Consider the following 144,179-nt stretch of genomic DNA (forward strand, 5'->3'; position numbering starts at 1 on the left):
AGATAAATATCAAGGAAAAGAGAGGATAAATTTTAGTTTGTATCTTGTTCCTCCCCTTAAGCTCTGATAAGGATCATTTCTCTTTTCTTATAAGAAGAATTATTCTATTTTCTGCAGAGAGATTGTAAAATAAACGAACAAACAAAAAAACACATTTTTATGTATGAAAATGTTCTGAATTATCGAGTTGATGGCAATGTTGATCTAAATCTATAACACAGTAACAGTTTTGAAGAACTGATCACAACATGAGGTGTGCACTCCACACAAGATTTCTTGTTAGTGTACATCTTTAGAAGTGCACATGTGTATCTGGACCATGATATTTATTAATTATCACTTCCAGTTTCCTATGTTCACAATCATGACAAGTTACTCTCAATTATTTCCTCTTTTCAGTTGTTTTACTGGAGGTAATATTGCTGTAGCCACACGTTCTGGGGAACAAACCCACTCAGAAGGACAATGCAGATAGTGGGGTGCAGTTTATCACACAAGCGGGCCCAGGGCAGAGTCTCCTCTTAACCAAGGACCTCAACCAGTTTGAAAACCTTATATACCCTAGGCATACATGCCCAAATCCACCTCCCCCAAATTTCCTGAACTAGTCTGAACAAAGGAAAAAGAAAGATACAATCAAAGGCAATCGTGATTCATATGCCTTAAACCTAGGTAGTTAACAGCGGACAATTATCAATAGGCTTGTGGTCACTCCCCAATAAGCATAATGGAATGTATGATTCTATTCGGTCACACAAATAATTAGGGTATTCTTTTAGGCAATGGAGAGCCCTGAGGCTCTTCCTTCTGGGGGCCTGGTTTTCCAGGTTGTAAGTTGTTTCCATAGATACTGGGCATATAGCTCAAAGTGCACAGTCTGGCCCAAGATGGAGTCCTGCTTTCAAGGCTCTATTTCCTCCTTCAACATATTTCCTGCTTTTGCAGTATGGGGACTGTAAAGACTGAAAACAGGAAGAATTTTTGTTAACATGACCAAAAGCTGGACAGTGAAAAATAATGTGCCATAGATTAGAAAAGGTTTGTATAAATTTAAAAAGAAATCCTCAGAGAGCTGATATTTTTCTACTTGTATCTTTCATGTTAGTTGGAAGATTGACATACTGTACTTTTGATTATTAGAGGAATAGAGAAAAGGATATGGGTTTTGAAACCAACATATGCCAGGTAATAATTTGGCATATTTTTATGGCTAGATAAAAGTATTTTATTCAAACACTATGTGAATCAAAATGGAAAAGTTGAACACAATATAGGAAGGAACTTCAGGAAATTACACAGATGAATCTAAATGTTTTATCAAATTTATAGATTTCATTAAATAAAACATTTGAGTAACACTTTATTAATGAAGTTGTAACATTCAAATAATGTCAAACTTAGCATTTACTTCATTCCTTTTTTTAAGCAAATTTTTGAAAATATGACCATAAATTTAAAATGCTCATTTATTTTGGTATAAGCAAAAATAATGTATGTCTTAATTCCCTAATTGTTGTTGTTGTTTATCATCATATTTCTTGGGTTTTAATTTTTGATTCTGTATTGCTGATCCTGTTCACAGCGTCAATTGTCTTGCTCTATCACATTGTTCATACTGTTTGCTGAACCCATGGTAAGCAAAGCACGAGTTAAGAAGCTGGAAGAAAATGCAAGAGGCTGTAGGAACTGCAGACACATTTATTCTCTCCTGGGGGCCCAGCAGTCATAGCAGCAGACATAACATAACACAAAATAACCACACACAGCCCTTCAGGGCTTTTCCAGGTGAAACTTATATGTACTTCCATAACAAAAGCAGCCCATGGTCAAGAGACTATTTCCTGATGCACATGTACAGTGCCATAAGCAATCTCAGCTGTTACACAAAAGTGAAAAGTCATTGTTTACAGAATATGGGGCAAGATGGCATGAGAGCGTGGTAAAAGAGCCTGACTGGCACCCTCTTAATTTCACCACAGGTGCTTTCACACAGTGTTTACTGTATTCTTTCATATTTCTAGATTTTCATTTAATGTTCTATTTATATCTTTTTCAAAATGCATTGGAAGGAAAAGCTTTAACAAATAAAGTACAAACTTGCAGAAGTGCTTGACAACCATAATGAGCCAAAGGAAATATCTATGCTGAAATGAATATCTTCCATTTTTGTATCTAAAGTTAATAGTGGATGAGAAAAAATTATGACCCAAATAGAATAAAATTAATTACATCATGTATATTTTCAAGTAAATGTAAACATGAGATTACTAAAAATTTTATCATGATTTTCTGAGTATTTAAATTAAATTTTACAATGACTGCATATTGGTTTAGTTATTAGCAAAATGATATGAAATCATTTCATCAGATTTGTGTTGTTCTCATGAACTAATTGACTAATATTCTTAACAAGTATTCTATTATATCTGACAGATATAGTTGCTATAAGTCACTATGTAGGACAGCTGTCAATCTTCTATTGGGGGATATCATTTAATAAGCCATTTAAAAAAAACACAAAATGTTTAAGAATAAAAATATTTAATGGTTTTTTTTTATTCAAACAATAACTAAAACTGGAGAGAAGTCTGTAGCTATGTTTGAAAAAGAAAACACATTTTATGGCTCTTTGTTTCAAGCATTTACACTTTTCCTCATTTTACCTTTAAGCCAAAATTTCTCAATCTTACACTCAGTTTCAAGGTACAATATTTGGAAAGGTTAGTAAAATTCCATTAAGTCATTTTGAGTTATTTAAGGGTGAACTTTAAGAAATTGTTCAGACAGCTTTAAAACACTGGAAGCTGAAAGGTAGTTTTGTTTTTAAAGTTCACACTTGGCACATATTTAGTGTGAAGAATTGTTGCCAGAATTTCTCAGGGCAAGTGGAGACACTTTAAGAGAAAGATTGAAAATTTCTGTACTTTTTGTCTAGATCCAAAGTTAAAGGAGACTGACTGTAACCCATGTGGAACTGAGAGCAAAGTATGTTTTACTTCTGGCCAGTAATGTCTTTACACCTTTCTATCTCTTTTCATATATTTACTCTTATATTCATTGAATCTCCCTGGATCGTTCTGCTGACAGTCTGAAATTTGATAATGGAAGCAAAAATTATCAAATGAAAGGAAGCTATTTTTTAAAGACAAACTTATTTTTCTCTTGATATGCTTTAAATTCCCAGGGTTTCATTTATTTTTACTTCTTATTTACTCATAATATAATCTACGCATGCAGGAAAACTTGTCGAATACAATTTGAGTGAAAGGATTGACTTAAATAAGAAGACAAGTGACTGGACTTCCCTGTTGGTCCAGTGGTTAAGATACCTCTGTGGGGGGGCAAAAATATCTCTTGGAAAGTGACAAGTCATTGATTAAAGTCACAGTATATAGGATCAACAAAATAGCAATGAAAATTATATATACTAAGAAAAAACACATCAAAACTAAAATCAAAACCATTATCTACAGTTTCTCCAAATAAAATGAAATATTTTAGTATAATTTTATCAAAATATGTACAGGATCTGTATCCTGAAAATTATAAAATGCTATGAAAAAGACCTAATAAAGACCTAAATCAAGTAATATTATTTTCATGGATTGAAAAATATGCTAAAGATTTTAATTTTCCCAAATGGACCTACATATTTAATGCAATACTTATAAAAATCCTATCTTCTTCTTCTTTTTGTTTTTTTTTTTTTGGTATAATTAGATAAGCTCATTTGAAAATGTATACTGAAAAGCAAAAAACTAAAATAGTTAAGACTACCCAGGTTGGGTGGGGGGGTGTGTGGAGGGAGAGATAAAAGTGAAATGAATTGTTCTACTCAATATTAAGGCTTAAAATTAAGCAGTGTGGTAATGAGGGAAGGATAGGTACTTAGACCTGTTGAAAAGAATAAAAGAAACAGATATAGACCAGCAAAAATATACCCAAATGTCTTTTTACTAAAGTGCAAAATCTATTAAATGGAGAAATGATAGGATTTTCAATGACTGAAGCTGGAGGAATTGAATATAGGTAAAAAACTGAACTTCAGTTTAAATCCCTCAACTCTTAACAAGTATTGATTAAAAATGAATCAGTTGTAAATATCAAAGGCAAAGCAATATTTCCTTTAGAAAAACACATGGGATAAAATATTCAGGGTCTGAGGCTAGGCAAAGTATCTTTAAATTTGACAACAAAAGCACAATCAGTAAAACAAACTGATAAATTAGACCTCATCAAAATTAAAATTATGCTCTGTGATAAGCCCTGATATAATGATGAAAAGATAAGCTGAAGACTGAGAGAAAATGCTTGCAAACCACACAACTGAAAAATAATTAGTATCTATATGAAGCGCTCTCAAAAAGTAAACAGTTCAATTATAAAATTGGCAAAAATCATAAATAGATATTTCATGGAAGAGGCTGTACAAAATGATCAATAAGCACATGAAAAGAAGTTCAACATCATTAACCATGGAAATGAAATAAAAAACCACAATATGGTACCAGTGCGCATCTGTAAAAATGGATACAAACTTTTAAAATACAGAAAACTAAATAAAAAGATGCAGAGAAATTTCATCATTCACCTATTGTTCAAGAGAGGGTAAAATGGTGCAGCCACTCCAAAGTGAAATTTGATGACGATAACAGTATAAGACATCAATAAGACAATAAGATCTTGAAGAATTAAATGCACCTCTATCATCATTAATGTATTACTCAGAATATAAAAGTAACACCTAATCACCCATCAATAGATGAATGGGAAGGAAGATGTATGTATATGTATGCATATATACTCACACAATAGAATAATATTCAACCCTAAGAAGGAGAGAAATCTTGTCAGTTAATGCAACATGGATGAACCTGAGGGAAATTTGCTAAGTGAAATAGAGAAAGATACTACATGGTATCCCTTAAATGTAGAATCTTAAAAAGTTAAATTTGTGGAGACAGGGATGAAGACGATAATTATCTCGAGTTAGGTGTGGGAGGATATTGGGGAGATGTGGGTCTAAGAATACAAACTTCTGCCTAAAAGATGAATAAATTCCAGGAATCTAATGTACTGTATGGTGACTGTACTGAATAAAACTGCACTATGTACTTGAAAGTTGATAGTATATTAAATTTTAAATGTTCTCACCAAAATAAAAGGTAATTATTTGAGGTAATAGAGCTTTTTACTTAACCCACTGATATAGTCACTTTGCAATATATGTGTATTAAGTCATCACATTGTAACCTTAACAAATACTATGTTAATTATATCTTAATATATCTGGAAAAATAAAGTAGTAAAGTGTTTGGTAGTTTCTTGTATTAACAAACACATCATTACTACACTATGGAGCAATTACACTTAGTCATTTATGCCAGAGGAATGAAAATTGTCCACTCAAAATTTTGCACATGATATTCATAAGAGTAAAAAATCAGAAACAGCCCAGATGTCCTTCGGTGTGTAAATGGTTGAGTAAACTGGGTTATTTTCATACCATACAATACCACTCAACAGTAGCAAGGGATGAACCATGATACAAGCAGCAACTTGGATAAAACATAAAGAAATAATATTGTGTGAAGAAATATCTATCTCTAAATATTCCATGCTGTGTGTTTTCACTTATACAACATTCCAGAATTGATAAAATTATACAGATGGAGAAGAGATTAGTGGTAGCCAAAACTGTATTGAGATGGGCCGACAGAGGTGGGAGGGGGTGGGTGTGGTTATTAAAGGTAAATAGGAAGACTTCTTGTGGTGAGGGAACCGTTCTGTATGCTGACCGTGGTAGTAATTAAATGGACTTACACAATGATAAGACTAACACTCATAAACACACACAAATTAGTATATATAAAATTGATGAAATCTGAATATACTGAAGATTTATGCTAATGTTTGTGCTAATCATCTATAGTTTTGTCAGACATTAACATCCTTGATAGCTCAGTTGGTGAAGAATCCAACTGCATTGCAAGAAACCCCAGATTAATTTCAGGGTCAGGAAGATCCCCTGGAGAAGGGATAGGCTACCCACTCCAGTATTCTTGGCCTTACCTTGTGGCTCAGCTGGTAAAGAATCTGCCTGCAATGGGGGAGACCTGGGTTTGATCTCTGGGTTGGGGATGTTACCTGGAGAAAGAAAAGGCTACCCACTCTAATATCCTGGGGTGGAGAATTCCATGGAATCCATGGGGTCACAAAGAGTCGGGCAGGACTGAGTGACTTTCACTTCATAACATTAGATAAAATAGAGTGAAACTGTACATGGAATCCCTACATATGATGTTTTACTGAAAAATGTAAGCTTAAAATGCTGTCAAGTTAAAATTTAAAATGAAAAATAGGGTGTAGTACCTACTATCTATGTTTAAACACTATTAGACTTTGTCCTGCTTTATTTTTTATTCCAAGAAGAAACCTGCCTGTTACTCTAGGTATCTCTTGACTTCTGAAATTTTCATTCCAGTCCCCTATGATGAAAAGGACATCTTTTTTTCTTTTCTTTTTCTTTTTTTTTTTGGTGTTAGTTCAGAAGGTCTTGTAGGTCATCATAAAACCATTCAGCATCAGCTTCTTAAACATTATTGATTGGGGCGTAGATTTGGATTACTGTGGCACTGAATGGTTGCCTTGGAAAGGAACAGAGATCATTCTGTCATTTTTGACATTGCATCCAAGTACTGCACTTTGGACCCTTTTTTTGACTAGGAGGGCTACTTCATTTCTTCTCAGGGATTCTTGCCCTCAGTAGTAGATATAACGGTCATATGAATTAAATTCACCCATTCCAGTCCATTATAATTCACTGATTCCTAAAATGTCAATGTTCACATTTGCCATCTCCTGTTTGACCACTTCCAATTTACTTTAATTCATAGACCCAACATTCCAGGTTCCTATGCACTATTTTTCTTTACAGCATCAGACTTTACTTCCATCACCAGTCACAGCCACACCTGGGTGTTGTTTTGCTTTGGCTCTATCACGTCATTCTTTCTGGAGTTATTTCTCCAGTGATCTCCACTAGTATATTGGGCACCTACTGACCTGGGGAGTTCATCTTTCAGTGTCATTTCTTTTTAACTTTTCATACTATTCATATGTTTTTCAAAGCAAGAACACCAAAGTGGTTTTTCATTACTTTCTCCACCAGTTTGGCTAGTTTTCTGTGATTGTGGTTTTCATTCTGTCTGCTCTCTGATAAATATTGATAAGAAACTTATGGAAGATCCCTGATGGGAGAGACTGACTGTGGGGAATCTGGGTCTTGTTTTGATAGGCAAGGCCATGCTCAGTAAACCTTTAATCCAATTTTCTGTTGATGGGTGGGGCTGTGTTCCCTTCCTGTTATTTGGCCAAACTGTCAACCCACTGGAGACTCCTGAACACTCACAGGTAAATCTGGTTCAGTCTCTCATTGTCCTTCAAATTCAAATAACTTGAGGGTTCTCAGTCCCATTATGGGATCATCAGGTTGGGGAATCTGTTGTGCATCCTAGAGATTTCTTAACAGTGCAAGAATTTCTTTGGTATACTTGTCCTCCTGTTTGTGGCCATCTGCTCGGTGCTTTATAGTGGGGTTAATGGCAACTTCCTCAAAGAGGGTTTACGTCACATGTTGCAAGACTCAGGTCTGTTGCAAAGAGAGCCCCTGTCCCCATGGCAGGCCACTGCTGACCTGTGCCTCTGTAGGCAACAGTCAAACCCTCAAAGGTAGGTCTTACTCACACTCTGTGGGGTCTCTGGGCCTTGATGCACACAAGGTTTTGTTTGAGCCCTCCAAGCATCTCTGGCGAGCATGGGGTTGGCCCCTGCTACCGACTTGTTGGGGCTTCTCCTTTGCCCTTGAAGGTGGGGTATTCTTTTTGGTGGGATCCAACATTCTCCTGTCAATGTTTGTTCAGCAGCACGTTGCACTTTTGGAGTTCTTACAGCAGAAGATGAGTGCACATCCCTATACTCCACCATCTTGCTTACAGATTGGTTATATTCTTTTCAGCTGAAGATTTAGAAGCTCTATACAGTCAGCAAAAACAAGGTTGGGTGCTGCCTGTGGCTCAGATCATGAAGGACTTATTGCAAAATTCAGACTTAAATTGGAGAAAGTAGGGAAAACCATTAGACTATTCAGGAATGACCTAAATCAAATCCCTTACAATTATACAATGGAAGTGATGAATAGATTCAAGGCATTAGATCTGATAGAGCGCCATAAAAAACTATAGAAAGAGGTTCATGACATTGTACATGAAGCAGTGATCAAGACCATCTGAAAGCAAAAGAAAAGCAGAAAAAGAAAAATTGTTCTCAGAGGAGACCTTACAAATAGCTGAGAAAAGAAGAGATGATAAAGGCAAAGGAAAAAGGAAAGATATACACACTTGAATGAAGAGTTTCTAAGAATAGTAAAGAGAGATAAAAAAGCCCTCTTCAATGATCAATGCAAAGAACTAGAGGAAAACAATAGAATGTGAAAGACTAGAGATCTCTTCAAGAAAATTAGAGATACCAATGGAACAGTTCATGCAAAGACGAGCACAATAAAGGACAGAAACAGAATGGACCTAAAAGAATTGGAAGATATTAAGAACAGGTGACTAGAATACACAGAAGAACTATACAACAAAGATCTGTATGACCCAGATAGCCATGATGGTGTGGTCACTCACCTAGAACCTAACATCCTGGAATGTGAAGTCAAGTGGGCCTTAGGAAACATCACTACAAACAAAGCTAGCGAGAGTGATATAATTCCAGCTGAGCTATTTCAAATCCTAAAAGATGATGTTAATACAGTGCCACACTCAATATGGCAGCAAATTTGAAAACCTCAGCCGTGGCCACAGGACTGGAAAAGTTCAGTTTTCATTCCAATCCCAAACAAAGACAATAACAAAGAATATTCAAACTACTGCATAGTTGAACGTATCTTACATGCTAGCAAAATAATTCCCAAGCCATGTTCCAACAGTACATAAACCAAGAACTTCCAGATGTTCCAGCTGGACTTAGAAAAGCCAGAGGAACTAGAGATCAAATCGCTAACTTCTCCTGACTCATAGAAAAAACAAATGAGCTCCAAAAATGCATCTTCTTTTGCTTTATTCACTATGTCAAAACCTTTGTCTGCGTGAATCACAAAAAGCTGTCTAAAATTCTTCAAGAGATGGGAATACCTGCCTCCTGAGAAATCTTTATTCTGTTCAAGAGGCAACAGTTAGAATTGGACATGCAACAATAAACTGGTTCCAAATTAGGAAAGAAGTAGGTGTAGGCTGTATATTGTCACCTTGCTCATTTAAATTGTATGCAGAGTAAAGCATGCAAAATGATGGGCTGGATGAAGTACAAGCTGGAATCAAGATTGCCAAGAGAAATATCAGTAACCTCAGATATGCAGATGACACCACCCTTATGGCTGGAAGTAAAGAGTAACTAAAAGCCTCTTGATCAAGGTGAACGAGGAGAGTGAAAAAGCTGGTTTAAAGCTCAACTTTAATTGTCAATTCATGGCAAATAGATGGGGAAACAATTGTAACAGGGACATACTTTATTTTCTTCATCTCCAAAATCACTGAAGACTGTGACTGCAGCCATGAAATTTAAAGATGCTTGCTCTTTGGAAGAAAAAGTTATGAAAAATCTAGACAACATATTAAAAAAAAGAAATATTACTTTGCTGATAAAGGTCCATCTAGTCAAAGTTATTGTAAAGCAAAGACATTGCCAACAAAAGTTCATATAGTCAGACCTATGGTTTCTCCATTAGTTGTGTATGGATGTGAGAGTTGGATCATAAAGAAAGCTGAGCACTGAAGAATTGACGTGTTTGAACTGTGGTGTTGGAGAAGACTTTTGAGAGTACTTTGGATTGCAAGGAGATCAAAGCAGTCAATCCTAAAGGAAATCAGTTTGAAATATTCACTGGAAGGACTGATGCTGAAGCTGAAACTCCAATACTTTGGCCACCTGATGGAAAGAACTGACTCTTTAGAAAAGACCCTGATTCTGGGGAAGATTGAAGGCAGGAGGAGAAGGGGATGACAGATGATGAGATGGTTGGATGGCATCACTGACTGGATGGACATTAGTTTGAGTAAGCCCCAGGTGTTGGTGATGGACAGAGAAGCCTGATGTGCTGCAGTCCATGGAGTTGCAAAGAGTTGGATACAACTAAGAGAGTGAACTGAACTGAACTGAGCTATCTATGTTTAACAGTGTATGAAATGTGAATTCTCTTTGGTTTCAGTGTTTAGAAATATACAAGTACAAAAAAAAAAAAAAAGGATTAGTGACTAGTCTAAGAGAAAAATATTTCCATTGTCTTATTTCCAGTGGTCTTAAGATATGAATATATCTGCATAGTAGAAAGAGCAAATATGCACAGATATCACATTGATATTTATAAAATAAATATCTAGATTGTTGAAGACAAAACTTCCGTTACTGGGTGCTTCACAGTATAACCTACATTTGTATTAAATACCTGGAATGCATTCTGTATACCTCTTATTGTGCGTATCATAGAAGGCTGGCATCATATGACAGAGGAGAGAAAGCTAGGGTTTGTATTTCAGTTGTTAAAGATTGGAATTTTCAAAATGCTCATACTGGAAGTAAATATTTAAACAAGTTAAATTAAAGGATCCAGAGATGAGGTCAAATGGAATCATGTGAAATTTTGGTATAGATGCAAAATATTCTAGTATAAGCCTGAATTCTACATCCTAGCATGTTATTTACCTGCTTTGTCCAAAATACATGATTTCAAACTTCCAGTACAGTATTGTTCTCTACTTTTAGAAGAATGTACTAGATTCATGTCATGAAAAAACTATGGTAAGTTTTTACTGAAAATCTTCTTCGATTTATGTGAATCTAGGTCCACACTTCAGTTTAAGAATGAATTTGGCAATAGGGTGTTCATGATCTGAGCCACAGTCAGCTCCCATTCTTGTTTTTTCTGACTGTATAGAGCTTCTCCATCTTTGGCTGCAAAGAATATAATCAATCTGATTACGGTGTTGACCATCCAGTGATGTCCATGTGTAGAGTCTTCTCTTGTGTTGTTGGAAGAGGGTGTTTCCTATGACCAGTGCATTCTCTTGGCAAAACTCTTTTAACATTTGCCATGCTTCATTCCGTAATCCAAGGCCAAATTTGCCTGTAACTCCAGGTGTTTCTTGACTTCCTACTTTTGCATTCCAGTCCCCTATAATGAAAAGGACATCTGTTTTTGTTGTTAGTTCTAGAAGGTCTTGTAGATCTTCATAGAACCATTCAACTTCAGCTTCTTCAGCATTACTGGTTGGTGCACAGGCTTGGATTACCATGATATTGAATGGTTTGCCTTGAAAATGAACAGAGACCATTCTGTCATTTTTGAGATTGCATCCAAGTACTGCATTTCTGATTCTTTTGTTGACCATGATGCCTACTCCATTTCTTCTAAGAGATTCCAGCCCACAGTAGTAGATATAATGGTTATCTGAGTTAAATTCACCCATTCCAGTCCATATTAGTTCGCTGATTCCCAGCATGTTGACATTCACTCTTGCCATCTCCTGTTTGACCACTTCCAATTTGCCTTTATTCATGGACCTAACATTCCAGGTTCCTATGCAATATTGCTCTTTACAACATCGGACCTTGCTTCTATCACCAGCCCCATCTACAACTGGGTATTGTTTTTGCTTTGACTCCATCCCTTCATTCTTTCTGGAGTTATTTATCCACTGATCTCATTAGCATATTGGGCACCTCCTGACCTGGGGAGTTCCTCTTTCAGTATACTATCATTTTACCTTCTCATACTGTTCATGGGGTTCTCAAGGCAAGAATTCTGAAGTGGTTTGCCATTCCCTTCTCCAGTGGACCACATTCTGTCAGACCTCTCCATCATGACCTGACCGTCTTGGGTGGCCCGACACAGCATGGCTTAGTTTCATCGAGTTAGACATGACTGTGGTCCTGTGATCAGATTGGCTAGTTTTCTGTGATTATGGTTTTAGTGTGTCTGCCCTCTGATGCCCTCTCGCAACACCTACCATCTTACTTGGATTTCTCTTACTTTGGAAGTGTGATATCTCTTCATGGCTGCTCCAGTAAAGAACAGCTGCTGACCCTTACCTTGCGCGAATATTCAGACTTAAACTAAAGAAAGTAGGGATAACCACTAGACTATTCAGGCATGACCTAAATCAAATCCCTTATGACTATACAGTGGAAGTGATAAATAGATTGAAGGGACTAGATCTGATAAACAGAGAGCCTGATGAACTATGGACGGAGGTTCATGACATTGTACAAGAGACAAGGATCAAGACTATCCCCATGGAAAATAAATGCAAAAAGGCAAAATGCTTGTCTGAGGAGGCCTTACAAATAGCTGTGAAATGAAAAGAAGCGAAAAACAAAGGAGAAAAGGAAAGATATTCCCATTTGAATGCAGAGTTCCAAAGAATAGCCAGGAGAGATAAGAAAGACTTCCTCATTGATCAATGCAAAGAAATAGAGAAAAAGAACAGAACTGGAAAGACTAGAGATCTCTTCAAGAAAATTAGAGATACCAAAGGAACATTTCATGCAAAAATGGGCTCAATAAAGGACAGAAATTTTATGGACCTAACAGAAGCAGAATATATTAAGAAGAGGTAGCAAGGATATACAGAAGAACTTACAAAAAAAATTCTCCACGACCCATTTAATCACAATGGTGTGATTAGTGACCTAGAGCCAGACATCCTGGAATGTGAAGTCAAATGGGCCTTAGAAAGCATCACTACGAACAAAGCTAGTGGATGTGATGGAGTTCCAGTTAAGCTATTTCAATCCTGAAAGATGATGCTGTGAAAGTGCTGCAATCAAAATGCCAGCAAATTTGGAAACTGCAGCAATGGCCACAGGACTGGAAAAGTTCAGTTTTCATCCCAATCGCTAAGAAAGGCAATCCCAAATAATGCTCAAACTACTGCACAATTGCACTCATCTCACACGCTAGTAAAGTAATGCTTAAAATTCTGGAAGCCAGGTTTCAGTAATACGTGAACTGAGAACTTCCAGATGTTCAAGCTGTGTTTAGAAAAGGCAGAGGAACCAAAGATCAAGATGCCAATATCTGCTGGATCATCGAAAAAGCAAGAGAGTTCCAGAAAAAATATATATATATATATTTCTGCTTTATTGACTACGCCAAAGCCTTTGACTGTGTGGATCACAATAAACTGTGGAAAATTCTGAAAGAGATGGGAATATCAGACCACCTGACCTCCCTCTTGAGAAACCTGTATTCAGGTCAGGAAGCAACAGTTAGAACTAGACAAGGAACAATAAACTGGTTCCAAATAGGAAAAGGAGTATGTCAAGGCTGTATATTGTCACTCTGCTTATTTAAGTTATATGCAGAGTACGTAATGAGAAACGCTGGGCTGGAAGAAGCAGAAGCTGGAATCAAGATTGCTGGGAGAAATATCAGTAACCTCAGATATGCAGATGACACCACCCTTATGGTAGAAAGTGAAGAGGAACTAAAAAGCCTCTTGATAAAACTGAAAGAGAAGAGTGAAAAATTTGTCTTAAAGCTTAGCATTCAGAAAACTAAGATCATGGCATCTTGTCCCATCACCTCATGGGAAATAGATGGAGAGACAGCAGAAACAGTGTCAGACTTTATTTTTGGGGGGAGGCTCCAAAATCACTGCAGATGGTGACTGCAGCCATGAAATTAAATGATGCTTACTCCCTAGGAAAGTTATGACCAGCTTAGATAGCATATTAAAAAGCAGAGACATTACTTTGCCAACAAAGGTCCATCTGGTCAAGGCTATGGTTTTTCCAGTGGTCATGTATGGATGTGAGAGTTGGACTGTGAAGAAAGGTGAGCGCTGAAACATTGATGCTTTTGAACTATGATGCTGGAGAAGACTCTTGAGAATCCCTTGGACTTCAAGGAGATCCACCCAGTCCATCCTAAAGGAGATCAGTCCTGGGTGTTCATTGGAAGGACTGATGCTGAAGCTGAAACTCCAATACTTTTGCCACCTCATGCGAAGAGTTGACTCCTTGGAAAAGACCCTGATGCTGGGAGGGACTGGGGACAGGAAGAGAAAGGGACGATAGAGGATGAGATGGCTGGATGGCATCACCATCTCGATGGAAATGAGTTTGAGTAAACTCCGGGAGTTTGTGATGGACAGGGAGGCCTGGCCTTCTGCCATTCATAGGGTCGCAAAGAGTCGGACAAGACTGAGCGAATGAACTGAATTGAGGTTCACACTTAGTGACCTTTCATAGAAGAAAGATTCTAGAAGATAGCCATCATCAAAAACTGGAAATATACCTTCTTTCTTTTTTCATTTATAATCTGAAGTATATATACTCCAGTGTTTATCATCAAATAAATCAGTCTGATGAGATATATTAATTTCATTATACTATTTTACAAGTGCAAACAGAAAAAAAATAAAAATATTGTTTAGTTACATGGTAATTTCTGTATGTAAATTTGAAGATTACAGTAAACACTGGTTTACTTTCAATCAAACTCTTTCAGTCACAATACTTACTTATGAACAAATATAGATTGAGTTCATTTTACGTTAACCTCAGGAAAGGTCTTATATTCTTTCATAGTTTTTGACAGATAGAAATTGCAGTTTCTTCTTGTACAAACTAATAAAATGTGCCAGGAACTCTGCTAAGTAATGGGGATGCTCAGCCAGAAAAGCATAACTTCCTGAAACTCATAATTTAGAGGTGCAATAAAAACATAAATCAATCTCAGTGGCTACTGAAAACTGCTCTATTACTCTGAGAAGAGGGAAAACCAAAGAATGCTTGGAGATAATGAAATTTTCACTCAAATGCCAGATTTCAAAATCCACTTTCCCCAAATTTCTTTTCCATATTCTTTTACAGAGAAACATGCCAATTAATGCTCCATCCTTCAGGACCAGGTTGTATTGCTTTTGGGGTAGTTAAAAAAGATGTTTCTCTCATTGATATTTGCCATCTCATAAATGGAACGATCTTCCTTCTGCATTGCTTATGGCTATACATGGACTCATTCTTAGTCTTTTTTTGCCAGACCCCAAATCATTCAACCCTGTCAAATCTACCATCAAAACATTCTGGATACAATATCTCATTCAATCCATTAGCACAAAAGGCAACAAAACTTTTTTTACCCCCCATTTATTTGTATTAGTTGGAGGCTAATTACTTTACATTATTGTAGTGGTTTTTGCCATACGTTGGCATGAATCAGCCATGGATTTACATGTGTTCCCCGTCCCGATCCTCCCTCCCACCTCCCTCCCCATCCCATCTCTCTGGGTCTTCCCAGTGCACCAGCACTGAGCACTTGTCTCATGCATCCAACCTGGGCTGGCAACAAAACTTTTTATTGGATTATTTCAATACCTTCCTAATTCATCCCTGTGTCCCCACTTTTGCAATTCTGCAATCTAGTCTTCATATAATAGCCAGTGATGATACTACATAGCAGGGTAATGATACCACTTCCTTGGTCCTCAATAATCTAGTAGTTTCTTCTAAAACATAGAACAAATGCTCAAGAGTTACTAGACTTTACTTAATGCCACCCTCCCTCTCTTTTCCTGCATTTACTTGTTGGCTTCCTTGTTTCTTCTCAAATACAGCAGTGACTGTCCTTTTCAAGGAATGTACACATGCTAACAAAGAAATGCTCAAAATTCTCCAAATGAGGCTTCAACAGTATGTGAATCAAGAATTTCCAGATGTACAATCTGCATTTAGAAAAGGCAGAGGAACCAGATATCAAATTGCCAACCTCTGTTGGATCATAGTAAAAGCAAGAGAATTTCAGAAAAAAAAAAAAAAAAAGCTATTTCTGCTTCATTTACTATGCTAAAATCTTTGTGTGGATCACAACAAACTGTGGAAAATTCTTAAAGGATGGGAATACCAGACTGCTTTACCTGCCTCCTGAGAAATCTGTATGAAGTTCAAGAAGAAAGAGTCAGAACCAGATATGGAACAACAGGCTGGTTCCAAATTGGGAAAGGAATACATCAAGGCTGTATTTTCGCCACCCTGTTTATTTAACTTTTATATAGAGTACATCATGCAAAAATCCAGGCTGGATGAAGCACAAGCAGGAATCAAGATTGCTGGGAGAAATATTAATAATCTCAGATATGCATATAAGACCACCTTTATGGCAAGAGTCTCTCTCCTTTTTTTTTTTAATTGAAGGATAATTGTTTTACAGAATTTTGTTGTTTTCTGTCAAACATAAACAAGATTCATCCATAGGTACATCCATGTCCCCTCCCTCGCAAACCTCCCTCCCATCTGCCTCCCCATCCCACCCTTCTAGATTGTCACAGAGCCCCTGTTTGAGTTGCCTGAGTCATATAGCAAATTCCCATTGGCTATCTATTTTCCATGTTACTTTCCATACATCTCACCCTCTCGCTCCTGCCCTCCCTCTATGTCCATAGATCTGTTCTCTATGTCTGTTCCTCTATTGCTGCCCTGAAAATAAATTAATCAATACCATCTTCCATATACATACACCAGTATAAAATATTCATATTTCTCTTCCTGACTTCCTTCACTCTGTAAAATGGACTCTAGTTTCATCCATCTCATTAGAACTGACTCAAATGTGTTCCTTTTTATGGCTAAGTAGTATTCCTTGTACATACATACCAAAGCTTCTTTATCCATTCAATTGTTGATGGACATCTAGGTTGCTTCCATGGTCTAGCTATTATAAACAGTGCTGCAATGAATATTGGAGTATATGTGTCTTTTTTCAATTTTGGTTTCCTCAGTGTATATGCCTAGTAGTGGGATTGCTGGGTCATATGGACATTTTATTCTTAGTTTCTTTAAGGAATCTCCATACCGTCATATGTAGTGCTATATCATTTTACATTCCCACAAGCAATGCAAGAAGGTTTCCTTTTCTCCACACCCTCTTCAGCATTTATTATTTCTATACTTTTTGATGATGGCCATTCTCACTGGTGTGAGGTGATATCTCATTGTAGTTTTGATTTGTGTTTCTCTAATAATGAGCAAGGTTGAATATCTTTTCATGTGCTTGTTAGCTAACTGTATGTCTTCTTTGGAGAAATGTCTGTTTAGGATTTTTTCCCAGTTTTTGATTGGGCTGTTTGTTTTTCTGGTATTGAGTTGTATGAGTTGCTTGTAGGTAGATAGATAGGTAAGCTTAGTCACTCAGTTATGTCTAACTCTTTGTGAACACATGGACTGTAGCCCACCATGCTCCTCTGTCCTTGGGATTTCCCAGGCAAGAATACCAGAATGGGTTGCCGTTTCCTTCTCCAGAGGATCTTCCCAATCCAGGGATTCAACCTGGTTCTCCTGCAGATTGAATTGTATGTGTTGCTTGTATATTTTGAAAATTAATCCTTTATCAGTTGCCTTTCTTGTAGTTTCTTTTGATGTGCAAAAGCTTTAAAGCTTAATTAGCCCACACTTGTTAATTTTTATTTCCATTACTGTAGGAGGTGGGTCATAGAAGATTTTGCTTTGATTTATATCATAAAGTGTTCTGTCTATGAATTCCTCAAGAGTTTTACAGTTTCTTGTCTTACATTTAGGTCTTTAATCCATTTGAAGTTTATCTTTGCCTATAGGGTTAAGACGTGTTCTAATTTCATTCTTTTTTCATGTGGCTGTTCAAGTTTTCCAGCACCACTTATTGAAACAGTTATGTTTTCCCATTGTATATTAAAGAGCCTCTTGATGAACATGAAAGAGGAGAGTGAAAAAACCAACTTAAAACTCAACATTCAATAAACGAGGATCATGGCATCCGGTCCCATCACTTTATGATATATGGATGAGAAAACATTGTAAACAGTGACAGACTATTTTCTTGGGCTCAAAAATCACTGCAAATGGTGACTGAAGCCATGAAATTAAAAGATGTTTGTTCCTTGGAAGAAAGGCTATGAGCAACCTAGACAGCATATTAAAAAGCAGAGATATTACTTTGCCAGCAGGTCCATCTAGTCAAAGGTATGGTTTTTCCAGTAGTCATGTATGGATGTAAGTGTTTGACAATAAAGAAAGTTGAGCATAAAATAAATAAATAAATAAATAAATAAATAAAATAAATTTAAAAAAAATTGATTCTTTTGAACAGTGGTGTTGGAGAAGACTCTTGAGAGTCCCTTGGACTGCAAGGAGATCAAACCAGTTAATCCTAAAGAAGTCAATCCAGAATATACATTGGAAGGACTGATGCTGAAGCTTAAGTGTTGATAACTTGGTCATCTGATGTGAAGAGCTGACTCATTAGAAAAGACCCTGATGCTGGGAAAGACTGAAGGCAGAAGGAGAGGGGACGACAGAGGATGTGATGGTTGGATGGCATCACCAATTCAATGGACATGAGTTTGAGGAAGTTCTGGGAGATGTTGAAGGACAGGGAGGCCTGTAGTGCTGCAGTCCATTAGGTCACAAAGGGTAGGACACGACTGAGCAACTGAAAAACAACAACATATATTTTTCCTTCCACTTGAGTTATTCTTCTAGAAATATTTGCATATAGTCCCTCACTTCATTTAAGAAGTCCCTCACTTCATTTTTGTTCAGATGATACATCTCCTCAAAGAGTCTTCTGAGATCCTTCCTAAATAGAAATTTCTGGTCCTATGACTGCATTAGGACTGGCAGATAAAAGAAGATGCCTAGTTTAATTTGAAATGCAATAAATAATGCATTTTCTGAAAGTATGCTTAGATTTTTTTTTAATGGATTTGTATGGCATGGGTTCTGTTAATAGTAAAAAAAAAAAAAAAAAAAATCATGGTTTCTTCTGAAATTCAAATTTAACTGAGTGTCCTGTATCATTATTGACTAAATCTATCATTTATATCAAACTGTTTTTCCTCATAAAATTTCACTATACAGGACATTGTGTTATACACTTGTTTGTTTGCTTCATATCTGCTTATGTCACTAGACTGTAAGAGCCATGAGAGGAGGCAAGGAGTTTTCTGTGTTCAAAACTAAATGATTAGAGCCTAGAGCAGGAGCTTTGCATAGGAGATGCTCAGTGAATATTTGTTTGTTAATAGAGAAACAATTATGTTCTATTTGTTTAAATCTTATATGAGGAGGGCATGACTACCCACTTGGGTATTCTTGCCTGGAGACTCCCCATGAGCAGAGAAGCCTGATGGGCTACAGTCCATGGGTTCCCAAAGAGTCAGATGCAAATGAGTAGCTAAGAACGGCACAGGGCAGCACATGCATATATAGAACTAAATACATGTTAATGTTCCATATTCTCAATAAAAGAACATCTAGAAGATCAAAACAGAAAGTACAGACTGTGGGTGCTCAGTCATATCCAACTCTTTGTGACCCCTTGAACTGTAGCCCAAGAGGCTCCTCTGTCCATGGAATTTTTAAAGTAAGAATATGGGAGCAGTTCGTCATTTCTTACTCCAGGTGATCTTCCCAAACCAGGGATTGAAATAGAACCCAAGTCTCTTGTGACTCCTACGTTGGCAGGTGGATTACTTACCACTGCACCACCTGGGGAGGAAGTTTCACAAGTAATTTACAGAGCCTCTGGTAATTGAAAAATGGGAATATTTAATTATAAAACATATTAAAAATCAAGCCAGTTAGGGCAAGTTAGAAAACACTTTTAAGTTTTATTCTACACAAAATGATCTGCTCTAGCAAATGAATATATTGAAGCAGTGTCAGCCATGACTGAAGATGATTAAGAAAGCTAATGCTAACAAATCTGGCTTCATTAAGAAGCAACACTTTCATAGCAATACAAGCTTATCTCAAGAAACAAGAGGAAAAATTAAATAAACAACCTAACTTTATACCTAAAGCAACTAGAAAAAGAAATGAAGAACCTCAGGAGTAGTAGAGGGAAAGAAATCATGAAGAAGAAACAAAGGAGACTATAGCAAAAATGAACAAAACTAAAAGCTGGTTCCTTGAGAAGATAAATAAAATAGACAAACCATTAGCCAGACTCATCAAGAAAAAAAGGGAGAAGAATCAAATCAACAAAATTAGAAATGAAAATGGAGAAATCAAAACAGACAACACAGAAATACAAATAATCATAAGAGGCTACTATCACAACTATATGCCAATAAAATGAACAACTTGGAAGAAATGGATGAATTCTTAGAAAACTATAACCTTCAAAAACTAAACCAGGAAGAAATATAAAATCTTAACTGACCCATCACAAGCATGGAAATGGAAACTGTAATAAAAAATCTTCCAAGAAACAAAAGCCTAGGACCAGATGGCTTCACAGCCAAATTCTACCAAAAATTTAGAGAAGAGCTACCAACTATCCTACTCAATCTCTTCCAGAAAACTGCAGAGGAAGGTAAACTGCCAAACTCATTCTATAAGGCCACCATCATCCTTATACCAAAACCAGATAAAGATGCAACCAAAAAAAAAAAAAAAAAAAAAGAAAGAAAGAAAAGAAAACTACAGGTCAATATCACTGATGTACATAGATACAAAAATCTTAAAACAAAATCCTAGCAAACAGAATCTAACAACATGGTAAAAAGATCATACATCATGACCAAGTGGACTTTATCCCAGGGATAGAAGGATTCTTCAATACAATTCTTCAATACCAATCAATGTTATACACTACATTAACAAATTGAAAGATAAAAACCATATTATTATCTCAACAGATGCAGAGAAAACCTTTGACAAAATTTAACATGCATTTATGATAAAAACACTCCAGAAAGCAGGCATAGAATGAACATAACTCAACATAATAAAAGTCATGTATGATAAAACCATAGCAAACATTATCCTCAATGGTAAAAAATTGGAAGCATTTCCCCTAAAGTCAGGAACAAGATAAGTGTGCCCACTCTTACCACTACTATTGAACATAGTTTTGGAAGTTTTAGCCACAGCAATCAGAGACAAAAAAGAAATCAAAGGAATCCAGATTGGAAAAGAAGAAGTAAAACTCTCACTGTTTGCAAATGACATGATCCTCTACATAGAAAACTCTAAAGACTCTACCAGAAAATTATGAAAGCTAATCAATGAAGAGAGTGAAGGTGCAGGATATAAAATTAACACACAGAAATCCCTTGCATTCCCATACACTAACAATGAGAAAACATAAGTATAAATTAAGGAAGCAATTCCTTTCACCTTTGCAATGAAAAGAATAAAATATTCAGGAATGAATCTACTTAAAGAAATAAAAGAACTATATATAGAAAACTATAAAACACTTATGAAAAAAATCAAAGATGACACAAATAGATGGAGAAATATACCATGTCCATGGATCCAAAGAATCAATATAGTAGAAAGTAAGTATACTACCCAAAGCAATCTATAGATTCAATGCAATACCTATCAAGCTAACAAAGTTATTTTTCAGAGAATTAGAGCAAATACTTTCACAATTTGTATGGAAATTAAAAAACAAAACAAAACAAACAAACAAAGAAACCTCGAATAGCCAAAGCAATCTTGAGAAAGAAGAATGGAACTGGAGAAATCAACCTACCTGACTTCAGACTATACTACAAGTCTACAGTCATTAAGACAGTATGGTACTGGCACAAAAACAGAAATATAGATCAATGGATCAAAATAGAAAGCCCAGAGATAAATCCATTCACCTATGGACACCTTATCTTTGACAAAGGAGGCAAAAATATATAATGGAGAAAAGATAATCTCTTTAACAAGTGGTACTGGGAAAACTGGTCAACCACTTGAAAAAGAATGAAACTAGAACACTTTCTAACACCATACACAAAAATAAACTCAAGATGGATTAAAGATATAAGTGTAAGACCAGAAACTCTAAAACTCCTAGAGGAAACATAGGCAAAACACTCTCTGACATAAATCACAGCAGGATCCTCTATGACCCACCTCCCATAGTAAAGGAAATAAAAGCAAAAATAAACAAATGGGACCTAATTAAATCTAAAAGCTTTTGCACAACGAAGGAAATTATAAGGAAAGTGAAAATACAGCCTTCAGAATGGGAGAAAATAATAGCAAATGAAGCAACTGAGAAAGAATTAATCTCAAAAATATACAAGCAGTTTATGCAGCTCAATTCCAGAAAAATAAATAAATTAATTAATTAAATAAAATAAAGGACCCACTCAAAAAATGGGCCAAAGTACTAAACAGACATTTCTCCAAAGAAGACATACAGATGGCTAACAAACACATGAAAAGATGCTCACCATCACTCATTATCAGAGAAATGCAAATTAATGCAAATTAAAACCACAATGAGGTACCATCTAACATTGGTCAGAATGGCTGCTATTAAAAAAAGTCTACAGACAATAAATGCTGGAGAGGATATGGAGAAAAGGGAACCCTCTTACACTGTTGGTGGGAATGCAAATTAGTACAGCCACTATGGAGAACAGTGTGGAGATTCCTTAAAAACCTGGAAATAGAACTGCCATATGACCCAGCAATCACACTCCTGGGCATACACGCCAAGGAAACCAGAATTGAAAGAGACATGTGTACCCTAAAGTTCATTGCAGCACTATTTACAATAGCCAGGATGTGGAAGCAACCAAGATGTCTATCAGCAGCTGAACGGTAAGAAAGCTGTGGTACTTATACACAATGGAATATTACTTGCCTATTAGAAAGAGTGCATTTGAATCAGTTCTAATGAGGTGGGTGAAACTGGAGTCTATTATACAGAGTAATGTAAGTCAGAAAGAAAAATATCAATACATTAACACCAATATATTAACACATATATATGGAGTTTAGAAAGATGGTAACAATGACCCTATGTGGGAGACATCAAAAGAGACACAGATGTAAAGAACAGACTTCTGTACTCTGTGGGAGGAGGCGAGGGTGGGATTATTTGAGAGAATAGCATTGAAACATGTATATTACCATATGTGAAATAGATTGCCAGTCCAGGCTGGATGCATGAGACAGGGCACTCAGGGCTGGTGCACTGGGATGACCCTGAAGGATGGGATGCAGAGGGAGGTGGAAAGGGGGGTTCAGGATGGTGGACGCAAGTACACCCATGGCTGATTCATGTGCATACATGGCAAAAACCACTACAATATTATAAAGTAATTAGTCTCCAATTAAAGTAAATAAATTAATTTTTTAAAATTTATTTATTTATTTATTTTAAAATAATACTTTCTACAATTTTGCAAAGCATTTACCATTTTGATTGTTTTTCCCAAAGTTCCCTCCATGTTTCTATGAGGACATAATCTCAACAGTCTAGTTCTTGTAATCATTATATTTTCAAAGGACAAGCACTTGCTTGGGTAACTCTCTTGGTAGATAATTTGCATATGGGGCTAATGCAAGCTGTGCTTCCAGGTGGCACTAATGGTGAAGAACCTGCCTGCCAGGGCAGGAAAGGTAAGAGATGCAGGTTTGATCACTGGGTCAGGAAGATCCCCTGGAGGAGAGCTTGGTAACCCACTCGAGTATTCTTGTCTGGAGAATCCTATGGGCAGAGGAGCCTAGAGGGTTACAGTCCATTGGGTTGCGAAGAGTTGAACACAACTGCACACATGCTAATACAGACTAATTCAGGGCCTCACATGTGTTGGCCACATTCAAGTAAAGTGACCAGTGGAAATGAGCTAGTGCTGGGACCTGAAGGATGGGAGAAGGTAGAAAACACAAGAAGCACTTTGAGTTGAATCTATAACTATTTTAATAATTGAAACTACAAACCTAAAGTATAACTTTACACCAATGCCATTAGTAAACCAGGTGCAAAGAGTTCTCCAAGAGTTGGTTTACAATCCCTTAGGTTTTCATAACATTCTACTACAAAAATAAAGGTCTAAGGAATTAATTTTGAAACGGACTTCAAATAATATTTTAATTTCAAGGTGATTTAAAAACAATCCTCACAATGATAATAATATTGTATGATTTTTCCCCCTCTTTCTTTCATTAACATGCCTGATATAACTTCATGTACAGATATTCTAACATGCTTTGTGGGGAAGGAGTTTTGCAAGTATAACTTTACAGACATTGAAAATAAATAAGTTAGGGAACAAGGACAAAGCTTTAAAGGGCATCCTCAGTCAATGTCATTTTCTTTTAAAGAGGGTTCCAAATTGTGACAACAGACATTTGAACATATTTTTTTCTTAAAGGTTTGTGGCTTCTAAGACATTTGTCTGAAGACTCAAAGCTATGAGTAATTGCTAATTATAAAATAAAAACATTAGCACTACACTACACTTAATAATGGTAAGTGTAAGTTACCATTGTAACTTGGTAAGTGTACTTACCAAATGGTAAGTCTACTAATGGTAGACTTACTAAATGGTAGACTGTTTGGATTTATTCTCTTAGAATATTTAATATTTAATTTATAAATTTATAAATTTATAAATTAAAATTTATAAATTCAACTTTGTAAAAGTTGAATTAAACAAATACGTTGAAGTGCTTACTTGTTCTTCGAGTCATGGTATTGAATAGGTTATTGTGCTTTTCTCATTTGCTTCCTGATGTTTCAGTAAATAAAGAATTCAAATCATTGATTTCCTTTCTAATTCCTGGCATTTTTGCAGGCACTATTTACAAGTTATTTGATGATACAGTAAATTCTTTTAAACATATTTTTGTTATATTCATCAAAGTAATTTTTTCAATGAACAAAGCTTGATTTTCACAAGTTAAATGGAAAAAAAAAAAAAATGAACTCAGAGATTAAAATTGAAAATACATTAGAGAAATGATATAAAGTATAAGTAGTACAGGAAACATAGGGATGATTGATACAAAGGAAAAAACAGATAAAATAGATACTTAAATTATTCACATAAATTTTATTATCATAAAACATGGTTTTGTAAATCTTTCATTAGAAAACATAGTGAAATTCAGTTTAAACCAACAACAAGTTATACGAAGTTTAATTACTTGAAATATTATTATTATTATTATAACTGTGTACATAAATGAACACTTGGTTACTAAAACACTAACCTTATAAATCTAGGACAGTGGAATACTTTTAACATTGATGATTGGCAAATTCTATATTCAGCTTACATTGTGAATTGATATTGCAGTTTTCATCATTAGCTTTCAGTGTTAGCAGAATAGTGTAAAAAACAGACTACAAAATATTGTATTTCCTCATTAAGTATATTGGAAGTATAAAATATTATCTGTGTTTTGCTACCAGTTTTTTAAGAAAGTTTTTTTTTTATTTGACCCCATTGCCTGTTGACTTACAATTAACACAGCAATAGAAAAACATATTTAAATGATTTGTATATTAGTCAATCTACAGTAGTTTTATTCATAAAATCATTTACAGAAGCAGAAGTCACTAACAATGTTATAAAGCTTCATAACAGACATTATTTCATGTATATTATTATCCAATACCATATCTTAAAGATTAATAGTCCACTTTATTCTACAGTATTTAAATATATTTAGATGCTATTTCAGTAGCCATGAAATTTAGGAGCTATGTACTTAGGATGTACTTGGATGTACTTAGGAGCTATGTACTTAGGCCAAGCACTATTGTTGCTGGATGCAGATGGCTACAGACCAGTATTTGATGCTGATTTCATTAAAACACTAAATGACCAGAGATGTATGAGTTTTATCTGAATTTTCCTTTTCTTTAATACTAGTCTATCTATTCATAAACTAAGAGTTTAATTTATTGAGACTTTATACTCATTTTAAATATCAGATACAGCTTATGGTTACACTCAGTTCTCATTACTAAGAATTTTTTTTTTTTTTTGCCTGTTTTTCATATGAACATGAGAGTATCTGTTTAGAAAAGATATTTCAACATTTTGCTTGGAATATACTATATTTGTAAATTAACTCAGGGAAAAGTAACATTGTTAAGCTATTGACTGTCTGATAGAAGAATGGATTGGATTTTCATTTGTGTGCTCTATTTCTGTGTCCTTTAGGAAACTTCTAGTTGGTGTCAGTTGGTAATTTTTCCATTTTTTCCATTTATCTTTCACAATATCTGTTTCTAGTGTAGACTTTTTTATACCTATATATTTCAGAGACTCTAATAGTCTATTTTATTATCTAAACCTTACAGTATATTTAACCTTCAAATCTTACTCATATAAATAATTCCTATTATATCTTTAATGTTAAGCTGAATCTGATTTACAAGTGTGTTATTCCTGAAAATCCTATATAATTTTGTTTGAGTGCTTTTTCCTCTATGGTGAGTTTTCTTTCTTTTCTACATAGAATTATCACTTCTATAAGGATAATTTTAAATTATAGTTTCTATGTCATGGGAGTATGGTAAATCTATATGTGTTATTTCTTTACTTACAAATTATCAGATGATTTGTTTTTTCATTCAGATCTCAGGGAGAGATATAAAAATTTCCTTCTCTTCTACTATATGTATGAGAATAATTGTTTCTCTGACCTTAACTAAGGTTTCAACATTTCAAGGCATCTAGTTATTGCAAAGGTCAAATTTTCAATGCTAAACTGCTATATAAATTCTTGTCCCTGTTTGTATAACAAAACATAGAATATTTGACATTAATTAGTAAAGCCAGTGGATAATAGATATTACACAATTATATATGTAATGATATAACAATTTATATAATTAATTCAATTACTTCATTAATTAGAAGTAATTCACATAGATACACCATTAGCAGCCTCTCATCGGCTCATATATTCACAGTTACAGCTACAACTTTCATACTTTTTTTAAAAATCTATTATCCTTGGGAAAACTCTAAGTCTTAGAATTATTTTCAGGAGTCCATAGATGTTTCTACACAAGGAAGTATTCTCAACTACCATATGCTTTCTTTCCTTCCAATTTTGCTCTCATTACTTTAGTGTACATCTGCCTTCAGTACCTTTTCCAGCCAATGAAGGCACAGGAGACACTTGCCACAACAAGTCATTACAACAAGCCCATACCTGGTGACGGGTGAACATGACTGGCAACCCCAGGCCTGGCCTCTTACTGGCACCAGCAGAATGGAGCCACTATTGTTGCTGGATGCAGATGGCTACGGACCATTTAAGGCAAAACTTCATCATGTTGCCCTTGTGTATGTGTGTGCACATATATGTGACTCTTCTTTGTGCAAAATAAATATTCATTTGTACCTGTCTTCCACAATGAGGTTGAAAATTCAAACATCCCAGTGCTACACAATTATTCTAGTCTCACAGACATGTTTAGTGTTATACTGTAGCTCCCCTACTGCCATTAAACTTGGGTTTAGAAGAGTCCATACAAGGGCTATGCTCCTCTCCAGTTATCAGATTTTACCTGTAGTTTTTCATCTCTATAACAATTTAGACATTATTATACTAAATTGGACATTTTCTGTATAGTGGAAAGTGTCTCTTTACTCTGGGTGTGTTGGTTTGGGCAGTTCACTGGACCATACCTGACTCTCAGAACTGAGCCTCTCTTAAGCTAGATCTGGTATACACACTGTTTCAGAGTACATGCATTCATTTTATAGTATAGTGTTAGTCTAGATATTTACATTTTTCATTTAAATTAAAATATATTTATTTTTTCTGCTGGTTATGCTTTATCATAAATTGGAATTTAGTTATTTAGTGGAAGAAAAGTATATTATATAAAAAAAAATGATTTCAATAGAAGTTAATTCTCAGGATACGCAGAAAGAATTTTTGTTTTTCCTATTCATGTCGCATTATAAAAATGGAATATCTTTGAATTATATATTTCCTCAAATTCATTTGGCATAAATTTAATAAAAAATGATAAAAAATGCCTATATGATACATTCAGTTTCCTATTGTATTAGCATCAATCAACTGTCAAATCTCTAGATTCATATTACATAACATAAATCAATTGTTAAATTTCTTTTAATCTGTTTAAACACATAGTATAAAAAGAACATTTTAATGATTTGCATGTTATATTTATAAAAGCCAACATATAGACACAGCCTAAATGTCCATTGATAGATGAATGGATAAAGAAAATGTAGTACATATATACAATGGAATATCTTTCAGTCACAAAAAAAGAGTGAGATAGTGATATTTACAGGAACATAGATTGACCTAGAGATTATCATACAAAGTGAAGCAAGTCAGAAAGAGAAAGACAAATGCTATATGATACATACTCAGTTCAGTTCAGTTGCTCAGTCATTTCTGACTATTTGCAGCCCCATGAACCACAGCACGCCAGGCCTCACTGTCCATCACCAACTCCCAGAGTCCACCCAACCCATTTCCATTGAGTCTGTGATACCATCCAACCATCTCATCCTCTGTCATCCCCTTCTCCTGCCCTCAATCTTTCCCAGCATCAGCGTCTTTTCCAATGAGTCAGCTCTTTGCATCAGGTGGCCAAAGTATTGGAGTTTCAGCTTCATAATCAGTCCTACCAAGGAACACCCAGTACTGATCTCCTTTAGGTTGGACTGGTTGGATCTCCTTTCAGTCCAAGGGACTCTCAAGAGGCTTCTCCAACACCACAGTTCAAAGGCATCAATTCTTTGGCACTCAGCTTTCTTTATAGTCCAACTCTCACATCTATACATGACTACTGGAAAAACCATAGCCTTGACTAGAGGGACTTTTGTTGACAAAGTAATATCTCTGCTTTTTAATATGCTGTCTAGGTTGGTCATAACTTTCCTTCCAAAGAGGAAGCATCTTTTAATTTCATGCCGCAATCAGCATCTGCAGTGATTTTCGAGCCCAGAAAAAAATAAAGTCAGCCGCTGTTTCCACTGTTTCCCCATCTATCTGCCATGAAGTGATGGGGCTGGATGCCATGATCTTAGTTTTCTGAATGTTGAGTTTTAAGCCAACTTTTTCAGTCTCCTCTTTCACTTTCATCAAGAGGCTTTTTTGTTCCTCTTCACTTTTTGCCATAAGGGTGGTGTCATCTGCATATCTGAGGTTATTGATATATCTCCCGGCAATCTTGATTCCAGTGTGTGCTTCTTCCAGCCCAGCGTTTCTCATGATGTACTCTGCATATAAATTAAATAAGAAAGAAAGAAAGTGAAGTCGCTCAGTCATGTCCAACTCTTTGCAACCCCATGGACTGTACCCTACCAGGCTCCTCAGTCTATGGAATTTTCCAAGCAAGAATACTGAAGTTGGTTGCCATTTCCTTCTCTAAGGGATCTTCCCAACCCCAGGATCAAACCCGGGTCTCCTGCACTACAGGCAGACGCTTTACCATCTGAGCCACCAGAGAAGCCCACCAGGGAAGTTAAATAAACAGAGTGACAATATACAGCCTTGATGTACTCCTTTTCCTATTTGGAACCAGCCGTTCCATGTCCAGTTCTAACTGTTGCTTCCTGACCTGCATACAGGTTTCTCAAGAGACAAGTCAGGTGGTCTGGTATTCCCATCTCTTTCAGAATTTTCCACAGTTTATTGTGATCCACACAGTCAAAGGCTTTGGCAGTCAATAAAGCCGAAATAGATGTTTTTCTGGAACTCTCTTGCTTTTTTGATGATCCAGCGAATATTGGCAATTTAATCTCTGTTTCCTCTGCCTTTTCTAAAACCAGCTTGAACATCTGGAAGTTCATGGTTCACGTATTACTGAAGTGCGTCAGCTGTGACAGATGGTGCAGAAGTGCGGCTGAGAGGACCTACCCCACGTCCAAGGTAAGGAGAAGCGGCTGCGCTTTGCTGGAGCAGCTGTGAAGAGCTACATCACATCCAAGGGAAGAGAAACCCAAGTAAGATGGTAGGCACTCAGAAAGGGCATCAGAGGGCAGACAGACAGAAACCACAGTCACAGACGACTAGCCAATCTGATCACACAAACCACAGGCTTGTCTAATTCAATGAAACCAAGCCATGCTGTGTCGGGCCACCCAAGACAGACGGGTCATAGTGACGGGGTCTAACAGAATGTGGTCCACTGGAGAAGGGAATGTCAAACCACTTCAATATTCTTGCCCTGAGAACTTCATGAACAGCATGAAAAGGTAAAAAATAGGACACTGACAGGTGAACTCCCCAGGTTGGTAGGTGCCCAGTATGCTACTGGTGATCAGTGGAGACATAAGTCCAGAAAGAATGAAGGGATGAAGCCAAAGCAAAAACCACACCCAGTTGTGGATTGGACGGTGATAGGAACAAGGTTTGATGCTATAAAGAGCAATATTGCATAGGAACCTGGAAAGTTAGGTCCATGAATCAAGGCAAATTGGAAGTGGTCAAACAGGAGATGGCAGGAGTGAACATCGACATTCTAGGAATCAGTAGATTAAGATGGACTGGAATGAGTAAATTTAACTCAGATGATATGTGTAGGTGAACTCTAAAATATAGCACAAATAAGCATATCTATTAAACAGAAACAGACGGACATAGAGAACACACCTGTGGTTGCTGAAGGGGAAGGTGGTGGGATAAGGCAGTACTGGGAGTTTGGGATTAGCAGATGCAAACTAGTATTTATAGGGTCAATAAACAAGGTCCTATAAACAAGAAAGTATATTTAAGATCCTGAGATAAACTATAATGAAAAAAAATATAAAGAATATATGTGTAAAACTGAGTCACTTTACTGTACAGTTAAATTAATACAGAATCATAAATTAAGTACACTTCAATATTTTTTTAAATAAGCAAATAATAATGTGCATGTTAGAAATATAAATTAATTAAATGCAAAATTATATTAATGTCTAACTGGTTATGTATTTCCTACTGTGTATGACATATATTTTTATATAAGATTTGATCTAAAAATAGAATTTAACTGATTTTGATCATATATATTAAAATAGTTCAAGAAGGAATGTATAAAGAATACAATTGCTTCTATAAAATATGAAATAACTGATTACACAAAACATAACTGTTCAAACTGTAATAACTTATACAACATTTCTATAATATAATATTAAGTTCAGAAATTCAGAAAAATTAATACAATTTCAATTTCATGATCCAAATTTTTTTTATATTCCCATTACTATGTTTGCTAAGGGAAAATTAAAATGGAAGTATTAAATTGCTGAATATTAAAGCAAAATATAAATGGGGAATAAGAGAATGAATTAATAATATTGGTTATTCTGAATAAGTACATATTATAGTGGAAAAGACAAATGGAATCTAAATAATTTTAATGTACAAATAGTTTATACCAACATGAATTATATTCCTGTGTCATTGATTTTCTTTAGCATCACAGTTCAAAAGCATCAGTTCTTTGGCATTCAGCCTTCTCTCACATGTGTTCCAACTCCCACATCCATAGGTAACTATTAGAAAAACCATAGCTTTGACTATATGGACCTTTGTTGGCAATGTCATGTCTCTGTTTTTTACTGTGTTGTCTAGGGTCCTCAGAGCTTTTCTTCCAGGGAGCAATCATCATTTAATTTCATGGCTTCAGTCACCATCCACAGTGATTTTTGAAGCCCAAGGAAATAAAGTCTGTCACAGTTTCATTGTTTCCTCATCTATTTACCATGAAGTGATGAGTCTGGTTGCCATGATTTTAGTTTTTTGAATGTTGAGTTTTAAGCCATGTTTTTCATTCTTCTCATTCACCTTCACCAAGAGGGTCTTTAGTTACCAGCTTGTGTTTCATTCAGCCCTATATTTTGTGTGATGCACTCTGCATATAAGTTAAATAAATGGGATGACTGTATACATCCTTGAAGTACTCTTTTCCCAGTTTTGAACCAGTGCCTTTTTCCATGTCCAGTTCAAATTGCTACTTCTTGACCAATATGCACGTTTCTCAGGAAGCAGGTATTCCCTCTCTTTAAGAGTTTTCCACAGTTTATTGTGATATCTTAAAGTCAATGGCTTTAAGATAATTAATGAAGCAGAAGTTTATGTTGTTCTGGAATTCCCTTGCTTTTTTTACAATCCAGAGGATGTTGGCAATTTGATCTCTGATTCCTCTTTCTTTTATAAATCTAGCTTATACATCTGGATGTTCTTGATTCATGTACTGTTGAAGCCTAGCTTGAAGGATTTTGCACATTACATTGTTAGCATGTAAGATGAGTGCAATTGTGCAGTAGTTTGCACATTCTGTGGCATTGCCCTTCTTTGGGATTGCAATGAAAACTGATTTTTTTCCAGTTCTGTGACCACTGCTGAGTTTTCCAAAATTGCTGGCATATTGAGTGCTGCACTTTCACAGCATCATCTTTCAAGACTTGAAAGAGCTCAGCTGGAATTTCATCAACTTCACTAGGTTCGTTCATAGTAATGATTCCTTAATGCCCACTTGTCTTGCTCCAAGTGAGTGACCACTCCATACTGGCTGTCCAGGTCATTAAGACCTTTTTCAGTACAGTTTTTGTGTGTATTCTTTCCACCTCTTTTTACTATTGTCTCCTATTAAGAGTCCTTTATAAGGTACACAGAAATGTCCCTTATTGTGCCCATCTTTGCATGAAGTGTTCCCTTAATATCTCTGATTTCCTTGAAGAGATCTCTAGTCCTTACCATTTTATTGTTTCCCTCTATTTCTTTGCATTGTTCACTTAAGAAGACTTTCTTAACTCTTCTTGCTAGTCTTTGGAACTTTGAATTCAGATGGGCATATCTTTTCTTTTCTCCTTTGCTTTTTCCTCTCTTCTTTTCTCAGCTATTTGTAAGCCCTCTTCAGACAACCATTTTGCCCTGTTGCATTTCTTTTTCTTGGGGACGGTTTTGATCATCACCTCCTGTTTAATGTTAGGAACCTCCATCCATAGTTCTTATGGCACTCTACCAGATCTAGTCCCTTGAATCTATTTGTCACTTCTGCTATATAATCATAAGTGATTTGATATAGGTCATACCTGATGGCCTAGTGTTTTCCCCTACTTTCTCCAATTTAAATCTGGATTTTGCAATAAGGAGTTCATGATCTGAGCTACAGTCAGCTTCAAGTCTTGTGTTTGCTGAATTTATAGTGTATCTCCATCTTTGACTACAAATAACATAATCAATCTGGTGATGTCCATGTGTAGAGTCATCTGTTGTGTTCTGTTGTTTGAAGTTTTTCGCTACTACTAGGGTGTTCTCATTGCAAAACTCTGTTAGCCATTGTCCTGCCTCATTTTGTACTCAAAGACCAAATTTGCTTTTTACTCTAGATATCTCTCGCCTATCAGTTTTCTCATTCCAGTCCTCTATGATGAAAAGGGCTTTTTTTTTCTTCTTTTTTCGTGTTCATTTTAAAAGGTAGTGTAGGTCTTCATGCTGCTGCTGCTGCTAAGTCGCTTCAGTCGTGTTCAGTCTGTGCGACTCCATAGACGGCAGCCCACCAGGCTCCCCCGTCCCTGGGAGTCTCCAGGCAAGAACACTGGAGTGGGTTGCCATTTCCTTCTCCAATGCATGAAAGTGAAAAGTGAAAGTGAAGTCTCTCAGTCGTGTCCAACTCTTCGCGACCCCATGGACTGCAGCCCACCAGGCTCCTTCGTCCATGGGATTTTCCAGGCAAGAGGACTGGAGTGGGGTGCCATTGCCTTTTCCAGTAGGTCTCCATAGCACAGCGCAAATTCTTCTTCTCTAGCACTAGTGTTTGGGGCATAGATTGGACTACTGTGATGCTGAACGTTTTGCCTTGGAAACTAACCCAAATTATTCTGTTGTTTTTGAGATTGTACTCAAGTACTGTGTTTCAGAGCTTTTTGTTGACTCTGAGGACTACTTCATTTCGTCTAAGGGGCTCTTGCTCACAGTAAAAGATATAATGGTCATCAAAATTAAATTTGACCATACCCTCCCATTTTAGTTCACTGATTCCTAAAATGTCAATGTTCACACTTGCCATATACTGTTTGACCACTTCCAATTTACCTTGACTCATGGACCTACATTCCATGTTCCTATGCAATATTGTTCTTTACAGCATCAAAATTTACTCTCACCACCATACACATCCAGTGGTGTTACTTAAATGCATAATATTTCATTTTATAATTACAACACTAAAATGTCTTTTTGTTTTGTTTTGTTTTTTTTTTTTTTTTTGCTTTTAGGAACAATTTGGGGCCATCTGTTGTTTGACAGGTGATGTTTTTACAACTATTTTTTTAATATAATAATCTATCAAAACTTGGTTTATTTCATCATAAGAATTGTTTAATAACTTAACTTATTCTCAAATAACTTGAGTCCTAAAAGTCAATTTATTTAATTTTTATGTAGTAGGAATGCAATAATGGCCCCTTCACACTTTTATCTCTAAGCTGAGTTGAGCCATGCACTTGGGGGAAATCCACCTTTTATTGGTAAGAACCTTAAATGATGGGCAGCCTGCATGGCCTCAATAACATTTAAGCTTTACAAACCCTGAAAAAGTACTGGAAAGCTCTCAAACACTTCTTTTGATTACTCTTGGGAGCACTGATGGGCATTAAGTTTACAACAAACAGAGAATAAAGAAAACCAAAAATCTAAGTTAAAAGGAATGGTGCTTACAATGAAGGCTTTGAGCATATGGTTCTAAAGAATTTTGGAGAAAGAAAAAGCATCTTTGGTAAACAAGTTTGGTTTATAGAAAGTAATAAACTGTAGCTGATATAAGAGAAAAATGGAGGAAAGATGCTAAGGACAGGTCTAAGAATGTGTATACTTAGGTAAGACAAAGAATTTGAAATACTGTCACAAATTCTAACTAAAATAAAGGGTTTGTTTGTTTGTTTTTGTTATAATTGCATTTTTTTGCATTTAAGATTTCTAAACTTTAAATGGCACCTTTGTCATTACTTTGCTGTGTTTGTTTTCACATACAAGCCAATAGTTTTTAAAAATACATGCAAATTTACTATCATTTTTTCCTATATATACATGCATATTTGTAAATCCAATTCTTAGTGCACCTTGACCATCACCTTCTAACAGAAGACTTTTTTCACTTATGTGTGGAATCTAAAAAAAGAAAAAAAAAATGATACAAACGAACTTATTTACAAAATGGAAATAGACTCACTGACATAGAAAACAAATCTATGGTTACCAAAGGAGTGATAATTTAGGAGTTTAGGATTAAAATATACACAGAGTTAAAAAAAAAATGCAAGGAAATTTTCCTACCTGATTCATTTTGGAGGTCATCAAAACTGATAGTAGGTAATCCGGTGTTCTTATAGTCATTGGAATTAGGATTTTAACAGCTGAGAATTCTTAAAGGATATTGTTAAGATCCAACACTGATATGTTTGCAAAAAAATGATCTCCAAAAAAGTTATCAATAAAATGATACTTTAAACTTCACCAATTGTGTGTTATGTGTTAGTTGTTCAGTCATATCCAACTCTTTGTGATCCCATGGGCTGTAGCCTGTCAGGTTCCTCTGTCCATGGGAGTCTCTAGGAAAGAATACTGGAGTGGGTTGCCATTCCCTGCTCCAGAGGATCTTCCTGACCCAGGGATCAAACCCAAGTCTCCCATATTGCAGGAAGATACTTTACTTTCTGAGCCACCCGGGAAGCCAATTAATTTATGCTATTTGTTTTTAACCATTTGCCTTCCAAATTTACCAAAATTCCTAAATATAGAATATATAAAATATGAAAATGTGTATTAGTTTAGCAAATGCTTCTTTTTGAATATTTGCTTTGCTGATATATAAATAGCTTTATATATTTAATATGGCCTAACAATTAAATTAACAATTAAATTATTTAGTATTAATTCTGCTTACAAGGATCAACTGGGAACTCAACAGTTATTTATTAAGAAGAAAAGGTTAGAAGCTGGTTTATCACTCAAAGTACATTTGTCTCAATGATAAAAAAAAAAAACACTGATATATTTCTCCTTTTAGCAGAGGTTATTATTCTTGTTCAGTCAGATAAAACACAGAATGACCAGTTAAAATTTAATTAATTTATTATTTTTATTTTTTCATTAAAAAAACCCATACTTATATTACTTTAGTTTTAAAAAAGTATTGATATATAGCTGCTTTACAATTTATGTTAGTTTCAGGTTACTCAAAGTAATCAGTTATACATAAACATATAGACATATTTTTAGATTATTTTCCCATGTAGGTCATTACAGTGTAATGAGTAGAGTTCCTTGTGCTATACAGTAGGTCCTTATTAGTTATCTCTTATATATATATATATATATATATACTAGTGTGTATATATCAATCCCAGTCTCCCAGTTTACCCTGTCCTTCCTCCCCTATAGCCATTAATTTGTTTTCTACATCTGTGAGTCTGTTTCTGGTTTGTGAATAAGTTCATTTGTACAATTATTTTCAATTCCACATATAAGCAGCATCATATGATATTTGTCTTTCTCTGTCCGACTTACTTCACTCAGTATGACAATCTCTAGGTCCATCCATGTTGCTGCGAATGGCATCATTTCATTCTTTTTGTAACTGAGTAATAGTTTGTTGTATATATTTACCACATTTCTTTTATTTATTTGTTGATGGATATTTATATTGCTTCCATGCCCTGTCTATTGTGAATAGTGCTGCAATGAACATTAAATACATGTATCTTTTCAAACTATGACTTTCTCCAGATATATATGCAAGAGTGGGATTGATGGGTCACAGGGTAGCTCTATTTTTAATATTTTAAGGAAACTCTATACTATTTTCTATAGTGGCTATAATAATTTACATTCCCACCAACAGTGTAGGTTTCTCTTTCTCAGTCTCCCTCCAGCATTTATTGCTTGTGTATTTTTGATGATAACCATTCTGGTTGGCTTGAGATGATATCTTCATTGCAGTTTTGATTTGCATTTCTTCAATAATTAGTGGTATTGAGCATATTTTCATGTGATTTTTTGTCCACCATGTGTATATCTTCTTCAGAGAAATATCTGTTTAGATCTTCCACCATTTTTATTTATTCATTTATTTATTTATTTATTTATTTTTATATTGAGCTGTGTGAGCTTTTTTTCATATTTTGGAGATTAATCCCTTGTCAGTTGCTTCATTTCCAAAGTTTTCATCCTTTCTGAAGGATTGTCTTTTCTTATTGTTTATGGTTTCATTTGGTCTGTAAAGCTTTTAAATTACCAGAAAACTACTAGAGCTTATCAATGAATTTGGTAAAGTTGCAGGATACAAAATTAATACATAGAAATCCCTTGCATTCTTGTAAAGTAAAATAAATTAATTAGTTATATTTTAAAAAAGGAAAAAAGAAAGAGAAATTAAGGAAACCATCCTATTTACTGTGGCATTAAAATAATAAAATACTTAGGAATAAACATACATAAAGAGGCAAAAATACTGTACTCAAAATACTATAAGACTCTGATGAGAGAAATCAAAGATGACACAAACAGATGAAGAGATAGACCATGTTCTTGAACTGAAAGAATCAATATGATCAAAATAACTATACTGTCCAAACAATCTACACATTCAGTGCACAATCCCTATCAAATTAACAATGGCATTTTTCACAGACTTATAATGAAACACTTTGCAATTTGTGTGGAAACATAACAGACACCAAACAACTAAAGCAATCTTGAGATACAAAAATGGAACTAGAGGAAACAGGGTCCCCAACTTCAGACTATATTGCAAAGCTGCAATAATCAAAATGACATTTTACTGGCACAAAAACAGAAATTTAGATCAGTAGAACAGAATAGAAAGTCCAGATATAAACCCAAGCACCTATGGCCACTCAATCTATGGCAAAGGAGGCAATAATACACAATGGAGAAAAGATAGTCTCTCTCATAAGTAGTGTGTTGGGAAAACTGGGTAGCTATATGTAAAACAGTAAAATTAGAACACTCCCTAACACTATACACATAAATAAACTCAAAATGGGTGAAAGATCTAAATGAAAGGCCAGATACCATAAAACTCTTAGAGGAAAACATAGGCAGACATTCTCTGACATAAATTGCAGCAAGATCCTTTTTGATCCACCTCCTGTTATTGTTCAGTAGCTAAATCATGTCTGACTCTTTGTGACCCCATGGACTGCAGCACAACAGGTTCCCTGTCCTTCCCATCTCCCAGAGTTCACATCTCTCAAACTCTGGGAGGATGCACATCTTACAGTAATTAAAATAAAAACAAAAACTAAAAAGATGGGTCCTAAGTTTTAATTGTAAAAACAAAAAGTACTTGTTTTTAGTGTATATATGTCCTAAAGAGTATGTGATTATATTTATACTGTATTTTGTTTTCTAAATCTGACAACCCTGTATTAATCAATTCCATCTTTGTTATGGAAGTGAAAGGGTTAGTAATTCAATCATGTCTGACTCTCTGTATCCCCATGAACTGTAGCCCATCAGACTTCTCTGTCCATGGAATTATTCCAGCAAGAATGCTGTAATGGTTCCCCATTTCCTCCTCCAGAGGGTCTACCTGACTCAGCAACCAAATCAGGATCTCCTGTGGCTCTGGCATTGGCAGGTGGATTCTTTACCTCTGAACCACGTGGGAAACCATCCATAAACACACACATTTAATAATATTACTTATTTCTTCAACATTTACTATTGTGATTGACAGATATTGCATATTTATATTTGATATTCTATTGAATGTGTAAGCCATAGAGGGTATAGCCATTTTCTATTACACATAGAAAATGTGTAATTTCTATTGTACTGCTACATTGAAATGAAACAACTGGATGGTTAAACTCTGATCTAAATAGGTCCACTGGTGCTGTTACCCATTTTGGAATCAAAATACATGTTATGCAGTGGTAACTCTTACATGTCAGGTTATTTTTTAATGCAAAATATGACCAACATTCAAGATTTTGTATAGAGAATATCCTGTATAAAATATTCTCATATGTTGAGAACTGTTCCACCTCTTGATGAGGAGAATATGAGCTCCCAGCCCTGCCCCTCTGTGCCAATCATATATCCTCATCTTGTGCTCCTAGAAGTACAGGAAGCTTTTCTAGAAGTTTCCATAAAGATCTATATGGGTTATCTTGTTTTCATACTAGAAAAGGCTGAGCATTATCTGATAGGATTCCTTATGAGTTAGCCATTTCCCCAAGTATATGTGTTGCACATACATAAAAGTATCTCTCTTGCTAACTTTGTGCATGCTCCTGAGAAAATCCTTATCCAGACTGGTTTATCTTTTCCCATTCCAACCTCAACTAAATAAAAATTTCTTCCTCAAAGCCTAAATTTCCAAGATGTCACTTTTCTGCTTTTTCTAAGCATACCTTTTTCATAACATTTGCTTAAATATAGTCTGTTGATTTGTCATTTTGCTGACTCCCCAAACTAATGAACACTATGATGGCAAGAATATCAACATTATTTGAAACAATATTTGACACATACTAGGTTTTCAATAAATAGTTGGTAATTAATGATAATTTCATGTTTACAGCAGAAGGATGGATGCATCCCAAAGAACTTTTAAAATTATACACAAAATTTTCTAGTGAAAGTTTCACTTAAGAAAAAACAAAACGAAACTGTAAATCGGTATCCTAGAGAGCAATGTAGTAATTTAGAGAATGTAAAAACTCATATTTGGAACAGTCCTTAGCCTTATTAATTTAATACTAGTTCTTAATTAAAAGTAATCAGTTTCCAAAAGCATAGAGTTTTTTTTTTCTCTCTTTGTAATATATCAAAAGCATCATCCTTTCCAAAAGCATGGAGGTGTTTTTTGTTTGTTTGTTTGTTTTTTCTCTTTGTAATATATCGACTTCTATACCTGTAATCTTCTTTAATTTTTTAATTAATTTAACAGTTTAATGGGAGTTTAAATAATTATGTTAATTAAAATTTAGTTCAACAGGAGAAAAGTAGAGTACAGTAGCCCAAAATATCCAAGAGGTTCATATTATGCAAGTGTTTATTAACAAAGAACCCACAGTTGCGAGATCACAAAGTGAAATCAAGGTCACCACAACACAAAACATTCAGTAAGAAGCTGAAAACTTATAAATACGTCCCCACTAAAATCCCCTCTTCTCTTAACCCTCACCTCCATAATTAAGCAATCTCATCTCAGTGGCGAAAGTAACCTAATACCGATGTTGTTCTCCAGCAATTATTGGTTTTAACTGTGGTGCATTAAATTACCTTTGTCATCCCTGCTCAACAAGTTATGTAGTTTGCATAGCTTCTTGGTCAATTTAATTATGAAAAATCTAGTCCTGTACAGTTGGGTTGAAATCGCTTATTCTGTGTTTCCATGCCTCCCCCTGGCATCAGCTGTTTGGAGACTTCTCTGGGGAAATGAGAGAAAGATGAGATAAATCTTGAGTCTCTTGCTAACTGCAGTAGTGATAGAATCTCATACTTGATATTACTCTATTTTTCTTGGATCCACTTATGAATAACGTCATCTACCAAAATGTTTCCCTACTTAGAAGGCCTAGCACTGTTTTCTAGGGGGCTGGTGTTCAGTTCTTCCCTATCCCTGTTTAGAGCCTTCTCAGAAAAACTCAATTGTGTCCCTTTAATCCCAGACATGGCTCATTACCTCAACCCCTCTTCTAGAAGGAGTAATCCCACATGTGAAAAATATGTGGGCCTTTCTCTTGTTCCTGTCTTATTAGACAATCACTGTGGCCCCTGACCTGGGCACAGGGGAATATTCAGGTAGTCTTCTGTACGTTTCAAGTGTTTGAAAGCACAGGGTTGCCTAGCCCCTTTTCAAGGCACACTACTAAAGTGCCTTCTTTTTTCATTGACTGTTAACCACTCTCAAAAGTCTTCTCACTTCAAGAAACTCTACTCAAGAGGACAATACACTTCTTCATGTTTAGGTTCTCAACTTCAAAGAACTTGTCAATTTCTTCAAAAACTTTGTTATGAGGGTTGGCTTCATTTGAATGGCAGCACCAAGGCAGAATGGCAGAATATATACTTAATGACAATCTAAGAGGGTAATAAAACATCCTTCATTCCAATAGGCATTTTACCTGTGAGTTTCTTGAATCTCTCTATCCCAACTTTGATAAAAAGGTTTTTTTTTTCACCTCAAACATCAGAGTTCCAAAAACATTGTTTCATCCATTTTGTTGAGTCCTAGTCTTTTCTTATAGCCAAGACAGAAAGATAAGAACTGAAGATATTAGAATATGCAGTCCTATTGAGTGATAAGCTTAAAAAATCCATTTAATCTTCACATTGTCTGCTTCCTATAAAAGATACGAAGCTATTATTTCTTTGTACCCTGTGAGTGTGACCTCATTTTCATATCCACAGTATTCCCTCCCAAGAATCAGTCATGTATCTATTTCTGTCTATCTTCTCAAATTTTGAATCTCTAGCTTATTTACAGACATAATTATCTAGCATGCAATACATATCAGTGTCAGGGTCAAATAGAGTTACAAAGTTTTACAAGTGGTGTCAGAAAATTGATCAAAATCCTGTGTAAATCTGTTGACATATTTGAAAAGGAAAACTATAAAAAATAGTGTTAATTTTATACTTGTTTATAAAAAATATACAAAAAGTTAATAATAGTTAAACATTCCATTCTGTATTCTAAGAATTGTTGTATAAATGGTATAATTAACCAATTTTTTAACTCATTTGCAAGGTAATACAAATAGTTCATTTCCTAAAATATCCTAATCATGCAAAGATCACTTGAGCACTTGGTTTCAGTGAATCGATCAGTAGATCACCAAGGTTATTTATATTGTTCTACTTATTATAATATAATCACTAGCTACCTTCTTAAAATATAACTGGGGAATAGAGGTTTTTCCATAAAAACATAGTTGAACATTTTGAAAACCTCACTTATAGTAGAGAAAATAAAATTTATGACTGGTTAATGAAAGTGCTGATTAGAAAGTTATGAGTGATAAGAGAAAAACACTGAAGAGAATATTTCATGTGAGGATGGGCATAATAAAAGAGATAAATGGTAAGGACCTAACAGAAGCATAAGAGATTAGGAAGAGGTGGCAAGAACACACAGAAGACCTATACAAGAAAGATCTTAATGACGCAGATAACCACGATGGTGTAATCACTCACATTAAGTCAGACATCCTGGAGTATGAATTCAAGTGGGCCTTTGGAAGCATTACTACAAGCAAAGCTAGCGGAAGTGATGGAAATCCAGCTGAACTATTTCAAATTCTAAAAGATGATGCTGTTAAAATGCTGCACTGAATATGTCAGCAAGTTTGGAAAATTCAGCAGTGGCCACAATCCCAAAGAAGGGCAATGCTGAAGAATGTTAAAACTACCATACAATTGTCCTCATTTCATAGGCTAATAAGATTTTGGTCAAAATCTTCCAAGCTAGGCTTCAGCAGTAGGTGAACCAAAAATCTCCAGACTTTAAAACTGGATTTAGTAAAGGCAGAGGAACCAGAGATCAAATTGCCAACATTCGTTGGATCATAGGGAAAGCAAGGGAATGCCAGGGAAAAAAATCTGCTTCATTGACTATGCAAAAGCCTTTGATTGTGTGTATGACAACAAACTGTGGAGAATTCTGAAAGAGATAGAAGAACCGGACCACCTTACGTGTCTCCTGAGAAACCTGTGTGTGGGTCAAGAATAATACTTTTATGAAATAGTTAATAGCATAAAAGTACTCAGCTATACCATAAAAAGGGAAAAATTTGTTGTTAAATAACACTCAAGTGTTAAAATCATAAGATGAGGAAGAGGTTCTTTGGTTCTTCTAATAATTATTTATAAATGGGCCAGTTCCCTTCAGGCTCAATGCTTAGATATGAACAAAACTTAATTGTACATGGTATTATTCAATGAAACATCTTAGATTTTATAAGTTCATAATGGACTGCTAATGACACAGGAATTGCTATTATATCATCTAATGCAGATTTCTCAGTCTTGGTACCATTGCCATTTAGGGCCAGATGATTACATGTTTTAAAGTTACATCTAGTCAAACTACGTTTTTGTTTTTGTTTTTGTTTTTTTCCAGTAGTCATGTATGGATGTGAGATTTGGACTATAAAGAAAGCTGAGTGTCAAAGAATTGATGCTTTTGAACTGTTGGTGTTGGAGAAGACTCTTGACAGTCCCTTGGGCTGCAAAGAGTCACAACCAGTCAATCCTAAAGGAAATCAATCCAGAATATTCATTGGAAGGACTGATGCTGAAGCTGAAACTCCAATACTTTGGCCACCTGATGCATAGAACTGACTTTTTGTAAAAGCCCTTGATGCTGGCAAAGATTGAAGGTGGGAAGAGAAGGGGATAACAGAGGATAAGATGGTTGGATGGCATCACTGATTCGATGGACATGAGTTTGAGCAAGACCCGGGAGTTGGTGATGGACAGGGAAGCTGGGTGTGCTGCAGTCCATGGAGTCATAGAGTCGGACATGACTGAACAACTGAACTGAACTGAACTGGTTACATGTTGGAGGGGGATATCTTAGTGCATCATGGGATATTCAGCAGCTCCCTGACTTCCATCTACTACAAACTAGTAGCAACTTTCTCTCCCCGTTGTGACAACAAAAATGCCCTCAATCTGTAGCAAATAGCCCCTGGAGGGAAAGATCAATCCAAGTTGAAATCCAGTGACCTGATACACTTAAGAAGGCTCAAGTTACAGAGGCAAAGAAATTGGTTTTCCAGAGCACAACTATCTGAATAGGCAATGGAAAATACAAGCCAGCAATGATGCATTTTAGAAATAACATAATTTTTGAGTTTCAGAACCAAGGACATGCATGCTTGTTTTTTATGCATGTACTCGTAACCCTTCTTAGTAATGTAAGCAGTTATTATAAACTTAGAAAATAAGAAATCATGGATGCACTATATTTTATTTGCATCTGGTCATTCAGAAGACATGTTCTTTCTTAAGCTAGAATGAATATATCTACAAAAATATGGGCCTTGATGGACAGCAAAGATTTGTGGATTTAATATTACCCCTTCCCTATCTCTGGCATGAGTCATTCTGCCAGTGCACAATTGTCCTTATTAACTACACATTATTTCCCTTACATAAAAACAATCATTGTTATAATTTAAATCACAAGTAAAAAAAAAAAAATGATACCTTTGCCTGACTTATGTTTTTCTGGGCATGCTGAATAAATATTTGGATTTTTATATGACTGCTTGGCAGTCTATATTCCTGTAAAAAAATTTAATTTATGGTTTTTCCTATTTTGCTGAGAAGAATTGTGTCATGGGAGCAATATTTCAATAGTGTGTTTGTAATAATATCTGATTATATTAAATACAATTTTGAATGCCTGTAATTCCACACATAGTGAATCTCAAAGGAGACAGTGAGGATGATGTAAATTTATAAACATATAAAACATTAAGATGAAGACATGTCTCATTACACAACTTATCAAATTCAGTAACTCTTAACACTGGCAGCATATTAGAACCACCTGGGAGACTTAACAAGTACTGAGATTGAGATCTTTCTGTGAACTAATTAGATCAGAGTCTCTGAAGAACTGGTTTGGACATCTCAATGGCAGCCCATCAATAACCTCAGATATGCAGATGACACCACCCTTATGGCAGAAAGTAAAGAGGAACTAAAGAGCCTCTTGATGAAAGTAAAAGAGGACAGTGAAGAAGTCGGCTTAAAGCTTAACATTCAGAAAACTAAGATCATGGCATCTGGTCCCATCACTTCATGGGAAATAGATGGGAAGCCAGTGGAAACTGTTTCAGACTTTAATTCTTTGGGCTCCAAAATCACTGCAGATGGTGACTGCAGTAATGAAATTAAAGGACACTTGCTCCTTGGAAGGAAAGTTATGACCAACCTAGATAGCATATTAAAAAGCAGAGACATTACTTTGCCAACAAAGGTCTGTCTGGTCAAGGCTATGGTTTTTCCAGTGGTCATGAATGGATGTGAGACCTGGACTGTGAGGAAAACTGAGTGCCGAAAAATTGATGCTTTTGAACGTGGTTTTGGAGAAGACTCTTGAGAGTCCCTTGGACTTCAAGGAAATCTAACCAGTCCATCCTAAAGGAGATCAGTCCTGGGTGTTCATTGGAAGGACTGATGTTGAAGTTGGACCTCCAATACTTTGGTCACCTGATGCGAAGAGCTGACTCATTGGAAAAGACCCTGATGCTGGGACGGATTGGGGCCAGGAGAAGGGGACGACAGAGAATGAGATGGTTGGATGGCATCACCAACTCGATGGACATGGGTTTGAGTAAACTGTGAGAGTTGGTGATGGACAGGGAGGCCTGGCATGCTGCGATTCATGGGGTCACAGAGTCAGACACGACTGAGCAACTGAACTGACTGACTGACTGACTGATGGCAACCCATTCCAGTACTCTTGCCTAGAAAATCCCATGGACGGAGGAGCTTGGTGCAGGCTACTGTCCATGGGGTCGCAAAGAGTTGGGCATGACTGAGCGACTTCTCTTTCATGAGCGATTTTCATGGCAATAAGTTTTAGGCACTAATTATCCTCATTCTTACAGTCAGTTCAGGAATCCTCTGCATCTTGCATTGTTACATAGGTCAAAACTACTATACGTTAATATTGATTTTTACTCATTCATTTTCATTATAGTGTGAATTTTTCCAGAGATTAAATCACTAATATCACAAGAAATTGGACACAGAAGCATGTTAAAAAACAAAGAAAAAAAGAAACAAAAAAGAAAAAAACAACTACCAAACCATCCCTAGGTTTATAAAAATGAAAAAATAATGACTCTCACTAATTTTTTAGCATTAAAAAATATTGTTTTAATAAATACATATCATTTATGTAATATATAATGAAGTTATTGCTTTTAATTACAAATGAACTAGTTTGTCAGTATGATAACATTTCTTAGTTTTAATTTCCATTTTGATAACTATTGATGGGTATAATTACATTAAATTAAAAGCTGTTTGGGGTCCCCAATAACTAAAGGTAGAAGAATTCAGGGAATAAAATACTTGGAAACCATAAGCTAGGGCAGTATGTCCAAGTCTAATCAAAGCATCACAAACTGTGAACTATTATTAACTCCACATTTCCTCTCAATCTTTGTGATTTTTGCGCATTTACTTTACACATAGAGCTAATATATTTCCTCCTTTCACTCTGATGATTGGTGAAATTCCTTCCTTTGATGCTACTGTTGTTCATCAAATGGTGACTATCCTTCCTATGTAAAAATAACAGCCTTTTAAGAAAGTGACCTACTGTAGCATGACAATTTGGTAAAATAGAATAGTTCTTTATCAGTTCAGTTCAGTCGCTCAGTCATGTCCGACTCTTTGCGACCCCATGAATCGCAGCTTGCCAGGCCTCCCTGTCCATTACCAACTCCTGGAGTTGACTCAAACTCATGCCCATTGAGTCAGTGATGCCATCCAGCCATCTCATCCTCTGTTGTCCCTTTCTCCTCCTGCCCCCACTCCCTCCCATCATCAGGGTCTTTTCCAATGAGTCAACTCATTGCATGAGGTGGCAAAAGTATTGGAGTTTCAGCTTCAGCATCAGTCCTTCCAATGAACACCCAGGACTGATCTCCTTCAGGATGGACTGGTTAGATCTCCTTGAAGTCCAAGGGACTCTCAAGAGTCTTCTCCAAAACCACAGTTCAAAAGCATCAATTTTTCAGTGCTCAGTTTTCTTCACAGTCCAACTCTCACATCCATATATGACCACTGGAAAAACCATAGCCTTGACCAGATGGACCTTTGTTGGCAAAGTAATGTCTCTGCTTTTTAATATGCTATCTAGGTTGGTCATAACTTTCCTTCCAAGGAGTAAGTGTCTTTTAATTTCATTGCTGCAGTCATCATCTGCAGTGATTTTGGAGCCCCAAAAAATAAAGTCTGAAACAGTTTCCACAGGTTCCCCATCTATTTCCCATGAAGTGATGGGACCAGATGCCATGATCTTAGTTTTCTGAATGTTGAGCTTTAAGCCAGCTTTTTCACTCTCCTCTTTCACTTTCATCAAGAGGTTTTTTTAGTTCATCTTCACTTTCTATATAGTTCTTTATACTTTTATCTAAATAGACTATGGATAAATGTAATAAACTTGTGTGTGTGCCCAGTCAGAGTCATCTCTGACTCTTTGGGACCCCAAGCCTGCCAGACTCCTCTGTCCATGGGATTTTTCAAGGAATGTTTTACTGGAGCGGGTTGTCATTTCCTCCTTCAGGGGATCTTTCCAACCCAGGGATTGAACCCACATCTCCTGCATTTCCTGCATTGGTAAGCAGATTCTTTACCACTGAGTCATTTGGGAAGTCCATAATAAACCTGCTTTTGTATAATTTACATATACTATAACATAAATATTAAAAGTTCCTAAAATTGATAAAAATGACGTGAAATTTTGCACAATTTTTGTGCCATAGATATGGAACCCAAGTCCAATTAAGAATGAAAACAGGAATTAGTCTTTTATCTTAGAATTTATAATTTGAGTTTATAATTTATCGATTTAACGCCACACATTTTGAACACTAGTCCTCTCATTTGGTATAGCCAGTCTGATGTTTTCTTGAGTATTATTGTACTGAATGTTAATTGAAATAATATTGTAATTGAAAAAATGTTATAGAACACAGAAAATATTTTTGTGAAAGCAAACAGTCTGAAAGTAATTATAGCTATCCACTTGAATTATACATTTTATTCAATCATATCAGTTCAGCTCTGAGTTAATATTTAATTGAATACTATTCATTATGGGCCTTTAATAGTTCTTTTTTTCTTTGTTCTATTTAGTTCTTCTTTAGCCATCTACTTAACTGCTTTTGGTTCACTTTCGAAATAATGCTGTTTTAACTATGAATGTTACGGAAACAGATTATTTGCCACCATTTGCAATTTCAGGAGCATGTTTGCTGCTCCTTTCTAGAATTGTATGTCTTCTTGCGGCGTTAGGATACATTTTTAATTTCTAAATGTGATTGTTCTATACTGTTTTATAATACTGTGTAGTATAAATTTAATTCAAAGACAACTGGATTCTGAGTTTTAAAATTCTAATATAATAACTGCACAGCTGGGAGCAAAACCAAGTATTGAGGCACTGACATAATAGGAAACTGAATTGGGTATCATGGTTAAACTCAGTCCCACCGGAATAAGTAGTGAAGAAATCCCATTCACATCACAAGGTCTTGGAACAATACAAATAATGTATAATGAGGTTGGTGCCTAACATTGAAATAAAAAGCATTCAATAAATTTATATTGGACAACCTATGTGTTTTCTGCTGTACACTAAACATTGCTGCTGCTGCTAAGTCACTTCAAAGGACTCTTAAATAAATAAAATGCTCTTTTTAAACTTAACTTACTTTCTGTGTTATTACATGTTATCTAATCCTAGAAATACAATTATAGTTCTTCCTAGTATTCAAGGAATTTTAAAATCTTGAATAAGGCAGTGACTTTAATGTTTTATCTGATGTAGATATTGTAGCTCATACAAAAGGAGAATCAATGTGTTTGCTTCTCTCTTGATCCTTACTTTTGCTGAGAAAAATAATCATCATCAACTGATATTTGCCAACAAATGGTATGTCCAAACATTTTTGCTTATTTTTAACAATTTTTAAAGGAGGTCAAAAAGTCAAGAAACTGCACAACTGTTAGATCATTTCTAAACTTATACTAGTTATTTTAATTAAAGAGGTTGTGGAATAATGGGAAAAGGGAAAAACTACTATCTAGTTACCTTGCAGGTTTTTAACAGGCAGCAAGAGAACTAGCAAAGAGGGTTGCTTAAGAACTGAGGAGGACATAATTTTTTGTCCTAGTTTTGCATAATTTGAGTTTTCTGGGCAGGAGTGGAACTCTACAACAAACTTCTTTAGTACATAGAGAGAAGGAAAGTTCTAAAAGATGGATATTGATATGAGAAAAAAGAATAAATGTAGGACAGACAGAAATTTCAGAGATGCCCTTTATAAGGCAACAGAATTCCTCATAACTTATCCCATGTTTCCTATTCCCTTTCATTGATATTAATACATCACATACTTCCATGCTTCATTTATAAATTAAAATGAAGTCTACCTATCATATTCTCCTATCGCTCATCTCCTTTCTCTGTTCTCTTTCTTCTTCCTGAACCCTTCATATCCATAACTCAGAACTCTACCTTATATGTCAAAGTTCAGTTCGAGTCACTATTTCCTCTATGAAACCTCCCTCAAATCTCCAACTGAGTTTCCCATCCCCCTGAGTTTCCTAATCTGAGTCAGAATTGATGCTGTGCCCCTAATTGGTTTTTAGTGCGTATGTTTCTCCCACTCTACCTCCTCCATTTTATATGTTAGGAATTGTGATTTTTCATTTAATCTCAAGTGTCTTTCAGAGTCTGGAGTGGTAGTAAACAAATGAATGAGTTATAGCAATAATCATGTGAAAATCCCTAAATAGAAACATCTTATGGCTCTTCATGATGGGCAAGGATCACTGGTGAAACGAAGAAGAAATCTGTGGGGCTCCTGAGCATGAGGACCTTTCTGTGTCCCCTGTTTATTGACCTTCCCTTAGTTCTAAAGGCTAGGGTTAAACAAGTGCTAGTCAGGGAAGAGAGAGGATGAAGAGATAAGGGAGGATCAATCAAAAGATAATTTGACTTGCAGACTTGGACCAGGGTCCTGGTTCCACCTAAGTGGTATGCAAAACAGTATCTTTGAGCTCTTCTGAAGAACTAAAGCCCCCAACAACTGGAAGATGCTAACTACTTGATGAAGCATTCTTCAGAGAGAAGGTCGCAGTTTGGTAACCTTGAGATACACAAAAGCTCATTAAGAAATTATCTAAGGCCGGATTAAAGGAATGCAGACCCTGCACACACCCAGATCTTTACCAGCAACTCTGTCCTTGAACTGTTGCTATAAAACTCCTCACCAAATCTACTCCCTTCCCCCAGATTAGGGCACACAGTTTTGAGGGTATTGGCCCTCTGTATTCCCCTTTGCCAGATGAAGCAATAAAGTTATTGTTTTCTACTTCACCCAAAACTCTATCTCTGAGATTCAATTCAGCACCAGTGCACAGAGGTCAAGTTTTGACATCACTGGGAAAGAAGACGGCAGGGGTTAAATGGAGATAAACAGTGGCCATGCATGCAAGATGGGGTGACTTGTGGATCTAACACAGTGGATGATTGAATCAGAACTCAGGAAATAGAAAGTAGATAGACTGTCTATTGTGGTGGTGGATTTGATCAACATTCTGTTCAAGAAGTGGGGAGGTTGAGGAAACACATTTTCCTTAGGGAGGCTTGCAAAAGACAGAATTTTCAAAACTGATTTTTACCAGTGTGACTGAACATTATGTAAAAAGATGCATCTGGTCAAAAAAGTTGGGAAACTGATGTGTAAACAAAGTTAAGAAAGCCTTTCACTGTGGATTTTGTCCCAGCTATTCTATGCATTGTGAATCTCTAAAACGGTGTGATGGCAGGCACAATTTTTCAGGTATTTTGAGTACAGAATCTGCCCCAAACCTACTAACATTACACAATTGAGATTATATGAGTGTTGAGTGTGCATGATAAGTCACTTCTGTTATGTCCAACTCTTTGTGACCCTATGGACTGTAGACCACCAGGCTCCTCTGTCCACAGGATTTTCCAGGCAAGAATACTGGAGTGGGTTGCCATTCACTTCTCCAGGGGATCTTCTTGACCCAGTGATTGAAACCTGCATCTCTTGTGTCTCCTACATTGGCAGATGTGTTCTTTACTACTAGTGCAAACTGGGAAACCCCCTTCAGTACTACTGTGGCTGAATAACAGCAGGTTAGAGTCAAATGAATCTGCAATCCAAACTTAAAACTGTTATTTCAAATCAATGTGTCAAGTGAGTGCATTCTTTCCCTCCGTTTGCTCTCCTCACAGCAAAGCTTTGAAACAAGGAGCCAGAGCTACAGCTCACTTACAGCTCAAAATTTTATTAAGCAGACAGCAGATAATACACTCCAAGAGATGAGGGCAGTGCAACCTTGGAAGAGTCCTACCAACTCATCTTGGCTTCCCCTTTTCATAATTTTTCTCTCCTCCCCTGGAGCCTACATTATGCAAACTAGGGCTTGTACTCACCATCAGCCAGGAAGGGGACATGTGCATTTTTTTATCCCACTGGAGGTTCCCACTCTGGTCCTTAATTTTTTACTTTGTTCTCTTTTTTAACGACCTTTTTGGACCCTTTTCTCTATTCTACCTACCTAAAAATGTAACCTTAAATTCTCTGTGTTCATCCAAAATATGGGCACAAAATATGTATATTTCATAATGCAATGATATTTAAGGAGGAAGAATATTTTATTCTTGGTAATACATAGTTAAAGGACTATATGCTATAAGAAATGAACTTTCTACCCGAGAGAGGAGGGGGTCAACTAATACAAGCTGTGGGCAAGAAATAGGACTATCTCTCAAGAGAAGGCTTCACAACTTCTAAATCGCTACTCTCTATTATCTACTATGAATTCTCAGTAGCCTCCAGTATAACCATATCTTTCTGATAACAAGCCTTTAGTAGACCTTTCCCCATATCACCTAAGTCTATGGGTCCCTTATCACATGCCTCACACTTACTCCCCATAATTTAATATTCATAACTTCATTATTTGCCCCAGGAATAAATTTTCTTATTATTGTCTTTCTCTTCATATACTTAAGCTATCAAAACTGCAGCCTAAAATATTGGTAAACACGTAGATAAAAATAGCACGTAACTTTTAAAAAAAATCACTTTTCTTAGAGACAAAGGAGGAATTGACCTTCAAATCCTTCCAAAACAATGACAATATATATTGATGATTTTGTCGGTTGAGTGTGTAATTTCCTTGGTTCTGTCTCACTGCAGCAAATATTTGAAATGGTGGAGCAGTGTTACAAATCAGTTACAATTCAAAGTTTTATTAGGCAAGGAAAGGATAGTACATTCTTGAGGTAGGAGGGCAGGCCAACCCCAAAGGAGAGAGGCTCAGTCTTGGCTCATCTTTTTTAAATGTTTTGTTTCCTCCCCCTGAGCCTACACTATGTAAATTTGGCTAGCCAGTAGAACAGTTTGTTTCACCTGATGTTCTTACTCCAGTCCTCAAATTTTCTTTTGTTCCATTTTCATGGGTTTTTTCCTTTCTTTGTCTTTTAGTCACTGTCATTTTGGACTCCTTTTTCCTATTCTAACTGCCTGACATTCCTCACTAAAGAGATGGGATGCCCAATTCTTTGGGAATAGGGGCGTTGAGGTCTCTCTGGCTACTTCCTGCTGAGCTGAGATGGAGAGGGACATTGGGCTTCCACCTCTTGCTAGTCTCAAGCCTCAGAGTCCTTATAGTGGTATCCATCTAAGGGTGAGTGAGATTTTACATGGTTTGGTGTAGTTTTATATAACCCTGTTGAACTAGTGTTGCACGTTGTATCTTGTTGACATGGGCAGAGACAAAATGGGTTAGACAATTGATAATACATTGAGCAATAATAAGCAGCATCAATATGATGATAACAGGGATTAGCTGGGGCTTTAGCAAACTCCAAATCCCCCCTCATCAGGAGAACGCTCCCCCAAAGAGAGACTGTAGCCACTCCAAGAACTCTTCAGTTCATTCTTTGAGGTCCTGTAGGATTTGCATGTTTTTCTTGAGGACTGTGAGACCTTCTTTAACTTAGCTGGAGGTATTTACCCAGAAACAACATGTCTCATTCAAGATGGCTGAAGTCCCTCCTTGTTCAGGGATCAGGAGATCTATCTCCTGTCTATTTTGGGGTACAACCTCTGCCAAGTTGTGTTGGCTCTTTTTAGAGCTATCCTGAAAACCCTATCCCCCAAAATCTTAATTTTGGGGGTATTCACTAGAATGGCACTGATTTGTGGCCAGGAATAGGTATCTGAGATCTCCCAGGGGCTCAAAGGTGTATTGAGTGTCCTTTTTTGTTTTCTTCCATGACTTGACTTCTGAGTAGTGAGTCCAAGAGTAGTGTCCTGGTACCTTGACTGCTGTGAGGATAGAAAGTATTAGAGGGTAGAGGCCCTTCCATGTGGACTGGAGTTGAGCCTCTGGGGACCCATCTTTCCAGATTTGAATTAGGACTTGAGTCCATGAAGGATATAGTGGTGGCTCTTTAGAATCTTTTGGGTCCTGGTTCACACTGACAAGTGTATATCTTGTTGGAATTGCCCAATGACCATGGTATAAGACCAGAGGATTTGAGCCACTGCATCTAGGAAGAGGTCCTTGACATAAACAAAAGGTTTCCCATATAGTGTCTCATAAGGACTAAGACCAGCCTGTTCTTTAGGGCCAATATGGAGGAGAGCTACTGGAAAAGCCTTCTTCCATCCAAGGGAGGTTTCCTGGGTTATCTTTTTATCACTTATTTTAAGAATTGGTTGGCTATTTCTACTTTTCCTGAAGACTGAGGACTCCAGGCATAATAGAGGTAAGTGTAATGACCAATGCTTTAGAAACCTTGGGTACCCAATGCTCGGGTAACCTTAGAAGAAAATGATGACACATTGTCACTTTGTAATGACGTGGACAGACCAAATCATGGAATGATTTAATGGAACAGTTTTTTGTTGTTTTTGTTTATTTGTTTGTTTTTTGTTGCCACCTCCTCAGCCTTCTCAGTCTGGGTGGGAAACCTTTCAATCCATCCTGTGAATGTATCTATCATGATTGGTAGATATTTATACCTTTGAGAAACTGGCATCTGGGTTAAGTCAATCTGCCAACCCTCTCCTGGGTAGGTCCCACAGTGTTGGATGTGCTGGGCCAGTTGGGGTCTTTGAGCTCCTTGGGGATTGTTTAATTGGCAAGTGGGACAAGAGAGACCACTTGCCTTATAGTTGTTTAGAGGCCTGTTCCTCTGAATTACTTCCTAGTAATTTTTGGAGGGCCTTCTTCCCTATGAATGGTGGCATGTAAGGAGATAACCAACTTCCACTAGAGGTTCCCAGGCAGGAAAAAGGAGTCCCTCCTTTTGGAACCATCCCATACAATCTTCTTGAAAGTTCTCATCCTTATCTTTAAAGTCTCACCTTTAGTATATGAAGTAGTTTCTTGCAAATTAGCCGTGGATCTTATGTGGCAAACCCAGTTAACCACGATGGTGTGACCACTCACGTAGAACCAGACATCTTGGAGTGCAAAGTCAAGCGGGCCTTAGGAAGGAACTCTATGAGCAAAGAAATTGGAGGTGAAGGAATTGCAGCTGAGCTATTTCAAATCCTAAAAGGTAATGCTTTGAAAGTGCTGAGCTGAATATGCCAGCAAGTTTGGAAAACTCAGCAATGGTTAGAGTACTGAAAAAGATCAGTTTTTATTCCAATTCCAAAGCAATACAATGCCAAAGAATGTTCAAACTAATACACAACTGAACTTATTTCACACACTAGCCAAAATCACTGCAGATGGTGATTGCAGCCATTAAATTAAAAGACACTTACTCCTTGGTAGGAAAGTTATGATCAACCTAGACAGCATATTAAAAAGCAGAGACATTACTTTGCCAGCAAATGTCCATCTAGTCAAAGCTATGGTTTTTCCAGTCGTCATGTATGAATGTGAGAGTTGGACTATAAAGGAAGCTGAGCACCAAAGAATTGATGCTTTTGAACTGTGGTGTTGGAGAAGACTCATGAGAGCCCCTTGGACTGCAAGGAGATCCAACCAGTTCATCCTAAAGGAGATCAGTCCTGGGTGTTCATTAGAAGGACTCATGTTGAAGTTGAAACTCCAATACTTTGGCCACCTGATGGGAAGAGCTGACTCATTGGAAAAGACTCTGATGCAGAGAACGATTGAAAGCAGGAGGAGAAGGGGATGACAGAATGAGATGGTTGGATAGCATCACCAACTCAATGGATATGGGTTTGGGTGGACTGCAGGAACTGGTGATGGACAGGTAGACTTAGCGTGCTGTGGTTCATGGGGTCACAAAGAGTCGGACACGACTGAGCGACTGAACTGAACACACAGTAGCAAAGAAAATCTCAAAATTCTCCAAGCTAGTCTTCAATAGTATGTGAACCAAGAGCTTACAGATGTTCGAGCTGGATTTAAAAAAGGCAGAGGAAACAGAGATCAAATAGACATCATCCATTGGATCATAGAAAAAACAAGAAAATTTCAGAAAAAAAAAAAAAAAAAAGAAAACATCTACTTCTGCTTCATTGACTACACTAAAGCTTTTGTGTGTATCACAACAAACTGGAAAATTCTTAGAGATGGGAATACCAGATGACCTTACCTTCCTCCCGAGACATCTGTATGCAGGTCAAGAAGCAACGGTTAGAACTGGACATGGAACAATGAACTAATTCAAAATTGGGAAAGGAGTATGTCAAGGCTATATATTGTCAACCTACTTATTTAATTTATATGAAGAGTACACCATGTGAAATGCCAGGCTGGATGGAGTACAAGCTGGATTTAAAATTGCCAGGAGAAATAGCAATGACCTCATATATACAGATAATACCATTCTTATGGCAGAATCCGAAGAGGGATTAAAGATTCTCCTGATTAAAGTGAAAGAGGAGAGTGAAAAAGCTGGCTTAAAACTCAGCATTCAAAAAATGAAGATCATGGCATTTAGTCCCATCACTTCATGGCAACTAGATGGGGAAACAATGGAAACAGTGGTGACACACTTTATTTTCTTGGGCTCCAAAATCACTGTAGATGGTGGTTGCAGCCATGAAATTAAGAGACACTTGTTCCTTGGAAGAAAAATTATTACCAACCTAGACAGCATATTAAAAAGCAGATGTATTACTTTGCCACCAAATATCCATCTAGTTAAAACTGGTTTTTCTAGTAGTCATGTATGGATAGGTATTGGTGATGGACAGGGAAGCCTGGCATGCACAGTCTATGTGGTCAGAAAAAGCCTGAAATGTCTGAGCAACTGAACTGAACTGACCCTCAGCAATTGGGTTATTTTACTGTAAACTAGATCTACTACTACCCTACATCCCACTCCTGGAAAAAAAAAATTCTAAATTCACAGATATACTTTCAATATATCAAGTTCACAGAAAACTCATATATCAGTGTGGCTGAGTGTATGACATTTTCTCAGTTTCTACATGAATACGCATACAACTCTCACAGAATGAATCTAGGTTTCGCTTATGAAGATATAGCATAAATAAAATGTACTTCAGTGAAGAAACCATTTCTGCAGCAGTTCTATGACAGACATAATTTTCCTTTAATCTAATTGAAAGACACCTGTTTGCTGGCAAAAAACAACAACAACAGCAACAGCAACAGGTTAACACTTGACTATAGGCTCATGCTTCTGCAACAGATAATTTTATTCTAAGACAATCCCTAGCCATGAAGTGGAGAAATCCCAGAGTGCTGAGAACACCTCTGATGCTAATTCTATGAAGAAAAAAAAAAAAATAATCTAAAAAGAAGCTTGCTAAAGGTAAATTTATCTTTACCTGTTTGCAAATGTTTTGTGAATTAAATACATAAAATATTTTGTATCATGAAATACATTTAGTATGGTTTACCATAAAAATCAAAGATGTGGTGGGGAGAGAGAGAGAGTGACTTATTTCCGGTCATGTTTATTGTTGAATAGTGAGCACGAAATTGGAAAGTTACAGAAACTGTACTGTGCTCAATTGTACTTAACTGATCCACTCTGTTTAACTGATACTCTTACAGACCCAAAATGACTTTTTTTTTTTTTTAATGAATGAGAAAAGGTCCTTAACTCAAAGCATGTTGAAATTAAAGAGGACTTATGGAAGACCAACTCCCTTTTAAGAGTGTTAATAGTGTCAGTAGGCAGGCCAGAAATCCCCAAGTGGCCGGAGGAAATAAACTGAAAGTTGTAGACACTTTTTGTCCCCCTCTTCTAATCCTGTGTTGTCATGGCAACACCTGGTTCCACCTGAACTTAACTTTATCTCAAACCTGGAGCTAAATATTTTTCTTTTTTAAGGAAACATTTTCTTGATTACGTCAATGAACTATGCATTTGTTTGGAAATATTCCTTCCTTTAAGATTCATGTCAATTGTTTTATGGCCAGGGATGACTCACTTTCTGCAACTGCTATCTCAAATGCGTGTTGTGGGTGAGGGGCCTGGTGCAACTCTCTCAGTTTTGAGGTGTTTCCTTTCTCTAGTTAGCAGCTTTCTAATAGGTGTATAACTCCTTGCTAAAAACTAACAATGGGGCACTCTCTCTGTCACCTTCTGATGTCTATGTCTGAAGCTTTCACTGTCTCTTTTATACTTTAATAAAACTTTGCTACACAAAAAGCTCTAAGTGATCAAGCCCGTCACTGGCCCTGGGTTGAACTCCTCTCCTCCACAGGTCATGAATCTTTGTTCATGGCTCTTAGCAGCAACCTTTCAGCTTAGGGTCTCACACAGGATTCTTTAGGACAAGGTCTAAAGAGGTCTACTTCTTCAGAGGTCTACTTCTTTTGTTCTCCTAGTAAACACATTTTCTGCTTTACTTGATTAACTCTGTCTTCTCTTCCCTGGTGACTCAGACAGTAAAGTGTCTGCCTACTATGTGGGAGACCCGGGTTCAAGCCCTGGATTGGGAAGATCTTCTGGAGAAGGAAATGTCAACACACTCCGGTATTCTTCCCTAGAAAATCCCATGGACAGAGGAACCTGGTAGGCTACAGTCCATGGGGTCACAAAGAGTTGGACACGACTGAGCAGCTTCACTTTCTTTCTTTCTTAACCCTACAGTGTGCCTGTGTGATAGATTGAAAGTTCGAAAAGTGCAAAGCAAGTGTTGTGTCCTTTTTCTGTGGTTCCAAGGTGACTTCACACAGCTTATAGCAGAAACCCTGTCAAGGGATTATACCGACCTGCTGATGTTAAAGGCACCCAATGTCTCCTCCAGGGGAGCGACTAGAGATCGGCAAAGCTTTTTGACTAAACTCTCCTTTCTTGGTCAAACTTTCCACTCTCTTTGACCATTGCATAATTGCCTGGGGAATTAGAATCACTAACCCAATCTGTTGAATCATAAACTTTCAAGGTACTTAGAATCCATGTTGTTACTATGTACTTTTGCTGAGACCCCAAGTCTGGAAGTGCCTAGCTTTTCTAGGAGCCAAGAGTTACAAAAGCACATTCAGGAGCGAGTGGATTTCTAGCTCTAGGAACGTCTCTCAGGCTAGAGGTTGCTCTCTTGGCTGCCTGCCTCAGGGATCAGCGACCTGAAAGTGATTCTTTGTCATGGCTATCCCTCTGATCTATGTGGATAAAATCACTGTTGGTGACCAGGAGGTTTCTGAGGACATAGATTGGTAGTTTCAGGATCTAGTCAGATTGGAAGTGCAACAGGTTTCTTCCTCTGGTAACCTTAGCTTTAAGTGAGCCAGAGGAATCTCTCTGGCATTTTGTTTGTTTGTTTGTTTGTTTTTTGTTTTGTCTCAACTCCTTAGATATTCTTTCTGTGGATCTTATGGGAATGAACTGGAAGAATTGGCCCTAATAGCTCAAGGACAAAAATCAGTTTTTCCTTGCGGGTGGGACCTTCACCTCTTTTGCTATCACGCATGCTGATGTGGTGACACTCAGAAATGACATCTTTGTTGTTCATCCCTTTATGACTTACCATTTCTACTGAGGTCAGGCCTGTGTTCAGAATGTACAGTAGCACATGGAAGACAGATGTTTCCCCAGTAGTCTTAGCATGGGAGGCATTCCAGAAGGCTACTCTCCTTCACTCCAGGTGACATCAGAGGAGGAGCAAAAATCAAGCCAAGGTTGTAATGGTGAGGAATTAGACATCACTCTGGGATGCCATCAGGTCTACCCCTGGTGCATCTCTACCCCACCTCAGTGGGTGGTAGAACAGGGAGGGACGAATAGGTGCCTTTGTTGATAGGGAACAAACTAAGTCTGACCAAGGAAGGAGAGAGTCAGTTGAAAACCTGTCTCCACCCCCATTTAGAGCAGGGAGAGCCGCCTCTGGTAGAAAATGGCACTGGATGCCACTTTTTTTTGTTTCTTAAAGTTGAGACTTAGCAGTTCCAGAACCACCTCTTCAAAATGTATTTTGAAAAAAAAAAAAAAATGTATTTTGAGGAACTTGGATAAATTCAATCCCTAGAGTTTAACCTTATTTAGAGAGATATATAATGTATCCTGTGACAGCCACTAACTCCTGACTCAAAAACTCAAGTTTTGGGGAAAAGCTTTTCCCTGTGGATATGAATGGCTTGGTAATGAATCAGTAGAAAAGGGGGAGGGCAAGGTGGCCACCTTCCTACTGGGAATCAGACAGTCCCCACAACAGAGTCAGACTGGAACTATAACATGGCTAAAAGAAGACAGGATCAGAGTTACACTGTTAGGATTCAAGAGGGTGCATGACAAGACTTTAAAATATTCCAAGTTGACAAACATAAAATAGGGGGGAAAGGAACCTCTTGGTAAATTCCTAGGTAGACTGTGAGAAGCCCTTCACAGATTAACCAAGATTGATCCTGAATGTGCAGAAGGAGGGATCATATTAAAATATAGATTTCTCACTCAGTCACTTTCAGATATCTGCCATAAGCTACTGAAACAGGTGTTTGGACCAAATCAGTCTTAGATAACCTGTTGTAAATGACTCAGCCAGTTTATTAAGGCAGAGGGAGGAGAAGAGGCAGAAAAAGACCAGGAAAGACTGAAGTTCCAGTCATGGATTTCAGATCAACTCTGAAATGGCTGGAGAAAAAATACCCAGAGTGACCCAGGTGAAAAGGGGCAGACTTGCTATTACCATGGAAAGTGGGGACACCTCAAGCAGGATTGTTCTCAGGCATCTAAGCTGCCCCCAGCTCCATGTCCAGTCTGCAAAGGACCACATTGGAGAAGAGGCTGCCCTTAGAGGTGTAAGCCCTAGGGGTTAGACTCTCAAGACAATCAGGACTAAAGATGCCTGGGAGTCCCCACAAAACCTCTGTCCTAATCACACCTGAGGAACCCCAGATATTGACATTTCTGGGGGCCAATCAGTTGCTTTTAGACACCAGGGACATTTACTCTATGCTTCCTGAAGCTCCTGGCCCACTTTCACCCCGATCCACTTCCATGATGGAACTGCCTGGATGAAACAAATGCTATTATTTCAGCTGTGCTCTAAGTTGCAACTGGGACTCTACTGTTTTCACATGAGTTTCTGATTGTGCCAGAGTCTCCCTCACCTCTTTTGGGAGGGGTATACTGAACAAGGTCCACGCCTGCTTTCATGAATATGGAGCCCACTCTTTGTCTCCATTAAATGAACAAAACATAAATCCTAGAATGTGGGCTGATGGAAAAACTGTGGGTCAAGCACATAATGCTATTCCTATCATTATCAGGCTCAAAGACCCACATCTATTTCCACTTCAAAAGCAGTATCCACTGAAACCCAAGGTTAAGAAAGGGTTTAAACCCACTACTGATAATTTAAAGGAGCAGGGGCTATTAATTCCCAGTAACAGTCCATACAGCACTCCTACTTTGGGTGTGAAAAAGCCAAATAATAAATAGAGACTAGTTCAAGATTTATGAATAATAAATGAGAATGTGGCTCCTTTACACGCCATGGTGCCTAATCCTTATGCTTTATTGTCTGAAATTCCTGAATGAGCTAAATATGTTTCAGTCATTGATTTGAAAGATGCTTTCTTTTCTAGAAGGGATGAGGGCCATAGGCCCCAAGAGAATTAAGCTTATACTAAATCATCACCTACCTACGACTTTAAGACAATGAGAGGAATTTTTGGCATTACAGGCTACTGCTACGTCTGGATTCAGGGTTATGGGGAACTTGCCCAGCCGTTATATAAACTTATAACTAAAATTTAATAAGCCCAAACCGTCAAGCTGGTTTAACTTCCAGAGAATCAAAGACTTTTAAGGCTCTTCAAACTGGTCCCCTGCAAGCTCCCATTATGAGCTTTTCCACAGGATCAGAGTTTAATCTGTTACTGCAAAAGGGGCATAGCCTTGGGAGTTATGACATTTAGTGACTCAAGTTGGGCCACATTGCTTAAGGGTAATTGCCACTATTATTTTGCTAGTGCCTGAAGCTCTTAAGTTTACTAATGGGCACACTCTTATTGTACTAACTTCTCATGATATGAGAGGAATTATAGACTATGAGGTTAATATTTGGATGACAGACAGTCAGCTTCTTAAATATCAGTCATCATTGTTAGAAGGACCAATAACAAAACTTAGTTTGTGGAAACTTAAATCCTGCCACTTTCCTTCTTGAGAAGAAAAGTGAAACACCAGATCACACTCATTCCAAATTTAAACTTAAACTTAAACTTTATAGCTCAGAAAGATTTAATGGATACTCCATTAGACAATTCTGACATGAAAATATTACAGATGGTGGTTCTTTTGTTCGGGATGGGAAGCTGAAAGCATATTATGCTGTGGTGATGGTTGGACAGGTTTCAAAACGAAGTCTTTCCACCCTGGGAACCAGTGTTCAGCTAGCAGAGCTCGTACCTTTGACTTGAGCTCTAGAGTTAAGCAAAGGCCAATGAGTAAATATGTACACTGATTCTAAATATGCTTGTTTGCCTTCATATGCTCATGCTGCAATATGGAAAGACAGTTTAAAATTGCAACAGAAAAGCCTAGTAAACATTTCAAAGAGAGTGAAAGATTTGATGTCTATGTATTTCCCTAAAAAATAGGAGTTGTTACATATTACAAGGGGCATAATAAGGGTGGGAGTAAAGTAGCCCAGGGTAATCAGCTGGCTGGCTGCCAAGCCAGAAAAGAGACACTTTACAAACCCCTTCACTACAGATGCCTTTGATCTGGACATATCCTGTTGAATAGTAAAAACTGCAATATACTGAAGAAGAATTAGAAAGATATGAAAAAGAGGAACAGAGATTACTGATAAAGGATGGTTAGAGTCTGAGGACAGATGATTAATAATTCCTGAAAATGCTCAATGAAAAATTCCTAAAGGCTTACACCAGAGTTTCCCTAAGGCCTTGGAATTAATTAACTATGTAATTCAACTATCAGCTTTTCAACAGACATTACAGGAACTCTGGGAAGTGACATCTGACCCAGCCTCTGAGTCAAACAAGACACTGTTCAAGCTAGGAACTGAGGCCCTGATAAAGACATTGGGATCTGGGGGCAATTACTTGAGCCCCTCTGGGGAGGCCCTTATCAGGTTAGCCTTTCTTCTTCCACAGCTGTCAAGGTGCCAGGAATAGATTTGTGGGTGCATCCTGACCTGGGGATTCCCTGATGGCTCAGCTGGTATTTAATCCTCTGGCAATACTGGAGATGTGGGTTCTATCTCTGGGTTGGGAAGATCCCTGGAGGAGGGAAAGGCTACCCACTCCAGTTTTCTGGCCTGGAGAATTCCATGGACTGTATAGTCCATGGGGATGCAATGAGTCAAACACAACTGAGAGACTTTAGCTTTCATTTCCTGACCCAGAGTAAGTGATGTCATTTTTATGTCTTTTCTCTATGCTTTTAGTTTTCACTTTCTAGATGGGTCTAGTAATCTATATGGGCCTGCTTTTGCTGATTCCAAAAATCCTGAATCTGCTGTTTGACCTTTAAGAAAGTGCTGTCATGTCCTGGTCTCATTCCTACTCCACATTCCACAAAAGGTCAAAATGCTCGGTCTGTGAAGTGCCTACCCACCCCCCCCCACCCCCCCACATCAGTGGAAGGTTTTCCGTGGTGGGTGTCTCCACTTTAGGGAAAGGGCTTTTCCAAGTCTGCGACTACTATCACCAACAACAATCACGTGTGATGTCTCCTGTTAGTCTGATAACATCTAACAATCCTAAAATTGATTGGTGTAACACTTTGTACCTTAACTATGGACATAATGTGATGTTTAACTTTGCTGTTTTTTCTGTTTTACTGTTTGCTCCCCACATCTGTAACTGTGTAGATGAATTTGTTTTTAACCTCATGAAAGCTTTTAAGTTACAAATTATTGTTCAAACTCCAACCATTGCCACAGTCTCCTCCAGCTATGACTTGTGGCCCATGGATCAGAGATCCCCAATTTTAGGATTAGGAGAATAGGTCCATCTGCTATTCCTCTCCTGGAAATCCTCAAGTGGCTTCAACAATTTAAGGAAGTCACCCCTTACCAGCTCAGAAGCAAGTATGAAATGAAAATGCAACCTCTTTCCCTTGGCAACATAACTCCTAAAAGAAAAGGGGGAATGAGATTGTTAATAGCCTCCATAGGGAGGCCAGAATTCTCCAAGTGGCAGGAGGAAATAAACTGCAAGTGGCAGGATTTTTTTTTTTTTTTTTTAATTCTTTTCTCTTCCAGTGCTATGTTGCCATAGCAACAACCAGTTCCACATGAACTTAACTTTATCTCAAACCTGGAGCTAACCAAAGTGTTTTTCTTATGGAAATGTTTTCTTAAGATATGTTAATATGGTATGTATTGCTTGGAAATCTACCTTTCTTTAAATTTCATGACAATTATTTTATAGCCCAGGATGACACACCTTCTGCCAATTTTATTTCAAAATGCATTTTGTGGGTGAGGGACCTGGTGCAACTCTCTCAGTTTTGAGGTGTTTACTTTCTATAATTAGCAAATCACTAATAACTATGTAACTCCTTATTAAAACGTAGAAGGGGAAACTCTTTCTGTCCCCTTCTGATGTCTATGTCTGAAGCTTAAACCATCTCTTTTACACTTTAATAAAATTTTGCTACACAAAAAAATTTAGTAACCAAGCCTTGTCACTGGCCTCATGTTGAGTTCCTCTCCTCTGGAGGCCAAGAATCCTGGTGTCATTGTGTTTCAGCTGGTAAAAGCCACCATTTACTTCCAATTAAGAAATTATTCTATGGCATCCAGGAGTGACATGAGCACTTTCATTAGGTTAAGTGAGAAAAACAAACATAGGTAGAAAGATAAATGGTGGAAAGGTAGATAAATAGATATATATTTATCTATAGATAGGTATAGTAGGTAGGTAGGCAAATAGATACATCAAAAGAGTGTGTAATTTCCATGGTTCTGTCTGTAACCAGTGTTACAGCTCGGTTACAGGTCAGAGTTTTATTCAGTAAACATAAGATAGTATACCCTCAAGGCATGAGGATGAACCAAACCCAAGGAGAGGTCATAACCCATCTAGGCTCCATGTTTTTATACACTTTGTCTCTTCCCCTCAAGCCTGCTCTGTGCAAGTTAGGGCAAGCCAGGAAGAGGGAGTGATTGTTTCACCTGAGGTTCTCACTCTGGTCCGTAGATTTTTTCCTATGTTCCTTTTTTTTGTGGGCTTTTCCCTTTCTTTGTCTTTTAGCCACCACCATTTTGGATTCTTTTTCCTATTCTAACTACCTAAAAATCCCTGCTCAATAGATGAGAGGTCTGATTCTTTGGGAATAGGGAAATCGTGGTCTCCCTGGTTACTTCCTGCTGAGCTTAGATGATGAAGGGTATTGGGCCTCCACTTCTTGCTTGTCTCAAGTCTCAGAAGCCCTTATACCAGTGTCCATCTAAGGGTGAATGATAGATAATTCCCATGGGCGAGTGTAGTTTATATACCTTTGCTGAAATAGTACTGCATGCTGTAGCTTGTTGACTTGGGCAGAGATAAACAGTGTTAAACAATTGATATTATATGGAGAAATCATAATGAGTATCAGTATGATGATAACAGGGGCTAGTAGGAATATTTGCCAACTCCAAATTGCCCCTAATCAGGAGAAGTATCTCCCAAAGAGAGATTGTGGCCACGCTGAGCACTCCCAAGCTCGTTCGTTGAGATGCTGTAGTATCTGAATGTTTTTCTTAAGGACAGTGAAACTTTCTTCAACTTGATTGGTGGTATTTACGCAGAAACAACATGTCACATTCAAGATGGTTCAAGCCACTTCTTGTGGTCAGGAAACCTGTGTCCTATCTATTTTGTAGTAGAAGCCATGCCAAATGGGTTGTCTCTTTCTATTTATCCTGAAGACTGAGGCCTCCAGGCACAACGGAGGTAACAAGCAATATCTAATTCTTTAGAGACCAATTAGTTGACTTTAGAAGTATCAATCTGTAATGGCCCGGGCAGAACAAATCTCAGAAATGATTACATGGAACAGATTTTTTTTTTTTTTTTTTTTTTAAGCCATCTCCTTGAGCTTCTTGGTCCACAAGGGAAAGCCTTCAATCTATCCTGTCAAGGTATCTATCATGACTAGTAGATATTTGTATCTTTGAGAAACTGTCATCTAGGTGAAGTCCATCTGCCAGTCCACTCCTGGGTAGATCCCATGCCGATGGATGTGTTGGGGCAGCTGGGGTCTTCTAGCTCCTTGGGGGTTCTTTAATTGGCAAATGCAACAAGATAGACCACTTGCCTTATAGCCATTTAGACGCCGGTTCCTCTAGAGAACATTTGCAGTAATCTTTGGAGGATCTTGTCACATAAATGAACGGTGGCATGTTAACAAATTTCCACGGGAGATTCCCAGGCAGAAAAAAAGGAGTCTCTACTTTGGAATTATCCCATTTGTTCTTCTTGAAAGCCCTCACTCTTAGCTTGAAGAGTCTCACCTTCAGTATATGAAGAAATTTCTGGCATATTATTTTGTGGAACTAAGGCGACAATTCCTATTAGGCTACTGTTCTGAAATGCTGCTCTCTTAGCTGAGTGATCAGCTGCCTGGCTCCCTGATGCCATTTCCATATTTGCTTTATAGTGTCCTTTACAGTATGGGGCTTAAAACTCAGCGGGCAGACAGACTGCCTCCAGGACACTTAGGATTTGATTACCGTACTTGACTGGGGAATCTCAGGTGGTCAAGTGGCCTCTTTCGTTCCAAATAGCAGCATGTACATGTAGCACCACAAAGGCATACTTGGACTCAGTGTAAATGGCTACTCTTTTTCCTTTTCCTCTCTGTAAAACTCAAGTCAAAGCTTTAAGCTCAGCCAATTGGGCTGAAGTACCTGATGGTGAAAGTTTAGCCTCTAAGGTATCAAAATTGGAAACCACAGCATATCTGGCCCTTCTTTTTCCATCTAAGACAAAGCTGCTCCCAACAGTGTACCAGATTTCCTCAGCACTATTCAGAGGATCTTCTGACAATCCCTCTCAGGGTTTTGTCCAACGCTTCCAACTTTCTAGGCAAGAGTGAAAGGTGAGAGAGCCCTCGGGGTAGGCAGGAGGGTAGCTGGGTTAAGAATCTCACAAAGGGACATAGTCAGGCCTGGATTTTCCATCAGCACCTACTTGACATCTCAGAATCCTTTGATTGGGATCTCCATAAATGGCCTCTCTCATTCAGAAGTTGTTTCACTTGGTAGCTGGTAAAAATAGTTAGTTTGCCTTCAAGAGAGTGTTTTAAAGCATCTTCTATCAGGAGTGCAATAGCTGCAAGCTTTTGAAGACAGGGAGGACAACCTCGGTCAGCTGTCTTAAGCCTCCTGGATAATTATGCTACTGGCTTGGACTCAGGTCCCAAGTTTTAAGTTAACACTTCCAACACTATTCCTTCTTTTTCATGGACAGACAGATGGGAAGATTTTCCTGGGTTTAGCCACCTGAAGGCAGGTGCTTGGGTTAAGGTTTGTTTAGTTTAGTCTCTGGTCCTTTTCAGAAGGTCCCTGTTTCAGTGGGATTGAATTATTCTGTCCCTTTAAACTTTCATATAAGGTCTGGCAATTAGGCCACAGTTGGGTATCCAGATTCTACAATACTCCGTTAGCCCCGGGAAAGCTAGCAATTGTTTATGAGTTATGGGGGAAGGCAACTGGAGGAGTCTTTGCACTCATTCAGAGGACAGTCTCCTGGACCCAAGTGTAATATCAGATCCCAGGTAAATGAACTTTTTCTGGACCATCTGTACCTTAGCATGGAAGATTTGTATCCCTTCCCTGCCAAAATGTTTAGAACCTGAATCACATGTTGTTGGCATTTTCCTCATCTGAGGAACAGATTAGTAGGTCAGATAAATATATATATATATATATACACATAGCACAGAATTTCCCCATTAGGTCCCAGATCTTGGAGACCTTAACTAAGAGCCTGTCCAGGCAAGTGTGGGCTATTTCTGAATCCCTGAAGTAATACTCCCCAAGTCATTTGTTGTTTTTTCCTGGAGCCTCCCATAGTTTTTGGTCCCTCCCTATTGGAGAGGCTTCCTCAGTTGTAAGCAGGGACTGTAGTCTCTAGGGGCTGAAAAGGTTCCCATCCCAAGGGTGGTCCCCAGCTTAGTGAGTTTATCTCTTTTGAATAAGGGGATAGGGCACTCAGAGACCACCAGAAATTGGTGGGTAAATATCCATCCCAGCAACAAAAAAGTGCTTGGGTGAATCTTTTCGTAGTTGTTTTTTCCTGTAGTGCCCAAAATGGTACAGGTTTGGGTGTGGGGAGAGGTTAGGAGGTCAGGACAGAGTAGATAGACTTTGTGTCAACCAAGAACTTCTTGGACCAGCCTGCCACATCCAGTTGCACTCTTGACTCCAGCCCTGTGACGATTATCTGTGACAGATGTACTGGGTAAAGAGGGCCACTTCAGTCCTGTTAAAGGGAAGGCTTAGCAGTTGACCTCAAGGCTTTAAGGTCCGGAGGTCAGAGTGCAGTCCAGTGTCCCAATTGATGGCATTTCTATCAAGCCATTTTAGGAGGCTTACCACGATTTGGACACTCTTTGACTCAATGTCCTGCCTGTCTACAGATTAGGCACTCTTCTTGTGCCTTTTCCTTCAAGGACTTGGGGGTTGTCGTAGGACTTCCCTGGAAGGCAGCCAGCATCTGGACAGGGCTTGTCTCTCCTTCTCTCCCTTCCCTGAGCCTTGATCTCCCTCTCTTGTTCTCTGTTATATAAGGTTTTGGTGGCAGTCTGGACCATCACATTTAAAGAAGCAGCAGGGTTCTGCTTCTATAACGGTTGTAACTTTATCCTTATATATGATGTACATTGGAAGAGAAATTTGTCATAAAATCCCCTGTCCCTCTTAAGAGAATAAGTCCAGATTGGTAAACTTTGGAAGGGTCTCTTTTAGCCTTTCCAAAAAAGTAAAGGGGTTTTCGTTATGCTCTTGAACTATTATTGAGACCAAGCACAGCATCACAACTAATAAGTTTCCTACTATTTCCATGAGTTAACTTTCTTAGAGGTGCATCTTTCTGAATCTTATCCTACCCAGGATGGTTGCAACCTGAAAGACGGGAGTCCCCAGCTCAGGGTGTAGACTCCCATCATGTTGAGGAGCATCAACCACCTGGAGACTGAATCCCCAGACAGATCGAGGCATATCGATCTCCCAAGAATTGGGTCCCTGGGGAGGTTGAGGCATGTCAACCTCCTGGCAATCCTGGACTGGCAGATCCCCAAGCAAGCTGAGGCATGATAACTCCCAGGGACCAGATCCCTAGGCAGGCTGAGTCATGTTAACCTCCTGGGTCCCCAGAACTGGTGGATCCCCAAGTAAGCAGGCTGAGCCATACATAGCCTCCATGGGACCAGATACCTCAGCATGGCGAGGCAGGTAGACCTCCTGGACACATGGGTTAAAGTTGGGCATCTCCAAGGTCTCCAGCATGACTAGTGCTCCATAGGTTTAAGGGGTTGTAATCTTAAATCAGTGCTGGTTAATCCACTTTGGATGGAAATAGGTACTATAATGTAAAGCAATCCAAGCCTCTGCCCTGGGACTGGGGACCTGTCAAAATAGCTGCAAACTTAATACTCTTATTGCTCTGAGGAAATATAAGTCACTGATTCCTCCCCTAGTTTTCCTTAAGAGAAATATTTCATTGTCATATACCCACAGTGAGTAATAATAAAAGTAATGAACATATCCCCAGATCAAATCCTCACTCCACTTTTATCAAACATCTGGTCTGTTGCCTCATTTTATCCTTAAGCCATTTTACCTCAACTCCTACAACCAGGACCCTGCTCCCTCTGTAGGCAACATCACTCCACCCAGCCTGTTATAGATTGGCTTTGGGCCCAAAGGCCTGAGGGACTAACTCCCAAAGGGGAAAGACCAATTGCCCTTGAAGGGATGTCATCAACAGATGGACTTCTAGAAGACATTTGTGCCTGTCACCCGCCGTAGCAGGTCCACTGAGAGGTGCTGTTTTTGCACATGCTGTAGGAAACATGGAAGATGAGACCTGAATCTCTAGAGGGATTGGATATTATAAAGTATTTCCCTCCCAAGGGTAAGCTATTTTCTGCTGGTCCCACCAGAAGGTTTTAGAGGCAACATTGTGGGCCTAGACAGGGCTCAGGAAAAGAGCATGAAACAGGAGGGAAGGGGGCAGGGCACAACTTTTGAAAGAATGATATAGCCCAAGGGCATAGTTAAACTGATTAAAATCAAATGGGTCCAAGATGGCAGGCAAGAAGACTTCAACTAAACCTTGATCTTCAACCTGCAAGTTAAACGACACACCTAGAAACACCATCACAGTTCCAAGACACTGTCAAAAGACCAAGGAGTGGTCTTTTCCAATTCCTGGAAAACTCTACCCCTGCCCCAAAGAGTTGGAATAACGTTCCATCTCATTAGCATATGAAGTTACCCAGCCCATGAAAACTAACCATGTCACAGCTCATGGCCGCACTTGCCCTCTGCGATGCCCGACACTTTCTGTGGAGTATGCTTCTCTCTGAATTTGAACAAATAAATCCATTTCTTACCCATCTCTTTGTCTCTCACTGATTCTCTCACTGAATTCTCACAGAATTTGAATAAGTAAATCCATTTCTTACCCATCTCTTTGCCTCTCACTGATTTCTCTCTGTGATAACACACCAAGAATATGAACTTCATTATGTCCTGAGGGTGTGAGTCGCTGCTGGACATGACTGAGTGACTAAGCATGCACAGCACAGAGTCCTGGTCATGGAGGTTCGAGTCCCAGTCTTTGGTAAACAGTTTCAAACACAACTTTCAGAAGTGGAAAGATGATGACCTCACCAATACTTTTAAATAGCAGCCCAGATGGAGGGAGGAGCTGAAGGATGGGAGAACAAGCAGTGGGAAAAATGTGCCAAGATACCCCCTTCATAGACTTCCAGAAAAACTGCTAAATGCCTGACCTGTGCCCAGAGTTTTCTTTGGCTTTGTTAGGTAGTTAGAATAGGAAATCGGAGTCCAAAACGGCATTGGCTAAAAGGCAAGGAAGGGAAAATCCTGTGAAAACAGAACAAAGCAAGGTCAAAGGAAGGTCCGAGGGCTGGAGTGAAGACCTCAGAACAAACAGCACTCCTGGCTAAGCACAATTTGCATAGGGCAGGCCCAGGGGAGGAAAAAAAAAATTATAAAAGGAGGAACCAAGCACTTTCTCTCTCTCTCTCCCCCGCGTGCATGCGTTCTTTCTCTTTCTCCCTCCCCCGCATGCGTGCACTCTTTCTCTCTTTATCTCTGTTGCTCTCTCTCTCTGCTTCATGTGCATGTGCTGTTTCTCTTTCTCTCTCTCCTCCATCTGTGTGTGCTCTTTCTCTTTCTCTCACTGTCTCTCCCTCTCCTACACTCTGGTGTGCTCTCCCACTCTCTTCTCTTTGCGTCTTTAGGTCAGCATGCCCTCACGCCTCGAGGATGGATTGTCCTGCTATCTTCTAAATAAAATAGAGCTGTAACACTGATTTGTCTAAGAGCTATAACACGATTTGTCCAAGACCCGAGAGCTGTGACGTGCTGAGGGCTTTAATGTCCGTCACTCCAAATCTTTGTTGTGATGAGACAGAATTGAGGAGCATGCACTCGTCTGACATCTATGGTGCCATGACTTGGGTTTAACCTGGCTGAAACAACCTTGGCATGGCCCCTGCAAGGAGGAGGCCACGCACAGCAGGAGCCCAACTCAGTGAAAGCTCCTGCGGTAGAAGTGGAATGTGAAGAAAACCCAGAGCAAGGGAACTGACAAGAGGCCCATCATGCTGGAGACCAGGACAATGAAAAACAAACTCAGCAGATAGCTCACGCAGCTCAGCTCCAGATTCCAGAAGACCTCTGGTTAAGTTAGGAGGTCCATGCTCCTGTGGCTGGAGGGATATGCCTAACAAAATCTTAATTCCTCTACAATCTCTTGTTTCCTTGAACCCCCTGCAAACAGGCGGGTGGCAGTGGGTGAAATTGAGGGACTCTGGAGAGGCTACTCTTTGGTATGTCCCAAAGGGACTTTCTGCTGGGCCCCAGTAGCTAATGAAGCTCAGGCTCTGATGTTTCATTGCAAAAATTCATTGAGAGACAAAGCGATAAGTAAGAGGTGGCTTTGTTAGGATTGAGAGAGAAGTCACTTTTCAGGGTGTGGGCCATTGCCTAGGGCAATGGAATGCGGCCTGGCTAGGTTTTGAGAGTGGGGTGAGTTAATATGCTAATGAGTGGGAGGATCATCCCAACCATTGGGCAACCATCCAGTCCTCCCTCTTTTGACACTGACTTAGAGCAGTCCTGCCATCTCTGGGTGTGTCTGTTGGCTTATAGATTGGGGCTTAAGGTTTACTTGAATTTGCCTTGTCATTTGGACCCAATTGATTTTAATTGGTTTACTGTATGCTCTTGTGCTATGTCATTCTTTCAAAGGTTGGGCTCTGCCTCCTTCCTTCCTGTTTCATGCTCCTTCCCTGAGCCCCATTTGGGCCCACAATGTTGCCTCTACAATCTTCTGGAGTGAAAACCAGAAAATGGCTGGCCTTGGGAGGGAAATATTGTATAATATCAAACCTCTTAATCCTACCCAGCACTGGTCATACTGGAGATCTTGGGGACACCCAACTCCAGTCCGGGGGTCCCAGGAGGTCAACCTGCCTTGACCTGCCTAAGGATATGGTCCTTGAAAGGTTGTCACACTTCAACCTTCTCGGAAATCCTCCAGTCCCAGGGGTCCCAGGAGGTTGTCACACTTCGACCTGTCCAGTGACCCAATTCTTGGGAGGCTGTCATGCCTCAACCTGCCCAGGGACTCGATCTCTAGGAGCCTGTCATGCCTCAGCCTGCCTGGGGATCTGCACCCTGACCCAGAGATTCCTGGCTCTCAGGTTGCAACAGTACTGGGTAGGATAAGCTTCAGAAAGACTCGCCCATGGAAATAGAAGGAAGCCTATTACTTGTGGGACTGTGCCCAGTCTCAACAATAACTCAGGAGCCCAGCAAGAATCCCATTGCCTTTCTGGAAAGGCTAAAAGAGGCCCTACCTCAAAAAGTTTACTAATCTGGACTTAGACTCTTACAAGGGACAGGTGATTTTAAAGGACAAATTCCTGTCCCAGTGTGCATAAGATATCAGAATTTAGTTACAGCAGCTACAACCACAGGACCCTGCTTCCTCTTTAGATGAGATGATCCAGACAGCCACCAATACCTTTTATAACAGAGAACAGGAGGAGCCCAAAGCCCAGGAGAGGGAGAGAAGGAAAGAGACAAGACATGCCCAGATGCTGGCCACTCTCCAGGGAAGTCCTATGGCACACCCCGAGTCCTTGAAGGACAAGGCATGAAGCAAATTCCTAATCTATAGGCAGGCGGGGCATTGTGCCAAAGGGTGTCCAAACCGTGACAAGTCTCCTACAAATGCCATCAACTGGGACATTGGGCGGCACTCTGCCCTGGGGACCCAAAAGCCTCAAGGTCAAGCACCAAGCTTTCTCCCATGATGGTTCAACAGAACTGAAGCGGCTGGCTCCAGCCAGCCCACCTGTCACAGATAACTATCGTGGGGCTGGAGCCAAGAATGCAACTGGGTGTGGCAGGTAGGTCAGAATTTCTTGGTTGACACAGGGGCTATCTACTCTGTCTTGATCTCCTACTCCGGAGTCTTTTCCTCCCAAATCTGTACCATTTTGGGTTCTACAGGAAAAGCAACTACAAGAAGATTCACCCAAGCACTTCTTTGCTGCTGGGATGGACAAATATTTTCCCACTAGTTTCTGGTGGTCCCTGGGTGTCTTGCTCCCTTATTGGGAAGAGATATACTTACTAAACTGGGGACCACCCTTGGGATGGGAAGCTTTTCAGTTCCTAGGAACCTACAGCTTCTGGTTACTACTGAAGAACCCATTACACTTTCTCCAATAGAGAGGAACCAAAAACTATGGGAGGGCAAAATTAACCCCCCAGGTGTGGGAGCAGGGAATTCCTGGATGAGCCCACCAAGCTGAACCGGTCATCATTGTCCTCCGAGATGCCACTTGGTTTCCTAACTGGAAACAATATCCTCTCAAAAGAAAGGCTTGGGAGGGACTACAGCCTTTAATAAATAAATTCCTTGCTTGTGGGCTATTGGTCCCCACCAGTTCGCCATGTAACACCCCAATCCTCTCAGTAAAGAAAAAGGATGGAACCTGGTGAATGGTTCAAGATCTTTGGATCATAAATGAAGCTATAGTCCCCCTCCATCCCAAAATACCCAATCCCTATGTAATCTTGGGAGAAATCCCACCCAGTGCCAAGTGGCTTACACTCTTGGATCAGAAAGATGCATTTTTTTGCATATCACTGGCTAAAGAATCCCAATATCTTTTTGCCTTTGAGTGGGAGGCCCCAGGAGGAAAACACCAACAGATGACTTGGATAGTATTACCTCAGGGGTTCAGAGATAACCCCAACTTGTTTGGATAGACCCTTAGCCGGGATCTCCTAGATCTGGACCCAGGACCTAATGGGAAAATATTATAATAGGTAGATAACCTACTAATTTGCTCTCTAGATGAGGAAAATTCCCAACAACATGGAATTCAGGTTCTAAACTTTTTGACAGAAAAGGGATATAAAGTCTCCTGTTCTAAGGCACAGATGGTCGAAACAAAGGTCACTTACCTGGGAGTTCAGATTACACATGGGTCCAGGAGGCTGTCCTCTGATCGGGTACAAGGAATCCTCCAGCTGCCCTCCCCCATGACTCAAAAACAATTGCGAGCTTTCCTGGGGCTAACTGGGTATTGTAGAATCTGGATACCCAACTATGGTCTAATTGCCCAGCCCTTATATGAAAGCTTAAAGGGACGAGATGATTCAATCCCACTGATGTGGGGAATTCATCAAAAGAATGCAGAGGCTACAATAAAACAAGCCTTAACTCAAGCCTTGAGGTTGCCAGACCCAGAAAAACATTCCAACTTTATGTCCATGAAAGAGGGAATAGCCTTGGGAGTGTTAACTCAAAGGTTGGAATCTGAGCCTCAGCCTGTAGCTTACTTATCCAAAAGATTTGATCCAACCACCTGAGGCTGGGCCCCATGCCTTCAAAATCTTGCAGCTACTTCAATCATGATAGAAGATGCTTTAAAACTCTCCTTTGGGGGCAAACTAACTATTTTTACCAGCCACCAAGTAAAACAACTCCTAAATGGGAAAGGCCATTTATGGATGTCTGATCAAAGAATCCTCAGATATCAAGTAATGCTGATGGAAATCCCAGGCCTCACTATATCTCTTTGTGAGGTTCTTAACCCAGCCACCCTCCTGCCTATCCCTGGGGGCTCTCTCCCCTCTCACTCTTGTCTAGAAACCTTGGACCACTGGACAAAATCCCGAGAGGGATTGTCAGAAGATCCTCTGACCAATCCTGAGGAAATTTGGTACACTGATAGAAGCAGCTTTGTCTTGGATGGAGAAAGAAGATCCAGGTATGCAGTAGTCTCCAATTTTGAGACCATAGAGGCTAAACCTCTACCACCAAGTACTTCAGCCCAATTAGCAGAGCTCATAGCCCTGACTTGAGTTTTAGAGAGGGGAAAAGGAAAAAGAATAGTCATTTACACTGACTCCAAGTATGCCTTTCTGGTGCTACATGCACATGCTGCTATTTGGGAAGAAAGGGGCCACTTGACCACCCAAGGGTCCCCAATCAAATATGGTGATAAAATTCTTAGATTTTTGGAGGCAGTGCATCTGTCCACTGAGGTTTCAGTCACCCACTGTAAAGGACACCAAAAAGGGAGCATGGAAGTGGCACGAGGGAACCAAGCAGCTGATCAGGCAGCTAAGAGAGCAGCATTATGGAACCATGACCTAATAGGGGTTGCCACCTTAGTTCCACAGACTAATTTGCCAGAAACTCCTTCATATACTGAATGTGAGCCTCTTAAAGCTAAGAGTGAGGGCTTTCAAGAAGATCATACAATGTGGTTGCAAAAGGAGGAACTCCTTTTTCTGCCTGAGACTCTCCAATGGAAGTTGGTTAACTCCTTACATGACAGCACTCATTTAGGGGAAAAAGCTGTCCAAAGATTACTAGAAAGGTCATTCAGAGGAGTAGGCCTCCAAACAACTATAAGGCAAGTGGTCTCCTCTTGTCCCACTTGCCAAATAAACAACCCTCAAGGAGCTTGAAGACCCCAGCTGGCCTAGCCCATCCAACGATGTGGGACCTATCCAGAAGAGGACTGGCAGATGGGCTTCACCCAGATGCCAGTTTTTCAAGGGTATAAATACCCATTAGTCATGGTAGATACATTCACAGGATGGATTGAAGACTTTCCCACCCAGACTAAGAAAGCTGAGGAGGTGGGGAAAAAAATAAACTGCTCCATGAAATCATTCAAAGAATTTGTCTTTCCAGGTCATTACAAAGTCACAATGGGACATCATTTACTTCTAAGGTAACCCAAGGAGTCTCTAAAACATTGGGCATTACTTATTATCTCCATTGTGCCTGGAGACCTCAGTCTTCAGGAAAAGTAGAAACAGCCATGGATTCTTAAAATCAGCAATGAAAAAGATAATCCAAGGGACCTCCCTGAGATGGAAGGAGGCTTTACCAATAGATCTCCTCTGCACCCATATTGCCCCTAAAGAATAGGTTGGTCTTAAACCTTATGAGATGCTATATGGGAGACCTTTTGTTTATGTCAATGACCTCTTCCTAGATCCAGAGGTTCTGACCCTCCAGTCTTATATGATGGCCATTGGACAATTCCAACAGGATATATGCTTGTAGGGTATGAACCAGGACCCTAAAGATTCTAAGGAGTCACTACTATATGCTCCAGGGACTCAAGTCCTAATTAAGGTCTGGAAAGATGGATCCCCAAAGGCTCAACTCCATCCCACATGGAAGGGCCCCTACCCTGTAATACTTTCTACCCCCATAGCAGTCAAGATACCAGGACATGACTCCTGGATTCACTACTCATGAGTCAAGCCGTGGAAGAAAACAGAAGAGGACACTCAATACACCTGTGAACCCCTGGGAGATCTCAGATACCTATTTAGAACAAATGCGTGTCATTCTAATGAACACCCCCAAAATCTGTTTTCTGGGGACAAGATTTCTCAGGATAGTTCTAAAGAGCCAACACAGCTTGGTAGAGATTGTACTCCAAAACAGGCAGGAGATAAATCTTCTGATCCCTGAACAAGGAAGGACTTGAGCCGTCCTGGTGATGGGAATTTAGAATTGGCTAATGTTCCTACAAGTCCTTGTTACACCATACTGATACTGTGTATGATTGTTCCATACATTATCAATTGTCTAACCTATTTTGTCTCTGCTCAGGTCAACAAGCTACAGCATGTGATGCCAGTTCAACAAAGATACAAAACCACAACCGACAATGGAAAATATCACTCACCCTTAGATAGACACTGCTATGAGGACTCTTGAGGCCTGAGACTAGCAAGAGGGGGAGGCCCAATACCCCTTGCCATTCCAATTCAGCAGGAAGTAGCCAGAAAGGCCTTGATGCCCCTATTCCCAAAGAATTGGGCCTCCCATCTCTTAAGGGGGGAATGTTAGGAAGTTAGAATAGGAAACCAGAATCCAAAATGGTGGCCAAAAGACAAGGAAGGGAAAAGCCTGCAAAAATAGACCAAAGAAAGCTCAAAGGAATGTCTGAGGACCGGAGTGAAGACCTCAGAGAAAACAGCACTCCTGGATAAACAGAATTTGCATAGGGCAGGCCCAGGGGGAGGAAAAAACATAAAAGGAGGAGCCGAAGCTCTTTCTCTCTCTCTCCCATGTGCGTGCACTGTTTCTCTCTCTCTTTCTCTCTCTCTCTCTCCCCTGTGTGCATGCACTCTTTCTCTCTCTCTCTCTCTCTCCCCCTCATCCATGTGTGCGCTCTCTCTCTCTCTCTCTCTCCCGCGTACGTGGGCTATTTCTCTCTCTCTCTCTCTCTCTCTCTCTCTCTGCATCTTTCTCTCCCCGCCGTGTGTGTGTGTGTGTGTGTGTGTGTGTGTGTGTGTGTGTGTGTGTGTGTTCTCTCTCTCTCTCTCACTCTTTCTCTCTCCCTTTCCCAGGTGCTGGCGCGCTCCCCCACTCTCTTCTCTTCACGTCTTTGGGTCGGCATGCCCTCATGCCTCGAGAATGGATTTTCCTGCTATCATCTAACTAAAATAGAGCTGTAACACTGATTTATCTAAGACCTATAACGCGGTTTGTCCAAGACCCAAGAGTTGTGATGCGCTGGGGGCTTTAATGTCCATTAATCCAAATCTTTGTTGTGATGAGACAGAACCAAGGAGCATGCACTCGCCTGACAGCTTGATCCTTGGCACAAAGGAGATTAAGGACAAAAGAACCCTCACCTTCTTTGCCAATAGCTACTGGGGTGTAGTGGATAGTGGAGCTTTCGGGATACATTGGGAAGTAATCCCTGCCAGAGGCCCTCAGTTGCACCCACTGCCACTCACCTGTTCACAGGGCATTTGAGGAGACAAGAAATAAGAGGTTGTATAGGAATTAAGATTTTGTTAGTCATCTGTCCTTCCAGCCACAGGACCGAGGACTTCTTACCTACCCAGAGGTCTTCTGAAATCAGAGACTGTGTTGTATGAGCTCTCTCCTGAGTTCAGTTTTGCTGTCCTGGTTTCCAGCATGCTGGGCTTCTCCTGACTTCTACTGCCCTGGGTCTCCTTTGTGTTCAGCTTACACAGGGTGAGCTTTCACCAAGTTGGGCTTCTCCTGTGCTTGGCTCCCATCTCGCTGGGGCCCAGCTGAGGTTGCTTCAGCCATGTTACACCCAGGTCACAGCCCCAGATATTTTTGGTGGAGTGTGCAATTTTCTCAGTTCTGTCTTGCTGCAGTGAAAGTTTGAAACAGCTGAGCAGTGTTACAGCTCAGAGTTTTATTTGGCAAACAAAGAATAGCACATGCTTGAGGCATGAGGATGTGCTAACCCCAAAGCAGGAACCTCAACCCGACTTGGCTCCCTCTTTTTATATGTTTTGTCTCCTCCCCCTGAACCTGCCCTATGCAAATTAGGGCTAGCCATGTAGGGAGCATGTTTCTTTCACCCGAGGTTCTCACTCTGGTCAACAACAACTTTTCACAGGCTCATGTAGTGACATTCTATGATATAAAACATCGTAGATTTGTCAGGGTAGTTTGTAACTTCCCTGTTTCTCTTGTGCCACAGTAAAAATTTGAAGCAATGCATGGACCAGTGTTAGAGCTCCATTTCACAGCTCATTTTTATATGGCAAACAAAGGAGAATACATTCTCAAAGAATGAGCATGGGTCGATCCAAAAGAGGCAAAGAGAAGAGAAGCCCCGGCTCAATTTTGGCTCCTCTTTTTATGATTTTTCTCCTCCCCTGAGGCTGTCTTGTGTAAATTGTACTAGCCAGGAGAGCTGTTTCTTTTACCTGTGGCCCTAACTCTGGCCCTCAGACCTTATTTTGTTCTATTTTTGCAGGCTTTTCCCTTCTTTGTCTTTTGGCCACCAACATTCTGGACTCGTTTTTCCTATTCTATCTACATAACAGGTTGCATCCCCACACTTCAAGGGTAAAAAATTTGCACCTTATTTCTCAAAAATAATTCTCGATTTTTTTCTATTTTGTAATATCATCATCTCTAATACTGCCATGGTTAGTAGTGACTGGATCTGCCAGTATTACTTTGTTGCTAAATCTTCTTTTCACTTTATTACATTGACTTCTTCCAGTATGTTTTTTTTTTTTTTTGACTCATGCCCATCCTGCTTCTCTTGTATTTTAATTCTTGTATTTAATCTTTTACATAAACAATATTTATTTCTATTTGTGTAATATTTTCATTCTTTAAATGTTATCACATCTGATATTTTCAGTTGTCACATATTAGCTATTTTTGAATATTTAATTGCTCAAAAAATATGTGCTCAGTATAAAGAAGATCCTTTGATTTGGGTTTGATATTTATTTTAAACTCTAAATCTGGCACTAATCTGTCAATCTAAGTCTTCCAAAATATTAGCCTCTGAATTAGACACAATTTATAAGGAGACTCAAGGATAAGAAGAATAGATGAATTTTCATCATCTTATAATCCATATTCATTTTCTGACTTAAGTATTCTTTTTTCTTTGATTAACTTGAAACTGGTGGTAGCTTTAATCACTACTCATTATCTTATATTCATCACCTAGTATATCACTGAAATTCTTATAAAGTATCATGATTAGAACAATTTCAGGTATTTTGTTCATGTTTCAAGGCATGATATCCATTATTGCTCAAGGAAATATTTAAACTAAGAGTATTACACAATGAATAGATGAATGAATCACATTTTTTTTCATTATAATTCATTTGCACTTATTTAGAAATAGAAAAACACATATATGTAGGTCAAAAACATATTTTGACATTGAATTATACAATTTAAGCATGAAAATTAAAATGGCCAGAAAATAAGTAAAGTCAAAAGTTACTGTGCAATTTATCTATTATTTTACTCAGCATTTGAGTGGTTATATAAAGTATGGATATTGGAGAACAGCACTTAGATAAATAAAATAAGAAATTTAAATAAAATCTCCCCTTATATATTTTCAAGAATGAGTTAAAAAAATTAAAATCACATAAATATGAGTTTTCTAGTTCCAAAGAATAGCAGGGAGAGAGAAGAAAACCTTCCTAATTGAAAATGTAAAGAAATAGAGGAAAGCAATAGAATGGGAAGGACTAGAGATCTCTTCAAGAAAATTAGAGATACCAAGGGGACATTTTATGTAAAGATGGACACAATAAAGGCTGGAAATTGTATGGACCTAACAGAAGCAGAGATATTAAGAAGAGGTGGCAAGAATACACAGAAGAACTATACAGGAAAATATCTTTATGACCCAGGTAACCATGATAGTGGGATCACTCACCTAGAGTCAGACATCTTGGAATGTGAAGTCAAGTGGGCCTTAGGAATCATCACTCTGAACAAAGATAGTGGAGGTGATGGAATTCCAGCTGAAAAATGGATGTGTTCAAAATTGCAGAAGGAGTACATTAAGACTATATATTTTCACCCTGCTTACTTAACATACATGCAATGTACATCAAGAGAAATGCCAAGCTGGATGAAGTAGAAGCCAGATTCAAGATTCTGAGGAGAAATACCAGTAACCTCAGATATGCAGATAACACCACCTTTATGGCAGAAAGTGAAAAGGAACTACAGAGTTTTGATGAAGATGAAAGAGAAGAGTGAAAAAGAGTGAAAAAGCTGGCTTAAAATACAACATCCACAAAACTAAGATCATGGCACCCAGTCCCATCACTTCATGGCAAAAAGATGGGAAAACAATGGAAACAGAGCCAGACTTTATTTTCTTGGGCTCCAAAATCACTGCAGATGGTGACTATAGCCACGACATTAAAAGATGCTTGATTCTTGAAAGAAAAGCTATGACCAACCTATACAGCATATTAAAAAAAAAAAAAAAAAAAAACAGAGACATTGTTTTGCCAAAAACTTTTGTCTAGTCAAAGCTATGGCTTTTCCAGTAGTAATGTATTCATGTGAAAGTTGGACCACAAAGAAGACTGAGCACTGACACAGTAATGCTTTTGAGCTGTGGTGTTAGAGAACACGCTTGAGAGTCCCTTGGACTGCAAGGAGATCAAAGCAGTCTATCCTAAAGGAAATCAGTCCTGAATATGCATTGGAAGGACTAATGCTGAAGCTGAACCTCCAGTACTTTGGCCACCTGATGTGAAGAGCTGACTCATTATAGAAGAACATGAAGCTGGGAAAGATTAAAGGCAGGAGGAGAAGGGCATGACAGAGGATGAGATGGTTGGATGGCATCACTGACTCAATGAACATGAGTTTGAGGAAGCTATGGAAGTTGGTGAGGTACAGGGAAGCCTTTTGTGCTGCAGTTCATGAGTTGTAAAGAGTTGGACACGACTGAGGGTCTGCACAAGAAGAAAAAGTAATTTTTCTAAACACAATAACATCATGTTAGGAGTTAACCCTGAAGTTAACATTTAAATATACATAATGCAGATGGTGACTGCAGCCATGAAATTAAAAGACTCTTACTCCTTGGAAGGAAAGTTATGTTCAACCTAGATAACATATTAAAAAGCAGAGACATTACTTGGCCAACAAAGGTCCGTCTGGTCAAGGCTATGTTTTTTCCAGTGGTCATGTATGGATGTGAGAGTTGGACTGTAAAGAAAGCTGCATGCTAAAAAATTGATGCTTTTGAACTATGGTGTTGGAGAAGACTCTTGAGAGTTCCTTGGACTGCAAGGAGATCCAACCAGTTCATCCTAAAGGAGATAACTCCTGGGTATTCGTTGGAAGAACTGATGCTGAAGCTGAAACTCCAGTACTTTGGCCACCTGATGCAAAGGGTTGACTCATTGGAAAATACCCTGATGCTGGGAGGGATTGGGGGCAGGAGGAGAAGGGGACAACAGAGGATGAGATGGCTGGATTGCATCACCGACTCGATGGGCATGAGTTTGAGTCAACTCCGGAAGTTGGTGATGGACACGGAGGCCTGGCGTGCTGCGATTCATGGCGTTGCAACGAGTCGGACACGACTGAGCGACTGAACTGAACTGAACTGAACTGAATGCAATAAAGTGACTGGAAGTACTTGGATGTTGATAATCATTTATGATGTGAGACTAAAATAACAAGGCATTAATAATTGTATTGGAAAATAATTGCTTTACAACATTGTATTGGTTCCTGCCACAAATTAACACCAATAAACCACAGGTATACATGCGACTCTTCCCTCTTGAACTCCAATCTCAGCTCCCTCTCCATTTCACCCCTCTAGGTTGTCACAGAGTCTTGGGTTGAGCTCCCTGTGTCACACAGAAAATTCTCACTTGTTATCTATTTTACATACGGTAATGTATATGTTTCCTTGTTATTCTCTCAATTTATCCCACATTTTTCTTCCCCCACTGTCTGTTCTCTATGTCTGTGTCTCCATTGCTGCCTTGCTAATAGGTTCATCAGTACCATCTCTCTAGACTCCATATGCATGTGTTAATATACAATATTTGTCATTCTGTTTCTGACTTAAGCAACTCTGTATAATAAGATCTAGGTTCATCCATCTCATTAGGACTGAATCAAATGTGCTCTTTTTATAACTGAGCAATATTTCATTGTATATATGTAGTAAAACTTTTGTATCCATTCATCTGTTGATGGACAATATAAGTTGCTTCCATGTCCTAGCTATTGCAAAAGCTGTTACAATAAACATTGGAGTACATGTTTCTCTTTCAATTATGGTTTTCTTAGGGTTTCACAGCAAAGAAATCAATAAACAAGATTAAAAGACAATCCTCAGAATGGGAGAATGTAACAATAAATTAAATACTGACAAAGGATTATTCTCCAAAATATAAAGCAGCTGAAGCAACTCAATACCAGAGAAACAAAGAGCTCAGTGAAAAAAAAAAAATGGGTGGAAGACCTAAATAGACATTTCTTCAAAGAAGACATACAGATGGCCAACAAACACTTGAAAAGATGCTCAACATTGCTCACTCTTTGGGAAATGCAAATCAAAACTACAATGTGATATCAACTCATACTGGTCAGAATGGCAATCATTAAAATAAAAAAATGCAAACAATAAATGCTAAAGAGAATGTGGAAAAAAGAAAATCCTCTTGCACTGTTAGTGGGAATGTGAACTGATACAGCCACTATTAAGAACAGTATGGCAATTCCTTAAAAACCTAGTACTAGAACTACCATATAACCCAACAATCCCACTACTGGGCATATACACTAACAAGGCATTTTTATTTTGTGATACTTGAGCACATTTATTTAAAATATTAAAAAAAATTCATTTCAATTTCTTCTCCCCTTTGTTCGTGAAACAGGTTAAAATAACCCTGCATTAATGCTGTAGACCAGGACATCTGAGGAGTGACCCTCAAAAGATCAGAAGTGGCCTTTTGGGATCTGAGAATTCCATTGAGTCCAATATGGGTCCTACTTCCAAAAGAAGGTTTAGGAAAAATAATAAGAAAATAAGCATTTCAATAGCAATCTAGTACTTTGTTATGTGTACTTTTTCCACTCAAAATGCTGGAAGTTTTCATTTAATAAAAGAGTTAAGAGATACAGTGAAGCTTTCATGTTTTGCCAGGAAATGGCAGTTTTTTATTGATCACTTTGCATACTAAGGTATTTTCTTAAGTAAAGTTTAATAAAATACCATAAATAAATCAAGTGGATTAAAAACACACCTGATTTGCTAAGTTGAAACTATGCCATCAAGTAAGAAATATGAGAAAGAAAAACCTCTCCAGAATGGCATCTTACATGTTTGTTAATTAAAAAACATCAGCGTAAAGGGATGCAATTTCTTTAAGCAACTGACTCTAGTAATGAATGACAGACTCCATTATTTAGACTAGAAATCAGAAAAGGAAGCCAGGGAGAAAACAAATGAAGTAACAAATACCTAAATTTGCAGCAGCGTAGTATATCTATGGAGTAGTTGCTACAGGACACATTATATAATAAACACATTTTCATATAACTAATCGAATGACAAAGTGAACAGTTGAATTGGACACATATGAGTAATAACTTCAAAATACCAAAGAACATTTTGCTATAATGAGTAATACATGCTCAGCCTTTGGGCAGGCATACAAGAATTAAGAAGATAGATGGTGATCCTGCTGCACTGCCCTAAAGAACAAATACATCTAGCAGTCACAATGCCCTGACACAGTGTTCATGCTGCTAAGGACTTGCTGATATGGTAATTCATGAAGGGATGGAGGTATGATTGGTATGTTACTCTGTGTATTTTAATATTTAATCTAAATTGATAGCCAAATGCCACCATCTAAATGTAGCCTGTGTGGCAAGGATTGAAGAAAATGTGGTTGTTTTAAACTGCAGAAGCAGCACATATTATGCAATCTCTCATAGAGGAAGAAACGGCCAAATTATTTGCTTCTCAGGGAAAACTACATGCCAAATAATGTTTATTTCACAAAACATCTTGGTGATGTGTAGAATAGAATTGCAGTTACTAATTAATCTTTTATTAGTGATATCCAGTTATCTTGCTATGGGGTAGACAACAGGATGCAGAAGTTTAAAAAAAATATTGTTCTAGAACTAATCAACAAATTCTTAATACATAATACACTTAACATACTATGATTTACACAAATTACACCCTAGTTTTGTTCCTGGCAGACTTATCTTGGCATCTCATGGAAATGAATACTGAAACATCTGTATTCTTGCTAAGCAAACCTCCTCTTAGAATTCGTTCCATACCAGTACCATATGAAGAAAGTGTTTACACATTTCTTTCATTTATTAGATATTACACGAGAAGATTTGCACAATTTCTGAGAAATAGGATGAAATGAAACCATTTTCAACACATTTATTTTCTTGGTGATAATGTGCAATATGAATGCACTATTCATTTTATCATTTACACATTTATTGTTTACAAAGGAGCATGTACTCTTTATATTCAGAAAAAATCACAAAGTATAACCTAAAAAAATATACAACCACTAATAACTACTAATACTGATGTATCATCTACTAAGGGGCAGGAAATCATCCACTACTTTAAATGTAGTAGTTTATGTAACCAAGACCTGGTGTAAGTACCACTATTTCCTTAATTGTAAAGATGTGGGAAACTTGAGACATGAAGAACTTGAAGGAAGATAGTATTAGTCGCTCAGTCGTGCCTGACTCTTTGCTACCCTATAGACTGTAGCCTGCAGGCTCTTCTGTCCTTGAAATTATCCAGGCAAGAATACTGGAGTACGTTGTTATTCCCTTTTCCAGGGGATTTTCCCAACCAAGGAATTGAACCCTGGTCTCCTGCATTGCAGTCAGACTGTTTACCATCTGAGCAAGAGGCAGAAACTGTCAGCTGAGTCTATATTCTTAACCACTGTATATTTGGTTCTGAAAAGGAATAACCGAGTGATAGAATGGAATTCACATTTTGAATGAAAAGGAATTGAAATACCTTATTATCTCTACAGGTATACAAGTTTGTGTTCAAAAAGATATCTCTTAATAATAAACATAATATCTAATACTTTGTTACACATTGCATCCCAATTACTTGATCAAATCCAGATATATTTTAAAATAAAAAGATACACATCAATAATTGAAACTGAGCAGAACTCTGGGGAGCTTGTGAGAACAAGCTTGTTCAGTTCCCTGAGTTCCAAAGGGTAGGCTTAATCAAGTGCTAATTGGAGAAGGGAGGGGATACAAAGACGAGGGAGGAACAGTCAAAAAATAATAGTGAAGCCTTAAAGTAGAGTCCGCCTTCCTCCTCAAGGGTTATATACATAACAACACATTTGAGCTCAACTGCAAAACTAAAATTCCCACCAAATAGAAAATGTTCCAGAGAGAGGGTAACAGTGTAATAACTCTGTGAACAAGAGACTGCCTGATGCCAGAAGATTAAAGGAATACAGGCTCTGTGGCCATCCTAATTCTTATCAGCAACTCTGTCCCTTGACTATAAAACTCCTCACAAATTCCTTGGGGTTGGGACACAGTTTTGACGGCATTTGCCTGCTGTGGTCCTTTTTGCTTAGGAAAGCAATGCATCTATTATTTTCTACTTTACCCTTCCAAAAATGGATGCTTACATATATATTTCTAAATATTTATTGAAAGATTTGATCAAAGATCTTCTTGTGCTAACTTAAGTAGAAAGTTTATAGTTTAGTATTTGCACTTAATTTGACATATTTAAAATAAAGTTGACATTTGGTCATTCAGTTCAGTTCAGTTCAGTTGCTCAGTGATGTCTCACTGTTTGCGATCCCGTGAACGACAGCACACCAGGCATCCCTGACCACCACCAACTCCCGGATTCCACACAAACATATGTCCATTGAGTTGGTGATGCCATCCAACCATCTCGTCCTCTGTCATCCCCTTCTCCTCCTACCCTCAATCTTTCCCAGCTTCAGGGTCTTTGGCCACCAAAGTATTGGAGTTTCAGCTTCAACGTCAGTCCGTCCAATGAACACCCAGGACTGATCTCCTTTAGGATGGACTGTTTGGATCTCCTTGCAGCCCAAGGGACTCTCAAGAGTCTTCTCCAACAGTTCAGTTCAGTTGCTCAGTCGTGTCTGACTCTTTGCGACCTCATGAACCACAGCACGCCAGGCCTCCCTGTCCATCACCAACTCCCGGAGTTGACTCAAACTCATGCCCATTGAGTCGGTGATGCCATCCAGCCATCTCATCCTCTGTCGTCCCCTTCTCCTCCTGCCCCCAATCCCTCCCAGCATCAGGGTCTTTTCCGATGAGTCAACTCTTCGCATGAGGTGGCCAAAGTACTGGAGTTTCAGCTTCAGCATCAGTCCTTCCAATGAACACCTAGGACTGATCTCCTTTAGGATGGACTGGTTGGATCTCCTTGCAATCCAAGGGACTCTCAAGAGTCTTCTCCAACATCACAGTTCAAAAGCATCAATTCTTCAGTGTTCAGCTTTCTTCACAGTCCAACTCTCACATCCATACATGACCACTGGGAAAACCATAGCCTTGACCGGATGGATCTTTGTTGGCCAAGTAATGTCTCTACTTTTTAATATGCTATTTAGGTTGGTCATAACTTTCCTTCCAAAGAGAAAGGGTCTTTTAATTTCATGGCTGCAATCACCATCTGCAGTGATTTTGGAGTCCTCAAAAATGAAGTCTGACACTGTTTCCACTGTAAACCCTAACAATAAACTGAAGTAAGATAGGGCAGTTTAAGATGGACAAGTATGAGAACCCTGGACTCACTTTCTCCCAGGGACATGCCAAAATTACAACTACTTACAGAGCCACTATACATGAGAGTGGCCTGAGGGCAATCAGTAAAAAATTTCCCACAACTTCATATTTAAGCAAAGGGCTACAACAAGATGAGTAGGAGAGGCAGAGCTATGGTCCAGTCAGGATCCACTCTCCTGGGTGAATGACTCACAAGTGGCAGAGAATCACAAATGCAGTGTTTCTCCCTTGCAGGAGGATCTTCAAGGTCAGCAAGTGTGTCTGATCCACGTGTCTGTCAGTCTTTTGCATCTACACCAGGGACCTAGGTGTCTCTCAGTATTCTGCCTCTTCACTGTGACTCAGAGTGTGTAAGATTTTGCATGTTTCCTTTAAGAGCAGTCTCTGTTACCTATATTTATCCTGCTCTTCTGAATAGCAACCCTTGGGTTTTTCAAAACCTGAATTTCTGAGGGTTTGTCTTTGTGCAGGGTCCCTGGCTGTGGAACCTGAATTGGTCTCAGGGAGGAGGCAGTTGAAATTCCTGTGGGGTCTGAAATGCTTACAGGAATAATTTTGTGGATACTGTTCTATTGTGCCAATACTGGTGCTAGCAAGTCCTATTTTGGAATTTATTCCACTGGGGCCTGACCATTTATCAGTGGGTTGCAGCAGATAGGCACCTCTGGGTTACAGAGTCAGCCAAGCTGGAGCCATCCCTGCCAACCAGCATGGCCACAGTAATCAGCCTTGCCACACAGAAGAACACACAGAGACTACATTGATGGTACTCCTGGAGGATCTAGCTGTGCTAGCCAGAGGAAGCCCATTGCTGGGATCCATAGGTTGTCTTCTATAAAGAGCTACTTCTCCAATACTGAGAAATGAAACAGATCTACTTAATATTAATACATAGAAATATACACACAGAAAATTAAGCAAAGTGAGATGACAGAAATATATAACAAATGTAAAAGATAAAAATATTTTCAGTTGTTTAGAAAACAACTAAAAAATGGTTGCAAACAATCTGTCTGTTAGATTTAAGGTAATGATTATGAAAATACTGATCTTAGAAGAAAGATGGATGAACACACTCAGAACATGATCAAATAAGAAAACACAAAATGAATGAATCAAAGCTGAAGAATCAATAACTGAAATGTAAAAGCACACTAGAGAGAATCAATTGTTGATTAGATAATACCAAGGAACATATCAGAAATCTGGAAGACAGAGAAGTGGAAGTTAAATAAGCTGAAAAGAAAAAAAAAGGGGAACAAAATTAAAGATAAAATAGCTGAAGTAGTCTCTGAGACAGCATCAAGTATCCTGAAATTCACATTACAGTGATACTATGAGAAGAGAGAAAAAGGGGCAGATAGATTATTTGAAGATATAATAGCTGAAAACTTCCCTAAAATGAGGGGAAGAAATATATCCAGGTTCAGAAAATGCAGAGAATGCCAAAGAAGATAAACCCAAATTGAGCTACATCAAGACATAGTAAAACTAAAATGCAAAACATTAGTGATAAAGAGAGAATCTTAAAAGCAGAAAGAGGAAAGAAACCAGTTATACAAAAGGGAACTCCAATAAAAATAAATAAGCTGCTTCTTCAGCAGAAACTTTGAAACCAGAGGAAGTGGCATGGTGTATTCAAATTGCTGAAAGGAAAAATAACAGAAACAAAAAACTGCAACCAAAAATACTTTGTACAGTCAATCTATCATTCAGGACTGATGCTGAAGCTGAAACTCCAATATTTTGGCCATCTGATGTGAAAAGATGACTCACTGGAAAAGACTCTGATTCTGGGAAAGGTTGGGAGCAGGAGGAGAAGGGGGTTACAGAGGATTACATGGTTAGTTGGCATCATCAATGTAATGGACAAGAGATTGAGGAAACTCTGGGAGATGGTTAAGGACAGGGAAGCCTGCCCCATGGCTACTGTGCTACAGTGCATGAGATAACAAAACCTCAGAAACAACTGATTGACTGAAAAACAACAAAAATATATGAATATATAATTATACATCTATGTCTACATATAGATCTTCCCTGGTGGCTCAATCAGTAAAGAATTCACCTGCAATGTGGGAGATTTGGGCTTGATCCCTGGATTGGGGAGATCCCCTGGAGGAGGGCATGTCAATTCAGATCAGTACTCTTGATTGGAGAATTCCCAAGGACAGAGGAGCATGGAGGACTGCAGTCCATGGTGTTGCAAAGAGTTGGACACAACTAAGCACATGTCTATATATAGTTATATATGAACTTCATGGAAACCAAAACCTATCATAGATATAAATACAAAAAGAAAAAAGAATCCAACCATAATACTAGAAACAGTTATAACTTCATAAGGTGAAAGAGAAAGAGTAGAAGAAAGACACAAAGAAGTACTACAAACAATTATGAAACAATTAAGAAAATGACAAGTAGCCAGCTACCAATACATATTTTAAATATAGATGAACTAAATATTCCATGCAGATGACAAAAAGTGGTTGAACAGATATACAAATAAAATCCCATCTATATGTTGCTTACAAGAGATTCATTTCATATCTAAAAACACATACAACTTGAAAGGGGTGGAGTGGGAAAAGATATTCCATGCAAATAGAAATGAAAGAAAAGCACAGAAGCAATACTTATATCATACAAAATAGACTTTAATACAAAGAATGTAACAAGAGACAATGAAGGACATTGCATAATTATAAAGGGATCAATCCAATAAGAAGATTCAACACTTGTAAATATGTATACCCCCAATTGGAACCACCTAAATACATAAAGAAAATATTAGCAGATATAAATGGAGAAATTGACAGCAATGCCATAATAGTACGTATTGCATCATGATGATATAGAAGGTAACACCATAGGGCTTCCCTGGTAGCTCAGCTGGTAAAGAATTTGCCTGCACTGCGGGAGACCCTGGCTCGAGAAGATCCCCTGGAGAAGAGATAGGCTACCCATTCCAGTATTAATGAGCTTCCCTGATGGCTCAGCTGGTAAATTCCCTGGGGGAGGGCATGTCAACCCACTCCAGTATTCTGGCCTTGAGAATCCCCATGGACTGAGGAGTCAGGCAAGATACAGTCCATGGGGTCACAAAGAGTTGGACACAACTAAGTGACCAAGCACAACACAACGTAGGTATTACAGCATCATGAAAATATTGTTCAAACAGGAAAAAAAAAAAAAAAAAAGCCAAGTATATTAGTTCAGATTAACTTATATAGAAAACATTCCATAATAAAATAGCAGATTATACACCATTTTCAAGTGCACATGGACCTTTCCACAGGGTAGATCACATGTTTTGTAACAAAATAAGCCTTGCTAAATTTGAGAAAACTGAAATTATATCAAGAATATTTTCCAATGAGAATGATATGAGATTAAAAATTAATATGGGCAGTCCCAAGATGGTGGAAGGATAGGATGGGGAGACTGCTTTCTCCCCAACAAATTCAACAAAAGATAATTTGAATGTTGAGCAACTTCCTCAAAACAACTTCTCAACACTCGTATAGGACACCGGGCATCCAGAAAGGCAGCCCAATCTCTTCAAAAGGAGGTAGGAAAGATACAAAAGACAAAAACAGAGACAAAAGATTTAGGGAAGGAGACCCATCTTGGGGAGGGAGTCATGAAGGAGGAGAAATTTCCACACAATAGGAAACACTCTCACAGGCATGTCTGTGGGGAGCTTTGGAATTTCAGAGGACAAAATAAACAAGAAAGCATGAGCGCGTGCACACACACACACACACACACACACACACACTGAATACTCACCTAACAGCAACTACCAGCAGATAAGTGGCTCAGATGCTCACTTCTGACACCTGCGAGTGGGGCCTGGGCAAGGAGGCATGGGCTGTATCATTAGTCCTTATGGCTAGAACTGGGCTTGAATGCCATGAAGACAATCTGAGGGAGCTAATGTGACATAACAACCTAAACTGTGGGATCACCAGAGACAAAAATAAAAGACCTTTCCTGAGAAAGACTCTAACGCTACATGTTGACCCCTGGCGCACCCACAGAATGAAGTAGTGTGCCCTAGTGAATACTGAAGGGCAGCAAGCTAGCTGCCATTCAGTACCCTCCTTTCCTGGAGGCAGAGAGGCAGACAAGGGACAGCCAGAGCCAGAAGGCAAGGGGCTGCTGCAATCTTGGCCCCAGTGTCTGCATCTTCCACCAAACTTTGAGCAGACTGCCAGTTGTTAACTACATCTTCCTGGGTTCGTGGATAGTTCACAACTTCCAGGAGTGTCACAGCCTCAGATCAGCTCCCCTGAGACCAGACACATGGCAGGCCAGGGACTGTGACTCATGGTGCACCTTGCAAACTGAGTGTCCAGGACAAGGGAGATGCATAATGTGCACGGCCCATTTGGGGCAGTACGCTCACCAAGAACCCGGTCATCAGAGTGGCTCGGACCTGGGAAAGGCACAAAACGCCCAGCCCATCTGGGTCTTTGCCCTTGTGGAACACCCGAGAACCTGAGTGGCTTAAACCTGAGAAGTGCAAAAGATGCAGGAGCCACTTGCGACAGTGCCCTTGCAGAACATGCTGGAGCCTGAGCAGCACGGACTCCACCTTGGACTATGGCAACCCCAATGTGGTCCAGCCACTGGAAGCACTCCCCTCACATACCAGCAGTCTTTGTTAGCAGTGACCCTTTCTTTCCACAGAACAATTGAACAAGTGAGCTTAACGAAGTGGCCACCTTCACCCCCTTGTGTCAGGGTGGAAATTAGACAATGAAGAGACTTGCAAACAGAAGAAGCCAAAATAAACAAAGAAGGGAAAACCACTCTGGGAGTGACAGGTGCAACATACTAAAAACCTGTAGTTAATGCTGAGACTGTTCATTTGAGGGGCAAATATAGACCTTAAGAACAAGTACAAGCCAAAAAAAGGGACTATCTGACAATGAACTGACCCCACTCTGCCCACAATAGCTCCAGAGAAATTCTTAAATATATTTTTACTGTTATCAGTTTTTAATTTTTAATTATTTCTTTATTACTCTTTTAGCTTTCATTTTATAGCCTACTATTATTTTCAAAAAAAAATCTCATGTATATATTTTTAAATTTTGGAGATTGATTTTGTTTTGTATTTTTTATATTGTATTTTTGAGAGTCTAACCTCTGTTTCAGGTTTTTAACATTTGCTTTTTGCAATTTGGTATCAATTTTGTATCTTTAAGAATCTAATCTTCAGTATTCATTTTTCATTTAGGGATTTGATTGCTGCTTTGATTGCTCTCTCCCCTTTTGATGCTCCCCTTTCTCCTTTGATCACCTCTGTCTTCTCCCCTCTTCTCTTCTCTATATAACTGTGAATCTGTATGGGTATTCCTGGCTGTGGAGAGTTGTTTCACTATTAACCTATGATATTAACTTCAGTGCTGTATGGATGGAGAAGTTTTGAGGTTAGTGTAAGACAAGGGCCAAAACCAAGAGGCAGATGATTTAACTCCAGAACTTTAGAACACGAGAGAACTCCTGATTATAGGGACTATTAATATACAAGAACTCACCAAATGTCTCCTACACTGAAACCATCTCCACCCAAGTGTCAGAAAATTCTAGTGCAAGACACTCCATGATAACGCTTAGGCAAAAATGGAACACAATCTTGAACACTAAAAGATGGGCTTCCAAAGCCATGCTAAATTCATAGACACCCCAAAATTTACTACTGGACACTTCATTGCACTCCAGAGAGAAAAGATCCAGCTTCACCCACAAGAACACAGACACAATTTACCCCAATCAGGGAAAGTTCATAAGCCACTGGTCCAACCCCATCCACAAGGAGCAGACTCCACAATTAAGAGAAAACATAAACTTCCAGCCTGCAGAAAGTCCACTATAGTAATCTAAACAAAATGAAAGGCACAGAGACATGCAGCCGGTGAAGAAATATGATTAAAACAACAACAACAACAACAACAACAACAACAACAAAAAACCCTGCCAAACCAAAATTAAAAAAAAAAAAAAGAAAGAAAGAAAGAAAGAAAAAAGAGGAGATAGGGTGTCTACCTGAAAAAGAATGTATAATAATGATAGTAATGATAATAAAACCTTGAGAACAAACTGGAATTACAGATAAATAGACTAAAGACAAGGATTGAGAAGATGCAAGAAATGTTTAACAAGGACCTAGATGAAATGATAAAGAATCAAATAATAATGAACAATGCAATGACTGAGATGAAAGGCACTCTGGAGAGAACCAGCAGTAGAATAATTGAGGCAGAAGAAGGGATAAGTGAGGTGGAAGATAGAATAGTGGAAATAAATGAAGCAGAGAGGGAAAAAAAAAAAAAGAATTAAAAGAAATGAGGACAGCCTCAGAAACCTCTGGGACAATGTTAAATGCCCCAGCATTCGAATCATAAGTGTCCCAGAAGAAGAAGACAAAAATAAAGGACATGAGAAAATACTTGAGAAGATAATAGTAGATGACTTCCCTAAAATGGGGAAGGAAATAGTCACCCAAGTCCAAGAAACCCAGAGAGTCCCAAACAGGATAAACCCAACGTGAAACACAGAAAGACACATATTAATCAAACTAACAAATATTAAGCACAAAGAACAAATAATAAAAGCAGCAAGGGAAAAGCAACAAATAACACACAAGGGGATCTCCATAAAGATAATAACTAATCTTTAATAGAAACTCTTCAGGCCAGAAGGGAATGGCAGGACATACTTAAAGTGATGAAAGAGATAAACCTACAACCAAAGTTACTTTACCCAGCAAGGATTACATTCAGATATGAAGGAGAAATCAAAAGCTTTACAGACAAGCAAAAACTGAGAGAATTCAGAACCACCAAACCAGTTCTTCAACAAATGCTAAAGGATCTCCAGACACACAAAAAACAGAAGGTTTATAAAAATGAACACAAACAACAAAGTAAATGGTAATGGGATCACATTTATCAAGAATTACCTTAAATATAAATAGGTTAAGTGTGCCAACCAAAAGACAAAGACTAGCCAAATGTATAAAAAAACAAGACCCTTATGTATGTTGTCTAAAAGAGACCCACCTCAAATCTAGGGACACATACAGACTGAAAGTGGGGGGCTGGTAAAAGATAGTTCATGTAGATGCAGAACAAAAGAAAGCAGGAGTAGCAATACTCATATCAGATAAAACAGACTTTGAAATAATGACCATGATAAGAGACAAATAAAGACACCACATAATGATGAAGAGCTCAATCTAAGAAGAAGATATAATAATTATAAATGTATATGCACTCAACCTAGGAGCACCCAACACCTAAGGCAAATGCTAACAATTATAAATGGGGAAATTAACAGTAACACAATAATAGTGGTGGATATTAATACCCCACTCACACCTATGGATATTTCAACCAAACAGAAAATTAGCAAGGAAACACAGGTTTTAAATGAAACAATGGAGCAGCTAGACCTAATTGATATCTATAGAGCATTTCACCCCAAAATAATGGATTTCACCAGTTTTGCAAGTACACATGGAACATTCTCCAGGAAAGATCATATTCCTGGCCATAAATCTAGCTTTGGCAAATTAAAAAAAAAAAAAAAAACTGAAATCATTTCCTGCATCTCTTCTGATTATAATGCAGTAAGATTATATATCAACTACAGAAAAAAAAAAAAAGCTATAAATAACACAAACATATGGAAGCTAAATAACAAGCTACTGAATAACCAACAAATCACAAACAAAATTGAAAAAGAAATCAAAATATGCATATAAACAAATGAAAATGTAAACATGACAACCCAAAGCCTATGGGAGTCAGTGAAATCTATGGTATGAGCGAGGTTCATAGCAATATTAGCCTACCTAAAGATATGAGAGAAACATCAAATAAACAGCCTAACTTTACACCTAAAGCAACCAAAAAAAGAAAATAAAAAAAAAAAAGAAGAAGAAGAAGAAAAGAAGAACCCCAAAGTTAGTAGAAGGAAAGAAATCATAAAAAACATAGCAGAAATAAATATAAAAGAAAGAAAGGAGATGATAGCAAAGATCAGAAAAAAACTAAAATCTGGTTCTTTGAGAAGTTAAATAAAATAGAGAAACTGTTAGCCATACTCATCAAGAAAAAAAGGGAGAAGACTGAAATCAATAAAAATAGAAATGAAAATGGAGAAATCACAACAGACAACACAGAAAGTCAAAAGATCATAAGAGACTATGATAAGCAATTATATGCCAATAAAGTGTACAACTTGGAAGAAATTGACAAATTCCAAGAAAATTAACCTTCCAAATTGAACCAGGAAGAAATAGAAAATCTTTCCAGGCCCATCATAACCACATAAATTGAAACCGTAATCAGATCTACCAAGAACAAAAAAAGCCCAGGATCAGATGGCTTCACAGATGAATTCAACCAAAAATTTAGAGAAGAGCTAACACCCATCCTACTTAAACTCATGCAGAAAATTGCAGAGGAAAGTAAACTCCTAAACTCATTCTATGAGGCCACCATCAACCTAAAAACAAAACCAGACAATGATGTCACAGAAAAAAAAGAAAGAAAGAAAAGAAAACTACAGGCCAATATCACTGATGAACACAGACACAGAAATACTCAACAAAATTCTAGCAAACAGAATCCAATAATGTATCAAAAACATCATGCATTATGACCAAGTGGGCTTTTTTCCAGTGATTCAAAGATTCTTCAATATTTGCAAGTCAATCACTGTGACCATATCAACAAATTGAAACATAAAAATCACTTGATAGATGCAGAGGAAGCGTTTGACAAAATTCAGCACCCATTTCTGATAAGAACTCTCCAGAAAGCAGGCATAGAAGGAAAAAACCTCAACATAATAAAAGCAAGATATGACAAACTCATTGCAAACATTATCGTAAATGGTGTAAAACTGAAAGCATTCCCTTTAAAAACAGGAACAAGACAAGGATGCCCATTCTCACCACTACTAGTCAACAGTTTTGGAAGTTCTAGCCACAGCAAATAGAGAAGAAAAAGAAAGAAAAATAATCCAGGTTGGAAAAGAATAAAATTCTCACCGTTTGCAGATGACATGATCCTCTACATAGAAAACCCTAAAGATAACACCAGAAAATTACAAGGGTTAATCAGTGAATATAATAACATTGCAGGATATAAAATTAACACACAGAAATCTTCTGAGAACGGCTCTACTGATAGCATTTCTATGCTGAGTTCTTTCCAAGCTAGAGAGGCTCTCTCTAAATTATGTAAAGCTATGCCTTAATAAATAGTTATTTTCAGAGATGTCCAAACTGTTTGGAAACCAGTGTTTCTCATAACTCAATGAAAACAATTTGGCAAGCGTAAAAATATGTTTTTAAAATGCACATTACTAGGCTTTACCAAAGCCCTCTGAAGTCACAGGACCGAATGAATATGCAAATAAAACAAGCAAACCAAGTGATTCTGATATGAGTGGTCCATGGACCAAATTTTGAGAACAGTACTCTCAACCTGTTATTTCTCAGCCTATTTAACTCCCTACTTCTCATTTAATGATGTTTATAGACACTGCAAATGCCACAGTAAATATTAGATATTCCTGGATGCTTGATATTAAGCCTATGAGTGATTTTACCACTCCCACACTCTTGATGGAATTCGGCAGAATATTATAGCATATTCTTAGTATGACCAATGAGAAGTGGCAAAGAATCTTGAAATTCTGGAAAATCTATGAGCCAACACCAATCAAGTCTATTGTTATCCCAAAATTCAGAGATCACAATCCTTTATGTCCCTTTACTATGTATGAAAGAACTGATTTCTGATATCCTTCTCTGGACTCTGCTCTGGTGGCCAGTGGTGGGGTGATGAAAACTCAGAAATTCACTGAAAACATACACTAAACTCTTATGGAGCAGTGGGTAGAGCAGTTTGATATCTCCATTGTGATGAATATCTATTTCAAGTAAAGTAAGTTGGTAGTCTCCTAAATTATATGTGCTTGAGATTTTATTATTATTCTTATTTTGTTTTTAAGAGGCCTCAAAAAATAGAAACTTATGTTATGTGCTGAAGAAGGAATAAATGAAATTCTGAGATCTACTGAATGCCTTTCCATTGTGAGGTTTCTGAAGAAATCACCAAACTCCTGTCATATTATACATTTGTGAGAAATATAGTACATGGTTTTGGAAATTAATTAAGCAATCAAAAAAAAAAAAGGAAAAAGAAAGGAAAAAAAGCATGTACAGTGGTGAATTTTTATTTTTTTTTAACTTGTATTTTGCAATTGACTTTTATTTAATTCTCAAACAAATCTAACAGTTGGGCATATATATCAAAAAGGAAACTTCACATTTATGAAATATAAAAACTTACAGTTAGAAACATTGAAATGTAGCAAAATAAATTCTTCCAATATTCTCAGACTCTTCCTCATCAAAGTTATGCATGAAATATGGTGATGATGTTGTTTACTAGCTAAGTTGTGTCTAACTGGTTTGTGACATCATGAACTGTAGCCCTGCAGGCTCCTCTGTCCATGGAATTCTCCAAGCAAGAGTGCTAGATACATAGCCATTTTCTTCACCAGGGGATCTTCCTGACCCAGGGATTGAATGCTTGTCTCCTGCTTTGAAGGTTGATAGTTGACCAGTGAGCCACCTGGGGAACCACTGCCTAAATTATACTTATTAACTAAATTTCAGAAACTCATATTAAGTATGTATATATGTGTGTTTCTATCTGTTAGGCAGTAAGAATAGGAAAAATGAGTCCAAATACCAGTGGCAAAAGACAAAGAAACAGTAAAGCCTAAAAAAGGAAGCAAAGGAAAAAATCCAAGGACCAGAGTGAGAAAGTCAGGAGAAACAAACATTTCCCCTTCCTGGCTAGCCCTAATTTGCAAAGGGCAGGTTCAGGAGGAGGCGATAAAACATGTAAAAAGAGGGAGCCAAGACAGGTTGATGTCTCTTCTTTGGGGTTGGCACATCCTCATGCCTCAAGAGTGTGCTATCGTTTGTTTGCCAAATAAAAGTCTGAGCTGTAACACTGCTCCACTGTTTCAAATCTTTGCCACAGCAAGGCAGAACTGAGGAAATTACACACTCTCGCAACATATGTGGGGCTGTAACCTGGATGTAACATGACTGAAGCACCTCGGCTGGGCCCCAGTGAGGTGGAAGCCAAGCATAGGAGAAGCCCAACTCAGCAAAAGCTCACCCTGTGTAAGCTGAACACAAAGGAAACCCAGGGCAGTAGAAGTCAGGAGAAGCCCAGCATGCTGGAAACCAGGACAGCAAAACCGAACTCAGGAGAGAGCTCATACAACACAGTCTCTGATTTCAGAAGACCTCTGGGTAGGTAAGAAGTCCTCGGTCCTGTGGCTGGAAGGACAGATGACTAACAAAATCTTAATTCCTATGCAACCTCTCATTTCTTGTCTCCTCAAACCTCCTGTGAACAGGTGGGTGACAGTGGGTGCAACTGAGGGCCTCCGGCAGGGATTACTTCCCTATGTATTCCTAAAGCTCCACTATCCTCTGCACCCTAGTAGCTATTGGCCAAGCAGGCAAGAGTTCTTTGGTCCTTAATCTCCTTTGTGCCAAGGAACAAGCCGAAGAAAACTGTGGCACAGGTCAGGCATTTAGCAGTTTTTCTGGAAGTTTATGAAGCGGGTTCCTTGCATATTTTTCCCATTGCTTGTTCTCCCATTCTTCAACTCCTCCCTCCATCTGTGCCACTGTTTGAAAATTTTGGTGAGGTCATCATCTTTATACTTCTGAAAGTTGTGTTTGAAACTGTTTACCTAAGACTGGGACTCAAGCCCACATGACCAGGACTCTGCTGTGCTGTGCTTAGTCACTCAGTCATGTCCAGCAGCGACTCAAACCCGCAGGACCTAGTGAAGCTCAGATTCTTGATGCCTCACTGAAGATTTCAGTGAAAGACAAAGAGATGGGTAAGAAATGGATTTATTTATTCAAATTCAGAGAGAAGCATACTCCACAGACAGTGTGGGGCACCGCAGAGGGCAAGTGTGGCACTAGCTGTGACAGTTAGTTTTCATGGGCTGGGTAACTTTAAATGCTAATGAGATGGAAGGTTATTCCAACTATTTGGGGCAGGGGTAGAGTTTTCCAGGAATTGGAAAAGACCACTCCTTGGTCTTCTGACAGTGTTTTGGAACTGTGATGGTGTCTCTAGGTGTGTCATTTAACTTGCAGGTTAGATTTAGTTGAAGTCTACTTGCCTGCCATCTTGACCCATTTGAATCAGTTTCTGCTATGTCCTTGGGCTATGCCATCCTTTCAAAAGTTGTGTCCTGACCCCTTCCCTCCTGTTTCATGCTCTTTTTCTGAGCCCTGTCTAGGCCCACAATGTTGCTTCTACAATCTTCTGGTGGGGCAACCAGAAAATAGCTGACCCTTAGGAGGAAAATGCTGTATAATATCCAATCCCTCTAGAGACCTTCATCTTCCATGTTTCCTAAAGCATGTGCAAAAGCAGCACATCTCAGTAGACCCACTATGGCGGGTGACAGGCACAAATACCTGCTAGAAGCCCATCTGTTGGTCACATCCCTCCAACTGGCAATTGATCTTCCTGCTTTGAGATTTAGCCCCACAGGCCATTTGGGCCCAAAGCCTTACCAGCTAAAGCTGCAAACATATCCCCAGATCAAATCACTACTTCACTTTTATCAAACATCTGGTCTGTTGCCTCTTATCATTTTGTCATAAGCCACTTTGCCTCAACTCCTACAACCACGATCCTGCCCCCGCCCCCCGTAGGCAACATCACTCAGCCCAGCCCATTATAGATAATCCACTCATTAATCAATACTTTTATTATAACCTAATGTGGGTCTATGACAATGAAATGTTTCTCTTAAGGAAGACTAGGGGAGGAATCAGTGACTTAAATTCCCTCAGAGCAATAAGTGCATTAGGTTTGCAGTTATTTTGACAGGTTCCCAGTCTCAGGGCACAGACTTGGATTGCTTTACATTATAGTACTTAATCCCATGCAAGGTGGACAAATACCAGTGAGTTAAGATTACAACCCCTTAAACCTATGGAGCGCTAGCCATGCTAGAGAACTCCAATTCAATTCGGTTCAGTCACTTAGTCGTGTCTGACTCTTTGTGACACCATGAATCGCAGCACACTAGGCCTCCCTGTCCATCACCAACTCCCAAAGTTGACTCAAACTCATGCCCATCAAGTCGTTGCTGCCATCCAGCCATCTCATCCACTGGTGTCCCCTTCTCCTCCTGCTCTCAATCCCTCCCAGCATGAGGGGCTTTTCCAATAAGTCAACTCTTTGCATGAGGTGGCCAAAGTACTGGGGTTTCAGCTTCAGCATCAGTCCTTCCAATGAACACCCAGGACTGATCTCCTTTAGGTTGGACTGGTTGGATATCCTTGCAGTCCAAGGGACTCTCAAAAGTCTTCTCCAACATCACAGTTCAAAAGCATCAATTCTTCAGTGTTCAGCTTTCTTCACAGTCCAACTCTCACATCCATACATGACCACTGGGAAAACCAAAGCCTTGACCAGACGGACTTTGTTGGCAAAGTAATGTCTCTGCTTTTTAATATGCTATCTAGGTTGGTCATAACTTTCCTTCCAAGGAGTAAGCTTCTTTTAATTTCCTGGCTGCAATCACCATTTACAGTGATTTTGGAGGACCCCCCCCCCAAAAAAAAGTCTGACACTGTTTCCACTGTCTCCCCATCTATTTCCCATGAGGTGATGGGACCAGATGACATGATCTTAGTTTTCTGAATGTTGAGCTTTAAGCCAACTTTTTCACTCTCCTCTTTCACTTTCATCAAGAGGCTTTTTTGTTCCTCTTCACTTTCTGCCATAAGGGTGGTGTCATGTGCATATCTGAGGTTATTGATACTTCTCCCGTCAATCTTGATGCCAGCTTCTGCTTCTTCCAGCCCAGCATTTCTCATTATATACTCTGCATATAACTTAAATAAGCAGGGTGATAATATACAGCCTTGACATATACCTTTTTCTATTTGGAACCAGTCTGTTGCTCCATGTCCAGTTCTAACTGCTTCTTCCTGACCTGCATACAGGTTTCTCAGAGGCAGGTCAGGTGGTCTTTCAGAATTTCCCACATTTTATTGTGATCCACACAGTCAAAGGCTTTGGCATAGTCAATAAAGCAGAAATAGATGTTTTTCTGGAACGCTCTTGCTTTTTTGATGATCCAGCAGATGTTTGCAGTTTGATCTCTGGTTCCTCTGCCTTTTCTAAACTCAGCTAGAACATCTGGAAGTTCTTGGTTGACATATTGCTGAAGCCTGGCTTGGAAAATTTTGAGCATTACTTTAGTAGCATGTGAGATGAGTGCAATTGTGCTATAGTTTGAGCATTCTTTGTGATTGCCTTTCTTTGGGATTGGAATTAACTGACCTTTTCTTGTCCTGTGGCTGAGTTTTCCAAGTTTGCTGGCATATTGAGTGCAGCACTTTCACAGCATCATCTTTCAGGATTTGAAATAGCTCAATGGGAATTCCATCAGACCACTAGCTTTGTTCCTAGTGATGCTTTATAAGCCCCACTTGACTTCACATTCCAGGATGTCTGGCTCTAGGTCAGTAATCACACCATTGTGATTATCTGGGTCATGAAGATATTTTTTGTACAGTTCTTCTGTGTATTCTTGCCACCTCTTCTTAATATCTTCTGCTTCTCTTAGGTCCATTCCATTTCTGTCCTTTATCGAACCCATCTTTGCATGAAATGTTCTCTTGGTATCTCTAATTTTCTTGAAGAGATCTCTAGTCTTTCCCATTCTGCTGTTTTCCTCTATTTCTTTGCATTGATTGCTGAGGAAGGCTATCTTATCTCTCCTGGCTATTCTTTGGAACTCTGCATTCAAATGGGAATATCTTTCCTTTTCTCCTTTACTTTTCACTTCTCTTCTTTTTACAGCTATTTGTAAGGCCTCCTCAGCCATTTTGCCTTTTTGCATTTCTTTTCCATGGGGATGGTCTTGATCCTTGTCTCCTGTACAATGTCACGAACCTCTGTCCATAGTTCCTCAGGCACTCTGTCTATTAGATCTAGTCCCTTAAATCTATTTCTCACTTACACCATAGAGTCATAAGGGATTTGATTTAGGTCATACCTGAATGGCCTAGTGGTTTTCCCTACTTTCTTCAGTTTAAGCCTGAATTTGGAAATAACGAGTTCATGATCTGAGCCACAGTCAGCTCCTGGTCTTGTTTTTGCTGACTGTATAGAGCTTCTCCATCTTTGACTGCAAAGAATATAATCAATCTGATTTCTGTGTCGACCATCTGGTGATGTCCACGTGTGGAGTCTTCTCTTGTGTTGTTGGAAGAGGGTGTTTGCTATGGCCAGTGCATTCTCTTGGCAAAACTCTATTAGCCTTGGCCCCACTTCATTCTGTACTCCAAGGCCAAATTTGACTGTTACTCCAGGTGTAACTTGACTTCCTACTTTTTGCATTCTGGTCCCCTATAATGAGAAGGACATCTTTTTGGGGTGTTAGTTCTAAAAGGTCTTGTAGGTCTTCATAGAACTGTTCAACTTCAGCTTCTTCAGGATTACTGATTGGGGCATAGGCTTGGATTACTGTGATATTGAATGGTTTGCCTTGGAAATGAACACATATCATTCTGTCGTTTTTGAGATTTCATCCAAGCACTGTATTTTGGACTCTTGTTGACCATGATGGCTACTCCTTTTCTTCTAAGGGATTCCTGCACACAGTAGTAGATATTATGGTCATCTGAGTTAAATTCACCCATTCCAGTCCATTTTAGTTAGCTGATTCCTAGAGTGTCGATGTTCACTCTTGCCATCTCCTGTTTAACCACTTCCAATTTGCCTTGATCCATGGACCTAACATTCCAGGTTCCTATGCAATATTGCTCTTTACAGCATCAGTCCTTGCTTCTATATACAGTCACATCCACAACAGGGTGCTGTTTTTGCTTTGGCTCCATCCCTTCATTCTTTCTGGAGTTATTTCTCCACTGATATCCATTAGCATATTGGGCACCTACCGACCTGGGGAGTTGCTGTTTCAGTATCCTATCATTTTGCCTTCTCATACTGTTCATGGGGTTCGCAAGGCCAGAATACTGATGTGGTTTTCCATTCCCTTCTTCAGTGGATTACATTCTGTCCGACGTCTCCACCATGACCCGACCATCTTGGGTGGCCCCACAGGGCATGGCTTAGTTTCATTGAGTTAGACATGACTGTGGTTCTGTGATCAGATTGGCTACTTTTCTGTAATTATGGTTTTAGTGTGTCTGCCCTCTGATGCCCTGTCGCAACACCTACCATCTTACTTGGGTTTCTCTTACCTGGACATGCGGTATCTCTTCACGGCTGCTCCAGCAAACTACAGCCGCTGCTCCTTATCTTGGACAAGGGGTATCTTCTCACTGCCGCCCCTCCTGACCTTGAACATGGAGTAGCTCCTCTCACCCCTCGTGCACCCCGCAGCAGCCTCTCCTTGAAGGTGGGGTTGCTCCTCTTGGCCGCCACCTGCGACCTTGGAGGTGGGGTAGCTCCTCTCGACCTTGGGGATGCCCAAATCCAACCCAGGTGCCCAGGAGGTCGACCTGCCCCAACCTGCCCAGGGATCTGGTCCCCAGGAGGTTATCATGCCTCAGCCTGCTTCCTTGGGGATCCACAAGTTCGGGGGACCCAGGAGGTTAACATGTTTCAGCCTTCCTAGGGATCTGGTCCCTGGGAGCTATCATTCATGCCTCTGCTTGCTTGGGGATCTGCCAGTCCAGTGTTTCCAGGAGGTTGACCTGCCTCAATCTCCCCAGGGACCAAATTCTTGGGAGACACACATGCCTCAACCTGTCTGGGGATTCAATCTCCAGGTAGTTGATGCTCCTCAACTTGATGGACGTCTGCACCCTAACCCAGAGAAGCCCAGCTTTCAGGTTGCAACAGTCCTGGGTAGGATAAATTTCAGGAAGATTCACCTCTAAGGAAGTTAACCCATGGAAATAGTAGAAAGCCTATTAGTTGTGGTGCTGTGCTCAGTCTCAATAATAGCTCAGAAGCCTAATGAAAACCCCATTCCTTTTTTGGAAAGGCTAAAAGAGACCCTCCCAAAGTTTACCAATTTGGACTTACTCTCTTATGAGGAACAGGTGATTTTAGAGGACAAATTTCTGTTCCAATGTACATCAGACATGAGGATAAATTTGCAACCGTTACAGCAGCAAAACCCTGCTGCCTCTTTAAATGTGATGGTCCAGAGGACCACCAATACTTTATGTAACAGAAAACAAGAGAGGGAGGTCAAGGCCCAGGAAAGGGAGAGAAGGAGAGCCAAGGCCTGCCTAGATGCTGGCTGCCCTGCAGGGAAATCCTTTGACAAATCCCAAGTCCTTAAAGGAAAAGCCATGAGAAGAGTGCCTAATGTGGACAAGCAGGACATTGGGCCAAAGAGTGTCCAAATCATGGTAGGACTACTAAAATGGCTCAATACAAATGTCGTCAATTGGGACACTGGGCAGCTTTAGGATCCCTGGGGACCCTAAAGCCTGAAGGTCTACTGCCAAGCCTTCCCTTTAACCAGACTGAAGTGTTCCACTTCATCCAGTCCATCTGTCACAGATAACCATTATGGAGTTGGAGTCAAGGGCACAACTGGATGTGACAGGCTGGTCCAAGAATTTCTTGGTTGACACAAAGTCTACCTACTCTGTACCAACCTCCTACTCTGGAGCCTTCTCCCCCCAAACCTGTATCATTTTTGGCACTACAGGATAAATGACTATAAAAAAGATTCATCGAAGCACTTTTCTGTTACTGGGTTGGACAGATATTTACCCATGAATTTCTGGTGGTCCCTGAGTACCCTATCCCCTTACTGGGCAAAGATATGCTCACTAAGCTGGGCACCACCCTTGTGATAGAAACTTTTTCAGTCCCTAGAGACTGCAGTCCCTGCTTACAACTGAGGGACCCATTATGCCCTCTCCAATAGGGAGGGACCAAAAACTATCGGAGGCTCCAGGAGAAAAACAACAAATGCCCTGGAGAGTATTACCTCAGGGGTTCAGAAATAGCCTGCACTTGTCTGGACAGGCTCTTAGGTGGGATCTCCTAGACCTGGGACCGGGGTCTACCTAATGGGGAAATAGTGCAATATATATAGTTGACCTACTAATCTGTTCCCCAGATGAGGAAAATGCCCAACAACATGTGACTCAGGTTCTAAACATTTTGGCAGAGAACAGATATAAAGTCTTCATTGCTAAGGCACAGACTGTCCAGACAAAGTTCATTTACCTGGGAGCTGAGATTACACTCGGGTCCAGGAGGCTGTCCTCTGAATCAGTACAAGGACTCCTCCAGTTGCCTTCCCTCACGACTCATAAACAGGGCTAGCTTTCCTGGGGCTAACCGGGTATTGTTGAATCTGGATACCCGACGATGGCCTAATTGCCCAGACCTTATATGAAAGCTTAAAGGGATGGGGTGATGAAATTCCACTGATTTGGGGATCTCCTCAAAAGGAAGCAGAGGCTACATTAAACAAACCTTAACTCAAGCACCTGCCTTCAGGTTGCCAAACCCAGGGAAAGCTTTCCATTTATATGTCCATGAAAAAGAAGGAATAGCCTTGGGTGTGTTAACTAAAAGTTGGGACCTGAGTCCCAGCCAGTAGTGTAATTATCCTGAAGGCTTAAGACAGCTGATCATAGCTGTTCTCCCTGTCTTCGAAAGTTTGCAGCTATTGCACTCCTGATAGAAAATGCTTTAAAACTCTTTTGAGAGAAAATTGTTTTTACAAGCCACCAAGTGAAACAACACCTGAATGGGAGAGGCTATTTATGGAGATCCCAATCAAAGGATTCTCAGATGTCAAGTAGCGCTGAATGAACATCCAGGTCTGACTATGTCCTGTTGTGAGATTCTTACCCAAGCTACCCTCCTGCCTAACCCGAGAGCTCTCTCACCTTTCACTCTTGCCTAGAAAGTTTGAAGCATTGGACAAAATCCTGAGAGAGATTGTCAGAAGATCCTCTGACCAGTCCTGAGGAAATCTGGTACACTGTTGGGAGCAGCTTTGTCTTAGATGGAAAAAGAAAAAGATGCTGTGGTTTCCAATTTCAATACCTTAGAGGCTAAACCTTTACCACCAGGTACTAAGTCCAACTAGCTGAGCTTAAAGCTTTTGAGAGAGGAAAAGGAAAAATAGTAGCCATTTACACTGAGTCCAAGTATGCCTTTGTGGTGCTACATGCACATGTTGCTATTTGGAAAGAAAGAGGCCACTTGACCACCTGAGATTCCCCAGTCAAGTACGGTAATCAAATCCTAAGTGTCCTGGAGGCAGTCTGTATGCCCGCTGAGTTTTAAGTCCCATACTGTAAAGGACACCATAAAGGGAATAAGGTAATGGCACAAGGGAACCAGGCAGCTGATCAGATAGCTAAGAGAACAGCATTTCAGAACAACGACCTAATAGGACTTGCTGCCTTAGTTCCACGGAATAATGTGCCAGAAATTCCTTCATATACTGAAGGTGAGATTCTTCAAGCTAATAATGAGGGCTTTCAAGAAGAAAATATGGGATAATTCCAAAATGTCAGACTCCTTTTTTTCTGCCTGGGAAACCCCAGTGGAAGTTTGTTAACATGCCACCACTCATTTAAGTTACAAGTTCCTCCAAATATTACTGCAAAGGTTCTTTAGAGGAACAGGCATCTAAATGACTATAAGACAAGTGGTTTCTCTAGTTGCACTTGCCAGTTAAAGAACCCCCAAGGAGCTTGAAGGCCCCAGCTGGCCCAGCACATCCAACAGCATGGGATCTACCCAGGAGCAGGCTGGCAGATGAACCTCACCCAGATGACAGTTTCTCAAAGATATAAATATCTACTAGTCATGATAGATACCTTGACAGGATGGGTTGATGGCTTTCCTTTCTGGACAGAGAAGGGCAAGGAGATGGTTTAAAAAAAAAAAAAAAAATCTGCTCCATGTAATCATTCTGAGATTTGTCCTGCCTGGGCCATTACAGATTGATAAAACGGAACATCATTTACTTCTAAAGTCGCCCAAGTGGTCTCTAAATAATTAGACATTGTGTGTTATTTCCATTGTGCCTGGAGGTGTCAGTCTTCAGGAAAAATAGAAAGAGACAACACGGTTTGGCATGGTTTCTACTACAAAATAGATAGAACACAGGTCTCCTGACCACTGAATAAGAAGTGACTTTAACCATCTTGAATGTGACATGTTGTTTCTGAGTAAATATCACCAATCAAGTTGAAGAAAGTCTCACAGTCCTCAAAAAAAAAAAACATTCAAATCCTACATGTCAAAGATCGAGCTGGGGAGTCCCCAGGGTGGCCACAACGTCTCTTTAGGAGATCATTGTCCTGGTGATGGGGGATTTGGAGTTGGCTAATACCCCTAGTAATCCCTGTTATCATCATACTGTTACTGATTATGACTTCTCCATATATTATCAATTGTTTAATACAGTTTGTCTCTGCCCAAGTCAACAAGCTACAACATGCAGTACTAGCTCAGCAAGGATATATAAAACTATACTCAAACATGGAAAATAGTTATCATTCACCCTTGGATGGACACTGGTATAAGGACTCTGAGGCTTGAGGCTAGCAAGAAGGGGGGGCCCAATGCCCCTCCAAACTCAGCAGGAAGTAATCAGAGAGACCACACTTTTCCTATTCCCAAAGAATCAGACTCCCCATCTATTGAGTGGGTATTGTTAGATAGTTAGAATAGGAAAAAGAGTCCAAATGGTGGTGGCTAAAGAGAAAGAAATGGCAACCCACTCCAGTGTTCTTGCCTGGAGAATCCCAGGGAAGGGGGAGCCTGGTGGGCTGCCGTCTATGGGGTCTCACAGAATTGGACATGACTGAAGCAACATAGCAGCAGCAGCAGCAAAAGAGAAAGAAAGCGAAAAGCCCACTAAAAGGGGACACAGGAAAAATCTTCGGACCAGAGTGAGAACCTCAGGTGAAATGATCACTCCCTCTTCCTGGTTTGCCCTAATTTGCACAGAACAGGCTTTGGGGGAATAGACAAAGTGTATAAAAACAGGGAGCCAAGGTGGGTTCAGGCCTTTCCTTTGGGTTTAGACAGCGCTCATGCCTTTAGAGTATACTATCAGTGTTTGCTGAGTGAAACTCTGATCTGTAACCCACAGACAAAACCGTGGAAATTACATACTCTCCTAACATATATATCAACCTACCTAGCTATTTCCCTATCATATTGTCTATTTATCTAACTTTCCATTATTTATCTTTCTAACTATGTTTGCTTTTGAGCATTATTTTGAGCCTTACTTTGTGTGAAAGGTGATTGCAACTTTGAGGTAGCTTGAGCATTCTTTAGCATTGCCCTTCTTTAGGATTGGAATGAAAAGTGATGATTTCCTGTCCTGTTGCCACTGCTGAGTTTTCCAAATTTGCTGACATCTAAGTGCAACACTTTCACAGTAGCATCATTCAAGATTTGAAATAGCTCAACTGGAATTCCATCATCTCCACTAGGTTTGTATATAGTGATGCTTCCTAAGGCCCGCTTGACTTCACATTCCAGGATGTCTGGCTCTAGGTGAGTGATCACACCATCATGATTATCTGGATCTTGAAGATCTTTTTTGTATAGTCCTTCTGTTATTCTTGTCATCTCTTCTTAATATCTTCTGATTTTTTGTTAGGTCCATGCCATTTCTGTCTTTTATTGTGCCCAACTTTGCATAATAATTTTCCTTCATATATCTAATTTTCTTGAAGAATTCGCTAGTCTTTCCCATTCTATTGTGTCCCTCTATTTCTTTGCATTGATCACTGAGGAAGGCTTTATCTCTCTTTGCTCTTCTTTGCAACTCTGTATTCAAATGGGAATATATTTCATTTTATCCTTTGCTTTTCACTTCTCTTCTTTTCACAGGTATTTGTAAGGCCTCCTCAGACAACCTTTTTGCTTTTCTTTCCCTTGGGGATGATTTGATCCCTGCCCCTCGTACAATGTCATACACCTCCATCCACAGTTCTTCAGTACCCTATCAGATCTAATTCCTGTCGGGAGTCAGTGAGAGAAACCCCGCCCGTGACAAGGTCTGGGTCCAAGAAGCTGGCATGCAAAGGCGTCCGGACCTCCGAGGGTTTCGTGGGACTGCCCCACCATCCACTCCCAGGCCTTCGTCCTTTCATCTTCTGATGCTTGGCATTCTTCTATGTTCCCTAAAAACTAGTCTGACTCTTACCTAGAATCCCTCCTTGAAACATTTGCATGGCAGCAACACAGTCCCTGGGGGCACATGGGTCCCAATAAACAGGCCAGAGGTAAGGAAAATATTACACAGAATATCCTGCCTCTTCTGGCTCTGTTGGAATTATGACTGCCAGTTTAGAATCTGGAATGCTCATGATTGCACAAAATCCCTTCTAGTATAAAACCAAATCTGCTAGCAACAGGCTTATTTATCCCATAAGCAAAAGTAGACAAAGAGTCCATTACTGAGATTGAAAAGATTCCTTAGGGTGTGATCAGGAGGGAATTAATGAGACCTCTGACCCTTAGGATTACATACCAGAGCTTGCTGTCTTACCTCCCTGCCCCCTGTCCGTAATGTGCCTGGGGGCATACTAGAAGCAGATACAGAGATAAGAGTAAATAACAAAAGAAGTATGCAAAGGGATTTAGACGGATACCAAAATAAATATAATGTAAATTTTAACTTTGCTGATGTAGGGGAAAGAGGTCAAAAGTCAGATATCATGCTACCTATGAAGCCACAAAGTCTGTCTGGGGCTGAGCTTCCCAAGATAAGGTTTGTAGATGGCTTTTCACAGTTGACTAAGCTGCTGCCATTGAATTGTTTAAAAGTTATGTGTAGGTATTGACTGTTCTGGAAAGTTATTTATGATGTAACCCATGATTATGCACCTGGTACAATCTTATCATTCCCCCCTCCTTAAATCTTTTTAAAAGATTATTGGTTTTAGGGTATATTGTTTTGCCCGATGTCCGAATCCCCGAGCGGGAAGAGAGAAGGCTTCCAAGACAATGCAATTCACAAAAAAGGTAAGTTTATTACTGATTCGAGCCAGGGCTTTTTGCCGCAACCAACGCAGTGGTGCAGGGTCAGAAAAAAGCCCCGAGTCCCAGCTCTTACATAAATTTATAGGATGAACATAAGCAGTTGGTAGCTGGCTTAAGTGGATTGGTTACATGTTTGCAAAGCAATTTTATTGGTACAAACTTTCGCGGGCTTTTTTTCAAACTTAGGCGTTTGTGGGCTTTTCTGCTTTCCCTCATGTTCCTTTTGTTCCCTTTTGGGCGCCTGTTGATTGGCTGGCTCCAGACGGCCCGATTTTGGCGGGGGGCGAAATCCCACCATTTCAGGGGAAACCGAAACCCAGGTCCGGGCCGCCTGCCAGCCTCAGCAGCCCCATAATATAAGCACTGATGTAAAAGAATGAAATTTTCTGGATCCTGCACTCAACTAAGACCTGACTTGCTTCCTTTTCTTTGCCAACGCTACTCATCCAAAGGGAACCCCTGGACTCCGCCAGGACTGTACCCCAGCAAATTCCTTGAATCTATTTGTCACTTCCACTGTCTAACCGTAAGGGATTTAATTTAGGTCATACTTGAATGGTGTAGTGGTTTTCCCTATTTTCTTCAATTTAAGTCTGAATTTAGCTATAAGGAGTTCATGATCAGAGCCACAGTCAGCCGCTGGTCTTGTTTTTGCTGACTGTATAGAGCTTCTCAATCTTAATGTTCAAAATTCTCTAAGTCAAGTTTCAACAGTATGTGAACCGTGAAATTCCAGATGTTCAAGCTGGATTTAGCAAAGGCAGAGGAACTAGAGGTCAAATTGCCAGCATCTGTTGGATTATCAAAAAAGCCAGAGAGTTCTAGAAGTACATCTATTTCTGCTTTATTGACTATGCCAAAGCCTCTAACTGTGTAGATCCCAACGAACTGTGGAAGATTCTGAAAGAGATGGGAATATCAAATCACCTGACCTGCCTTCTGAGAAATCTGTATGTAGCTCCAGAAGCAACAGTTAGAACTGGACATGGAACAACAGACTGGTTCCAAATTGGGATAAGGAGTGCCTCAAGGCTGTATATTGTCACCCTGCTTATGTAACTTATATGCAGTATACATAATGAGAAATGCTGGACTGGATAAAATATAAGCTGGAATCAACATTGTTGGGAGAAATATCAATAACCTGAGATATGCAGATCACAGCAAATTTGTGCTTGAAAGTGAAGAAGAACTAAAGAGCCTCTTGATGAAAGTTAAAGAGGAGAGTGAAAATGTTGTCTTAAAACTCAACATTTAGAAAACTAAGATCATGGCTCCTGGTCCCATCACTTCATGGAAAATAGATGGGGAAACAATGGAAACAGTCAGAGGCTTTATTTACTTATTTATTTATTTTTTTTTTGGCGGGGGGCTCCAAAATCACTGCAGATGGTGACTGCATCCATGAAATTGAGAGACACTTGCTCCTTGGAAGAAAACTTATGACAAACCTAGGTAGCATATTAAAAAGTGGAAACTACTTTGCCAGCAATGGTTTGTCTAGACAAAGCTGTGGTTTTTCCAGTAGTGATGAATGGATCTGAGATTTGGACTATAATGAAGCTGAATGCTAAAGAGTTGCTGCTTTTGATCTGTGGTCTTGGAGAAGATTCTTGAGAGTCCCTTGGACAGCAAGCAGGTCAAACCAGTCCATCCTAAAGAATATCAGTCCTGAATATTCATTGGAAGGACTGATGCTGAAGCTGAAACTCCAATAGTTTTGCCACCTGATGTGAACTACTGACTCATTTGAAAAGACCCTGATACTGGGAAAGATCGAAGGCATGAGGAGAAGAGGATGGCAGAGTATGAGATAGTTGGATAGCATCACCAACTCGATGGACATGAGTTTGAGTAAATTCTGGGAGTTGGTGATGGACAGGGAGGTCTGGCATGCTGCCATCCATGGGAAAAAAGAGTTGTACATGATTGAGTGAATGTACTGAACTGAACTGATGTTTGCTTTTCTGACTTAACCTCATGAAAAGTGCTCTTGTCACTCCTGGATGCCATAGACTAATTTCCTAATTTGGAAGTAAAGATGGCTGCTACCAGCTAAACCATAAATGACACCATTGTTCTTGGCCTCCAGTGGAGAGGAATTCAATATGGAACCAGTGACAAGACTCGATCACTCAGTTTTTTCTGTAGTAAAGTTTTATTAAAGTATAAAAGAGATGGTTTAAGCTTTAGACATAAACATCAGAAGAGGACAAAAGGAGTTCCCCCTTGCTAGGTTTTAGCAGGAAGTTATGCACCTATTAGCAATTTGCTAATTATAGAAATGAAACACCTCAAAACTGAGAGAGTTGCACCAGACCCCTCACCCACAGCATGCATTTTGAAATAGCAATGACACACAGTGAGTCATCCTGGGCCATAAAACAATTGACATGAATCTTGAAGAAAGGCAGATTTCCAAGCAAATATATAGCTCATTAACACAGCTTAAGATAACATTTACATGATTAAAACATACTGGTTTGTCAAGTAGATTTTAAGTTTTAGGCAGAAGTGACCTGTACAAAGATAGAGTCTAGGGTAAATATATAGTTCATTAACATAGCTTAAGAAAAACATTTCCAGAAGAAAAATGCATTGGTTAGCTCAAGGTTTGAGAAAACTTAAGTTCATGTGGAACCAGGTATCATCATCGCAACACAGAATTTTAAAGGAAATCTCCTTTTAATTTTGTATAGAGAAGGGAAAAATATCTGACCCTTGTAGTTTGTTTTTTCCTGTCCCTTAAGAGAGAGATTAAAAAGAAAAAAAAAAAAAAAAGTCTGACTCTTGCTGCCTATTTCCTGTTTGGAGATCCCCCAGACTACCTACCTGTTACCCTCTCATTTGGAAGGCAAGTCGATAAAAAGAGCAGGTTAAGGACACACAGCTGGAGTAATATATATGTCTCCTCTGCACATAGAGATAGGAAGAGGCAGTGCTCACTTGTAGGTCAGCTTGTGTTTCAAAATCCTAAAGACAATCATGTAACTTATTAAGGATGTATTTACCCTAAGCTATAATATGATTTTTATGGTGCTAGTCATACAAAGCTACAAACAGTGTGACAAGTCTGAGTTTATTATAGACACCATCAAATGCCAATCTTTTAAGAAAGGAAATGAGTGAATCCTTAGAGCAGCGTGAAATGTATTTGCTTCATTTCAAAAATTGTATTTCAACCGTAACAGACTTTTCAAAAAACACACCTTGAGAAGTCATTCATTTTTCTGGTTCACATCTACAACTACAGACTGCATGAAATGATATTCCTTGGTCTAATCTCTTTTTTTCATATCTGCTGTCTTCTTGAACATTGGACATTAAATATCAATGTCCAAAGCAGTTCAGAAAACATATTAGTCCTTTAGCCTTCAGATTGCATGAGGAGAGATTTCTGGATCCAAATGGTGATAAAATAAACATCTGTCCATCAGGTTTTCCTGTACCTAAGCAATCTATACCATTCATAGAACTAGGAAACACATAAAAAGAAAATCTGTATGGGAAAGAGTGTTTCTTGAGTTTTTCTCAAAAAAATTTTGGAAAGCAGAAGTTAGGTTACAACTTAGGCTATTTAAGATCATAAATCTCCAGATTCCAAAACAGAGGGAATGCTGGGAAGACAGTGGTCCCACAGAGCAGTTTTGCTTGAAGCAACCAATCATATCCACTATGGTGTTTATCTTTGTCAATGGCATTCAAAATCCCACGCATGAAGCATTCTGCAGAGAAGACTACCAGGAATATTCAGACCTGCGGTTGGAGCTATGCAGAGAGTCAGAACACAAATAACAGAAGAATTCTCAAGACTGGAATTGGCCTCACTGAAATCAATGAAAGAAGAGGACAAGGGTTCTGCATAACTGGAAAAATGTGAAGAAATTAGCTTCATCTTTTTATCAGGCATGTTCTGTCTTCCCAGCCTAGCTCTTTACTAGAAAATGGAAACTATTTTATGGGCCTGTATCTTCCTCTGAAGGAATTGGTTGATATGATAGAGTGAAGCGTTTATGAGCCAATCAAGTCCCATAGCAATTATTAACAATTTTCTTTTAGCAGTCTGGCTTTATCTTTTATCTTTTCAAGGGATTTCTTCATTTTCTCAGGGCAATTGACCGAAACTGCCATTTTCATGGTTGAGTCTATATCTACATGATCCAAAACAATTGCTCATTCTAAATTGTACACTAGACAGGCACAAGTGATCACCGCTTCTCATGTTGGCTTTAAAAAGACTCTTTGAAAAAAATAAAATAAATAAAATAAAAAGACTCTTTGAATTTCTTTGGTCTTTACTCAATCTCTTTTTAGAGGTTTTAGGTCTAAATTGTTTTGGACTCTAGATTGCTGGGAGGAATTTTATTATGAATAAACAAATGCTGGTTAAAGTTTGCTAGAAAAACAATTACAGCTGTGTCTACTTACATGTTTAGATTAACATTGAAGAAATCACTGCAGTGTATTTCATTCTCAAGTTCATTACTAGGATCAGCCTCAGCTGCCAGTCTGTATTTGTATAGCCAATAACTGTACTCTTATTTTTATTTATTTATTTTTTAATATAGCCTATGTTGTTGTAAATGAAGAGTTAACAGTAGGCTAGTTATGGGACAGAATAAAAGGGCACATTTTAAACTATTGGTTCTTGATATTCCTGGATGATGTTGAACTGAAAGAATAACAAGAATTGTTATTTTTCTTGCTATAATGCCCCAAAGAAGGCAGAATATGAATTCCAGAAAGTAATTTCAAGACCTTCTCTTCTTTCTCAGGCTTTGCTCTAGTATCCTAGGAGGTAAACATTGCAGACATGGGGATTTAAGTGCTCAGTTTATGTGCACAAGATCATACGGAATATTCCCTATATAAATGACTGTGATCAAGAACATGAAGTTAGTTTGTAGATAATAAGGTGATTTGCTTCCTGGGGACTAGATGGAGAAGTGATATTTAAAATAATCACCTATTTTAAATCTGAGATATTCATTATGATATTAAAAGAAAAGTTGTTATATTTTTCAGAATTTAATTCAATTAAAACAAAATCAAAATAGCAAAGTATCTTCACTTATTAACAATCAAAGGTACAAATTGCACAGTACCAATGCACTTGCATTAACTATTTCAAGTCAATCAGTAGTTGATGTCACCGAGCTTGGAAAAATATAAGCAGAAGTCCCTGCAAACTTTTATCTTTGGAAAAGTATTTTTTAGTTTAGAAAATGTGTACCACACAGAAATATACATATTTAGATGTGAGAAATGTCCATTATTCTTTCTTTTCGTGTGGGGAAGAAAAATAATGTATGATTTCTAATACTAAATCATTGCCTTCTCAATTTTTCTTCTGTCTAGGATCATTTACATTGCCTTGCTGAAATTCTCTCTCTCATAAAGTGGTGAGGCAGAATGTGTGTGTCCATTAATTACCAGATCCACATTATGCAACAGCTGTAAGGCACTTCTAGCAGACATGCTTCTTTGTGCAAATCCAACATCAGAGAAATCTGTGACCAAAGGATGAAGCAGGAAACCTCTAAGGTTCATTTCTGCCATAACACTTGGGTGTGTGTGTGTGTGTTTGCTCAGTTGTGTTGTTCTCCAGGGAAACACAATCCACTCCAGTGTCCTTGTCTGGAAAAGTCCATGGACAGAGGAGCCTGGCAGGCTATAGTACAGGGCATCTCAAGAATCTCTAAATTGGTACTTGAATGTTATTACCAAGTACCTGCAATAAGAGAGGAGGAAACAGGAAAGATGCATCCCAGAGGCTTGCCAGCAGCACTTGGATTGAAATACACCAACAATTACATTACTTCTTATCTCTGTAGGTCCATGTGTAATGCTGTTATTGTATGTATTTTTACCTGGAATTGTGTCTTTTTGAATACATATAATTTTCTCAACAAAATTGAAATGCCTCAAATAATATCTGATTCAATTAGGTTTTATATTTAATTCAACATCTTAGGCATAATAAAGCTCAGTATTCTTTTTTTATTTTGCCTAATTAATAAATGACCTGAAAGCTAGTAACTTAATTAACAAATGAGACTCTCATGCTTAAGGCATGAGCATGCTTGAAGTCAGTGGTTACCAAGTCTCTCCTACACAGAAACAAAGGTTTGTCCCTTTCCTTACAAGATACCTGTAGCCATTCAACAGGGTTTTGATACACTAGCTCAATTTTCCACAGAGAGTTGAACCAGTTTTCCTCACTTTTTTGTTAAATTACCTAAATTTCCAAGTCTCTCCAAAGAGTTCCCAAGGCTAGGCTGTCGTTGTGTCTCATGCCTAAGGAACTAAATGTATTCAGAGATTGAGATAAACAGAGGACCCTATTTCTTCATTCCTCTTGTCCTCATCTAATAATGCTGACAAAATTATTTCTCCCATGTATTTATAGACACTTCGATAACTACAACTTATTTCTAAATCCTCATTAGGTTTCTAAACATCAATGAAGATCTCCTCTAAAGCCCAGTCTGAAGTCAATATAGCCAAACAATTCTAGGATATTCTAAAAGACCCTTTCATTGAACTAAATCTTCATGAAGCACATGAAAGCTCTATGACCTGGCTTCTAAAAACTGAAAACTGTAATCACAAAGACCAGCCATTCATTAATTCAGTCATTCACTCAACAAGTATTTATTGAGGGTTTGCTGTGGACATACTGTGAAAGGAACATTTATATGTTCTATAAACATTTCGGGCTTTCCCAGGAGCTTAGCGGTAAATAATCCACCAGTGATGAAGAAGATGCAGGAGACCCTGGTTCAATCCTTGGGTTTGGAAATCCTCTGGAGGAGGACATGGTAACCACTCCAGGATTCTTGTCTTGAGAATCCCGTGGACAGAGTAACCTGATGGGCTTCAGTCCATAGTGTCGCAAAGAATCGGACACGACTGAAGTGACTGAAGACGCATAGACGCTATAAACAATTCACTAGCAGTTTGTCAGAGAATACATCTGTTAAAGCATTTTAAAGTGTAGTGAATTATTTGAAAAAGAAAATCAAGGTGCTGATGAAAAGACCTAACATGGCTTGGAGATTTGTTTCTCTCTATATATATATATGTATATGGTAACCCAGTGTGATTAACGTTAAAATAATTTAAATACTGTGAGTTTTGACTAAATTTCAGCAGGTCTGAAAACGTGACTACTTCCATAAACTGATTTTCCTCATCCTCTACATTTCCCTCAAAACAAATAAATAAGAAAAAATAACTTCTGGCAAAATCAAGGAAGAAGTAAGCATACTAGAGCATTTCAATGAAATATTCTGAATTTTATTTTACTATTTACTAACAAGTACAGCACACTCTTTTATAAGAAATTTAATTTAAGATCATTTAGGTATTGAATCTAACCTCTCTACAGTATGATATAAGAACTCAGCAATCTCATTTTTCATGTAAATATTTGTTTTTTTTGCTAGTGGTTTGGTGTGTATAGGCAAATGTGGGTGGATATCATGATATTAATTTTTTCTCCACATCTATTTAATCTTCCTTGCACATATACCTTTCTTAGTGCTTCTCTTTAATCTCTCTTTCTCCATTACTATCAATATTTTTAAAAAATTAAAAAAAATAGTTTTGAGTGTTGGTTCTATGCTGAGCATTACAGTAGCAATTAGCGAAAACTTGATACGAAATAGACAAGATCCTTATCTTGTAGAGGTGAGGTTTTCCTGACAAAGGGGAGCAAACTACATCATAATCAACTAGACATATTTTAAAATTACTGGGCCCTCTCTTGGGTCTATTCACTCAAGAGTCATAAGTAGTGGAGCCTTGGAATCTGCTTTGAAAAAGTAATGCAAAGTAATCATGTCAGTAATGGAACCATTGTTTTAGCAAAATGTGTCTATTCTTTAAGGATTATGGTTTCTATAACATGGTCTTCAATAAACTTTAATTCAATCTAACATTTATTCACTATGATAAAAATAATTATATTATTAATAATTATTCTAGTTAACCTCTAAGATATTTATATTTCTTAGCTCATTTTATCCTGATAACAATCCTATCATGTAAGGTACTATTTTTAATTCCATTTTAGACACAGAAATGAAACTTAGAAAGTAAAATAATTTGTCCAAAATATTTCAACTTATAAGCAGAAGAGTACATTTTCAATTCAGAGCAGTCATGCATTTTATTTTTACATAAGTTGCAAATCCTCAGATGTATGTTCACTACATATTTTCTTTGCAATATCAAGTATTATTAGATTAATTAAAATAGGAAGAAAAACCTAATGATTATTTTATTTAAAAGAAAAATTAAGCACTGTCCATTCTGTGTGTAATCCAAGTTTGTTGGATGCCAATGGTTTTCTATTGGCAGAACTCACTTTGATATTTCGTTTAGTTCACATCTTTATACAGTGAATTCTCTCAGAGCCTGTTTGTCTGAAAAATCATATAGCATCATTTCTGAGATAGTATTTTTTGTGTATAGAACTCTAATTTGACAGTTTTAACTTTTTTTTTTTCCATTTAATGTTCTTTAGATGTCACTTCATTTCTCTTGATCGTATTCACTTTGTTTAGGAAATCTGGTGTGATTCTTTTCTTTTACAAGCCACTGAATAATAGATGATCAAAAATCTGTGGGCCATGCAGGATACTGAGGTTTTATCCCTGGGTTGAGAAGATCTTCTGGAGAAAAAAATGGCAACCCATTCCAGCATTCTTGCCTGGAGAAATGCATGGATAGAGGAACATGGTGGGCTATAGTCCATAAGTTGCAAAGAGTTGTACACCACTGAGCGACTAACACATCCACTGCCTCATCTATCTGGGTACCTCAAAATATTTTTATAGACTACTCTATAAAATGACAAAAGTTTCCATTAAAAAATAAATTATATACATTAAAGGTATATATAACAGCAGAGGCATTCTGTATATGAAAAATGAAAGCAAAAGTGAAAGTTGCTCAGTCATGTCCAACATTTTGCAACCCCATGGAAGGTAGCAAACCAGGCTCCTCTATCCAAGGAATTTTCCAGACAAGAAAATTGAAGTGGGTAGCCATTCACTTCTCCAGGGGATCTTCTCAACCCAGGGATTGAACCCTGGTCTCCTGCATTGCAGTCAGGCTCTTTAATACAGTATTGTAAACTTTCTAAAAGATACTAGCAGTGCAAAAGGATATTTCAGAGCATTTTTATCAATTTGAGGTCAGGAAAACTCCAATACATTCCCCTAGAGAACTTGGTGCAATGAAGATTGCAGCTGGGCACATTCTTAACTTCAAATCCTAATATTTTGAAAAGTGGATTCCTATTATCTTCATGATAAAAAGCTTTCCATATAATTGTTATGCACATAAAATGTGATGATCAATGTAACATACAGATTCTTAAAATTCTAAATGTAATATTTATTTTTTATTTAATGGTGTTTGGAATCATCTTTTTATAGTTTAAAATGTGGATATATATCATGAAGATATATGAAAAAAAAAGGTTGTGTTTTTTTTTTTTAATAAAAGCAAATGTCTTTTTACCTAAATGTGTTGCTGAAGTTAGTACAGTTTGTAGAAAGAATGACTGATATATCAGCAAAATAATATTATGGGCAGCAATAGATAATTGAATCCATAAACATGTAACAGAAAAAGCTAAATAACAAATTGAAAAAAGCAAATTGCCAGTGTAGCATTTGCTTCAGCAATTCAAATGGGGTCAAACACAATTCTGTTACTTTAGAAGATATAATAAAAAGATACTTTTAGAATGTGTCCAGCTCAGTAGGCAGCAAGAAAACAGTGAAATGCTCTTACAATTGATATAGGAGAACATTTTGGAAGTGTATTAAAGGTTTCCAAATAAATGCAACACTGATTTTAAAGATATTCTAAGCCATAGACTAGAGAAATCTATGTTACTTGTTAACAATATAAATAGTTGAATGTGATATGTAACTATTTACAAAAACTAAAAGTATCCTATAAAATTAGGATTGCATTAACAATAAAGAAACTTTAATACAGTATATATACTTTATATATATATGTATATATATATATACTCTTTTATATATACATATATATACTCTTTTATATGTATATATATATATACTCTTTAATATATAACAGAAGTGATTGCTGCTATAATACAAACTATAATATAGCCCCAAAATAGACCCTTGTGTATAGTAAATAACTGTATAATATTATGTAGAATAAAATAAATGGCAAATGTGTAAAGGTAACATCATAGTCTAAGGGATGGAAAAAATCAAATCTTGTAAAGGGAAAATTTTATGACATTATTTTACACATTTTGTAGGTGTCTTAGCAACTGCCCTCATAACCAACTATAATGAATTAGGACAGAGGTATGCTTAGATACCAGGAGATTATCTAAGAAGATAATAGAAGAAACCAAAAGACTGAATGTGAATTGATTTTTCTTTTCTTTTTTTTTTTTTTTTAACTTCACTGATATTAAGAAGCCACAGTTAGAACTGGACATGGAACAACAGACTGGTTCCAAATAGGAAAGGAGTATGTCAAGGCTGTATATTGTCACCTTGCTTATTTACCTTATATGCAGAGTACATCATGAGAAATGCTGGGCTGGAAGAAGCACAAACTGGAATCAATATTGCCGTGAGAAATATCAGTAACCACAGATATGCAGATAACACCACCCTTATGGCAGAAAGTGAAGAGGAATTAAAAAGCCTCTTGGCAAAAGTGAAAGAGGAGAGTGAAACAGTTGGCTTAAAACTGAACATTCAGAAAACTAAGATCATGGCATCTGGTCCCATCACCTCATGGGAAATAGATGGGGAGACAGTGAAAACTGTCAGACTTTATTTTTTGGGGCTCCAAAATCACTGCGGATGGTGACTGCAGCCATGAAATTAAAAGATACTTACTCCATGGAAGGAAAGTTATGACCAACATACTTAGCATATTAAAAAGCAGAGACATTACTTTGCCAACAAAGGTCTGTCTAATCAAGGCTATGGTTTTTCCAGTGGTCATGTATGGATGTGAGAGTTGCACTGTGAAGAAAGCTGAGCGCTGATAAATTGATGCTTTTGAACTGTGGTGTTGGAGAAGACTCTTGAGAGTCCCTTGAACTTCAAGGAGATCCAACCAGTCCATCCTAAAGGAGATCAGTCCTGGGTGTTCTTTGGAAGGACTGATGCTGAAGCTGAAGCTCTAATACTTTGGTCACCTCATGCGAAGGGTTGACTCATTGGAAAAGACCCTGATGCTGGGAGGGATTGGGAACAGGAGGAGAAGGGGGAGACAGAGGATGAGATGGCTGGATGGCATGATGCCTGACTCGATGGGCATGAGTTTGAGTAAACTCTGGGAGTTGGTGATGGACAAGGAGGCCTGGTGTGCTGCGATTCATGGTGTCGCAGAGTCGGACAAGACTGAGAGACTGAACTGAACTGAACTGGACTGATATTAAGGAAAATTATCTCACACTTGGAAATCAAAAGATAATACAGAATATTATTTCAATGGCATACTGAGGAAATGCTTAAGGTGCATCTGAGGAACTATTTAATGCTGCAGGAGAAGGGATGGTGTTTCGTGTTGCAATTTGTTATTTGGTGAGGTAGTATGATGTTAAATGTTAATTTGTAGACTGCAGTCCAATAGACAAGACAACCAGAAAGGTTACACGTGTCATCACATAAGGCAGGAGCCAGTTTTGTATGTCACCTAGAGTCATATTCTTTTGTTCTTTTCTTTTGTAAGTGACTTTATGAAATATGATTTCAGGGTCAAAAAGCGTTTCTTGTGCATGTTCAGAAAATAAATATTTTCTGTTTGTAGGTCATGTCTCTCTCTCAGATATTCTATTGTAGTTATTGTAGGCAGATGGAATTAATACACCATTAATGTATCTGTGCTCCAATAATCTTAACTTAAAAGAAACTAGTAAGTGGCTGGATTCAATTTATGGAGCATAATTTGCCAACATTTGTATTAGATAACCTCTTTTTCTGAAGCCCTTTTGATGTTCCTTGTTATTGGCTTGTCCATTCTGATACATGTTCATTCTGTATTTATATGCTATATTTTGAACTTTGGAAAACAATATTTTGGCAGTAGTATAAAGTAAAATAATAAGGCCAAAAGAAGCCAGAAGAAACTTAGTTTTTCCTTTTATATTAACCAAGGTAATCTGACTATAGTATCACAGTGAACAATAAAAAAATTGGGACATTTCAAGAACAATTTTTGTCCAACAATCAAGACAGTATTTGTGTGGCAATGTTAAATAAAATAAATTACTGCAATACAACTTATCAATGTATATTTTCTTTTCTTTTCATACAAAATTTACATTAAAATTTTACATTTCTGTAAAATTTAAGATAATTTAATGCTTGACAATTTATTCAAATAATTTAATCAAATATTAACTTAAAAACTTCATAGACTTTGAGTATTATAAAATGTATTCAGACCTCTTTTTTAGCAATGTAATAGAAAGCCATTGCGCATCTCTTAGAAAGGGAGAATAGCAAGCTTCTCATTCAAGCTCCAATAGAATATTTAAAATATTTTGATTAAGATTATTAAGATTAAGCAAACATTAATCTACTAGGAAGTACATTTTGATGGATGGTTAAAGAACCCAGGGACAGCCAAGTAATATGTGGGAGATGAGGAGAAATATTAGGGTAAAGAAGTAACAGGTTATCAATATGCAGGTGCAGGAAATAGGGGCCAACAACATATAACAGCTTCAGCTTAGAAAAGTTAAGAGTTGTTATTGGGTCAGGAAATACGTAAAGTGTAAATTCAGGGTCACTAGCAGCCAGGCTTTGAAAAAAATGTATTCAAATCAAAAGTCTCAGAGTAATTGTATATACAGTGTTGCATTTAATATCTACTCCAGCAAAAATAAGTGAGATGATTGTATATGGAGAAACATTACAGGCTTCAAATGAATTGTGTTAGATTTTCATAAAATATAAGTTTGAATTTCAAGCTTTGTAGTGAAATTTTGAGTATCACAGTATTTAATTATGACCTTAACATTTACATTAGAATCATGTTTATTATATATTTCTTCACTTTGAAATTATATCATGGAGCTTATTTGTTTACTAAAGAGGGAAATAGATTAGTTTTGAGAGTTGTAAACTAAAAATGGTTAAGTTTGAAATTATGTAAATGTGAAATTTTCCATGGTGGAAGAATGAGTATATTCTGTTAAGGTGATAAACTATGTTTGTCCAAAGACTGTGACTGATAACTACTGATTATAAATACATCATCTTGTTACAACTAACACTTGAGAAGTTTAAAAGAAAAAACTATAGATTTTTGAGACTTTAAAATAAAAAAATAAGAAGATTTCCATTGACTAGGTATACAAAAGTAGAAATAATTGAGATATATACAAAGATTCAGTTCAGTTCAGTTCAGTTGCTCAGTCGTGTCCGAGTCTTTGCAACCCCATGAACCGCAGCATGCCAGGCCTCCCTGTCCATCACCAACTCCCAAAGTACACCCAAACCATGTCCATCGAGTCAGTGATGCCATCCAACCATTTCATCCTCTGTCGCCCCCTTCTCCTCCTGCCCTCAAACTTTCCCAGCATCAGGCTCTTTTCAATGAGTCAGCTCTTTGCATCAGGTGGCCAAAGTTTTGGAGTTTCAGCTTCAACATCAGTCCTGCCAATAAAAATCCAAGACTGATCTCCTTTAGAATAAATTGGTTAGATCTCCTTGCAGTCCAAGGGACTCTCAAGAGCTTTCTCCAACACCACAGTTCAAAAGCATCAATTCTTTGATGCTCAGCTTTCTTCACAGTCTAACTCTCACATCCATACATGACCACTGGAAAAACCATAGCCTTGACTAGATGGAATTTTGTTGACAAAGTAATGTCTCTGCTTTTTAATATGCTATCTAGGTTGGTCATAACTTTCCTTCCAAGGATTAAGTGTCTTTTAATTTCATGGCTACAATCACCATTTGCAGTGATTTTGGAGCCCAGAAAAATAAAGTCAGCCACTGTTTCCACTGTTTCCCCATCTATTTGCCATGAAGTGATGTGACCAGATGACATGATCTTAGTTTTCTGAATGTTGAGTTTTAAGCCAACTTTTTCACTCTCCTTTTTCACTTTCATCAAGAATTTCTTTAGTTCTTCTTCACTTTCTGCCATAAGGGTGGTGTCATCTGCATATCTGAGGTTATTGATATTTCTCCCGGCAATATTGATTCCAGCTTGTGCTTCCTCCAGCCCAGCGTTTCTCATGATGTACTCTGCATGTAAGTTAAATAAGCAGGGTGACAATATACAGCCTTGTCATACTCCTTTTCCTATTTGGAACCAGTCTGTTCCATGTCCTTTTCTAACTGTTGCTTTCTGACCTGCATACAGGTTTCTCAAGAGGCAGGTCAGGTGGTCTGGTATTTCCATCTCTTTCAGAATTTTCCACAGTTTATTGTGATCCACACAGTCAAAGGGCTTTGGTGTAGTCAAGATAGCAGAAACAGATGTTTTTCTGGAAATCTCTTGCTTTTTTGATTATCCAGCTGATGTTGGCAATTTGATCTCTGATTCCTCTGTCTTTTCTAAAACTAGTTTGAACATCTGGAATTTCATGGTTCACATATTCCTTAATCCTGACATGGAGCATTTTTAGCATTATTTTACCAGCCTGTGAGATGAGTGCAATTGTGCAGTAGTTTGAGCATTCTTTGGCATTGCCTTTCTTTGGGACTGGAATGAAAACTGACATTTTCCAGTCTTGTGGCCACTGCTGAGTTTTCCAAATTTAGTGACATAGTGAATGCAGCACTTTCACAGCTTCATCTTTTAGGATTTGAAATAGCTCAACTAAAATCCCATCATCTCGTCTCGGTTTGTTCATAGTGATGATTTGTAAGGCCCACTTGACTTCACATTCTAGAATGTGTGGCTCTAGGTGAATGATCACACCATCATGATTATCTGGTGCATGAAGATCTTTTCTATACAGTTCTTCTGTGTATTCTCGCCACCTCTTCTTAATGTCTTCTGCTTCTGTCAGGTCCATACCATTTTTATCCTTTATTCAGCCCATCGTTGGCTGAAATGTTTCCTTGGTATCTCTAATCTTCTTGAAGAGATTTCTATTATTTCCCATTCTATTGTTTTCCTCTATTTCCTTGCATGATCGCTGAGGAATGCTTTCATATCTCTCCTTACTATTCTTTGGCATTCTGCATTTAAATAGGTATATCTTTCCTTTTCTTCTTTGCTTTTCACTTTTCTTTTCAAAGCTATTTGTGAGGCCTCCTCAGATTACCATTTTGCTCTTTGCATTTCATTTTCTTGGGGATGGTCTTGATCCTGTTTCCTGTACAATGTCATGAAACTCCATCAATAGTTCATCAGGCACTCATTTATCAGATTTAATCCCTTAAATCTATTTCTCTTAGACTGTATAATCATAAGGGATTTGATTTAGGTCATACCTGAATGGTCTACTGGTTTTCCCACGTTCTTCAATTTAAGTCTGAATTTGGCAATAAGGAGTTCAAAATATGAGCCACAGTCAGCTCCCAGTCTTGCTTTTGCTGACTATATAGAGCTTCTCTATCTTTGGCTGCAAAAATATAATCAATCTGATTTCGGGGTTGACCATCTGGTGATGTTCATGTGTAGAATCTTCTCTTGTATTGTTGGAAAAGGGTGTTTGCTATGACCAGTGTGTTCTCTTGACAAAACCATATTATCCTTTGCCCTGCTTCATTCTGTACTCCAAGGCCAAATTTGCCTGTTACCCCAGGTTTCTTGGTTCCCTACTTTTTCATGCTGATCCCCTATAATGAAAAGGACATCCTTTTTTTGGTGCTAGTTCTAAAAGGTCTTGTAGATCTTCATAAAACCATTCAACTTCAGCTTCTTCAGTGTTACTTGTCAGGGCATAGACTTGGATTACCATGATATTGAATGGTTTGCCTTGGATATGAACAGAGATCATTCCAAGTTTCTATGAATTATTTCTCTTTACAGCACTGGACCTTGCTTCTATCATCAGTCACATTCACAGCTGAGTGTCATTTTTGCTTTGTCTCCATCCCTTCATTCTTTCTGGAGTTATTTCTCCACTTATCTCCAATAGCATATTGGACACCTACCAACCTGGGTATTTCATCTTTCAGTGTCCTATCTTTTTGCCTTTTCACGCTGTTCATGGGGTTCTAAAGGCAAGAATACTGAAGTGGTTTGCCATTCCTTTCTACAGTGGACTGCATTCTGTCATACCTTTCTACCATGACTGGTCTGTCTTGGGTGGCCCCGCATGGCATGGCTTAGTTTCATTGAGATAGAGAAGGCTGTGGTCCATATGATCAGATTGGATTGTTGTCTGTGATTGTAGTTTCAGTCTGTCTGCCTTCTGAAGTCCTCTCTCAGCACCTACCATTTTACTTAGGTTTCCCTCACCTTGGACGTGGGTTATCTCCTCTTGCCCACCACTCCTGACCTTGGATATGGGGTATCCCCTCTCAGCCACTCCTACGCTGTGCAGCCATCACTTCAAGGAAGCATACCTGAAGCAAAACCCCAAAAACTGTTGTTAAATTTCATCTTTCAATTTCATGTATAAAATCATATTATTGCTAAGATTCAAGCTAGAACTTTGCCAAACCATAAATCATCCTCAAAAGATAGGAAGTCTAGCTTTCTCCTAGAATTTTCAAATCATAATTAATTTCTGTGACAGTTTCAAACACTATGATAGGCAAAATAATGCCCCCAGGGATGTCCAGTTTTAATTCTTGGAAGCTGAGAGTTTATTAACTCACATGGAAAAGAACTGCAGATGTGACTAAAGTTAAAGACCCTGATGTGGGAAGATTGTCCTGGATAACTCAGGTGGGCTGAGGTCAGAGGAAGATGCAAAATTACAAGTTTTGAAGACGATAAAGAGGGATGCATAGCCAAGGAAGCTGGTGTCCTCCATAAGTTCAGAAATGCAGAGGCACTGATTTCCCCCTTACACCTTCAGACACCCTTAGAGCTGTTGTGGTTTGTTATGACAGCGATAGAAAACTAACATAAGCACCTACAGGCATTTCAAATTCATCTTCGTGTTTGCTTATTGACTGCTATTTGCATATACTCTTCATGTCACCAGCTGACACCACCAGTCACTGAGCAGAGCTTCTTATTATTTAATTACAGGCTATTAGCTTTCTCTGCCTTTGTTTACTTTAGATATGAATCCAATGGTTTTACTAACTTACTTAAGTTATTATGATCTTATTGTATGTTTTAAAAGTTTCAGTCATCTCGGAGAGAATGAAAGTTACACAGTGCCCAGCATGCCCAGCTAGTGCCAGCGTGACTAGCACGTGCCTCTTTCGAGCAGAGTCAGTTTCATCAGGAATGCTCAACGACCATTGGTGACAGGCATAAGGATATGCTTTAGAGATTACACCTTGCACAATCGAGGAGTTGTAAAGAATTTTATGGAAGGTTGCAGCTTCTGAAATTGCTGTAAGCCAGCAAAGCTGCTACCACCTAGGGCTCTTGGCCTCCTGAATCTATAGCAATTGATAAGAGGCCAGATAAGAAATTCAGACAAGATTTTATTAGAACCCCTGCTGCAGCCAGGGTGAGAGAGAACAAGTAACTGTTTTGCTCACCTGCTCCCTGAGGTGGGAGGGGCAATCTGGTTCCTCATATGGTGTGAGGGTAGGTGTGTCCAGGAATGAGGCTAAAGTGTTGGCTTAGATGGTTTGCCCTTTGGTGGTACTGAGTGTAGGGTAGATGTGCAATATTCCAATTTTGCTCCCAAAATATTGCTTTTGCTCTCTGTTTTTTTTGGAAGCGGCAGTTGGGATTTTGGTCTTTTTGTACATTGTTATCCATAATTTGTGCCACTTGTGCACAAATTTTTTTCTCAGTCCCTTATAGTTTCTTTGCATTTTGTTGCCCAAGGAAATATTTGTTAAGGTGCAAGCACTGCAGCATAGGGTCCCAGCCTCCAGATCCCATCCTATCTCAGCTTCAGTTGAGAAGAAAATCTGGAGGTGATCCAGGGAGAAAAGGGATGCAGTGGAACTGGCGAAGACACAGTAGAACCCACATTTATTTCTCACTGCCTCCAATGTTGATAGGAACAGGTGATTTGCAGAAAAAGCTGCTGACCTTGACCACACAGCTGAACAGGCAATCTGTTAGGCCTTAGAGAAGGTGATGGGAATGAGCTTGCCCAACCAGGCAGGCTGGCACATCAGAAACAGCATCTGTGAACCTCTCCTGGCATCCTGTGAGCACAGTTCACATTTTTTACCTTCATTGGATAATAACCATACTCTTCTTCTGCCTTCCAAAGTTCACACAAATTTCTCTTGAGGTCAGTAACTCTAACCTAGAACTATTAAGTCAAGGACATTTGGGGGAATGTGGTTCCATTAAAGCAAAAGACTCTAATACACTGAGTTTCATGTATCGCAATAGTTCCTATAAAGTCCTTCTATGTGAGCTTATTCCACATCAGAAGAAATCTCCAGGCCCTTTCACCATTTGTGCAGCATCTGCCTTCTAGAAGGAAAAGAGTCCTTTTGTCCTCCATTCTAATATCTTGCAGGAATGGCAGCGCTGGTGGTCAGGAGGCAGGAAGAAATATATGTGTGGAAATTATTATATCCAATCACATGCTATGGTCTGAACTCCACATTTCAAATAAACTGGCCATAAAATTTGAGAGTGAATTGCTAGATCGTTGAAATTTCCAAAATGTAGTTACATTTACATTGCGGAAACCAATAGTCTAATTCAAAACCAGTTTAGGAAGAAACATGTCTCTAATGTATTAACATGAGAAACTGTATGTAAACCCAATTTACTCTACTGAAAAGCAGTGATCAATAGTTGTTTCTAAAATGTAACTTTACGAAAATAAAATCAATTCCAAAACTAATCTGATTTTCTCCTTTGTAAAGAACACCACTGACAAAACAAAGAAACAAACAAAAAACACCATAGACAAAACAATAAAATCTTCCCTGGGCCAAATGTTAGACAGAGTTTTTAATGAGCTCATAAGAAACCCTAAACATGGGACCTGGAATTAAAAAAATAACATGTATAACATTTATTCATTCTGTAACTTGGGAAAAATGAAAAGTTGTTTACTTTTGTTTTTGTTTTGCATTGTTTACACTAAGATCTTTCTGAGTGTTTTTTGTTTTTCTTTGCCTTCTGGTTATCTAAACCTTTGAGGTAGCTGCTCATGGTAATAGGTGAGTAGTAAAATTATTAAGACAGACATACTATAGTAAGTTACATTTTAAAAAGTATCAAAAGCACAAAGCTCTTAAAGGACACAAAATAGGTGAAAAATAAGGAAGACTAAGTTAGCCTGAGAGAAAAATCTAGCAGTATCAATATTCTTCTTGCTATGTGAGAATTTAGAGAAAAACAAAATACTGTTTTTAGAAAGTTTGCTGTATGCTGTACTGTATTATCTCCTTCCTGCTTGCCTCAAGATACTTCATCAAAGATATAAAATCAATGATTAATTTTATTTTTGTATTTATATGCATATGTATATATTTAATTACTGTTGTTCCAGCTTCTGGTGTACAGCAAAGTGATTCAGATATACACATGGCATCAATTTATCAATTCATTTTCTATGCATTTCTTGAGTAGCTTTCTTTTATAGATTGAGTAAGCATTGTTTCCTTTTCAAAAAGAAACAAAAAAAAAAAAAAGACAAGAAAAGAAACACACTCACACAAACCACAGGTGGACAGAATTATTTTTACAACTTAAATGGATTAAGTGCCTTAAAGAAGATACATCAGTTAAGCAGTAACAATCTTTTTTAAATTATATTGTGCTATTAGAAATATAATTGGAGTATTAAAATACTTACAAATAGAAGTTTAGGCATGTATGATTCAAAGTGAATAAAATAAATTTGGATCACACCATTTTAAAGTGACATGAGGCTAACCACAGTTGGCATGCTCTCTCCTGATTTGCTTTTAAGATATTTATATAAGTTTGCACTAAGGTACATGGAATATGTGTGTGTTTGTGCATATGTGCAAGCAGAGAAATACTTATTTGATATGTGGATGTTCCAGATATAGATACATGTTGGCAGGCCCTGAATGGGTTCCCTCCAGAAAAGTTCTTAGTATCTATTAAACATTTATTTCTAATTTCCTCTGGTTGGAAAAGAGAAGGCTTTGAAATTAGATGTGATTTGATTTACAAATCTTTTCAGCCATGTAATTGGAAATTTGATCTTCATAAAATAATAAATCTCCCATTTTTTTGCTGGAAAATAATAGCAAATCACAGGAAATATTTCCTCTCACCTAAATTTTCAACAAATTTATTTGTTGAAAAAGAAATTTATTTTCTGTTTTGTATGTTACTGTAGATATATCATTCTTAATTATAATTTTAATATGTATCCTGAGTTGTTCATTAATAAAATAACATAAATACAGCTCTTAGTCAAATACAAGCACTCAAAAAAATTTCTCTCTGACATTTGCAGTACAATATTATAGAGAAAAGGAAAGCAAAAATTTGAAAAAAGTCAATATTTTTGCCTTCTTTATTCATACCTGTTTATGGATATTTAAATAGCTCATTATAATAGCATTGCCATTTTAGTGAAAAGATTATACTTAAAATATTATGAGAATTTTTCTGTTTTTTCATTTATTTTTATTATTTGGGGGCTAATTACTTTACAATATTGTAGTGGTTTTTGCCATACACTGACATGAATCAGCCATGGATTTACATGTGCTCCCCATCCCGGTCCCCCCTCCTGCCTCCCTCCCCATCCTATCCCTCTCCTGTAGTCTTCAGAGTAGTTTTAAAAACTATTTATTGGATTAATGCAAAATAAATTTTATCATACATCTTTGTGTTCCAAATTTCAATTGTTTTAAATCATACTACCATTTGCTTATTTAGGGTATCTGTTGACTATTGTATTTCATAAAAGGAAACATGACACAGTGAAATTACTGAGTCAAAGCATAAAGACATGCCAAAGCCACAAAATGTTTTGATAAAAATTGTGCAACTTTTTGTGAGACTATACTTAGTTGAAAATTTACAAAGTATATATACAAATTTATAATTGCTTCCCAAAATTATTATTTATTTTAAAATATATTAAAATTTATTTAGTAAATTTAGTAAAATGATCAGTTTACACTTCTAAAAGTTTAGAGTACATCATTTTACGTTATTGAAATAATTATACAATATTATAAAAATATGTTACTTTTGCAATGAAGCAGTTTAATTTGCTTTTATTTGATAGCTAGCCATTAGTCTTTTCTTCTATGCTCACCTAAAGTTATAGATTCCATAGTTTGGATTTTCTTAAATAATAGCTATTCACACCTGTTGTTTAAAAGCTTAACCTTATTTTGTCAAACTTTGAAAGTGTTCCTTATGATTGCACTTTATTTATATATATGTATATATACTTAATATAAATGTATTGCCTGTGATAATAAATTATGCTGCATTTCCTTACCATTTATATTCTTTAAACTATATTCTCATTGTGTCAATTTCCATCTTACCATCACAAAAAAGACAATTCATTATTATTTCCAATTTTATTCGAATACTTCAAAGTCATCTCAATCATGGAGTTTACTGTGATACAATTTAGGAAAGAAAAATGAAGATGTATAATCAATTGAGATAAAGGTACATATATGATTTTAAAATTGGCAAAATAAAGTGCAGAAGAATGAGGTAGGTAAATATGTTGGATCCTGACTGCTTGAATAAAATTTGATAACTTAAGCTTTGCAGTCACAAAACAAGTAGATGAAGACAAGTAGATAAAGAATGTACAACATTAGAAGAGAAATGGATAACTTTTCTTTGTCTGTTTAAACAAATTCATTCATAGAATTGATGCATATTTAGCATTATTGAGATTTGCAGATAGAATGCTAGGAAATATTACTGAACATAATATTATTATATAGACTATGCTGCATGCAATTTCTTACTTAACTGCTTAGTGAAACGTGTACAAAAAATACATATATGACAATATAGAAACTGAGTAGTTCTACATACTCTTTATCATTGTAGTAATTTTCAGTTTTCATTGAACTCAAGGCTAACTCTGTGCTTGAAGGTAGGCAGAAGTCTCTAATATCAAGAGCCCTGGAATCAAATGATTTTATTTTGTTTTGAGTGGTTTTACATTTGTTAGCTGGGACTTCCCTGCTGACTTAGATGGTAAAACGTCTGCCTACAATGTGGGAGACCCAGGTTCAATCCCTGGGTTGGGAAGATCTTCTGGAGAAGGCAATGACAACCCACTGCAATACTCTTGTCTGGAAAATCCAATGGGCAGAGGAGCCTGGTAGGCTACAGTCCAAAGGGTCTCAAAGAGTCAGGCACAACTGAGCGACTTCACTTTCACTTTTCTTTCATATTTGTTACTCTGCGCAATTATTTTATTTTCCAAAATATCGTTAATATTTGGTATTACTCCACGGATTTTAAGCTAAAGCTTCTTAGATTTCTTTCCCCCTTCCTCCTCTTTTTCTTTCTTTTTCTTTTTTTTTGGAGAAAGATCGCAAGGGGCCCAGCAGAGGAGGGCGCGGTGCCCCGAGGCCTGGAGGCGCGCCGAGGGGCGTCCCCTCCGTGGGGCCGAGGACACCGCCCGCGACCCGGTGGAGCCACAGAGCGATGCCCAGCCGCCGGCGGGAGCCGGGAGCGAGGAACCCTTGTGTGCCGGGCCGCCTTGCAGTAGGTCGCAGCGAGGGAGCTGCCCTGCTACCTAGGAAACCCGAGCCAGAAGCAGGTCGTCGCAAATGGTTAGCACTAGGCTCCCCACGAAGGTGCGGTGCGTGATGGGCGAGGGACATAGTTACTAAGATCTACATCCTTCATGGTTTTAGGGAATAACACAAACGGACGGTAAAGCACAAAATAAAATGAGGCAAGTTAGGAGGTTCGATCCATTCCAATGACAGCTTTGGCATCCGTTTTTCTATAACAGGTATATTGGCCATGCACACGTGCTAACTCAAGTCGTCTCCACTCTTTGTGACCCCATGGACTGCATCCCGTCAGGCTCCTCTTCCAATGGGATTCTCCGGACAAGAATACTAGAGTGAGTTGCCATGTCCTCCTCCAGAGGATCTGCAGGATCTAGGGATTAAATCCGCCTCTCTTACATCTCCTGCGTTGACAGGCGAGTTTCTTTACCACAGGCACTACCTGGGAAGCCATAGTAAAAATATATTTGTAGGTAGGGGCTGTCAGAAACAGCCTCCTTGTATGCCAATTCTGGTCAACACTACCAACGATTTGTTTATGCTTATGAGCATCATTGAAAATTACTAATACAATTCAGCATAGTACAATCAAAAGCAGACCAAAAGAGTAAAACTGTTAGCTGTTCAGTCATGTCCAGCTCTCAGCAATCCCATGAACTGTAGCCCGCCAGGCTCTTCTGTCCATAGGATTCTCCAGGTAAGAATACTGGAGTGGGGTGCCTTCCCTTCTCTAGGGGAATCTTCCCAACCCAGGTCTCCTGCATTGCAGGCAGATTCTTTATGGTTTGATCCTCCAGGAAAGCTCTCATAGAGCATGTGCTATTTTTTAAAACACTTAACATGAAATCTGTATATTATTGGGGGAGTTTTTCTCACTATAAAATTTAAATCAATTCAAACCAGGATGGAAATATTGGAAATGTCTATATATGTGTTTTTATATTTTAACAGAAAATATTTGGCAGCTTTATTTCTGAATTTTTCATTAAAAAAGTGTGATGGAAATGAATAGAATTTGGTATATGTGTGTGTGTTTCTACTTATGACTTTTAGATAACAATTTACAGTTTCTGAAATGAAGATGAAAATGTACCTCATCATACTCATGGCTGAAATTATTATAATAAATACAAGTTTTCATTTACTTAATCATGTATCCTTTACACTTATTGTTACACTGATATATAATAAACTATTAAATAGTATGATTAGGCAAGAGAAAAGATATTCCATTAGAGACCACATAACAATTCAAAAACTAAAAAAATAATTACAAATGAAAATTAAAAGTCAACATCTGGAAAAATTACTCATGTTACTTAAACTTTCCAATGTATTGAAACATGCTTCTCTCAAACATGTGGAATGATCCTTTATTCCTTATCTGGACTTTGAAAATATAAACTCAGTAAGAAGTACATTAAGGTTTTCATAAACATGTGCAAACAAAATTTCAAGTTCAACAAAGAATGCAGAAGGTGTTTACCAATATCTACATGATCAAATCTGTAAATGTAAATAATGAATAGTGGAGGAGGCTTCTGTTATCATAGGTAATTGGTTCACTGATTTACCTGCCAAGAACATGATAATTGAAAAAAATTCTTAATTTTAAGTGCTCTAGAGTATAAATACTCCTTTGTACTTAGAGCCAGATTTTTATTTAAAAGCTATTCCTCTTTTATTCTTTGCTCTATTAACTGGTTTGATATAATTTTTAAGTCAGGAATTTAATACTCCTTGGGAAGAATTACCACAATGTTGTAAATAATGCATATTTGCAATTTTACTTTAGCCAGTAAATTGAACCAAATAGAGCATAAATAAACTAAGGATAAAGCATACTCATATTTTGTGTACTTGGATCTGGATTATTCTGAGGCATCAGTATGTGTTTGTTGAAAATGGACATTGCTTATGTTGTCAGATAAATGAATGTCAGGTAAAGAATCTGCCTGCAGTGCAGGAGACCAGGGTTCAATCCCTAGGTTGGGAAGATCCCCTGGAGAAGGTCTTGTCAACCCACTGCAGTATTCTTGCCTGAAGAATTCCATGGACAGAGAAGCCTGTGGACTATGGTGACCATGGGGTCACCAAGAGTCAGACACAACTGAGCGACAAATACTTATGTTGTCCAGAAGCAAAGATGACTCTAGTCACACAATTTCTGATATAGACTTTTGTCCTGCCTTCAGTATGATGTAATCATTTCTTTGGGATTTCTTTTCTAGAATAATAAAGCTTGGATAAAATCAGAGGCATTGTCTTTCTGAAGCAGAAATAATCTCTCTGAATATTATTTATCTCAACTAGATACACAAAGGTGTTTATGTATAAGACATGATGGGACATATGTTTTCATGTTTTAATTTTGGTGGAGAGTTATGAAATCTTTGGGCTTTCCTGGTGGCTCAGCTGATAAAGAATGCCTGCAATGCCTGCAATGCTAGAGACCTGGGTTTGATCCCTGGATTGGGAAGATCCCCTGGAGAAGGGGATGGCAATGCACTCCATTGTTCTTGCCTGGAGAATTCCATGGATGGAGGAGGTTGGCAGGCTACAGTCCAGGGGTCACACAGAGCTGAATGTGACTAAGAGGCTTTCATTTCACTAGAAAATTGAATTTCTCTACTCCTCTAATATGAAATCCATTTTTTTTTTAAATCTCAGAATAGCTACATAGAGAATTAATACATTCATGCCAAACCTCCAATGCTTTCACTCCTCTTCTTGTGATTATTCCTGTTTAAGTCAGTCCTTTTCCTTTGTATTGCTTTAAAAATGTTTCCAATTACTATAATTTGTCAGGTTGTCAAAAAGTTTTGTTCATTTTTTTTTCTTAAGATGGCTCTAGTAGCACTTAGTTGTATTTAACTTCATTCTAAATAATTTTGTTATATAGTATTGTGATAACTGTCATATCAGTATGCATTAAAAAAGTATCAAAATCAATGAATTTTTAATGTAACCATTTTAATATTGAAGGTGGAAGGAAAAAGCAACATTTTTGGCATATTATGCTTTATTATTTCAAGAAAGGTAAAAACACAGCTGAAATGCAAAAAAAAAAAAACAGAAAGAAATCTGTGCACTGTAGAGAAGGTGCTGTGCTTTTGACTGTGTCAAAAGTAGTTTGTGGAATTTCATGCTTAAAATTTCTCTCTGGACAGTGCTCCTTGGTCAGGTATACCAGTTGAAGTTAATAGTGATCAAAATGAGAAGTGACTTGAGAACAATCAACACTGTACCATGATAGCTAACATGCCTAAAATATCCAAATCAAACACTGAAAATCATTTGCACCAGTTTGGCTATGTTAATCACTATTATGTTTGGGTTAAACTTAAGTGGAAAAAAAAAAAACCTCTTGATGATATTTCCACACGTAATTGTCTACTTAAATGTAATTAAACATTTCATTTTTAAAATAAACTTTGACAGGCAATGAAAAGTGGATACAGTACAGCAATGCAGATTGAAAAGATTGTGGGGCAAGTGAAATGAACCAACACCAAACATAACAAAGCCTGGTCTTCATCCAAAGAAGGTGATGATGTGTATATGGTGGGATTGGAAAAGAGTCCTCTTTTATGAATCTTTTCTAGGAAACCAAACATTAATTCCAAGAAGGACTGCTCCCAATTAGACCAACTGAAAGCTGGGAAGTTTTAGGAATTAATCTAAAGAAAATGCATAATATTCCATCAGGATAATCCAAGATCACAGGCAAAAATTGTTACAGCATGACTGGAAACTTCTGATTCATTCACCTTATTCACTAGATATTGTAACTTCAGATATCCATTTATTTTGGTCTTTACAAAATTCTCTTCATGGAAAAAATTTCCTTTCCCTGGAAGACTATAAAAGACACCTAAAAGAGTTGTCTGCTTAAAAATATAAAAAGTTTTGGGAAGATAAAATTATGAAATTGCCTGAAAAATGGCAGAAAGTAGTGGAACAAAAATGATGAATAAGTCATTCAGTGAAGTTTCTTGGTGAAAATGCAAAATGTGTCGTTTAGTTTTACTTAAAAAGCTGAAGAAACTCTTTAGTCAGCCAGATAGTAGTATCATTTACTACCTCTAGGTCCCCTAGGTTGTATCTATCTGAAGGAAATACCTGTATCTCTTGGTTTGCCTGGTATCTTGTGTACCTGCTGATGAGTTCAGTATGTATTGACTGGATGGATAAAAGTAGATTTGAGGACATACCTATTCTGCTAAGTTTGAATTTGGTAAGCCTCTTCCAACATATGGATTATTTTCAAACTTAGGCACAAATACACACACACACATATGACCTTGACAATTCTATTATTTCAACTCTGGTAAGTAATGATGCTTGGAAGTTGGCTAGTTAAAATAATACTCAAAATAAAATAATGAATGGCAAATTGGAATACTATGCATAACACTATGTACAAAAACTCCCTTAAAACATCTAGAGAATACGTAATACCTTTGAGATCAGAAGGCTCAAAAATAACATATAAAAGTCAAAACAATTTAGTGCAAACTCAAAATGCAAGCTCCCAGACTTTCAAAGTTGTAGAAACTGCTTCATCTTTAAAGGAAAGCTAAAATCCTAAAGAAACCTAAAATCCTAAAGAAACCTATTTGATAGGAAATGAACATGACAATGTATCTTATCCATTGTTTATATGAGCTTTCCTCTTCTTTCAGGAAGTATGAAAAGGAAGCTGATCCCATCAAAGAATTTTAAATCTTGTTCAGGTGTTAAGAAATACCCAGTTTAATCTAAATCAAACTTTCATCTCACATCCGCATCTCAAATTTTTGTACTCACCCCTCTGCTTTGTCCTGACCCAGGCTCCTTAGTTGTGCTCATAATGACTATTATAAGACCTGTCCTTTTGTCTGTTCTTCCAATTCTAGCTCTCTGTCATTTAAGCTGCTTCTGGTTCCCCCAGAGACATGATGGAGAGAGAGAAAAGGAAAAGAACAAGATCTCATTTGACAGATGATGCTGTAGGCTGGAGGGATTCTCACTGTGTAACACACACCAGTGCTGCCTCTTCCTCTTACAGGGTGATTATGAGTGCCTCAGAGACTTTCCAGGTGGGGTGATTAATTACACTATTCCCTCAAGTGGACACACTAGTGTGATTTCCCTTAAGTCCTTCAATGATACGAATCCGCAAAACCTTCTCTTCTGGAGATGACTTGCTGCATCAGGCAGCCCTTCTGCTGTGTCCCTTTCAGATGATTTGGTGTGGCTTCCCTCCGTGGTGTCCATTGAGGTCACTCTAAAACCAAAGAAATTCTAGAAGAAAGGTTCAGCCTTTCTCTGACTTCTCTTTTAACCCATTATCCCTGTGAGCTCCCGCCAGCTTCCTATCTTTAACGTTTCCTACTGAGAATCACTCACAAATATCTTCCCAGCTCCATAAGACAGATGGCATTCTGAAACCTCTCTCAGTGACTTGGGCAAATAGCAGCTTATGATGATGTATGGAACTCCCAGCTCTGGCAGCATCCAGGCAGAGCCAAGAAACCAGTCCTCTGGACAGAGAAATCCAATCTTTTTTAGTTATTCTCTTGAAGTCTTCCCTCACTTGTCTTGAGATTGAAGAGAAACAGAACTACTTACATTTTGGGAAAAGGAAGTTATTTGTTAGGGAATTGACAGTATTGGAGAATGTTTGAACCTGCACTTCTTAACTTCCTATGCTATTTTTTTTTTTCTTCTAACCAAAAACTGGGTAATGAGCTAAGAATTAGATAATTATTCTCTGGATGCTATGGATCACTAATAATTTTCATAAAAATGAACAGGCCTTTATCAACTCACTGTCTTTAGCTTTGTGAAGTGGAAGTTGCTCAGTCATGTCCGAGTCTTTGCAACACCATGGACTCTATAGTCCATAGGATTCTCCAGGCCAGAACACTGGAGTGGGTAGCCTTTCCCTTCTCCAGGGGATCTTCCCAACCCGGGGATTGAACCAGTTCTCCCTCACTGCAGGCGGACTCATCATCAGCTGAGTCACAAGGAAAGCCCAAGAATACAGGAGTGGGCAGTTGATCCCTTCTCCAGGGGATCATCCCAACCCAGGAATTGAACTGGGGTCTCCTGCATTGAAGGCGGATTCTTTACCAACTGAGCTATCAGGGAACCTTCAGCTTTGGGACCTCAGAAATCCATCTGCAATAACAGAACTCCTATATGTCATCTTGTTTCAATTTAATAATATAGAAGCAGTCACAATTCAAACCCACTCCTCTGCATTTTATAGCAAGTTTTACTTGCTGTAAAATTATTTTAAAATGTTTTCATTTTAAATTATTTTGAATTTTTCTGTAGTTTATTATCATGATATAAAATATTATGTTTATGTTTCTCTTAATCAAATTAAATAACATCTATTGCCCCTCACTATGAAAAAAAGCTAAGACTTTTAAACACATCCCATGTCATATCTATTCATCAGTTTTTAATTGGTTATTTTGCAACTGATTTACACCTTTATTTCTTGCTCCAGTAATTTAGCCAGTATTTCTACAGACGATGATTTTTTTCTATTTACTTTACCTTCCTCCTACTAATTTCCGTATTGACAACTATGGTTTTATTTTATATCATAAAATCTCTTTTATGTCACATTTTTCTTTTGAAATTATAAATAAGTTATGTTTATATTTTCTACAGGGGCAAAAACAAGAAACATTCAATTTTTATGGGTGCAACAGTACTGGCTATGGAAAATCCAATAAATATGCTGAGAGTAATTTTCTTCCCTACAGACCCAAAGCCAGATTCTCTGTAACATCTGGATAAGAAATTTTCTAGTGTCAAAGTCAAATGGATTCTAATGTTTCACACTCTGTGATGGAGGCATTTACAGTTCACTGAAGGTCCCTTCACTTTTCAGATCGTTTACAGTCAGAGATATGGAACCGTATCCTACCTGTGAACAGAAGTGGTGTCTTCCATAGGCCAACACTGCTGTTTGATCTTCTAGCACATTTTTCTCCTGTTGAAGTGATCTGCACCCCATGTGTTCCATATGATATGATAATCAGATGTCAGCAACCTGAATTCCTGAGTCACCAAATGAAAGGCTGCCATCTTCTGGACCTGGAGCCCAGGGCAGGCTCTGACAGTGAAAGTGAAAGTTGCTCAGTTATGTCTGACTCTTTGCAACCCCATGGACTGTAACTTGCCAGCCTCCTCTCCATGGAATTTTCCAGGTCAGAACACTGGAGTGGATAGCTGTTCCCTTCTCCAGGGGTTCTTCCTGACCCAGGAATCGAACCAGGGTCTCCTGCATTGCAGGTGAATTCTTTACCAGCTGAGCTATGAGGGAAGCCCAGGACAGACTCTGATGATATGCAAACCTCTGAGACATCAGGTGTGTGTCAGGACTGCAGCTGAGGTTAGCCAACCCTGAAAAGTTAGATACTACAGCATTTGTTCAAAAGCACAAAACATTTTAATTTGCTTTCTACACAGATTATGGTGTTCTTTTACAATTCTTGATTTTTGAGATGAATAAGCTATAATATAAGATTTCGATATACCCACAAAATTCACCAGTGTTTCTATCAATTTTTTTGCTTGTTTTTAGTATTTATAATTGCTTTCTTTCTAATGGTATTCTTCCAAGAGACTTCCAATCTTCTGTTACAACCTGTATGGTTATTCTTAGCCTACTACAGGTCTGTCATACTTTTCTGATCAATTAGAACAAAGATATCATAACAGCTTAGGTGGTGTTAGTGGTAAAGAACCCTCCTGCAATACAGGAGTTGTAAGACATGTGGGTTCAGTCCCTGGGTTGGGATGATCCTCAGGAGGAGGGCATGGCAACTCACTCCAGTATTCTTTCCTCGAGAATCCCATGGACAGAGGAGCCTGGAGAGCTACAGTCCATAGGATTGCAAAGTTGGACATGACTAAAGTGAATTAGCCCAGCCCAGCCCGTACATAATAGCAGCTATAATTTCTTCTCTCATATTTTTCTTTTAACGGGTGTTATTTCTATATGAAAAATATCTGCACTTGTATTGGTAATGAACAAGAATATTTGTATTGATAGCTTAGAACAATACATAATTCTAGGAAAACATTTTTCCATACTTGAAGTCATTTTCTGATGTCCTCTAACATACATTTATTCTAATAAAATAAATGCATACTATTATGATTTGTTGCTATATGACCTGCTTTTTTTATTTATAGAAAATAAGGGAGCTTTTATATCTTCTTGAAGTATCACTGAAGTATCCAAATAAAGCTGCTAATTTTGTGGTTTTTTGGTGTGTTTTTCTTTTTCTTTTTTTTTCCACACTCTATAGGACTTCAAGAGTACTTTTATGGTGAAGATCCTTGTCTTCTTTATATAAACTATTTTTTCTGTAAAATGGCTCTACCATGTGATTAACTTATTTCTTGCAATAATATTTTAAATTTCTAAGAATGTTTACATCCTTCTACTTAAACCATTATTTTTCCTTTTCTAATATTTATTCATTGATTTATTTTCAGCTACACTGGATCTAGATTACTATACTCAGGATCTTTATTATGGCACAAGGCCTCTCTACTTGAGATTCACCGGGCGTAGCTGTCCCACAGCATGTGGGATCTTCATTCCCCAACCGGTATTTGAACCTGAGTCCCGCCTTGGAAAGTAGATTCTCAACTGCTGGACAATGAGGGATTATCTTTCTTACTAATATTTTCCTGACTTTTTGGAGGTGATACCTTTTTGAATCTAGTTGGATTCTAAAACATTGCCAATAAATAATGTTTGTTTTTATCTTAAAAGTACTTTGTAAATGGCAAATGAGAGACTATGTTGATTACTATAGCTAACTATTGGATTTTCATTGCTGCTATATATTTATATATTATTTTCCCCTCAATGGATCTCTGACTGAAAACAAGGCTGACAAGGATGTTGGTGAGATTGATGAAAACTTGGCCCTTCTTTTGGCTGTGCTAATAGGGAGATGGCATTTGGCATGTTAATGAAGATATGACATTCCTATAGGATGTCTTTGTGTTGAAGTGATCACTTTTTTATAAAACCCGGTTGTATTTTAGCAGCTCTTTTAAATTGCCCTCAGGTTTTTAACAGGATTACATGCAAATATTCAGCTGCCCTTCGCTCTATACTCAGATGTTGAGGAGTATGGGCAGAGAAAGGGACAGATCATTCTGAGGCATAGCTTTCATTTCAATCATGCGGCTGTTTTATAGATGACAGACATCTCCATTTTATATCCCTATTTACAGCTGCATTTTAATTTTTCCAATTTATGTACCTGAAAACAGAGTAAAGCCTGAGGTCTCAGAGAGCTTGGCCCCACCTCCGCTGAGGAAATAGTGATATTGCCCCCGCTTTCATTGCAACACCTTCTGTTACAGACCTTCTCGCTTTCTCTTCTGCCAATCAAGAAGCTCTCATAGGTCTCTGTATTTCATGAATTTATGAATTTTGCTCACCTGATGTAATGTCTCATTCATGTCTGCGCTAGGATAAAAGTATTCTTTCTTAATTCTATGCTGTCCAGTCAGTGAATTCTTGGGATGGAGAAGAAAAATGCATGCGAGCTTTGCTAGCTCTTACGGTGCCCATTTTCCATGCCCTACATATACTAGAGATGGCAGAAAGGATCAGCTTCCAGTTGCTCAAAGCCCCTTTTAGACCCAGACACTTATACTTCTGAGTAGCATTGCAGAGAAATTCCTGATCTAAAGGCATACTAATTTATTTTCTGATCACAACTTCTCATTGTTTAATTCTCTTATTATATGAAATATATGATTTACCTTTTATAGAATTTATTGCTTTCATTTGTGATTCCTTGTGAATTCCTGCATATCTCTTCATTCATCCTCATCTAATTTCAATTTTAGGGTTATTTCAGTTGAACCATTTTCTTGTCACTTTTGAAATCTCTCCTGCCCTTCTGTCTCTGACCTCATTTCGTTTCCTCATGTTGACCAGGGAAAACAGCACTACTCAATCAAATCAATGTTTGCTCTCACAGGGTCTACTGAATGATACTCAACACACTCACATGCTCACATTGAAATAAATGTATTTTCATGAATCTTTAGCCTCAATGGTAGCCCCAATCACACAATAGTAAAAGCCATGGTTTCATTATTTCTACTTAATTGTCTCTTCTACACAGTAATAATGTCTACATCTTATCTTCTAGTGTCTTCAAATATTCCAAGGTAAAATGTTGATCTTCACTCTCAGCAGGTGATTTCCTCACTTAAGTGGTGAAAAATAGAATTTCCTCATTTTCTTACAACTAAACATCATAAACTGCCTCCATGTTATCTTTTATTCTTTTATTATTAGAATAAAAGTGTGTACATGGATAGGTTAAATTACACTAAGAAATATTTTTTGAATCTTGGTTGCTTAAAACATAAAAGAGGCTAAGATTCCATTTCCTTTGCACCCTTTTTCTGAGCCAGGACTATTTATTGCTACTCCAGACCCTGAGTCCTTTCACTCAGCTTAAAGCGGCTGCCTATTAGGAAGCAAGTAGCATTTAATATTTTGACTAACTAAAAATTCTTTGGGTTTTTTGTTTGTTTGTTTGAGATATTTGCCATTGCATTTCTTGCTAGTTGGTTTTAAGAATTTTATTTTTCAAAATAAAATTTACGGCCTTATTTCTATTCCACCTTAGCCCATCTCCTCCTGTAATCAATGGGAAACAGTAAAAGACTCCCTGTAGAAGCAAATGGCAATCCACTCCATATTCTTGCCTGGGAAATCCCATGGACAGAGGAACCTCATGGGCTACAGTCTATGGGGTCACAAAGAGTCAGACCCAAGTGAACACACACACAATTAAGATATACTAAGGTTGTCTTCCAACCATGTCCCTACAGCTACATAAGGCAGAGTTGTGCTCTCATGCTATTGTCAGCATTAATTTTACTGTGTATTTTGTGTGGCACAAAGGTGCTCTTTCAGGTTTCCCTACTGCTAGTTAGAAATTTTTTCTTCAATAACTACCACCAACTTCCAAGCCAAGGCCACAAACATTAATGCTTTATTATGAATGGAGCCCACCTCCAGATCATCTATTAGTTATCTGAATACATGCTGCAGGAATAAGCTCCCAAGCTGCAGTTTGTCAATAACATAGAAATACCTTGCTGACTCATCCAGTAGTCATCAGACTACTAGAGTGATGGTCTGTTTGGAAGACTTTGCTCACAGTTTGTGGTTTGGGGGTCTGCAGACTTCCAGGGTACACTCCTGTATCTCATCAATATTCTTTACTCCAGGCTTTCCTGAGAAAATATGAGGGTACAATTTTAATGTGTGGACTTTACAACTTGACCACACAGATTAGACTAG

Source organism: Odocoileus virginianus, chromosome 19 (genome assembly GCF_023699985.2).
Source record: "Odocoileus virginianus isolate 20LAN1187 ecotype Illinois chromosome 19, Ovbor_1.2, whole genome shotgun sequence".
NCBI classification, from domain to species: domain Eukaryota; kingdom Metazoa; phylum Chordata; class Mammalia; order Artiodactyla; family Cervidae; genus Odocoileus; species Odocoileus virginianus.